We start from the raw sequence: 110669 nt of genomic DNA, 5'->3' as shown, positions 1-110669 counted from the left end.
GGCTTCCCCCCGCCCGACTCCCCTTTTTCCCTCACTTTGTTCCACAGCTTTACTGAGCTATAACTAAATCCAAACAACTATGTTCAAGGGTCACAAGTTTGAGCCCCTTATCTCAAAAAAAGAATAAAAGGAGGCACGCTTGCCAAATGACGTTATCGTTACGATCACGGTTTCCATGGGGGAGGCGACAGTTAAGGTGCACTCTCCGCTCAGCATGTGCACTAGACAGAAAAGCTGCAGTACTATCACTCCACTCCTTTATTTTTTATTTTCAAACAGTATCCTGCCGACTAAGTAGCCCAGACTGGCTTCACCATTGATCTCTTAACTTACCTTTCCAAGTGCAAGCACTGGGCCTTCACACTCAGCCAGACCAGTGTCTAACTCTCCCTCACTGTCCACCAGCGTCTAACACTCCCTCACCCCTACGACCCCAACTCTTCAGAAAGAAAATCCATTTTGGGACCTCTAATCCCTTCTTTGAGAGCTGGTATCAGGATGGAGAATACTGAGGTTTGGGAATTTTGGCCAGCTCTTTTGTGAGCTGGGTAACCTTGCTTGAATTACTAACCTCTCTGGTTCCACTCACTGGCCATTTTCCTTGATTGCATCCACCTAGTGGTTGATATTCAGAGACCCTGTGGCAGGTGTGACCTCTGCCAGGAGGTAAATATCCCAGGCCTTGTTCCCCTGAGGTCTAAAATCCAATCTTGTAATTCCAACCTACTTTACAACATTTTAGATCAATATATTCTTTAGTTTTTGTTTTTGGAGAGTTGGGGAGGTACTGGACCTGGGACTTAGACATGCTGAGCATGAATTATACCATCCTGGCCTGGTTTGCTTGATTTAGGATTTTTTTGTTGTTGTTTTGGTGTTCTGTTAGTTTTTGCGATGATAGCTTTCAGCTGCTTGCTGTGTAATACAGAACGACCTTGAACTGCTGATCCCCTTGCCTCTACCTCCAGAGTACCGAGATTATAAACAAATGTCACCCCTCCCAGAATGTGCGTGCGTGTGTGTGTGTGTGTGTGTGTGTGTGTGTGTGTGTGTGTTTAGAAATTTAAGAAGCATATTGGATCTCTGAATCTGAGGGCAGCCTGGTGTACAATGAAAGTTCTAGAGTAGCCAGGGCTACACAGTAAACCTTGTCTTGAATAAATAAATAAACAAACAAAAAAGAAGCATAGGGTCAATCAAAAGTTGGAATTGATGATGAACACCTTTAAACCCAGCACTTAGGAGGCTGAGGCAGACAGGTCTCTGTGAGTTCCAGGCCAGCCTGATCTGCATAGTGAGTTCCAAGTATTCAGGATAATACATGGTCCTAAGTGTTGGAGGAGGCTGCTCGTTTGTTCCCAGCTGCTTTGACCCGAAATAACCACACAGAAACTCTATTAACTAAATCACTGCTTGGCCCATTAGCTCTAGCTTCTTATTGGCTAACTCTTACATACTAATTTAACCCATTTCTATTAATCTGTGTATCGCCACGTGGCTGTGGCTTACTGGGTAATGTTCCCGTGTCTATCACTGGCAGGACTACATGGCTTCTCTCTAACTCCTCTTTCTTTCTCCCAGCATTCTGTTTAGTTTTCCCCACCTACCTCTATTCCCTGTACAGGCCCAAGACAGTTCCTTTATTAACCAATGGTATTCACAGCATACAGAGGGGACTCCCATATCACCTAAGTGCTTTCATTGGGTAAGAAAGAAAAAGTAAAGGAACCTAAGGGTTGGAGAAGTGACGCTGTGGTTGAAAGCACATACTGCTCTTCCAGGGGACCAGGGTTCTATTCCCAGCACCCTTGTCAGGAGGCTCACAAATACATATCTTCAGGGGATTCAACCTCTTCTCCAAAGGTATCACATGCACACACATGGCACACATGCATATACTCACACACACACGGTACACATGCACACACATGGTACACATACACACACTCAGACACACACACATACAAATAAAACTAAGTTTTTAAAAAGAGAAGAATCTACTACTCATCCTAAAATTAAAGCTACAAATTATTGACATTTGATTGAAGAGATAAATCCAAAGCGAGAACTTTAAAATGTCTACCTGGAAACATTAAAAGGTTGCAGCTGTGGCTCAGTAGAGACACAACATGTGCAAAGCCCTGGGTATCATCAAATATCATCAGAATACTTTGCTGGATTTGAGAAATACTATGCTCTAACCACTTTAGTCCAGAGCCAGACTTGGTTTAGTAGTAGAGAATCTGTCAACATAATTCATAATAGTAACAAAGTAAAATAAAAAATTATGTGATCATATCAACAGGTGCTGAAATGTATTTGATTACACTGCAACTGCCATTCCTTAAAAAATATTTTTTAATTAAAGCAATAATAGACTGGTAATGGAATGCCAATGAGTTGATTTTTTTTTTCCGAGACAGGGTTTCTCTGTGTAACAGTCCTAACTGTCCTGGAACTAGCTCTTATAGACCAGGCTGGCCTCGAACTCACAGGGATCTTCCTGTCTGCTCCCCGAGTGCTGGGATTAAAGACATGCAACACCACCGCCCAGCTGATTTTTTTTAATACTGAAAGTTGGGCTGAGGGCCTTGCATAGACTACACAAGCACTGTGCTACTGAGCTGTAGGACCAACAGACCAATAATAAACAGGTAAGCATTAGGACTATTTTCAGTTGGAATGAAAGCTATCTGGGACTGTCCATTAACTTTGGGTTTTTTTTTTGTTTTTTTTTTTTTTGTTTTTTTTTTTTTTTTTTTTCCGAGACAGGGTTTTTCTGTAGCTTTGGAGCCTGTCCTGGAACTAGTTCTTGTAGACCAGGCTGGTCTCAAACTCACAGAGATCCGCCTGCCTCTGCCTCCTGAGTGCTGGGATTAAAGGCGTGCGCTACAGCCGCCCGGCTAACTTTGGTTTTAATGCATTGGAGAAGACCAAAAAGAGGCCAGAGAGATGACACAGCCATTAAGATCCCTGGCTGTTCTTCCAAAGAACTGGGGTTCAATTCCTAGCACCACATGGAGGCTCATAACCATCTGTAATCCCAGTTACAGGCAATCCAATGCCTACTTCTGGCCACCTTGGGCTCCAGGCACAAATGTGGCTCACGAATGTACATACAGAACATTCATATGTATAAAATAAGAATAAATCTTAGAATGAGACTGAATTTGAGATTGATTCTCTCCCAAATAAAGAAAAACCCATATCTGTCATCCCAGTGCCTGGGAGGCTAATGCAGGAAGATGAAAGCAAGCTGGAGGCTAGCAAGCTGGAGGCTAGCCTGCACTACATGCATCCTTATTTCAAAGGGGAATGGGAAGCTTTTGCTTTTTTAGGGAGAGTCTACAGCCCAGGATGATTTCAAGTTCCCATTTAATGGAACGATGAGCTTGCCTCCACCTCTTTAAGTACTATCAGGTTTTTTGTTTAGTTTTCTGGTTTTGGTTTTGTTTTTTTCAAGACAGGGTTTCTCTGTGTAGCCTCTCTGTCCTGGAACTCACCCTGTGGACCAGGCTGGCCTGGAACTCAGACATCTGCCTGCTTCTGCCTCCTGAGGGCTGGGATTAAAGTTGTGCTCATGAGTGCCACTAGTTTAAATGGTGGAGATCATAGACCTCATGTATGCAAGACAAGCACTCTCCAAATGAGCTGCTTTCCAGGACTTCTGCTTTTGGGATCGGAGTGGCAGGCATTGCAGTTGAACTCCAGGACTTCACACATGCTAGGTATGTTCTCTACCATCGAGCTATACTTCCAACCAAAACTATCACAGATTTATAGGTAGGTTACATATCCAGGCATAGCCAATAGCACTTTAAAACAAAGAGTGAGCATTGAGCACATAGCTCTATAGCATAGCAAATTAGCATGTAAAAGGTCTTGGGTTTGCCAGGTGGTGGATGGTGGCACACACCTTAATCCCAGCACTTGGGAGGCAAAAGCACATGGATCTCTGTGAGTCCGATGCCAGCCTGGTTGACAGAGTGAGTTCCAGGACAGGCTCTAAAAGGCTACAGAGAAACCCTGGCTTCAAAACAAAACAAAATAAAACACAGAAAAGGCCAGGAGATAGGGAACTCTATTTACTCTTGTCAAGTATCAGAAAGCATACTCTAAAAATTAAAGTTAGGCCAGATCTGGAGAGAAGGCTCAGTGGTTAGGAGTGTATACTGGCTTTACAAAGGACCTGTTCTGGGGTACCCGCACCCATGTCAGATGGCTCACAACTACAAGGAATCCAAAGTCTCTGGCCTCCTCGGGTATTGCACCCATGTACACAGACCCACACTCAGACACACGTGCAAATACGTACTTTAAATTTTTTAAAATAAAAATCAGTGTTAGGAATTGGCACACACTTCCCAGAATTCAGGAAGTATGGCTGAGAGGATCGGGAGCTCGAGGCCAGCCTGTTTTGATATTAAATCAGGCTTAGTATTTGCCAAGAAAATAACTCGTGCGTTTGCCTGCACACCATGAATGCTAAAATCCAGGCCCTAAGAGAAAATTATTAGCTATCAATACATTCCCTCCCCATATAGCACAACAAATGTATATATCCACTCATCTCTTTTTGTTGTTGTTGTATGTTTCTGTATATTTTTACACAAAACTGGAATTCTAGTTCAACATGATAATCCATACCAGCACTTGGAAGGCTAACGCAGGAAAATTGCCCTAAGTTTCAAATATAAGAGACAAAAACTAGAATCCTACAGATCCTAGTTTCTGTCTCAGGTCATCTATGAATGTTCTTGTCTCCTAAACTGACGTCCCAGCTCAGGTGCTGTGTCCTCTAAGAGCCCCTGTGTCCTCGAGCCCCTGACAATGGACCGCCCTGAACTGACATCACATCTGTCTTGTATGACACTTTCTCGTGTGCTTCTCACGTGTCTACTAAACCAGGGCGGAGGGCTCTGCCCTACTCCTGAGTGTATACTCATATGCATGGTGTCTAAATCCACAGAGGTGCTTTATAAATCTCAACCCCGTGTTAACTTAACAACAGGGAAAGAAGGGAATTGACCTTGGCCTCTTTCAGAGGTCAAAATGGGAGTCCATGCTCTAGGCTTGGGTAGCCCCAGTAGCACCTAGATCCACCCTTCCCAGTCATTTCTCAGGATTGTTCCAAATCCACAGTAAAGGACAAGCACACGGGGCTCTGTGTAGGATATATATTTATATATATAATCACTCTCAGTTTATTGTACTTTATCCTTTTTACAGTAGGATCTGACACAGGCATTAAATAACTGCAGGGGGAGGGAGACCACTGGGAAGACGAAGGAGGGGGAAAGTCTGGGCTCTCAAGGGAAGATCAGATCCAGTGGGAGGAAGAAGGGAAGGATCCATCTGAGTGTGGGATGTGAGGGCCACAGTGTTAGCGAAGAAGTGGGGGGGGGGGTTTAGGACGGATAAGGACAAGCAGAGAAACCAGAGGAAATCGCCTCTCCTGAAGAAATCAGAGCAGGACTCTTATTTAACATTTTAGGGGCGGTATAGGGGTTGTTTGTTTGTTTGTTTTTTAAAGGCGAAAGAGTCTGAAAGAGACGGAGCCAAGAAATTCAGAGCTGAGCCGGAGGGGGCATTTGAAACCTTCAGGCTGGCATGCAGAAAGGGAAGAAGTTAGTGACCAGTTAGTAACTTGCAAGAAGAAGCCAGAGGGAGCATGGGGGTGGGCAGATTTGGGCTCAGGGAGTCCCCCCAGCTAGCTGACGTTTCCAAGGTGGCCACTGGGGATAAAGCCAAAATAGCGGCCCCTCCCCCAGAGCTCCCTGGGAAGTAGAACTTGAAAGATATTCTGGGAAGGCCGGTGGGGGAAGGGAGTCAACAGTTAAAAACAAAGTAGATATTCAGTGCAGGTCAATCCCTGCTGTGTAGAAGCTGTTTGGATGACAGGAGGGACCAGGAAGAAGTTAAAGTCTAGGCCTACTAGAGAATTTTCTATTAGAATTAAAGACTTCACTTCTAGTCCTCTTTTCCCAGAACGTGAACTTATAATTGGGGGAGAAGCAGGATACACCAGGAAGGAAGGAAAAGACCACAGAACCAACCTGTACTCAGTTACAAATGGCTGCTTTTCAGAGGGGCCGGGGATGGGAGAGGAGAGGGCAGACCTGCTGGAGAAGCCAGAAGTCAAAGCCACCAAGATACTGGCTCCAGTGACAGAAGTGTGAAGAGATAAGAGGACAGGAAGAGCAAAAGACCAAACACGGGGTGGGGCGAGAGTATAGGTGGATGGGTTCACGGCCATTTTCTACAGCTTTCCCGGTGAGAGTAGCGATTGAAGCAAGAGCGGTAAGGGCTTACTCCTGAACACTCAAACCAGAAAGACTCCAGCTGTGCCGAGGGCTTGGCATGCTAGGCATGTCCTCTATCACGGAGCAACAGCTCCGGCTCCCGACTAGGAAATTCCTGACTCCTCTGTGGCCATCTTGACAGCCCATCTATCTGTCTCTGGCTAAGCTAAGGTTGGAGGATGATGGAAATTGTGTGGCCTTCAGGCTAGGTGGAGAAGTTGAGGAAAGGGATGTGAGGTTCAGACAAGTCATAGCTCTGTTATAAAAAATACCTTTGGGGTAAGTGAGGGAGGGATCAGGCAGGGTCAAGGACATTCCAGAGCATCCACAGGGAAGAGTGGGGGGAGAGGGAGCCTCAGGTTTTGTTGATTCGAAGTTTGAAGGCCACGCGGCCAGCAAACTTGTCTCGCTCATCCTCTGTGGCGATATTGGCAGCGTTAATGCGGCATTCCACATTCACCTCCACGTTGGGGGTCACGTTCAGGAACTTCACCGCCACCAAGGGCTGTGTATAGTTCACCTAGGCCAGAAGAAGACAAAGACTTAAGTCTCTTTCCCAAGATCCCTATTTTGCCCTTCGGGAGGGGAGCCCCCGTCAAGGACCTTCCGTGGAACTTACGTGGAACTTTTTGCCATAGTACGGAAAGTACATTAGGTCAATGTTGCCATTGGCAGGGAACATGACAAAGTGGCCAAGATTCTCAGCATCTTCATCTCTCTGTGGGGGTGCAGGAAGGTTGAGCAGAGAGGATGTTAGAAACAGCAGCACCTGGAAGAGCTCACGAGACTTCCCTTGCATCTCCTTCACCCCAAATTATTCCTTCTCATTTGTTTTCCTTGAGCAGTGCATCTGCTCTGTGTGTGTGTGTGTTGTGTGTTCATGCACGCATGTTCTTATCTGCATGTCTACATAAAGGGGCGCCCTGTGTCCCATCAGACTAGATAACCTAAGGGTACTTGCTACAACACAGTGGGGGGCCTTTTACTCCACTATCAACCCCAAGTTCTTACCCCATTCTTGGGAATCGGTCTCTGGAGCAGAGCCAAGAAAGAACAGATAAACAGTAAAGACTCGGTAGGAAGAAGGATGAGGGTGAATGGGGGGGGGCAGCAAGTTTCTAGAAAGGACAGAGTTGGGTAGAGGTTCCAAGAACAACCTAGTTGTAGCAAAGGGTGCTAAGTGATCAGCAGCTACCAGACGTCTGAAGGGGACTGAGATGGAAGGGAGAGTGGAAGAAACCCAGACAACTGAGACAAAAGAGAAGGCAGATAAGGACGGAGCCAGAGGCCAAGGCTCTGGTGTAGGAGGGGGTGGGGCTGTCTTTAGGAAAGCAGGTTTCTGTATCCTAGAGAGAAGCAGCAAGGCTAAAAGCCCCTTAGAACTCCAGCTGCACAGGAGCCCACTCTTACCCCCTTGTCCCTATAGTGTTGGGGTCTCTGAAAGCAAAACAGACAGGGAGATATGGCTGAAGCCCTCAGAAACCATGAAGTACAAACAGGCAAGCAGGGAGCGAGGGAGGGCGCACATGCTCACCTTCCCGACACAGCTGACGTTCATACTCTGATTTGCCCCCGCATAAAAGTTGATGACCTGGAGAAGGAAAGAGGACGGAATTAGAAGGGGCCATATCTTGGTGTCCAGCCTTCCAGCTCCTGAACTTAGGTTTCACTGACCCCGCCTCTCACTCGGTACAAACAACGAAATATCTCTTTAATGCCCATTAACCCCAGTCAGTGAAAGGACACATTAGTTAACAGATGGTGGCCCCAGCTCCCTCCTCCATTCTCCCTAGGGACCAAGGTTGTGGGTACCCGGTTCATTTTGATGAAGACACAGGGCTGCCCAGTGCTGTAACCATAGTGGGTAGGGTCCCCGATGCCAGAACAATTGCCCAGCTGTGTCCGGTTGAATTGGCAGGCCCGTTTTGGATAGTTGAGAACCCCATTATCTGGTTGCTCATAATACCGACCAGGGCGGCAGACATCATTCTTTTGAGCTTGGATGGAGTCATTGTAAGCTAGGAGGTGGGAGGGAGAGAGAGAGTCAGAGGCTGGATGTTCCACTTTTAGGGTCCCCAATTCCTCCTCAAGGTCCTGGGCGAGCCCCACACTCACGCTCTAAGAACTTGTTGAGCTTCTGAACATGCTGATCCCAACTTTCAGTGTCACTGATGTTGACAATGACATCCAGGTTCTCGGTCTTGGGGCGAATCATCAAGCCTAGAGTCAACGTGAGGAAAGGTTGGGGGTCATAGGTGAGGAGAAACACATCAGATGTGAAGTACACCAGGATAAGAGATGGGGCAAAGATGTGAGGTTGCCTTCCCGGGAGGGCAATCTCCTGCGGCATTTGCCACGTCTCCAGATCATGTAACTCCCAGCAGCAGGACATGGGAAGGAAGGCCAAGTTCAAGAACTTCCCATCAAACTCCTGGAAAGAGCAAGCGCCTCATGAGGGCTTGAAGACACACCAGTTTAAGAGCTGCTGGTAAGGGAACCTCCACTCACCTGGTGTGGCCAGTCGATCCTGGTACTTGGGTGTGTGGTCAGAGACAGTCTGCAGCATGGCCCACATGGTAAGGGTGAACATGGCCGTGAGGAAGCCATAGAAGACGAGGTAGAAGAGGAGAATGAAGGCTAGGATGGAGGAACTAGAGTCAGCAGGTTCCACACCTCCTCTACAACCTCACCTAGCCCACCACCACACTCATGCTTCTTCCCTTTCAAGCTGTGTCCTGGGAGCGACAGGATATCTTAGGGCCTTCCCCTGGGAGCCAAAGGAAACAAGCTGGAACCAGGCAGAGCCTAGCTCCAGCCCTGACTCCCAGCCTCCTCCTGGGGCACAGTGAAGTCCGACCGTTTGCAGGCCATAAGAGACGTAAGCTGTAGTTGTTGTGACAATTCCAAGAATAGGTCACTGTCGCTCTGCCTCTAATTACATTCCCAATTTCTCAACCTGTGTATGGTCCTGAAAAGACATGATGCTTCCGCTGCATGGGAATTCAAGCTTAGAGCTGTGCTGCTAGCACGAGGAATGGAAGCTGGTGAGGCCACTACTCTGGGCCAACTTCCTATGACCTCAGAGTCTAGGCTTCTAGGACTCAAAGAGCAAGATCTCTCTCCTCTCTCCTCTCTCTAGTCTGTCTCTTTGTCTGTCTCTCTGTCTCTCTGTCTCTCTCTCTCTCTCACACACACACACACACACCACACACCCTGTGAAAGCCAAACTTTGGAAGCAGCTCCTGAAAGGAGGGAGCTAACACGGGCCCAGCTACAGACTCTAAGTCATAGTCATAGCCAGGACATCGGCAGTCACACAGGAGCCTGGCTGGAGTCAAGGAGATGACAGACATCCCTAGAAGCCTTCCCTGGACATCTTATCTGGTGACTCCTCTCCTAGGCCTCGCCTGAAGAAGACGTGCTGTTCCAACCACCCTGAGCTATCTATCAGTCTTTCCACCCAAGAAGACACAGTGTCTTGGTGGCCCCAAGCGTTCATTCATTGATCCCTCATATCCCAGAGGGTCTCCGGTTCCTTGAGGACATGGGCTGCACTGATCTCCTTTCAAGGTTCCCTAAGTCCTAGGTGGGTGGTCTGATGAAATTGTGTCCAATCAATGTGGCTATATTGTGAATTATGTCACACAGAATCCCTTGTGCATTAACTCTGCTTGGCCCTCCCCTCACCTGTTCCCATCAGCAGACCCTGGCTACATAAGTCCTTGCACACCCTTAAGGTAAGGATAGACAGTTCCCCCCCAGGCATCATCCCGTGGAAACACCCAGTCTGAGGCTGTATCCATCTCACACAGTGACCATTTTTCTCTCGCCTCTGACATCTGAAAACATCTAGCCTGAAAAAGTGTCATCCCTCCTGGCAGCCCCCTACCCACAAAGCAGCCACAGAAAGCTCCAAACGCCAATGGTGGAACACAGACAAACAACTTCCGCTGTTAAGAACGCCCCCCCCAGATCCCCCTACCAGATCCGCCCCCTCATGAATGTTCCCAGGGTCCAAGGGGGTGGGTGAGTGCTAAAAATAGACGAGGTTGGCTAGCTCGTGAAAGCCAGAGGGAGAGTTAGGGCACTCTTCGGGGAGGGGGGTGAAGACCGTGTGCAGCCGGCAGGGCCTGAACCGGAGCGGGAGCGCCGCAGCACGGACACGCGCGCAGAACCCGCGACCCCCCGCCCGAGGGGGCTCCGCGGGGGGCGGGCAGGCGGCAGTGACCTACTTTCTCCGCCTCCGCAGCGGCCAGCCAGAGAGATTAGACCGCTGATTCGGGCCCCTCCCGGTCCAAAGCCCAGCAGTGGGGGTTGGACGCCAGGGACCCGGCAGGGGAGCTGGGGTGACGCCCGCGGGACCCTGTACCCCAAAGGCGTCGCCGGGCAGTCAGCCACCACCTTTCCCGCGCCAGCCCCGCGTACCCCAGCTGGTCCCGGTGCGCCCCATAAACTGGTGCGTCCGCGGGTTCCACACGAACTCCTTCCACTCCTCAACCACCTGCCCGCAGCTCTTCTTCTCTTTCTGGATGACCATCTTGGCAGCACGGGGCGAGTCCCGGTGTGCTGCGGGGGGCTGCGGAGAAGCGGGGGCGTCGCGCGCTGAAGCCCTCCACGCACCCAAATGCGCGGGGAGAGAGGCGAGGGAGACTCCACTCAGATATGCAGCTGCTGCAAATTCCGGGGTGCACAGCCACTCGCTGTGGTCTGCTGGCAGCGTAGCTGAGGTGCGCCAAGGCTAGGCCCCCCCCTACTGCGATAGAAAGGGGGGCTGTCAAAACAGGGAAAGAACCAGGGGAAGGAATGCCAAGGTAGCTTCACCCCACACACCGCCTAGAAGCAAAGCAAAAAGGGGTGCAAAACACAGACGGCTACAAAAACCTGGCGAAACGCAGAAAAAGCGGGGTGCAGAGAAGCAGGGAAAGATGGGGGAGGGAGCCGCCCCGAAATCCGAGATGCAAAGAGGCTGTGGAACGCGGCAGGTGGCCGATTAAAGCTCCTCCGACAAACGGCGAGAGCCACACCACTGTTGGCCCAGCCAGTGGGAGCTGGGGCGGGGACGGGCAGTTGAGGGGGGGGGAACAGGCAAAAACAGGGGAGCCCCGAGGCGCAAGCTCCGCTCCTCAGCAGTGCGGGGAGCGCGGGCCCGGCGCACGGTCTTTATATTCTGTGACTCTGAGGGTGTCCGCCCCCTTCCCACCCACTCCCCAGGAACCCCGCCTCTTCGATGCTCGCCCTGGAGACCTCATACATATGTAAATTTAGAGGATTGGACCCGCCCCCTGCAGCGTTCTTTAGTCCTAAAGGGTTCTTCCTTAACCAAGACCCCCAGGTACTGTACTGAAACAAGGTGGGACAAGAGGACAGAGGGTGCGTGTGGATGGAATGGACGAAAAAATTACCCCCAGAGAGGCTCAAACCGAAAGACAAGCTGATGCGTACTCAAAAGTGGGGGCACGGGGCAGGGAATTTGAAAGGAGACTAAGATAGAGTTACTTCGAAAACCTCCGGAACAGAGGACAGAATGTGAGAGGAATAAAGAAAAGCGCCAGACACCAAGAAAGAGCCAAGAAACTAGAACACACAGGGAGGGATAGAAGCCACCACAGGATGCCCTTCTTCTCAGGTCCACCCTACGGGTACCCTGCTCCTTAGCTCTACAGCTAAGTTGGTCCTCTCAGCACCTGCTATTCAGGCAAATCATTACAGAGCCCCTACTATCCGAGGAAGCCAAACAAGCCACTGAAGTTGGAGCTCCTACTTAAAGTCATTATCTCCACTTCTTTCGGTGGCAGGAACACGGCCCACAAGTGGGGGTCAGAGAATAACTTGCAGGAGGTGGTTCTCGACTCCAGGCTCGCCTTAAAGAGATCCTCCGCCTCCCAAATTCTGGATTTATAAAAATACTCTACACCGGTGTTGGCAGAATGCCTTTAATCCCAGCATGAGTGGAGGCCAGCCTGGTCTACAAAATGAGATCCAGGACTACAGGACTACACAGAGAAACTCTGTCTCGAAAAACCAACCAAACAAACAAACAAAAAAGGAAAAGAAAAAAAAAAAGTCTCTATGATCTGTTATTGCCACTGGTGGTGGTAGTACTGGTTTTTGTTTTGTTTTCCCAGGTCAGTCTGGAATACTGGTCTGGAGAAGGCAAGATGAATTTGAACTCCTTGATCCTCCTGCTTCGACCCCTGATACTGGGTTTGCAGGTGGAGCACCATCATCTCCAGCCCCAGGCTGAACTTAGGACCCTCCTTCCTCTGCCTTCTGAGTGCTGGAACGGCAGGCATGACTGGCGGACTGTAATTTGAAGTGTAGTACAAGTGTCATGGAAGTAGTAACGCTAGCGTTCTAAACTGTAGAATGACATGGTCCATTCAACAAACCAGGCATGGTGACAATATCTGGGAAACTGGAGTAGGATGAAGGCCAGCGGTTCAAGGTCAGTCAGGACAACACAACCAGACCCTAACTCAGGAAAAGGGGTGGGGGCAACTCTGGTAATCCATCTTGGTAATCCAAACCAAAGGCAGGAAGATAATGTTTGAGGCCAACCTGGGCTACACAGAGAAACCTTGTCTCAAAAAGAAAGCCATTGCGTATGTGGGGGGGGGGTCATCCTGGGGGAGCTAGAAGAGAAAGGTGTGAGTAGATATTATCAAAATACATTGTATATATGTAAAAGTATATATATAAAAGTTTCTCAAAGAATAAATTATATATATATATATATATATATATATATATCCCTCACATCCACATAAGTGTGCGTGTCTGTGTGTGTGTCTGTGTGTGTGTGTGCGTGTGTGTGTGTGTGTATTAAGGCCATGAGAAGCAAGGCCGACCCTAGCTTCACAGCATGTGAGTTTGAACAGGACATCAAGGCGGAAGACGGAAACGAGATACTGAGAAGAGAATAGAATGAGCGTAAGGAAGAGTAAGCGACGGGACAAGGCAAAGAGAGGAATCCAGGCTGGCACTTGAATTTTTCTACCCAGAAAATGGATTATGAACTTACTTGTGTGCTTTGTCTATGCAACTATGTCGTAAACTTCCTCTTCCCCACCCCAGTGCTGAGGATTGAAACCTGGGGCTCTAAACAGAATAGGCAAATACTCTTATCACTGAGCCAACTACCTCCCCAACCCTAGACTCTACCCTTTTTGACAGTAGGCCTTTGTCTTAGCAAGATGATGCTGGTTGCTGAATTCAGCTTAAATATGGAATGGATTTTCTGCAAGAAATCCCAGAGAGCAGCTTGTTCTCTCCACTAAGAGAAGAGCACTAAATGAATGGACGGAGAGACAGACGGACAGACACGTGCGCGCGCGCGCGCGCGCACACACACACACACACACACACACACACACAGGCAAATACAGCCTCTGGTGGCCTCCAGCTTCTTGGCTGAGTCTCTACCCTGGGCACCAGGCTCATTTTCTTAGAAAAGAGAGGGTGAAAACCTCCTGGGAACTAGAGATAGGCCACTGAGTGAGATGCCTGTCACTCCCTCTCTTAGCCTTCTGTAGGTAAGGAGTGGTAGATGGGAGGGAGGAGGGAGCTTCCATACTCAAAGGGAGACAAGCTGAGAAAGGGGAGATCCAGAAAAGCCTGGGGTTGACCTAGATGGGTGGGGGGCACGGGGTGAGGGGGACGGACAAAGAACCACTAGCAACCTCCAACCTGAAGCCTGGGGCCCTAGCTCAGTGGTACCGTGCTTGCCTCTGTGTACAGAGCCTTGGGTTCAATCCCAAGCAAACAAGGAGCAGGAGGAGGGAAAGCCCTTCTGGAACCTGCCTCCATCCAGGATCTCCAGAAAGGAAGAAGGGGTTAGGTGGCTGCTCCTCCTCACTGTCCCGGAGGCAGAGACAAAGGTCCTTGCTGCCTCACACACACACATAATTCTAGGATCTAACCTTTTTCCCATTATTTACTTATGATGTGTGTGCATAGAAGTTATAACAACTTGTGGGAGTCAGTTCTCTCCACCTTTTTTTTTTTCCCTCCTGAGACAGGGTTTCTCTGTGTAACAACTCTGGCTGTTCTGGAACTTGATTTGTAGACCAGACTGGCCACGAACTCATGGAGATCTGCCTGCCTCTGCCTCCCAAGTGCTAGAATTGAAGCTTGTGCCACCACCACCCAGCCTCTCCACCCATTTTTTTATGCACACTCTAGGAATGAAACTCAGGTCATCATGGTTGGTAGCAGCCTGGTACCTGCTGAGCCATACAGCCCTAATTCCAGGTTTTAGATGAATGAGTTAAATGAGGTGGCTCTCAGCAGAGGCAAAGTTCAGTTTTTGCAAGCTGAAAGCAATCTCCTGGTTCAGCTCAGTGGTAGAGCTCTTACCTTGCACATGTGAGGTACCAAGATCTATTGTTAGCACTGGGGGAAAAAAATCTGTGGATAGATAGTGGTGATGTTTCTATGACTTGTAAATGTCCTTTATGCTACTGAGATGAACACTTGACAATGGTTAGGGTGGTAATTTTTATGTTGCTTGTATTTTATCACAATTAAAACAAAACAAAACAGCAAGATAAAACACAAATGTTCCTGCACTGACCAGATGGAGCCCAGACTCTCAGCAGGACACACCAGGCCTTTCATCACATGAGCCAAGGAGCCTCCCAAACCTACCTTCTTTCCCCTTCTTTCCGTCTGAGGCTGCCCAAGGCTCAACCACATGACATACCCTTCCCTGTTCTCTAGATTAGCAGCCTCAGATTTACTCATCAAAAGACTAAATGTGACGTTAATAAAAACAGCAACATAACCCACATTTTAAGTACTTTTCATATATGCCAAGCTCTGTAGCAGATATTTTTACCTACATGATTTTATCAAATCTTTAAAGCACCCCTAGGGATAGAGTAAAGCCGACTTCTGCGAGTTTGAGACCAGCCTGGTCTGCCTAGTGAGTTCTAGGCTAGCCAGAGCTGCAGAGTGAAACCCTGTTTTACAGTAATGGTGGGAACTGAGAGTGAAAGTCGTTTGTTCAGTGTCGAACATCAATAGCTCATCCCTTGATATTGCTTGATGAAATTAATATCTAAGTTTTCTGGTAGCTCATAAAGATCACTGGTTTGTGGGCTTTTGTTTCTTTTCCTTTTAGTATTATTATTGTTGTTGCTGTTATTATTATTGTTGTTGTTGTTATTATTATTATTTACTTTGGTTTTTCCAGGCAGGGTTTCTCTGTGTAGTCCTGGCAGTCCTCAAGCTCGATTTGTAACCCAGGCTGGCCTTGAATTTAGAGATCAGCCTGCCTCTGCCTCCCGAGTGCTGGGATTAAGGGTGTGCGACACCTTACCTGGTGCTTGTTTTTTGTTTTTTGGGTCCCCCCCTTTAAATATCCCTACTAGGAACTGGGAATGTAGCTTAATGTTATAGTATTCTCTCAGTATTGCATGGTCCTAGATAAAAGTGGGGTATGATGGTCTACATAGTGAGCCCAGGCCAGTTAGAACTATATAGTGAAAACTACCTTGAAGAAAAAAAGGTAGAAACATAAATAAAGCAGATTACAGCCTAGAGGATTTGCCAAAGATGTCCAGAGCCCCAGCACTGTATAAACCTGGCATGGTGGTGCACATCTATAATCCCAGGACTCAAGAGGTGAAGGCAGGAGATTTGTAGATCATCTTCAGCTACACAGAGTTTGAAGCCAGCTTGGGCAACATGAAATACTGTCTCAAAAAATAGATGTGGTTTTGATAACATTTTACATATGTATCTCTCAACACCCCGGGACTCTGGGGACATCAAGCCTTCTTCATCCTTAGAATCTCTGTCCGTGACCTAACACAGTGCCTGGCATCCTGTCAGCACCCAATAAATGTTAGTTGAAAGAAAGAGAGAGAGGACAGAGGGCAGATGAGGGGGTGGAGGGAGGGAGAGAGAGGCAGTGGATAGGCTGGATGGAGTGAGTGGAGGAGGCCAGGCCTTGAGGCTTCAGAGTGTGCTGCCAAATCTGGAAAGTTTTTTTTTTTCTTTTTGGAGGGGATGGGTGTCAGAGAAGGCCAGGGATGGTGAGCAGGCACAGTAGATGCCCTTGGTGGGGGCTTGGCAAAGTCTGTGTTGAAGCAAAGTCAGTCTTAATGAGAGAGTGTAGACAACTTTGGACTGCGATCAGGAATCCTGGAATCTAGGGCAGGCTGGAGAAGAAAGGTTGGGGGCATAGTGTCCTAGAGAGGGCATGGTGAAGGCAGAGGAGAAAAACTAGCCCCTGAGACATTCTGAGCACATAAAGTCAGGAAGTTACCACCCAGAACACAGTCCTCTTTGATGGATGCCCATATGTACACAGGTTCTTCAATCGACTCCCCGCTGGCTCACACCTGAAGCCTCCACAGGACAACTCCTCATTGTTCAGGTCTCTACTCCAGTGACATTACCCCAGAAGACCTCCTGACCATCTGATGATCCACCCCACAATGCCCTTTCTTTCTCCCTCTACTCTAGTCTTGGCTTTTACTCCTTTTATATTTATAGCTACTATTGAAATGATGCGGCTGGGCGGTGGTGGCGCACGCCTTTGATCCCAGCACTCGGGAGGCAGAGACAGGCAAATCTCTGAGTTTGAGCCCAGCCTGGTCTACAGAGCTAGTTCCAGGACAGGCTCCAAAGCTACAGAGAAACCCTGTGTTGAAAAAACAAACAAAAAGAAGAAGAAAAGGGCTGGAGAGATGGCTCAGAGGTTAAGAGCACTGCCTGCTCTTCCAGAGGTCCTGAGTTCAATTCCCAGCAACCACATGGTGGCTCACAACCATCTATAATGAGATCTGGTGCCCTCTTCTGGTCTGGTGGCATACATGCAAACAGAACACTGTATGCATAATAAATAAATAAATCTAAAAAAAAAAAAAAAAGAAGAAAAGAAGAAGGAAGAAGGAAATGATGTTTTTTAGGAGAGTTGTTTTATTAGTTTTTGTTTTGTTTTGTATAGTAGGAGACTGCTCGTTTGTTTTCCAGCCCCAAAATAAACACACAGAAATTGTATTAATTACAACACTGTTTTGCCAATGGCTTACACACATTTCTAGCTAACTCTTTTTTTTTTAGCTTTGGAGCCTGTCCTGGAATTCGCTCTTATAGACCAGGCTGGCCTCGAACTCACAGAGATCCGCCTGCCTCTGCCTCCCGAGTGCTGGGATTAAAGGTGTGTGCTACCACTGCCCAGCTTCTAGCTAACTCTTACATCTTGAATTAACCCATTTCTATTAATCTGTGTGTCACCACAAAGCTGTGGCCTACCAGGTAAGGTTCTGGCATTCCGGCATCTGTCTCCTTTGTCAGCTACATGGCGTCTCTTTGACTCTGCCTACTTTCTCTCTATATCTCTATTCCTGTTTCTTGCTTGGCTTTATTCTGCCCTGCCATAGGCCCAAAGCAGCTTCTTTATTAACCAATGGTAATAAAACATATTCACAACATGCAGAGGGGAATCCCACATCAGTTTTGAGACAGGGTCTCATTATGTAGCCCAGGCTAGCTTGAAACTCACTATGTACCCCAGGTTGTCCTTGAACACACAGAGATTCTCTTGTCTCTGCCTCCTGAGTGTTGGATTAAAGGAGAGCACCACACACAGGGTTTGATTTTTTTTAAATTTACATACTGGTGTTTTGCCTGTACATTGTCTATGCTCCAAGTATGTGCAGTGCCCAAATAGGCCAGAGAGGGTGTTGGGTTCTTTGGAACTGGAATTACAGACAATTGTGAGCTATCATGTTGGTGCTGAGAAATAAATCCCAATCTTCTGGAAGAGAGCAGCAAATGCTCTTAACTTCTGAGTAATCTCTCCAGCCCCCTTGCTTGACTTTTGAAATAGGGTCTCATATAATCTAGGTTAGCCTTCAATCTATATAACTAAGGATGACCCTTGAAGTCCTTGCTCCTTCTGCCCCCATCCCCCTCCCAAGTACTGAGCTTCCAGGCATGAGCCACCTACTATTGCCTAGCACTATTTGTCCCCTCCAACCATACTGTGACATCCACAACAGCAGGGATTGGTGTGTCCTTTTCACCAGTGTTGCCTCAGTGTCCAGGACAGTGGTAGATACACAGTATATAATAGTTGAATGAATTATTATGCCCACATGACCAGAGTTGACCCTGAACATAAACCAGAGCTCAGAAGTGAATTGGACTCCCTAGTGTGCTGAAGATGCTTCTGGAAACACTGCTGGCTGGGCAGAAGAGAGAGGGAGGTATCCAAGTGCCTTTCACTGAGACATCAAGGAGGTCCTGGCTGATCCCTGCAGAAGGGGACAGTAGGTCCAGGGTGTGAGAGCCTAGGGCTTGAGTTACTAGGGAGCTGGGGCTGAGGACGTAACCTTGGTAATTGGTCGAGTCCTTGCCTACTATGCATGAAACCCTTCATTCCTCTCCAGCACCCCATAAACTAGCATAGCAGCCCACATATTTTAATTACAACTCTCAAGAGTTGGAGGCAGGAGTAGCAGAGGTTCAAGGTCTTCCTTGACTACATCTCAAGTTTGAAGCCAGCCTGGAATACTCGAGATCCTTTCTAGAAGGAAAGACAGACAGAGAGAGAGAGAGAGAGAGAGAGAGAGAGAGAGAGAGAGAGAGAGAAGAGAAACAGGGTCTAGAGAGATGGCTTAGAGGGTAAGAGCATTTGCTACCCTTGTGGAGCACCCAGGTTTGGTTTGCAGCACCCATATGATATGGCTGGCTCACAATTGCCTCTAACTGTAGCTGTAGAGCATATGCCACCCCCTCTCCTGGACTCCTGAGGCGCCAGTGTACATGTGGTGTACATAAACACACAAGTATACACACATAAACATAAAAATTTTTAAATATTTTTTTAAAAAAATATTTGCTTGTTTTTGAGACAAGATTGCTCTATATAGCCCTAGCTGTCCTGGAACTGGCTCTGTAGCCCAGGCTAGCCTCAAGCTCACAGAGATTCCCCTGCCTCTGCCTCCCAAGTGCTGGGAGTAAAGACATGGACCACCGCATCTGCTCTTAAAATATATTTTTAAGGGAAAAAAAGAGGCTTTTTAAAAAAATATTTATTTATTACTTATTATGTATACAATATTCTGTCTGTGTGTATGCCTGCAGGCCAGAAGAGGGCACCAGACCCCATTACAGATGGTTGTGAGCCACCATGTGGTTGCTGGGAATTGAACTCAGGACCTTTAGAAGAACAGGTGATGCTCTTAACCTCTGAGCCATCTCTCCAGCCCAAAAAGAGGCTTTTGAGTATCAGTCCTACCCCAGCTCCAACCCACTCCTACTCATAGGAGCCTTTCTCTTTTTTTCTTTCTCTTTTTTATTCATTTTACATACTGACCACAGTTCACCCTCTTACACCTCCTCCTGTTCCTCTCCCAACTCCAGTCTTCTTTCAATAAAATTCTTTAATCCCTTAAAGGACTGTCCCTAAACTAGACATATGGTACATGATATTAATCCCAGCACTTGGGAAGCAGAGGCAGAGAGGCAGAGGGATCTCTGTGAATTTAAGGCCAACTCACTCTATGTAGCAAATTCCAGACCATTCACAGATACCTACAAAAATAAATAAATAAAATGAAACAAACTGTTTCTTTACGCCTCACTGAGACAGAGAGAGAGAGAGAGAGAGAGAGAGAGAGAGAGAGAGAGAGAGAGAGAGAGAGAGAGAGAGAGAGAGAGAGAACCTTGGAGTTCTCACTAGGGATGTTTTAAAAGTTCTTGAGTGGGCTGGAGAGATGGCTCAGAGGTTAAGAACACTGGCTGTTTTTCCAGAGGTCTGAAGTTCAATTGGAGTTCAATTCCCAGCAACCATGTGGTGGCTCAAAACCATCTATAGTGGGATCTGATTCCCTCTTACCCTCTTCTGGCATATAGTTGCATATTCAGACTTTTTCTTTTTTTTCTCTCTGTGTAGCTCCGGCTGTCCTGGAACTTGCTCTATAGACCAGGCTAGCCTCGAACTCACAGAGATCTGCCCGTCTCTGCCTTCCAAGTGCTGGGATTAAAGGCTTGAGCCACCACTGCCCAATAATAAATAAATAAATCTTTTTAAAAAGTTATTTTTTCTTTTAATTTTCGAGACAGGGTTTCTCTGTCGTTTTTGGAGCCTGTCCTGGAACTAGCTCTTGTAGACCAGGCTCGCCTCAAACTCACAGAGATCCACCTGCCTCTGCCTCCTGAGTCCTGGGATTAAAGTCCTGCCTGGCTAAAAAAAAAAAAAAGTTCTTGAGTAAGCAGGGCACAGTGGTACGTACACACACTGGAGTGGTCGAGTTGGGAGAACATGAGTTTGAGTAAGGTCACCTTGGTCTACATAGCAAGTTCCAGTCTAGCCAGGGCTGCATAGGGAGACTGAGAGGCAAAACTGAGGGCTGGAGTCTCCAGAGGACTCACTCCTAGGCAGCTAGGATATAAGGATTCTGAAAAGAGCTGAAACACGGAGCTGGTGGCTTGGGCATGAAGTTGCCATGGATAGTGAGGGTCACCAGAGGCTTGATATCCTGTCCTGTTTTTGTTTTTAGACAGGGTCTCAGTCTGGAGATGTACTTTAGTGGCAGCGCGTTTGCCTAGCATGCACAGGCCTGGATCCCCTCACCAGCCGCACAAAGTCAGACAGGTCTTCTAGTCGAGGCTGACCTCCACCTCATCAAATGTAAAGGGTAACCGTGAACTCCTGGAAGTCCCACCCACCTACTGAGTGGTGGGTTGACAGGTGCCACCACTGGATACAATGTTGCACCTACCACCCTGGGCTTCCACGGTGGGAAACACCCACCCCTCTAAATTCTTTGATAGCAGAAATGTTCCTGAATCTGCCTCTTCTTTCCATTTGGAGCCTTGACAAACTAGTCTTTGTTTAATGAAATAAGCAGCAGAGACGAGGCTAGGAGAGCTGCCGCTTTGGCCCCTCTGGCCTCTTCTTTTTCTCTCCTTTTCGCAGTGTTGGGGACAGAACCTAGGGCCTCCCACCAGCAGGCAAAGCTTTTCTCTCTAAGCTCTTTTTGCTCCTTCCCTGACTTTCCCAGAACCTCTGCTCCAGCTCTCTGTGACACTCTTCCGCCCTCTGCTGTCCCAGACGACAAATTGCTATGCTGACATGAGCGTCTCAGAATGGATGTTGGGGAAGAGGGCAGGCTCTCAGCTTCCAGAAGGTGATGTGTGTGTGTCCATGGTTCCTGTTCCCGGGGCTGAGCCTAAGTCACCATATCATCGGGAAAGCTCTCTCCGCCTTCCAGACTACGTTATAGCCTCACAGTCCCTGCGCTGGCACAACTCTCCAAGTGCACTTTTGCAGCACATATAAATTCCAGTTGTCCTTCTATTTGCTGCCATTTGGAGCAAACCCACCTCTCCTATTGGTCCATGAGCATCAAAAGGAAGCACAGTTGTTTTTACTTTTCAGCACACCTCAGTGCTTACCACGCTGCCTAGCCCACTACCAGAGCACAGTAAATATTTGTTGAATAAATGGGTTGCCTTCACAGTTCCTTTTTATTTTTAACGACAGGGCTTCACATAACCCAGGCTGGCCTCAAACATGTTATGTAGCCAAGGATAACACTGAGGCCCTGGTTCTCCCAACTCCACCTGTCGTGGGTTTCCAGGCATGCACCACCACGCCTCCTTCTCAAAGGGGGTTGGCTTGGTGGGAAGCGTGAGTGATATTGTTTGGGCTCTGAGGGCAGCTGTGAGTCCAGATGTTCTGGCTTCTGTTCAGGGCCTGGTCTACATCCAGTCTCTGTCCTTGTACCCAAAGATCCCTCAGGCAAAAGGAAGCAGAAGAGTTGTCTCCTACAGAAAGGTGGCATAGAGGTGGCATCAAGCATCAGGGTAGCTCAGACCAAGAAGCTGCATATCTACAATCTGAAGTTCCACAATCACGTCCTCTCCCTTTTTTTTTTTTTTTTTTGCCTTTTTTGAGACAGGGTTTCTCTGTAGCTTTGGAGCCTGTCCTGGAACTAGCTCTTGTAGACTAGGCTGGCCTCGAACTCACAAAGATCCACCTGCCTCTGCCTCCCGAGTGCTGGGATTAAAGGTGTGCGCCACCACCGCCCGGCACGTCCTCTCCCCTTTAAAGATTCTTTTAGGACAGATTCTTGCTATGTAGCACAGGCTGGCCTTGAACATGCACTCATTTTGCCTGAGCCTCCCCAGTGTTGATTGTAAATAAATGTGTGTGTGTTGTGTGTTGTGTGTGATATGTGTGGTGTGTGTGTATGGTGTGTGATGTGTGTGTGGTGTGTGATGTGTGTATGATGTGTGTGGGGGGGGTGTGGTGTATGTGTGGTATGTGTGTGGTGTGTGGTGTGTGATGTGTGTGTGGTATGTGTGTGGTGTGTGTATGATGTGTGTGTGGGGGTGTGGTGTATGTGTGGTATGTGTGTGGTGTGTGTGTGGTGTGTATGTGTGATGTGTGTGGTGTGTATGTGTGTGTGGTGCTATGTGTGATGTGTATGTGGTGTGGGGGGGTGTGGTGTATGTGTGGTGTGTGTGTGTGTTTCCATGGCTAGCCCCCCTCTATTCCAGTTTCACTTTCTAATAAAAGAACCATGGGCCTCACGCATGCTAGGTTTGCACTCTATGCCTGAGCCCCACAAGTCATCCCTTTCTTCTCTCCCTGAGGCTCCCTTCCCCTCAGAATGTATCCACTATAACTACTTAAACAGAATTTTCTTACCTGGTAAAGCCCCAAGGGAGAGATGGTTCTGAGGGTGGGACCAGAGTCTCTGGAGGGAGGCAAGTCTCCAAAGGGACACAGCAAGGACCTCCGTCTTTGGTCCTTGGCGCAAGACCACTTTGAAGTTATCCAGCTTCAGCTGAAGAGGGAGTTCCAAGTCCAAGGGTAAAGCTAGTTTTGGTTCTACTCCAGAAGACAGCACCACCTTCTGCAGTGGGCGGGGCAGAGATGGCATTAAAAGAGGAAAGAACGAACCACATCTACACCTTGCTGCTCCTCTCGCTCCCTTAACTCAGCCACTGAGCTATACTTCCATGCAATGTCCTGGTTTGACCTTCTGTGAAACCTTCCCCAGCCCCAGATAAGCACGCAGTCTAGGTAAAAAGCTGTCTGCATTCTGTGATGTCTCTGGCTTTCCACCCTGATCTCAATGACCACTTAAGCCTTTCTACTACTAAACCACCCCCTTGCCTCACTTTTCCCAGAATCCGCTAAATACAGCCAGCATCCCACCCTCCTCCTTTACTTGATCTTGGAGGTGAAGGGTAAGCCAAGAAGAATTTCTTCCTATCCCAAGAGCAAGGAGGCATCCTGAGCCGTCCACCATCTTAAATCCCAGCTCCAGAGAAAAGCTCCAGGGGTCTGTGTGAGGCTGGGGAATGTCTGGGGGGGGGATTATACTCCTGAGGCTGTAAGATTTGGGTTTTATGTTAAAGAGAGACGGAGGGAGGCAGAACTGGACATGGAGGGGAAAGAGATTTTAAAAAGTCTACCTTGGAGACTGAATTCTGCATGGGTCCCTGGTGGGAAGAACAGTCCAGGCTGCAAGTCCACATCACAGTTTCCGAGGTTAGTAGTGGCAGAGGGTGAGAGCTGGGTCTCGTGGCCCAGCCAGATATCTCGACGTATACATCCGTCTAGTGCAGGAACCAGCTGAAGTGGGTTGGGAGTGGAGTGGTGGAAAACATTGGGATGGGGGGATCAGGGCATCTGAATCCTAACCCCTAGCATTTTTTCTTAGAAAGGCAAGTGTTTATTTTTCTCTCTGAAGCTCTTTTGTTTGTTTGTTTGTTTGTTTGTTTGTTTGTTTGTTTTGAGACAGGGTTTCTCTGTGTAGCAGTCCTAGCTGTCCTGGAACTAGCTCTTGTAGACCAGGCTGGCTTCGAACTCACAGAGATCTGCCTGCCTCTGCCTCCATCACCCAGATTTCCACGTAGCCACATAGCTCTTACTCCACCCCACTCTCCCTAAAACCTGAACTTAGGTTTCCATAGCTTGGCCCTAGGATGTAGTTACCGGGAACCGAAGACTGGAGGCAGGGAGGAGGAGTCCCCCAGCGCAATCCTCATGCTGGGCTGAGCACTGTCAGCCAAAGATCCAGAGACTTGTCTCAGGCACAGCACCTCCTCCCCGTCCACCCACAGCAGCAGGGAATCCCCATTCATCTTCAGCTCCACCTACAGGAGGGGACCAGAAGCAGAAAGAAGCAGGAACAAAGGGTCCTGAGTCTGTCACCTCCACTTTCCTCAGAGGCAGCCTAGCGCAGTTGAAAGAGGATGCACTTGAAGACACATCCTTGGTCCCTCAGACTGTGTCACTACATACTGACCCCACCTGGGAATTCCCGTCTGATGAAACAGGGATAAGAACAACTACTTCAACTGTGCATCACTAACAAGAGAGGACCATGGTGAAGGGATGCTCCTGCTCTCCTTCCTCATCAAATAAAGGTGAGCTCCCTCAGCAGAGTTCTCTTACCTGGTGCCATCTCCCATCATTGAGCCGAGGACCAAAGCCTACTGTAAGCCGGGCCCACAGATTGTGCAGCTGGATTTCAGGCTGGCCGTCCCCAAGTCCCAGAAGGAACCAATCATCTTTGGTGTTAGTGTCCCCATAAAACATCACTCCCTCTGGATCCAAGGTTCGAAACTCAAAAGAGGAATAGGGTCTAGAAGGACACAGAAGGAGAGACTGTGTATGGGACATGTGGGGTTTCAGGGTTGAGGGGAGTGGAACTCTGGGAGATAACAGGTGGGAAAGGGAAAGCTAGAGGGCTGGGTCAAGAGGTCAAGCGACAGGGCTGGAGAGATGGCTCAGTGGTTAAAAACACCGGCTGCTCTTCCAGAGGTGCTGGGTTCAATTCCCAGCACCCATATGGCAGCTCACAACTGTCTGTAACTCCAGTTCCAGGGGATCCAGCACCCTCACACAGACATTCACGCAGACCAAACATTAGTGAACATAAAAATAAAAAGAAGTTTAAGACAAAAAGAGGCAGAGTAACTCCCGTACCTGCTGATTTTGGTGACATCAATGGTTATCACAGTGACAGGTCCTGGGCCATTGCTGAGGTACCTAGCCGGAGAGGCCTGAGCACTCTGTCAGAAAAAGAAAATGAGCTGAGTCAAGACGTTCCAGAGGCAGACAGGCACAGCTACTGGGTCAGAAGAGAAGAGGAAAGGAAAAGGCAGACAGGAGCTGAGAACACCATCCCGTTCTGCACCTGGTTAGGGACAGTGTGTCTCAGGGCCTGTCCCTGGTGGGTGTGAGGTGGTGGCAGCAGCAGAAGCAATAGCAGAAGCAGCTGTCGATGCAAGCAGGAGTCTCTGTTCTCCATTGATAGCCGCTGTCCACTCTGTGGCTCAGACAATCAGAGGAGAACAAGTGGGGTAGGTAGCCTTGCACGTGGGTGGAGGAGGGTTAAAGGTTGCTCCGGAGGAAGAAGGACGGGCAGAAGACAAGGACACTGGCTGTGAGGCCCCTCTGAAGGCAAATGAGGTGAGGGACAGAGTCCCTCCACTGCTATCCTTCCCCCGCCCACCGCAGCACTCTTCTCCTCCCCCATGGTCCAGTATGGCTCCTCCTCCCACAAGGGGAGGCTGCCTAGGCCAACTTGAGATCTGGAAACAGTTCTCCCTGCTTAACTGGCATCGTCTCCCAGGGATAAGGCTGAGGTGTGGAATCCAGATATCTTGCTGGCTGGCCTTGGGAGACACTCGTCACCTTTGTGCTCCCTGGCTTTGTCCAGGAGGAACATAAGCCTTCTGTGATGGAACTGCTGTATGGAGGGTGGCCAGGATCTGATAGGAATGCCTCCCTTAGCTTTCCCAGAGCTATGACTCCACTCTCACAGGAAAGCATTGTCTCTCTGTGTGCTTTAATGGATACTAAGAAGAAATCTGCCTCTAAACCAAGCACTGGGGAGATAGAAACAGTCGAATCATGACCTCAAAGCTAGTCTGGACTACGCAGAGAGACTACTCTAAAAAGTGGTAGGGGTATAGATGGCAGTGGGTGAGAGCTGCTGCCAAGCCTGCTGACTTGAGTCTATGCCACAGGATCCACAGACGGAAGAGAGAACTAACTCCTGAAAGCTGTCGCCTGGCCTCCACATACACACGTATGCACATGTTTGTACAGGCACATGAGTTTGAGGACGGCCTGGTCAACAAAGTAAGTTCTAGGACAACTAGAGCTACATAGTGAGACCTTGTCTCAGAAAACACACACACACACACACACACACACACACATGTTTAAAATAAGGTAGGAGGAAAATAATAAAAAAAAAAAGCAGTAAGTACTTCTAGGGGCATAGTTAGACATCTGCTTAAACTCATCTCTTGGAAGGCAGAGGCAGGTGGATCTCTGTGAGTCTGAAGTCAGCCTGGTCTACATTGCAAATTCTAGGCCAATCAAGGCTACATAGCCCTGTCTCATAAAAGAAAAAGAAAAGACAAAACAAAACAAAAAGTTGGGGGGCATGTAGGCAGCATTAGAGAGATGGCTCAGTGGTTAAGAGCATTAGTTGCTCTTCCAGAGGACCTGGCTTCTATTCCCATCACGCTCACAACCAACTAGAACTCTAGGTCCAAGGGATCCAACGCACTCTTTTGGTCTCTGTAGGTACCAGGCACGTAAGTGATTTACAGATACACAAGCAAGCAAATACCCATGCACATAAAATAAAGCTTAAGAATTAACAATTATATTTAAAAAGAAAGCTATGCCGGGTTTAGTGGCACATGCCTACCTTTAATCCCAGCACTTGGGAGGCAGATGCAGGCTGATCTCTGTGAGTCTGAGACCAGCCTGGTCTATAAGGTAAGTTCTAGAACAACCAGAACGACATAGTGAGACCTTGTCAAAGAAAGAAAGAAAGAAAGTTATTAAAGAACCCACCAGGGCTGGAGAGATGGCTCAGCGGTTAAGAAACTCTTCCAAAGGTCCTGAGTTCAATTCCCAGCAACCACATGGTGGCTCACAACCATCTGTAATGAGGTCTGGTGCCCTCTTCTGGCTTGCAGGCATACACACAGACAAATTAGCATATACATAATAAATAATTTTTTTTTAGTAAAAAGAACCCACCATCCATCTCAGGTCCTCTGGAAGAGCAGTAATTGCTCTCTTAACTGCTAAGCCACTTCTCCAGTCCAGGAAAAAAATAAAAATGGACATGGGGCTAGAAAGATGGTTCAGTGGGTAAGAGCACTGGCTGTTCTTCCAGAGGACCCACACTGACTCCTCAGCACCCTATGGTAGCTTATAACTGTCTGTAACTCCACTTCCAAGGATCCAACACCTCACACAGACATACATGCAAGAAAAACACCATTACATAAAATATGAAATAAATAAATAAAATAAAAATTTAAAGGCAGTTTGAGAGATGACTCAGCAATTAAGAGCATGGGCTGCTCTTGCAGAGGACTCAGGCTTGATTCCCAGCACCCACATGGCAGTTCATAGCCATCTATAACTGCAATTCTCTAACTTCTGAGGGCACCAGAAACAGACATGGTGTACATATATAGATACAGGCAAAACACTCAATACCTACACACATGAACACAACAGAATAACAGATGCAGTGAGAGAAAAAAATGTCGACTCCGGCTGAGATTCGGAGTTTAACACTGGGCTGAGGAAATGATTCAAGCGGTGAAATGCACCAGGAGGTGGTGGCGCACGCCTTTAATCCCAGCACACGGGAGGCAGAGGCAGGCGGATCTCTGTGAGTTCGAGACCAGCCTGGTCTACGGAGTGAGATCCGGGACAAATTCCAAAGCTACACAGGGAAACCCTGTCTCGAAAACCAACCAAACAAACAAACAAAATGGAGGTGAAGTTCTTGCTGATCAGCCATGAAGACATGAGTTTGGATTGCCCACCACTAACATAATACCTGGACAAGGAGGTACACACCTGGGACCCCAGTGCTGGGGGAGATGGGGTGGGTTGCAAAGAGGTGGACCCCTGGAGCTCACTGGCCTGTCAGTCTAGCAGATTAGGTGAGCTCCAGACTCACTGAAGAAGAAAAAACACTGGCTTCTGCTGTGCACACTCACACGCTCCTGTGCCTGCACGAGTGCACGTGTAGCACACTCACCAAGTCAAAAGGAAAGAGTTTTGGAGCTGGAGAGATGGCTCAGTTGAAAAAAGCACTGACTGTCTTTCCAGAGGCCAGAGGTTCAATTCCCAGCACCCACATGGAACTGTCTGCAACTCCAGTTCCAGGGTACATAAATTAATTTTGTATAATTAAAAAAGGGGCTCTTGAATTTAAAAAAAAAGAAAAAGAAAAATCTCACGGTTAAGCTAGATGTGGTGACTCACACCTAGAATGCAGACACTTGGGAGGTCGAGGCAAGAGTTTGAGGTAAGCCTGAACTACATAAGTCCCAGGCCAGTCTGAGCGTAAGAGTGGTGCTCTGTCTCAAAATAAAACAAAAAAGGTGGATGTCGTGGCACAAGATTGTAGTTCCAGTTGCTACTGGAGAACAAGGGATGTGGAGCCCAAAGCATCAAGGGTTTGAGGCTAAATCAGGCATAAGTAACATATGTAACGCCATAACAGGGGAAGTAGAGGCAGGAAAATCGGGAGTTCTAGGTAATTCTTGGCTGTACAGTGAATGTGAGGCCAGCCTGGGCTACATACACAGAAAAAACTCCAACTCCCTGAAGACCTTATCAGAAACAAAGGAGAAGAAAGGTTAAGGGAACTGCTATTACTCTTATTTTATTTTGGTTATTCGAGACAGGGTTTCTCTGTATAAACAGCTCTGGCTGTCCTGGAACCTGCTCTGTAGACCAGGCTGGCCTCCATCTCACAGAGATCCCCCTGCTGGGATTAAAGGCATGCCCCCCCCACCCGATTCTACTACTACTCTTAATTACAGGACCTAATGTGGAAAACTTAAAAACGCTATGAGCCTCAGCATGTCCAGAGGTACTGGGTTTAATGTCCAGAACCAAAGAAGGAGAGAGGGAGGGAGGGAGGAACGGAGGGAGAGCCTTAAGAGGCAGAGTACAGGGGCTGGAGAGATGGCGCAGAGGTTAAGAGCACTGCCTGCCCTTCCCAAGGTCCTGAGTTCCTCTCCCAGCTACCACATGGTGGCTCACAACCATCTGTAATGAGATCTGGTGCCCTCTTCTGGCCTGCAGGCATACATGCAGACAGAATACTGAGAATACTGTATACATAATAAATAAATAGATTTTTAAAACTCGGGGGAGCGCAGAGTACAAAGCTTGGACGATAAAAAAAACCAACTGATACAGAAAAGAGCTGAGGGTCTTGCCCTCACACAGGGTCTGGGATACCCAAGTGGCTAGACGACTAACAGTAAAAACTGAAGCAGCTAATTGGCGCATGCTTTAATTAAAGCAGCCCAGAAGAGGGCTTTTAAGTCTGGGGTATATGTGATGCGTGCTGAAACAACAAGCTTTAACCCTTGCCCCTAGCCCTGTCACAGAAAGGCGAGGCGGGGCCGGGATGGGGTGGGGGTGGAGAAATGTTCTTAAGCAGAAGCTGATTGGTTGGAGGGCGGGAGGCAGACGAGACCTCCAAGCTGACCGAAAGCTACTGGCTGAGACCAGCTGGCTGCCTTCTGAACGCTGCCTGAGAGCTCCTAGCATTTCTTCTGCCCCTCACTCCCAGATTTTTGAGACCTGAGCTGCAGGCCCTTATTGTGATCCTGCAGAACGGAATTGGATTTTGTCTTTGCTCTTTGATTTTTGACAGAGAGGATCTGGATGGCTTCCGCGCGGATCCGAGAGGCCAGGGAGACAGATTGTGGAGACATTCTGAGGATGATACGGGTGAAGACTGCGGGCTAGAAAACGGAGTGCCCTGGGGCTGGGAGCAGCGTGGTCGGAGGGGGAGAGTTAGAAACGGGACCTGTACCTTTGGACGCTGCTCTCAGAGTGGCAGGGCCTCCTTCCTACCCTAATGTTGTCTTGGCTCTCCGGTTGTAGGAACTGGCCGAGTATGAGAAACTTTCCCATCAGGTGAAGATCACTGAAGAAGGTGGGGTTTGCAGCTGGGTCCTGAGGCTGGGGTGGAAGCAAAGGATGAACTTTCGGGTGGTAACTTCAGGACTGGGCATTGATTCCCGCCCTCCTTTCTGCCCCTTTGTCACACCCCCAACCTCTACAGCTCTGAGAGCAGATGGCTTTGGAGAGAACCCTTTCTTTCACTGTTTGGTGGCAGAGATTGTTTCAACACCTGGGGAGCTCCAAGGTAAGGGACCCTCCAGGCATCCTCAGAGTTTTCCCTCGCAGAGGTCTTACCCTTCTCTCTCCTTTTCAGGGCCCAGTGTGGTGGGCTTCGGGCTATACTACTTCATCTACAGCACATGGACTGGAAGAAACGTTTATCTGGAAGACATCTATGTGATGCCACAATATCGAGGTACTACTAGCAGAGGCTAAGGGTGGACACAAAGTACCCATAGACCCACTGAGCAGTCCTCAAGCCCATCCCCTTCCCTGTCCCCTGTATCAGCCTGTGGTTTCCTTTGATACTCCTTCAACTCAAATAATAGTCCTCCACGCCCCCCACCCCTTTTTCCACTACAGGTCAAGGGATTGGTACCAAAATAATCAAAAAGGTGGCTGAGGTAAGCAAAGGGGTGGGGGTTACAGACTAGTCCCCCCCCAAAAAATAACCAATTGGTCAAACAAACCAATCCTCCAAGAATGTATAGGGGCCGAGGTTGAATGAGGAGATAAGAAAGGTTCTTCTCTTTTGGTATTTCAAGATGGGGTTCTCTGTGTAGTTCTGGCTGTCTGGAACTTGCTCTATACACCAAGCTGACTTCAAACTCAGAGATCCTCTTGCTTCTGCCTCCCAAGTGCTGTGATTAAAAGTGTGTGCCACCATCGCCACCACCCAGTAATTCTTTTGTGAACACGGGGCAGTAAGTAGTGTCTTCTCCTACAGGATGCCCTACACAAGGGGTGCTCCCAGTTCCGCCTGGCAGTTCTGGACTGGAACAAGAAGGCCGTTGACTTGTACAAGTCTCTGGGTGCTCAAGATCTGACTGAAGCAGAAGGCTGGCGTTTCTTCCGATTTGAACAAGAGGCAATGAAGGTGTTGGCAGGATGATGACGTCGTCCCCTTGGGAGTTCAATTTATTGCTACTTATCTGGGAATGTCCTATCTAGTTTTCTTAAGGCTATGTTCACAGACACTGACCTAGACTGCTCTGAGGTGCAGAAAGAGTGGGAACAAGGGAGGATTCTTGTTAAGAATAAAGAATAAAACACTTCGTTTGCCCTGGTGTGGTGCTGGGTAGAAGGATAGATGAAAGGATGTGGTGCGGCCACTTTGAAACTCTTCTTCTGTTTTCAGGCTGGGTAGGATTCCTTTGATGGGGGCTGGGACAGCCAAGGAGCCCGGAGTACTGGATGCCCCAAGTCTTAGCTCTAGCCTGTGATTCTAAAAAGAGAACAAGGAACTGGAGAGATGTCTCAGTGATTAAAAGCCCTGGCTGGTCTTCACAGGTCCCAGGTTCAATTCCCAGCACCCACATGGCAACTCACAACTGTCTGTAAGTCCAGTTCCATGGGATGTGGCATCCTCACACAGTCAAACATGTAGGTTAAACACCAGTGCCCATAAAATAAAAGTAAAATTTAAAAGAACAAGATTCTATAGGAGCCGGGCGGCGGTGGCGCACGCCTTTAATCCCAGCACTCGGGAGGCAGAGGCAGGCGGATCTCTATGAGTTCGAGACCAGCCTGGTCTACAAGAGCTAGCTCCAGGACAGGCTCTAAAGCTGCAGAGAAACCCTGTCTCGAAAAACCAACCCCCCCCCAAAAAAAAGAGTCTATAGGAATGGCATATCAATCTTGTCAATCATTTTTGGAACCCAAAGGTCTAGTAGGGTCTGCGGAAATGCTGAAGGAAGATCTCAGACTCAAATAGTATGTAACAACAAAGATCATTTATTATACAGCATGCATGTGGGGTTTTCACCTGTACAAAATGGTGGCACCCCTGATAGAAGTGTGCAGGCTCCTTTTGATCGTAGTTAGGAATGTTTCAGGGACAGTTAAGTCATCTCAAACATGACAAACAGTTATACCTACTTTTAATTGGCTGAGGTTTTTTTTAATCTGTAGACATATTTGGGTAAGTGTCAAGGGGGTTGCAGAAACTGTACTTGAGACCTTGTGGGGAGGACTCGGGCCTTTGATATTTTTTTTTCCTTTGCCCCTGAATGCAAGGGTATAGTGGATAATTGGCTCTTTGTTGGGAAAGACTCTGTCTTTCCCAGAGAACTGAAATGTTAATTCGTTTGTGAGAATGGGAGAGTTTAACCCATCAGTCAGTCTTTTGGGACTGATGTGCCACTGACTAAGACTGCCTGTTGCTGTCAGCAATTCAAGGGACACTGGGAAGACACAATTGCTTCCCCTTAACTAATCAGCTTCAGCTAAGTAAGCATGACGGCGTGGTACTGGGGAGGCTGAAATAGGAAAATCCCTTGATCACAGAGTTCAGGACCCACCTGGAAAAGTGAGACCTGTCTCATATTGGAAAAAAATTTTTCATTATCAATTTGACATTGCCTATACTAAAGTAAAATTAAATAAAACTAAAGGAAATGTTTAAATCTCTGGGAACAATAAAAAAAAGCAGGCTATTTTTCTCTCCTTCTTTCATGTTCTTTGTTTTTGTTTCTTCCAGACAGGGTTTCTCTATGCAGTCCTAGCTGTCCTGGAACTCACTCTGTAGACCAGGCTGGCTTCAAACTCACAGAGATCCACCTGCCTCTGCTGGGATTAAAGATGTGCACTACCACTGCCTGGCAACCTTTGTTCTTTTTAGATGGGGTCTACACTATGTAGCTCTGGCTGGCCTAGAACTCACTGTGCAGACCATCAGATTGGCCTAGAACTCATAGAGATTCACTGCCTCTGCAGTGAAATGGCTGAAAGACACTTAAAGAAATGTTCAACATCCTTAGGCATTAGATAAATGCAAATCAAAACAACTCTGAGAGTCCATCTTACATCTGTAAGAATGGCCAAGATCAAAAACACTGATGACAACTTATGCTGGAGAGGTTGTAGGGAAAAGGGAACACTTCTGGATTGCTGGTGGGAATGCAAGCTGGTACAACCCCTTTGGATGTCAGTGTGGCAATTTCTCAGGAAATTAGGAAACAACCTTCCTCAAGACCCAGCAATACTACTTTTGGGCATATATCCAAAGGATGCTCAATTGTGCCACAAGGACATGTGCTCAACTATGTTCATAGCAGCTTTGTTTGTCATAGGCAGATCCTGGAAACAACCTAAATGCCCCTCCATCGAAGAATGGATAAGAAAAATGTGGTACATTTACACAATGGAGTACTACACAGCAGAAAAAAGTAATGACATCTTGACTTTTGTAAGAAAATGGATGAGGGGGCTGGAGAGATGGCTCAGAGGTTAAGAGCATTGCCTGCTCTTCCAAAGGTCCTGAGTTCAAATCCCAGCAACCACATGGTGGCTCACAACCATCTGTAATGGGGTCTGGTGCCCTCTTCTGGCATGCAGGCATACACACAGACAGAATAGTGTATACATAATAAATAAATAAATATTTAAAAAAAAGAAAGAAAATGGATGAAACTAGAAAACATTATTTTGAGTGAGGTAACCCAGACCCAGAAAGACAATTATCACATGTACTCACTCATAGGTGGTTTTTAAACATAAAGCAAAGAAAATCAGCCTACAAACCACAATCCCAGAGAATTTAGACAACAATGAGGACACTAAGAGAGACTTACATAGATCTAATCTACATGGGAAGTAGAAAAAGACAAGATCTCCTGAGAAAATTGGGAGCATGGGGACTTTGGGGGAGGATTAAAGGGGAGGGGAAAGGTAGGGAAGGGAGCAGAGAAAAATGTAGAGCTCAATAAAAATCAATTAAAAAAATTTGGGAAGAGTCTGTCTCAAAAAGATTTTAAGATTACCCTGTTCCAGAAAGAAAGAAAAAAAAAAAAAGAAGATATGGGAAGAATCTGAGGCACTAGAGATTTGCCAGCTAGACTTGGGGCAGCGGGGGGGGGGGGGGGGGGGCGGTGGCTGTCAGACGTATAGTACTGAGAAGAGATAAAGTGTTGTTGGTTTTTGTTTTGTACTCTTTTGGCTCTTTTGGGGGCCCACCACCCAGCTCCCAAATAAATCACAGAGAGGCTCATTCTTACTTTTAAATGCCCGGCCTTAGCTTGGCTTGTTTCTTTTATTTATTTATTTATTTATTTGTTTGTTTGTTTGTTTTGTGTGCAATATTCTGTCTGTGTCTGTGCCTGCAGACCAGCAGAGGGCACCAGACCCCATTACAGATGGTTGTGAGCCACCATGTGGTTGCTGGGAATTGAACTCAGGACCTTTGGAAGAGCAGGCAGTGCTCTTAACCTCTGAGCCATCTCTCCAGCCCTTGGCTTGTTTCTTTTTTAAAAAATATTTATTTATTTATTTAATTTACTTATTTATTTATTATGTATATAACATTCTGTCTGTGTGTATGTCTGCAGGCCAGAAGAGGGCACCAGACCTCATTACAGATGGTTGTTAGCCACCATATGGTTGCTGAGAATTGAACTCAGGACCTTTGGAAGAGCAGGCAGTGCTCTTAACCACTGAGCCATATCTCGAGCCCCGTTGGCTTGTTTCTTAACAGCTTTTTTTAAATTATTCTGTCTACCTCTGGGTTTTATCTTTATCATATATACCTTTCTTTACTTCTTATTCTGGGGCTTGGTGTGTAACTGGGTGGCTGGCCCCTGGAGTCCCCCTCCTACTCTTACTCCTAGATCTTGCTTTCCCCAGATTTCTCCTCCTATTTATCCTCTCTGCCTGCCAGCCCCACCTGTTCTTTCTTTGGGCCTTGCTATTGGCCATTAAGCTCTTTATTAGATCAACCAGATATTTTAGACAGGCAAGGTAACACAACTTCACAGAATTAAATGCAACACATCTTTGCATCATTAAATGTAATAAATACATAAACAAATGTAAAACATCTTAATTTAATATTCCACAACAGTAAAGAGCCACATGGCAGAAGGTAGACTAATATAAATGAGTTAATTTAAATATCAAGAGCTAGTTGGGAATAAGCTAAGGCCACGCTTCCGAATTTGTAATTCTCCATGTCATTATTTGGGAGCTGGCAGTCCAAAGAAAATCCGACTATAGATTCCCTGAATTGGAGGCCAGCCTGCTCTTCAGAGCAAGTTCCAGGCTTCACATGAGAAACCCTGTGTCAAAAAACCAAAAACAACAAAAACAAGCTTTTCAAACGGGCTGTAGCTGCAGCTCAGGGCTGGAGTACTTGCTTAAAATGTGTAAAGCCCTGGGTTTCAAAAAAAAAAAAAAAACTAGCTGGGGCTAGGTAGAGCCTGGCTTTTGGGAAGACGTAGGCTTGATTTCCAGTCCCCAAATAACACAAGAATGGAAATAGCAACAGAAAGCAATCTAAAGGGACTAGAAAATGGCTCAGCAGTTAAAAGCAGTTTATGCACTTCTGAAGGATCAGGTTTTGGCCCTCAGGAACCACATGGTGGTTTACAACCATATATAGTCCCAGTTCCTGGGGATCCAACATTTATTTCTCATCTACCTGGGCACCAGGGATGCATATGGTGCACAGATATATGTTCAGGCAAAATACACGTAAAGTTAAATGTATAAGTTAAAATTAATTTAAACAACAGAAATTGTCAGGGACCAACCTCAACAAAAATACCTCTTGCCATCGTAGAGGCATGGGGATTTAGAAAATATTATTAAAAAAATATGAAGACACTATAGAAAATAAAATGGAGAAACATATAGGATAGTATTAGGAGGGAATTCCAGTGAGTACTGAAAATTCACCCATGTTTAATTTCCAACTGCTTTAGATACCCCTGGCCCCCAAAAGTAGGAGTAAGACAAAAGACTGCATTAACATGATACAAGGACCAATTGAAGGTCACAGCTACAGTTGTAGTTAAACATTCTGTTGCTAGAACAAAACAAGTCACACTTATACCCTTGACCAAAACATTCTGTAGGCAAACCACTCCCTGGGTGGAATCCAGCGTTATCTCCTTAAGGGAACTGGAACTTAGCTGGACTTTTGTTTGAGGTAGGAAAGATCTATTAGCCACACCTGTTGAGAGAGCAGAACTCTGTTCTAAAGGTGGAACCTTTGTTTGGAGTAGAAAGGAAGACTTTGAAGGAACTAGAGGTGAGCTCCAACTCTCTGACCTTTGCTCAACATGGAAATAGGCCCACATTTCGGGCCTCCACAAGAATTCTTACTACCAACCTCAAGCCAGACCTAGCGGCTCACATTTGTAATCCCAGAACTGAGGAAGATGAGGCAGGTGCGTTGCCATGAGTTGGAGGCCAGCTTGGCTTCCACAGCAAGTTCTAGGTGAGCCTGAGCTACGTGTGCAACTCTGTCTTAATAAACAAAAAAACAAGGGACTAGAGAGAGGGTCAGCAGTTAACAGTGCTTGTTGCTCTTGCAGAAGACCAAGATTGGGTTTTCAGCATCTAAATGATGGGTCACAAGCAGCTATAACTCCTGTTCCAAGTGACCCAACACCCTCTCCTGACCTCGGAAGGGCACCAGGCATGCACATAATGCACACAGATATGCAGGCAAAACCTTCATATACATAAAATAAACAATCTAAGACAAAACAAACCCTCTAAATCGAAATCTAGGCGGACCTGGTGGCACACCTGTGACCACAGTACTGGGGAGCTGAAAGCAAGAATCTCAGGAGTTCAAGGCCAGCCTTGACATTTTAGTGTTGGGCTGCACATCCCTGTTTCTAAACAAACAAACAAACAAACAAACAAGCATTAAAATACCTATCTGTAGTCCTAGGACCTGAGGCAAGAGACTCCAAGTTTCAAGCCAGCCAGATTCTGTAACGTCCAGGCCAGATGATGATGGTACATGCCTTTAATCCCAGGAGGTAGAGACACATGGATCTCTGTGAGTGTGGCCAACCTTGTCTACAGAGCGAGTTCCAGGACAGGTTCCAAAGCTACAGAGAAACCCTGTCTCGAAAAACCAAAATAAAAGAAAAATAAAAATAAAACAAGTGGAAATTGATTGGGGAACACTTTTAGCATTGACTCTGGGCCCCATACCTACTTCATACTGAAAGTACATGAATACTCAAACATACATCTGCGTGCATACACAAAAGTACGGCTAACTCTAATGGGGAGTCCTTTATTTTTTTAAAATTTTTTTAATGATTTATTTAACTTTACTTCTCTTCTTCTTCCTCTTTTCCTGCCCCCTCTCCTGTCCCTTCACCCCACTGTGGAACACCCCCTTCCCTAATAAACAACCCTTCCACGCACGCACGTGGTCGAGTCTTGGGTTCCTCCCTCCGACTCCGCGGTAAACACAAGCCGCAGAAAGAAACACAACAAGCCCTCTTTTGTTTTCAGATCCTGTACATGTAAATATGCTGTTGAATTTAGATTCTGTGAGAAAAAAATGTAATATCTCTTCATGCATTACCTCCTTCCTCCTCCCATTAGAATCCATGCTTCTCCTTTCACTATGTTTATAAATATATATTTAAATGTAGATTTTATTGGCATAGGAACAGACAGGAGGACCAATGGAACCGAATAGAAGACCCAGATATCAATCCATACATCTTCGAACTCCTGATCTTTGATAAAGAAGCAAAAAATATCAAATGGAAAAAAGAAAGCATATTTAAGTGGTGCTGGCATAACTGGATATCAACATGTAGGAGAATGAAAATAGATCCATATCTATCTCCATGCACAAAACTCAACTCCAAATAGATCAAAGACCTCCACATAAAGCCAGCCACACTGAACCTCATAGAAGAGAAAGTGAGAAGTACATTTGAACACATTGGCACAGGGAACCACTTTCTAAATATAACCCCAATAGCACAGACACTGAGAGAAACAATAAATGGGACCTCCTGAAACTGAGAAGCTTCTGTAAAGCAAAGGACATGGTCAACAAGACAAAACAACAGCCTACAGAACGGGAAAAGATCTTCACTAACCCCACATCAGACAGAGGTCTGATCACCAAAATATACAAAGAACTCAGGAAATTGGACACCAAAAGATCACATAATCCAATAAAAAATGGAGTACAGACCTAAACAGAGAACTCTCAACAGAGGAAGCTAAAATGGCTGAAAGGCACTTAAGGAAATGTTCAACATCCTTAGTCATCAGAGAAATACAAATCAAAATAACTCTGAGATTCCATCTTACACCTGTAAGAATGGCCAAGATCAAAAACACTGATGACAATTTATGCTGGAGAGGCTGTGGGGAAATGGGAACACTCCTGCATTGCTGATGGGAATGCAAGCTGGTACAACCCGTTGGGATGTCAGTGTGGCAATTTCTCAGGAAATTAGGAAACAACCTTCCTGAAGACCCAACAATACCACTTTTGAGTATATATCCAAAAGATGCTTAACCGTGCCACAAGGACATGTGCTCAACTATGTTCATAGCAGCTTTGTTTGTCATAGGCAGATCCTGGAAACAACCTAAATGCCCCTCCATCGAAGAATGGATAAGAAAAATATGGTACATTTACACAATGGAGTACTACACAGCAGAAAAAAAAACAATAGCTTGAATTTTGCAGGAAAATGGATGGAGCTAGAAAACCTTATTTTGAGTGAGGTAACCCAGACACAGAAAGACAATTACCACATGTTCTCACTCATAGGTGGTTTTTAAACATAAAGCAAAGAAAGCCAGCCTACAAACCACAATCCCAGAGAACTTAGACAACAATGTGGACACTAAGAGAGAATTATACAGATCTAATCTAAATGGGAAGTAGAAAGTATAAAAAGACAAGATCTCCTGAGTAAATTGGGAGCATGGGAGAGGGTTGAAGGGGAGGGGAAAGGAAGGGAAGGGAGCAGAGAAAAATGTAGAGCTCAATAAATATCAATAAAAAAATATAGATTTTTGTATGTGAGAGAAAATATGTAATATTTGTCTTTCTTCAATACTAGGGATTGAATCTAGTGTCTTACATCTGCCAAGGCAAGTGTGCTACTATTGAACTAAATACATAGACCTCTTTTAAAGTGGCAATGTTTGTGCATGCCCTTAATCCCAGCACTCAGGAGGCAGAGGGAGGCGGATCTCTGTGAGTTTGAGGCCAGTCTGGTCTACAAAGGCTAGTTTTCAGGACAGGCTCCAAAGCTACAGAGAAACCCTGTCTCAAAAAACAAAACAAAAACAAAAACATCTCAGCACTCAGGAGCCAGAGCCAAGCAGAGCTCTGTGAGTTCAAGGTCAGCCTGGTCTACAGAGCACAGAGCGAGTTCCAGAACTGGCTCCCATAGCTACTGGGAAACCCTGTCTTGAAAAACCAAAACAAACAAAATACATAGACTTCTTTGAGTTTTGAGTTTGGGTCTCATTAAGTTGCCCAGTCTGGCCTCGATTTTACTCTATCACTCAGACTCCCACACACGAATGTCATGTACACACATACACAACAACAGTAATGATACATACATGAAATATAGATGATCTGTCTTCGGATAGGGCTATTGTTATTATCTATTCTAATAGTTTATAATTGTGGTGTGCATTAGGCTGGCTTGGAATTTACAAAACTTCTTTCTCTGCTTCACAAATTTTAGAATTACAGAAAAGATTTACCATGCTTAATAGGACATTTTTATTTTTTGGTTTTGCGAAATAGGGTTTCTCTACATAGTTCTGGCTGTCCTGGATTTTTCTCCATAGATCATGCTAGTCTCAAATTCACAGAGATCTGCCTGTCTCTGTCTCTAGAATGCAGGGATTATAAAGGCAAGTGTCATCACAACCGCCTTAGTTCTAAGTCTTAATAGTTCATTTTTTATTTAAAAACTTTCTTGGGGGGCTGGAGAGATGGCTCAGAGGTTAAGAGCATTGCCTGCTCTTCCAAAGGTCCTGAGTTCAATTCCCAGCAACCACATGGTGGCTCACAACCATCTGTAATGGGGTCTGGTGCCCTCTTCTGGTGTGCAGGCACACACACAGACAGAATATTGTATACATAATAAATAAATAAATATTTAAAAAAAAACTTTCTTGGTTTCCAAGGCAGCCAGGACTGTGTAGAGGGACCCTGTCTTAGAAAACCAAAATAAAATGAAACTTTTCTGGACTGAGAACATAGCATAGTTTGTAGAGGGCTTTCCTAGTATGCACAAAACCCTCCTCTTCTTTCCTAACATCACATAAAATAGGTGTGTTTGTACAAGCCCATATTTGGAGTTGGAGTCAGAAAGATTAAAAGCTTAAGTTTGGCTACATAGAAAATTCAGAGCCATCTCTCATGTTATTCTGTCCCCCAAAACCAAAAACATAAAAACATTTAAAAACATTTAGGGTCATTCTTGGCTACATAGCAATTTAAGGCCAGCCTGAGAGCTCTCTCTCTCTCTCTCTTTCTCTCTCTCTCTCTCTCTCTCTCTCTCTCTCTCTCTCTCTCTCTGTCTCTCTCTCTGTCTCACACACACACTTTGTTATATCTTTTCTTTACTATATTTTTCTTTGTTATATCTTTTATTTATTATTTATTTAAAATTTATTTTTAAGTTTTATTTTGTGTATATTTGGTGTTTTGCCTGCATGTATGTCTATGTGAGTTGTCAGAACCCCTGGAACTGGAATTATGGACAGTTGTGAGCTGCCATATAGGTCTTGACCGGTCCAGACCGGTTTAGACTGGTCTCAACCGGTTAAGACTGGACCAGACTGGCTTAGACTGGACCAGACCAGTTCAGACCGGACCAGACCCCAGACTGGTCTCAATGGGTTCAGACCAGGCCAGACGGGTTTAGACCAGTTTAGACTGGTCTCGACTGGTTCAGACAAGACCAGACCCGGAACAGACAGGACCAGACGGTTCAGACCGCTCACATTTGTCGTGCATTTGGCATGTCATATTTGTCACGCATGTCATATTTGCCATGTGTGTCATGTTTCCCATGTGATGCGCCTGTTATATGCGCCGTGATTATGCAATTGTCACGCGTGCCACACTTGTCATGTGTGTCACACCTGTCATGCGGGGGGCCGCCTCTGCCACACGTGTCATTTCTGTCATGTGTGTCATGTTTGTCACCACGTATGTCGCTTTTTGTCCAGCGTGTCATTTTCTGTCGTGTGTGTCATGTCTGTCGTGTTTGTCTTGCATGTCACATTTGTCCTGTAGTTGCCATGTGTGCTGCACTTATCGGCGCATCATATTTGTCACGCGTGCCATATTTGTCACATGTGACCTATTTGTTGTGTGTTTGGTGTGTCGTGTTTGCCATGCGTGTCATATTTGTTATGCGATTGTCATAAGATTTTCCAGCACGCCCCATTTCATCATTTTTTCTTTTTTCCATGCTGAAATCAAGCCCGAGGCGCATACATACTAGACAAGAATGCTACCACTAACCACTAATTTACATCCCCAGTCCTCTATCACCAATTCTTTTCTTTCTTTTTTGATTCAGGATCTTCACTGTGTTGCCTTGTTTGGCTTGGAGCTTTCTATGTAGACCAAGCTAGCCTTGAGTTTAGAAATCTACCTACCTCAAGCCGGGTGGTGGTGGTGCACGCCTTTAATCCCAGCACTTGGGAGGCAGAGGCAGGTGGATCTCTGTGAGTTCGAGGCCAGCCTGGTCTACAAGAGCTAGTTCCAGGACAGGATCCAAAGCCTCAGAGAAATCCTGTCTCAAAAAACAAACAAACAAACAAAACAAAACAAAACAAAAAAGAAATCTACCTGCCTCTGCCTCCTAACTACCAGAATTAAAGACACATCCAATTCTCACCACACCCAACATTTTAAGGAATATTTTTAGGTCACATGTGGTGGTACCATGGTGCATGCCTTTAATCCCAGCATTTAGGAGGTAAAGACAGACAGACCTCTCTGAGTTCAAAGCCAGACCAATCTACACAGCAAATATCAGACTATAGTAAGGCTCTGTCTCAAAACACAGCAGCAATGAATTTTGTTATCATTGTGAGTCTGTGTACCTAAATACATTTAATGTCTCACTTTATTGCCATCATCATAATTATGATACTCAAGTTGCTCCCATCTCTGGCCAACAGGGTCTCCTCAGATTACGTTTTCAATCTTTTTGTCATATCTTGGTCATATTTTATTTTCCCTTTCCTTGTTTTCTTTTATGACTAAACATTCCAAACTTACTTTGTACATTTTCTTCCCTCAGATGTGAATTCAGGCTCTTCTCTAGGAGCCCTGGTTTCACCAGTGGGAACCCCAAGTTTATAGCTGCCAGGGGTGTGCATGGCTCTGGGTATACCCATTATTTTAGGACTTTTCAGTGGACAGAGCTGAAACTTTATTTTTGATGACAAGATATTTATTGTCAATTCATATGAAAAAATTACAGTTCAATTTCAGTACTACAAAGTATTAACCTCATCTATCTTGAATAGACATCTGTTTCTCCTGCACCAAATGGTTAACTAGAAATACTCATTTGCTTTATCTCACAGCTTCAAAATGATACTGGCACCACTGATTACTCAAAGTGGGTCATGATTTCTTTTTTTTTTTTTTTTTTTTTTGGTTTTTCAAGACAGGGTTTCTCTGCAGCTTTAGAGCCTGTCCTGGAGCTAGCTCTTATAGACCAGGCTGGTCTCGAACTCACAGAGATCCGCCTGCCTCTGCCTCCCGAGTGCTGGGATTAAAGGCGTGCGCCACCACCGCCCGGCTGGGTCATGATTTCTTTTGCCTTCCTTCATTTGTGCTTTTCTTTGTCTTCTTTTTGTTTCCTTCCTTTTTTCAGTTAGTTTGTTTCTCACCATTAGGATATATTCTACTAAGACCATAACGCATGTTTCTAGGCTAATGTCACTTGAAACAAAGAACAATGGTAACTGCTTATAACAGTTCAACAGTTTGATGTCACTAAGAGGAGAGACACAGAGGCCGGGTGTGCTGCCTGCAATGCCAGCACATGGGTGACTGAGGCAAGAGGTCATGGATTTGAGGCAAGAGGATCATGAATTCAAGACAAGGCTGGACCACAAAGGAGAAACGGTCTCAAAAAAGATTCAAACAAAGAAAAGGAATTCATTTGGAGCTGGCGAGATGGCTCAGGAGACAAAGGTACTTGCCAACTAATAGGTTTTCTGTACCCCAAGATAGCTTTCTCCACCCATGTAGTAAGCCAGATCAAGCCAAATTTAAGTAGATAACAGTTTTATTTGAACAATGCAACTCCCAAGTGTGTTCTTCAGTCCCAGAGATGGAGGCTGGAGAAGCCACCCATCTGAACAAAAGCAGGGAGATGATTATATAGGCTGTAAGTGAGAAGAGATGATGTGTCTGCCACAAACTGGATTTGTGCCAAGTATGGCCAAAGGCTGAATGCTTTGGGTAGGGACTTGGGTGGCTGGCAACTTCAGGGGAGGAAACTGCCTTAGCCACCAAGAATGTGAAACTGGGCTTTTTGGTGCCTCCCCTTTATTTGGAGATTCTCTGAGTGATTCAGGTTTGGAGAGAAAGGAATGGGGTTTCTCAGACATGAAAGAGTGAGCTGAAGGCTCCAACTGAACATCACCAAGTCTGAGTTAGATCCCTGGGCCTCACACATTGAAAGGAGAGAACTGAGTTTTCCAAGCTGTTCTCTGACTTCCACATGTGTGCATCCGTCCGCTCCTGTACCCACAAAGGTATGGGTATACAATAAATAATGGGATTTTTAGTTTGTTTGAGACAGGGTCTTACTATAGCCTTGACTGTCCTGGAATCTACTTTGTATACCAGGCCGGTATCGAACTCATAAAGATCTATGTGTCTCTGCCTCCCAAGTGCTAAGATTAAAGGCATGTGCTACTATACTTGTCACAATAAATAATAAATTATAAAATAAATGTATGTGTCTGTGCCCATGAGTACAAGTGCCTGCAGAGGCCAGAGGTTTCACATCCCCTGCCCTTAGGCCTGGAAGCAGTGGAGACCAAGTCCCTTACCATGAATGTGTGTGGTTTGCGCTGCTGCCAACAATAGAGATGGGCAGAGCTTTGCAGTGCAGGGAAAGTCTGAGAAAGGAACGTGTTCAAGGAAGAGCAGAGACAAGAAAATGACCGCGTCTAGTCCTTCTGCCTGGCACAAAGACACACAAGTGAGGAGGCCAGGTGTTACCCTTTCTGTTCTGCTATGTAGCCTTGGCTGGCTTAAGAATATGAAGGCAAAAAAAAAAAAATTTAAAAAAAGAATATAAAGACCAGGCTGACCTCAAAATCATAGAGCTCTTTCCTTTGCTTTCCAAGCACCTGATTAAAAGCATTGGCAGACACACACAGTCAAAGTTTAGTCGTGGGTGTCATTCCTCAGGAGCTACCCACCTTGGCTTTTGTTGTTGTTTGTTTGTTTTGTTTTTCTTTTCTTTCTTTTTTTTTGAGACAGGGTCTCTCATGGGACCTGGGGATGGCCCATTAGGCTAGGTAGCTTGCCAGTCAGTCATAGGGATTGACTTATCTCCACTTTCCCAGAGTTGGGATTACAAGTGTATACTGCCACACCCAACCTTTTACAGAGATGCTGGGGATGGAACTCAGGTCCCCAGGTTTTCATGGTAAGCACTTAAAATGAGCTGTCTCTCCAGCAGTAGATTCTAAAAGAATGTATATCTGTGTGAGAATGTCAGATCCCCTGGAACTGGAGTTATGGACAGTTGTGAGCTGCCATGTGGGTGCTGGGAATTGAACCTGGGCCCTCTGGAAGAGCAGTCAATGCTCTTAACCGCTGAGCTATCTCTCCAGCCCTCTTTGTTATATCTTACTAAAGTCTACAGGATTTCTTTATTTTCAGTATAACATTCCATTTTACTGCATTTATTGATTTAATTTTGATTTATTTACTTACTGTGCTATGGATCAAACCCTAAGGCCTTATATAAACATGTACAAGTCTCAGTTCCTTTTTTATTTAGTCTTTTTATTTACTTATTTATTTTTGAGATAGGGTTTCTCTACATAGCCTTGGCTATCCTTGAACACATAGAGATCTGCCTGCCTCTGTCTCCCGAGTGAGTGCTGGGATTAAAGACTTGTGCCACCAATGCTCGGCTGATACTTTTTATTTTTACTTAAATAATTTATTGTGTTATATGTGTGGGTGAAGAGGAGTGATATCATATGTGTGGTGGTCAGAAGACAACTTGTGGGAAGTGGGTATCTCCTTGTATCTTGTTTTATGGGTTTAGGAACTGAACCCCAGTCATTAGGCTTTGTAAATTGTGTAAATTGAGACATTGTCCAGACTAGGAATTTTTTTTAACTCCATGACTTTTTCCTGTTTTGAATTTCCTCAGCATTTATGTATCAGATCATAATGCATTTTCTTTCTTTATTTTGTTTATTTATTTATTTATTGAGATAGGGTTTCTCTGTGTAGCCCTGACTGTCCTGGAACTAGCTCTTGTAGACCAGGCTGGCCTTGAACTCACAGAGATCTGCCCGCCTCTGCCTCCCAAGTGCTGGAATTAAAGGCGTGGGCCACCACCGCCTGGCTTGCATTTTCTTTTCGACATGGCCTTGAATTTATTACAATATTAGAAACAACTTAGGGCAAGCATGGCAATGACATGCACACATGCATGTCTGTAATTTTTGTACTTGGGAGGTATCAGGAATTCAAGGTCATTCCTCAACTATTTAGGGAGTTCGTAGTCAACCTAGGATATAAGAGATCCTGTCTCCAAAACTTAAAAAAAATCTACTCAAGCCAAGAACCGTGACTCTAATCTCCTATAGATGCAGAGCGTCAACACATGCGCACCGACACCAAAGCCCAGCGCGTGCGCACGGGGCACTTTTTGCCTTTCGGTTCTCTCCCCAGCCCTCAACAACCCCCCCCGCCCCCCCCCACCCCCCCGCCCCTCACTTTGGAGTGTGCGCACCAAGAAAGACAAAGGTGGTGAAAGTGACCAAGCAGTCATTCCAGCGCATGCCCATCCCTAAACTGCCCTGGCTGTGCGGGGCTCACTTTGTGGAGGCGGAAGTCCAATCCGCTGGAGCGAGCGCGGCCCCTCCCTTCCCTTGATTGGTTTGCTTCTAGTGTTGTGGGGCGGGGAAAGGAAGGGGTGGTGAGGACCAAGCGTTCGTCTCCTTCCGCGCAGGCGCAGAGGGGCGACCAGGAGGGGGCGTGAGAGAGGGGAAGAGAATGTGGAAGCCCTGACGCGCTGGCGAGCCCGAGCTAGGTCGCTAGCCTGGACGCCTGCGCCGTGGCCCTCCGGCTCCGCGCGCGGCGGGCGGGTGCCCTGTGCGCCTGCGCAGTAGGCGGCGGCGGCAGGGGGAGGTGGAGGCCGTGGAGCGGCAGCGGCAGCAGCGGGTCCCGGGACTGAGGCAGCAGCGGGGGCGCCGGCGGGCGGAAGCTGAGGTGACGAAGGCGGCGGCGGCGGCGGCCGTTTCTCTCACGGTGGCGGAGACCAAGGCGGCGGCGGACGGGGAGCGGCCCGGCCCCGGCCCCCTGCTCGTCGGCTGTAGCAGGGCCGCCGTGGGGCCGGCCCGGCTCCCGCCCCCCGCGGCTCCCCCTCCGGCTCCTCCTCCTGGGAGACGCCGGGGGCCCGGCCCGGCCCGCACTCAGAGCTCCGCTTCAGCCGCTGCCGGGGCAGTCGGAGGTGGCGGCGGCGCCATGGGCGGCCTGGCCTCTGGCGGGGATGTGGAGCCGGGACTGCCCGTCGAGGTGCGGGGCTCCAACGGGGCCTTCTACAAGGTGAGACGGCGCGTCGACCCGGGACACCCTCCCAAGCCCCCTCCCCCGGCCGAGGCCGGCACGAGTGGAGCGGGATCGAGTTTCTGGAGCTCGGTCCTGACCCTTAGAACCTTCGACTCACGCTCCCACTCGAAAGCCTTCCGGGGAGACCGTGGGAGTTAACCCTCGTGCTCTTCTCTTCGAGCCCGCGGGTACACCTGCTTTTATCCTCAGCTGGAAGCGTGACCATCAGGTCATTACTGCGCGTGGCTGGGCGCTCCCGCTCCCTCCGGAGAAACCCCTTTACCCAGCTTCTAATTGACTTTTCTTGTTTCCTAGTGGAGGAGATACTTCAGCTCCTAATCGCATCCTCTGCGGCCCAAGCACATGGGAGAGTCTCTTTCTTTTCCTGCGTGACCCCCTTGGGAAGGGCCACTGTCCCATATTCGATCTTCCGTCTTCAGGGAGGCTCTGCCTGCTGGCTCCAGACCATTTACTCAACTTTCATCTTGCATTCTTGTCCCCAGGCTAAGAAGAAATGGTGAAAACGCATTTGTGTGATTTAGCATCTTTGGCCCCCGGTTTTATCAGCCACGAAAGTGGGTTTGTTGGGCAAGTCTGTCACCCCACCACACCTTTGTCCCTAAAGCAGCCTACCTAGGTTTGGATTTGTACTTACCTCTTTGACTCCAGATACAGTTAGGCCATTCCTTTATCTTCTAAAGTTTAAGCTTCATTAAAAGGTATCTCATCAAGCTTCTGTTCTTACTCTGACAGATTTCTACTTGTTGACAGTCTTTCTGGAAAGAGAAGGTACCTTCCAGAGTGGCTCATTTCAGCTTTTCTTTGCCCAAGATTTGATTTCTTTGACCTGTTTTGGGGGTGGGGTTGGAAGAGGACCTTGATGTAGAGCTCACACTATTTAGCCCAGGCTAAAGTGACCTCTTCTGTACTCCTACCTCAGCCTTCCAAGTTCTGGGACTACAGACGTGCGCCGCCATCCCAGACCTTTTGTTTTTCTATCCACACATCCATCCCACATTCTGTATCTGTTCTGTCTGTTCTGGATTCCCCCTTCCCCCAATTTAGATTAAAGACTGACTCTTCTTGATCCCCCTAAGTATTTTTCTTCATCTGATATTCTGAACTTATTTTGACCCGCCCCCCCCCCCCCACAAGACGTGTATGCTCTGTAGACCAGGCTGGCCTCTATCTACCTCCACCTCCACCTGGCCTTCTTTTGACTTTTTTTTGGGTGGAATTGTCCCAGAAACTTTTGATTCCTCCCTTACTCTTTTTACTCTGGAGAGAAAGGAATTTTCATAGCATCGGATAAGTTGGAGCCGCCTTTACTTCATGTCTCCTCAGGTCCTACTTCAGGAGACTTTTCCGCTTTCTCATGCCCTTGGAAATCTCTCTGACTGCCATGAAACTGTATCTTTTTGTAGCTGAAAAGGCCTTGTGCTCGCCCTTGTAAATGGTTTCTGCCCCACTTCAGCTGATAAGTTTGATTTTACTCTGTGAATGCCATACCATTTCTGCCTGCCTTTATCCAGTGCCTATAAGTGTAAATATCTGTTAGTCTTAGCTTATCCTCTCAACTAAGTCTTGGACTTCTTGCCTTGCTGTTTCTGTGTTTCTGTGCCATCCTCGCTCATGCTCACCTATTCTGTGTATAGCGGAAGAAGCCTCCTAGCTGATCTGACCCTGTCACTTTTCTCACTTGGTACTTTTCTCTCTGACTGGAACAGTATCTTTGTAACATTTCTGTTTTCTGTGGCAAAAGTCTCTTAGTTCCTTTCAGGGGTTCTCATTGGACACATGTGTTTGTGTGTTGTAGTGGATTTTGTTTTGTTTTGTTTTTGAGACAGGGTTTCTCTGTGTAGCTCTGGCTGTCCTGGAACTCTCAGTAGACTAGGCTGACCTCAAACTCAGAGAGATCCACCTGCCTCTGCTTCCCTAGTGCTGGCATTAAAGGTGTGTGCCACCACTACCTGGCTACACAATGTTTTTTAATATCCTTTTTCTCAGACTTTTATTAGATTTATTAAAAGTCTTCCTTAGGCTGGGTATGGTGGTACATGCCTCTAATCCTAGTACTTAGAAGGCTGAAGTATGATGGTCCAAGTTTAAAATGAGTTTGGGGAATGAAATCAGGTCTCAAAACAACAACAAAAATACCCTTCTTCATAAGCTGTTCTTTTTTTCCTGGAGACATCTTAGCCTTCATATATATCCTCACCTCCAAAATTTTTACTTTCAAGAAAAGTGATTTTTTTTTCTCCTTGTTTGTTTTTTGGGGATAGGATCTCTCTATGCAGCCCTGGTTGTCCTGGAACTCCTGTATAGACCAGGCTGGCCTTGAACGCACTCAGATGGGTCTGGGATTAAAGGAGTCCACAACCACACCCATTTAGTAAGTGATTAAAGATAAGATACTTTTGTTCTAGGAGTTTGGGAGCCAGGCACAGCTTGGAAAGAAGAGTGCTCAGTTCAGATTAACTGAAGTGGTTGGGAAGGGATAGATTTTCTGTTATGTGAGAGTATCCAACAGAAAGTCCTTTTTACCTATGGACCGTACATAGCAGTGATAAATTTGAGTGAAGCAGGGTCAGAATTAGCAGTTGAATAAAATCCTGTATTCTAGCCATTTCAGCACCTTCTGCTCCATGACTGACCATTGGACTCACCTTTCTTAAATTCAGTGTGATGTAGCTGCTTATCTGTTCCAACCTTGCTGATTAATATTCATGACTCAGCAGACTTCTGTGTGAGTGAAGGAGTTCTGTATTGTCTTAGATCTCTAAATTTAGGAAGACCCCCTTCTCTCAAAACTTTTATTTTGATTTATCCAGGGCAGATACCAGATGTCAGATCCAAATCATTTTATATCTATCCTATCAAGCTTTCCTTTTTTGTTTTAAGGTGAGGTTCAAGTGACTCAGCCTGGCTTTTAACTGAGGATAACCTTGAATTCCTGGTCTTACTGCCTCCACTTCCCAAGTGCTAGGATTGAGACACACCACTAACCCCAGCTTCATAATATTTTGTTTTGTTTTTGCTGTTGTTTTGGTTCTGTTTTTCAAGATGGGGTTTCTCTGTATAGCTCTGGCTGTCGTGTCCTGGAACTCGCTCTGTAGACCAGGCTGGCCTCGAACTCAGAGACCCACCTGTCTGTCTCTCCAGTGCTGGCTTTAAAGACGTGCCACCACCAACCGGCCAGCATTCTTTTCTAATGGGACATTATCAACTTCAAAACATGTTTTTTGCCTTGACTCTTTTTCTCCTAGAATTCCTTTTCTTTCTTCTGCGGGGTAAAGATGGAGACTAATTTCATACCTTATTTAAGGAAACTGAAGTATCTAGGAACTTAAGAGCTTTCTTCATTCACTTGACAGTTCTAAGCCCAGAAAGCTAATCCAGGAAATGCTACAGTCCTTGACTCAGATCATCTGGATCTAGAAGGTTTACAACAGAATTTATGTGCTCTCTTATTTCCCCAGTGGCATAGACCAAACAGAACTTTGAAGTTCTTTTTCCATCACAGTTGTTCTCCAAAGAAAACCTTGTACCTGCAGTAAATGGGTAGAATCAAGAGGCAGAGGTAGAACTGGAGTGTGATGTTGGGAAGAGAGTTGAAAGGTTGATGGAAAGTAGTTGAAGGGGAAAAAATGGTGGTGTATGGTAAGTGGTATTGGGTTATACTGCAAAAGAAGGGTGATTCTAGTCTGAACTTAGCATTTCTGCCTTGGAAGTCACTATTTCTTGAAAAAAAGATAATATTGCTTTATGGGCTAATTCAACATAGAAAATTAAAGCTTTAGACATAGCCTTTGTGAAGGAGTATATCTAGGAGTGAGAACCTTTTTTTTCAGAGGCAGTCAAGTGATTATGACTTTTCTCCTTAAAATGTTTTTGATAAATGATAAGTATCTTGATAATCTACTAAGACTTTGAGCCTCTTCCATTCTCAGGAGTTCTCTCTCTGTCTCTGTCTCTTTCTCTCTGTCTATCTATCTATCTATGGTAAGAGACTATATAACCGTGGTTGGCAGTTGGCCTGGAACTCAGATCTGCCTGCCTCTGCCTCCTTAGTGCTGGGATTAGAAGTGTATGCCACCAAGCCTGGCTTCTCTGTCTCACTTTTCCTTAATAAATCTACATTCACCCTAGGGGGAAAAATTCTTGGAGATGGACATTTGAATAAAGAGTTTGATAAAATGTTAGGCTTGTTGATCTATCCCTGTAATCCTACTACTTGGGAGGTAGAGACTGGAGGTCAGGAATTGATGGTCATCCTCATCTACATAGTAAATTCTGCATGAGATTCTGTCTCAGACAAGCTAAAGAATCCAAAAGGAAGCAGGATGCAGGCGAGTCCTGACAAGTGGAAGCAGTTTGGCAGTTACTTTGTAGAGACTAGCAGGAATAGGCCTTGGTTCTGAATGAAAAGAAGAGAAACATCTCTGAAGACTTGTATTTAAAGTGTGCTAAGGAATAGTATGCTGAGGACAGACTGTCCACACTTGGGCAGTAGTAAGGCTCTAAGGAAGACTGTCTCAAAAATCAAAAGGGAAAATAAGATGAAAAGTAGCATGGGGCTAGAGAGATGGCTTATGGGTTTATAGCACTTGCTAGGTTTCAGAGGACTAGGGTACAATTCCAAGCACCCATAGTGTTGATAATTCTAGTTCCAGGGCATCTGACACCCTCTTCTGCTCTCTCATGGAACCAGGTACACATTTGGTGCACATATATGCCTTCAAGCCTAACACTCACACATAAGTAAATCTTACTTTGTTTTGTTTTTTGAGAAGGGTTTTTCTGTGTGGCCTTGGCTGTCCCAGAATTTGTTTCTGTAGACCCGGGTGGCTTAGAACTCAGAGATCATCTTGCCTCTGCTTCCTGAGGGATGAAATTGAAGGCTTGTGCCACTACTGCCTGTCATGAATCAGTAAATCTTTAAAGAAAAAAAAAAGTAGTAGGGTTGGGAAGATGGCTCAGTGTTTGCTCAGAACCTGAGCTTGGATCCCAGGAACCAACATACGTAGCTTTTTTTTTTTTTTTTTTTTTTTTTTTTTTTTTGGTTTTTCGAGACAGGGTTTCCCTGTAGTTTCTAGAGCCTGTCCTGGAACTAGCTCTTGTAGACCAGGCTGGCCTCGAACTCAGAGATCCGCCTGCCTCTGCCTCCTGAGTGCTGGGATTAAAGGCGTGCGCCACCGCTGCCCGGCCATACGTAGCTTTTTATAGCAACAAAACTCTGTGATCTTAGCACTAACAGACAGGAGGAGCCCAGGGGGCTTGTTGGTCAGTCCAAGTTCAGTGATGGATTCTATCTCAAAAATTGCGGTACAGGGACATAGAGTTGTTTTCAGCTTTCACATACATACACACCACACAAACCTGGACATGTTAGTACATGCCTATAATCCCAGCACGTGAGAGATAGAGGCAGGTAGATTTATCTGAGTTCAAGGCCACTTAACAGCCAGGTATGTGGTAGGTACCAGTTTATCTAGGGCTGGATAGTGAGACTTCCCACAGAACAGCCAAAGTAGGTTGTATCTGGTGGAAAATCCAAGTTTAGATTTTTTTTCCATTATAAAGAAAGAACAATACATAAGTAGTGGTTGATTGGTTCTGTGTGGAGGGAGCTGTATATTCTCTAGAGCATTATTGGTATATTTTCTCCTAAGCTCTGCCACTATCCTAGTTACTATCTAAGAGTTGGTCCTTGAATATTGTTAGCCTTTTGAAGCACCTGCTTTTCTTACTGATTCTGATGTTGACGATTGAATTCAGGCACTTGTATATGCTAAGCACATACCATTGCTAAACTATGCGCTCCAGCCAAAGCTCCCTAATTATATTATTTCATTATTTTGTTTAGCTATAGGTGGCTGCGCTTTTTTTTTTTTTTTTTTTTTTTTTTTTTTTTTTTTAATAATACAAGGTTTCTGTGTGTAGCCCTGGCTGTCCTGGAACTCACTCTGTAGACCAGGTTGGCCTGGAACTCCAAGATCCTCCTGCCTCTGCCTCTTGAGGGCTGGGATTAAATGTATGTGCCACCACTCAGTAGCAACTAATTTTTTTAAAAATTTTTTTTCTATCATTTGTTTAAGACAGCTTTTTATTATGTATCTTTTGGTGGTCTGGAACTTTTTATGTAGACCAGACTAACCTGGAACTTTAAAAGATCCACCTGCTTCTACTTTTCAAATCCCAGAACTAAAAAATCTGGGTACCACTGCGCTCAGCCTGTGTATGGGTACTTTATCAGCTTATATGTACTACTTGTATGCCTGGTGCCCTCAGGTGCCTCTGCCAAGGAAGGCCCTAAAATCTGTTTCTGCCTTCACTTGAGTGCTGGATTATATGTGTACTCCTCCATGCCTGCCTTATGATACTTTAAATTTATTTTTTCTTTTTTAGGACTAGAGAGACAGCTCAACAGTTAAAAGCACTTGCCTCTTCCAGAGGACCAGAGTTCAGTTCCAGCACCTACCTCAGGGATATCACAGCTATATAACTGGCAGCTCCAGAGTACCCAACACTTCTGACCTACTTGAGCGCCTGCACTCAGTATTGACATACCCACAAGCAGACCCACACACCTACATACATAATGAGAAATAATAAAAGATAAATACTTTAAAGATTATCTTTTAAACAATCGATGTATATGAATGTCTGTGTGTGTACCATCATGTGTACCTGCTGCCTGCACAGACCAGAACAAGGTCAGGTCCTCTGGGATTGGGTGTCAGAGGTGGCTGTGAGCCAGTCACCCATGCTGGTGCTAGGATGTGAGCTGGGTCTTCTGCAAGAGTAACAAGTGGTCTTAACTGCTGAGCCAGTTCTCCAGCCTCCATTTAAAATTTTTGAGGTAAATTGTTTGTATGATAATGAGGTTATCAAAGTCCATCTTTTGTCTGTGGCTATTCAGTTTTTCCAGCACCATTTTTTTGAAAAGCACTCCACTTTCTCCGAACTCTTTTTTTCACTTTTATCAAAAATCAGGAAGTAGGGCTGGAGAGATGGCTCAGAGGTTAAGAGCACTGCCTGCTCTTCCAGAGGTCCTGAGTTCAATTCCCAGCAACCACATGGTGGCTCACAACCATCTGTAATGGGGTCTGGTGCCCTCTTCTGGCCTGAAGGCATACACACAGACAGAATATTGTATACATAATAAATAAATAAATAAAATAAATAAATATTAAAAAAAATCAGGAAGTAGAAAGTAATAATCTAACTGAAAGCACTTTGGGGCTGGGGTGCAGTGCAGCTGATAGTGGACTCACAGAGGACTTCCAGCACCAAATAGTGTGTGGTGGTGCACAGCTGCAATCATAGCACTTGGGAGGTAGAGACAGGAAGATCAAAAGTTAAAGGCTCTGCTACATATGAGTTTGAGGCCAGCCTGGGCTGCTGACCTAAAATAAAATCTGTTACATACCAAAATACAAAATAAAAAGTGTGGGCCTGGGAGATGGTTCAATGGGCAATCCCCGAGTTTGATCGTAGGACCCACATGGTAGAAGAGAACAAACTTCAATAGTTTGTCCTTTGACCTCCCCACAGATGTTGTAGCAAAAGCATGCATATGTTCACTTACACACATATACAATGTAATTTAAAACACAAAATTCCTAGAATACATAAAACGTTAGTGAATTTAGATTCCAGAAGTTTCTTAGATGTGAAATTAGAAGCACAATTCATAAATAATGAATTGCACTTTGTTAAAACTAGAAATCTTTGTGTAAAAAATAGAGAAGACAAGAACTGAGACTGTAGATTGAAGAAGCCCCTATTTCATGACTCCTTTGGCCATGATCTCAAGGTTGGAGTCTTGTACATACTTTATTTTTAGGTTCAGTAGTTATTTTTGCCTTCAGAACCATGACATCTTTTAAACTCTTAGTTTTTTCTTCTGTAAACTGCTTATTATTTTGAACTTCTCCAGTGTTTCAGTTATTCTCCAAGGACTTGGGCATCTGGGTACTAAATTCACCAGCCCTGGTGTCCTCTAGGTGTTCTAGTCTAGCTGTACACTGTCTTGTGGGATATTTATAGCTTTGCTGAAAGTTGATGGTATTTTAATTGAACTCTAGCAGGCTGCTTAGCACACCAAAAGGCAGATCGAGGTAACTGGTATCCTGAGTAGGCCACCTGTTGGGCTGCTCTGGTGCAGGTTCTACTTTGTTCTTATCCCATGTTATTTCTAGATTTTGTCAGTATGGTTTTCTTTCTCACTGTTCATATTTTCTGACACATCTTTCTGGTTGTGTTTAGATTGTTCACACCCCCTGCTAAACCTCTTAATTTTAAAGGCTTCTGATTTCTCTTCCTGATGGCTAAGATGATCGTTAAATGTATCTTCTTTCTTTTTATTTATATATTTTTAATTGATATTTATTGAGCTCTACATTTTTCTCTGTTCCCCTCCCTGCCTATCCCCTCCCCCCTTTATTCCTCCCCCAAGGTCCCCATGCTCCCAATTTACTCAGGAGATCTTGTCTTTTTATACTTTCTACTTCCCATGTAGATTATATGGATGTAAGTCTCTCTTAGCGTCCGTATTATTATCTAAGTTCTCTGGGATTGTGGTTTGAAGGCTATCTTTCTTTGCTTTATGTTTAAAAACCACCTATGAGTAAGTACCTGTGATAATTATCTTTCTGTGTCTGGGTCACCTCACTCAAAATAATGTTTTCTAGTTCCATCCATTTTCCTGGAAAATTAAAACTATTGTTATTTTTTCTGCTGTGTAATACTCCAATGTGTAAATGTACCACATTTTTCTTATCCATTCTTCAATGAGGGGCATTTAGGTTGTTTCCAGGTTCTGGCTATGACAAACAAAGCTGCTATGAACATGGTTGAGCACATGTCCTTGTGGCACGATTGAGCATCCTTTGGATATATACCCAAAAGTGGTATTATTGGTTATTAAATGTCCTTTCATTTATGTTTTTTACATTTTTTTTCCCTAGGGCTTTGTGAAGGATGTCCATGAAGACTCTGTCACCATCTTCTTTGAAAACAAGTAAGACCTTAGGAATAGACAAGCATAGTAGGTCCTGAAAGGACAGCAGAAAAGTGGGGCCTGCTGAGGCCTGCAGTAGGTGGCGGGGAACTGAGAGTTTGGATGAGAATTCCAGGAAAGGAAAGGGCAGATAGCTAGGTGCAAGTTGTAGGCATTTGACAGTTGTAAAGAATAAAAGATCACTGTAGAACAGAGCCTGTTTTTTTTTTTTTTTTTTTTTTTTTTTGACTCTATCTACCAGAAAGGATAATGTGGGTCTTGACCAGGGAGGAACTTCCTTGTGAAGAAGTGGACAATTACATCAATCTGAATAGCTTTCCTGTCACTGTCTTGTAGCTGGCAAAGTGAGAGACAGATTCCTTTTGGAGATGTCCGACTACCACCTCCAGCTGATTATAATAAGGAGATCACAGAAGGAGATGAAGTCGAGGTAAGGCCTGTGAAGTCCACCATCTCAGTTTGCTCTTTTTCCCCCTAGGGTTCTGTTGTTTTGTGTTTTCAAGACAGGGCTTCTCTGGTTGTCCTGGAACTTGTTTTGTAGATCAGGTAGTCTCAAACTCACAGATAGACCTGCTTCTGCCTCCTGAGTGCTGGGATCAAAGGGGTGCATCACCGTAGCCCAGCTGGATTCTGGGTTTTTGACTTATTTTGTTCCTTCCTCATCTGAACCACCATGTCTAGCCATGTAGCTGGTGAAGGAAATGAATTGGTGCCTTTCTGTCATGGGTGTGATCTGAGGGTGCACCTGATTAAAGGGGCCACTCTTTTATGTGTAAGAGAGAGTGAGTGAGACTTGGGACTTAACCTAGGACCTTGGGCATATTTTGTGGGAGGTATGTGTATGTGCATGCGTTCTGTGTGCATACATGATTGTAGGCATGAGTGTGTCATGTGTCATGGCTCACAAGTGGTGGTCGGGACAGCCATGAGCTCTGGGACTTGAACTCTGGTTATCAGGCTTGGAGAACGCTTGTCCACTGTGCGAGTTCAGCTTTCTCCAATTCTTTGGAGAGAGGGAGGGAGGAAGGGAAGGAGGGAGGGAGGGAGGGAGGGAAGAGAGAGGATTCTCTCTATAATAGCCTTGGGTGTCTTGGAACTGACCCTGCAGACCAGGCTGGGCCTCAAACTCTCAGCTCTGCCTGCCCCTGCCTCCCAAGCACTGGGATAAAGGTGTACACACCATACCCAGCTGGCTTTCTCTAATTTGATGTTTTTGAATAGTCTTCAATGCTGTGTCTCTCTATTTCTAACTTTCCAGGTTTATTCGAGAGCCAATGAACAGGAACCTTGTGGTTGGTGGCTGGCCCGGGTTCGGATGATGAAGGGAGATGTGAGTGACTAAAGCCCTTTGGGGAACTCCTGAAGCTGTTCTGTGGAAAGGTAGCAAATGGATTACACTTGCTTCTTCCTTTCTGCCAGTTCTATGTCATTGAGTATGCTGCCTGCGATGCTACCTACAATGAGATTGTCACCCTGGAACGACTTCGACCTGTTAATCCCAATCCCCTTGCAACCAAAGGCAGCTTCTTCAAGGTTACCATGGCTGTGCCTGAGGATCTCAGAGAGGCGTGAGTATTGGAGAGGTTGGGAATTGAGGACTCTCTATAGTGCCAGTCTCTGTCCTTATTTTTCCCAGGTCTCCCACTCTTCAGTCTGTTCTGTTTATCCTTTGGCCTATGAGGATCTTTTTGCATGATATACCTACAGCCTTTCCATTTTTCATCTTTATCCCTCTTTCTGTCTGTCTGTATTTGGAGACAGGGCCTCACTATACAAGCTCTGGCTGTCCTGAAACTCTATGTAAACCAATCTGGTCTTGAAGTCACATAGATCCACCTGCCTCTGCCTCCCTGAGTCCTGGGATTAAAGATGTGCACCAGTATACTCTGCTCTGATTATTTTTAAAAATAGTTTTCTTAATCCTTATTATTAAACATTGGTACTATCCTAACCTGGTCTACAAAGCAAGTTACAGGATAGCCAGAGCTGTTACACAGAGAGATCCGGTCTCAAAAAAACAAAAACAAAAAATAACAACGACAAAAGTGGTTCTATCTTTCTTATTTTCTCCTCCCTACTTTTTGTCCCCAAACCTCTTACTGCTCCATCCTGAGCACTTTACTGTTCTCTGCAGCTGCTCCAATGAAAATGTCCATAAAGAGTTCAAGAAAGCACTGGGAGCCAATTGCATCTTTCTCAACATTGCAAACAGTGAGCTCTTTATTCTGGTGAGTTTTCATGTTAAATTAACATAGGTCTTTTCAACAGTTTTTCCTTTTTCCTCTTTAAGCTTTTGCAGAAATGGGTGTGCTAGACTGTGCTCATACTTGTGACTTTGTTACTTCTGGCCCTCTGAACCAGGTCACCTGCTTTCCTTACTTTTCCTCATGTATGGCCTTAATTTCCTCCTTTTTTTTTCAATGTGAGATATAAAATCATGTTCTTCACACACCTATCTGTTTTAGACAAGTACCCTGGCTCTTGGATATATTAGGATCTGTGTGTGTGTGTGTGTGTGTGTGTGTGTGTGCATATTTGCGTGTATATAAGTGCACACTTTGGGGGTGGTTGAGAAAGCCTGAAGTGTTGGTATCAGGCATCTTTCTCAGTCAACCTACACTTTACAAGGCAGTCTTTGAACCCAAAGCCAGCCAGTCAGTCAGCCAATCCTCCTGGGAATTCCTGTTTCTGCCTTTTCTACGTCAGGACCCCTGACACCCTCTCTGGTCTTTGCATCTATGTGCACATAACATATTCACACAGCGAGAGACACATATAAATCTTTTATCTTTTGTTGTTTTTTGAGATGATCTCATTTTGACTGCCCTGGAATTCTCTATGTAAACCTCAAATTGACAGAGAACTACCTGCTGCATCCACCACTATCTCCAGCTATAAATCTTTATAAAGAATAAAACAAAACCACCGTACAGCTCTCACCTTGTACTTGCTTCTTGTCAGATGAGCTCTGTTAGTGTTTAGCTGTCCAGCCCTGTGTGAGTGACAGTGCTGTTCCTGTATCCTCCCTCATTTCCTTTTCTTCCTTTGAGACAAGGTCTTGCTGTGTCCCCTGGATGACCTGGTACTGTGTTGCTGCAGCTGCACTTGGGTTTGTGACAGCTTTCCGGCTTTACTGTCCCTACGTTTGAGGGGATAGGCTGTGCTACCACTCTTATTTTAAACTTTATTTCTCTCTTTCTCCCATTCTCTTTTTGCCCCCTGGTTTTTTGAGCCAGGCTTTCTCTGTGTAGCCTTGGCTGTCCTGGAACTCAACTCTGTAGACCAGGTTGGCCTTGAATTCACAGAGATCTCCCTTCTCCCGAGGGCTGAGATTAAAGGCATGTGCCATCACCGCCCAGCCTTTTTCCACCTTTCAAGACAGAGTTTCTCTTTGTGTAGCCCTGACTGTCCTGGAACTCACTCTGTAGACCAGGCTGGCCTTAAACTCACAGAGATCCACTTGTCTCTGCCTCTTGGCCACCACCATGGCCGGCTGAACTCCATTCTTGACACCTGCCTTCTTTACAGGATACTGGCATTCTGGTGCCCAGTCTTTGATGTTCCCTGGAGTGTATTTTGTTTGTAAAACTTTTTATTCATTTCTTTCCAGTCAACCACAGAAGCCCCTGTGAAGAGGGCGTCTTTGCTGGGTGATATGCATTTTCGAAGCCTTCGCACCAAATTGCTGCTTATGTCCCGCAACGAAGAAGCTACCAAGCACCTAGAGGCAAGTTTTGGCTGCTTTTTCTCATGCTGAATAATGTTGTACTTTGCTTTCTCATCTTGTGTTTCTGAAACATAGACAAAGGCTACTGGGTCATTAGTCCTGGATTGGCAGTTTTATCTCATACTCTCCAGAGGACAGTGTTCTATTCTGTTTTTTGTTTGTTTGTTTATTTGTTTGTTTTGAGACAGGGTTTCTGTGTACCTCTGGCTGTCCTGCAGCTCACTGTATGGACCAGCCCGGCCTTGAACTCACAGAGATCTGCCTGCCTCCTGCTGGGATTAAAGGCACTGCCTGGCTTTTTTTCTGCTTTTCAAGACAGGGTTTCTCTTTGTGTAGCTCTGGTTGTCTTGGAACCTACTCTGTAGACAAGACTGGCCACAAACTCACAGAGATCCATCTGCCTCTATCTCCCAAGTTTTGGATTAAAAAAATGGCCACCATATCTGGCCAAAAGTACACATTGTCTGTTTGTCTCTCTGCCTATCATCTATCTGTTTATTTTTGAGGCAGGGTTTCTCTGTTATAGCTTTGGATGTCCTGAAACTTGATATTTTAAGTAAGATGGCCAAACTCAGAGATCCACCTGCCTCTGTCTCCCAAGTGTTGTCATGCACCACCATTGCCTGCAATATTGCTTTGGAACAGAATCTCCACTGGTCTCCTTAGCTTGCCTGAAACTGCAGGCCAGGCTTGCATCAACCTCAAATACCTCTGCTTCTAAAATGCTGGAATCTAAGGTGTGTACCACCATGCCCAGCTTGGTTTTGTTTGTTTGTTTGTTTGTTTGTTTGTTTGTTTGTTTCGCTCGCTCTCTTTCAGCAGTGTCTCTCTGAGCTCTGGCTGTCCTGGAACTAGCTCTGTAAGCCAGTCTGGCTTTGAACTCAGAAGTCCACCTGCCTTTGTACCACCACTGCCCAGCTGTTTTTTGTTTAATGTAGGGTCTTTTGTATTCTAGACTGGTCTCAAATTTGTTATGTAGCCAAGATGACCTTAAAATTTTTTTTGATCATTTTTCTCTATCCTCCTGGTGCTCAGATTATAGGTGTGACCAATACCCCTGTTTGTCATAGTGCTGGGATCTGGCTCTAATCCAGAGCTCCATGTATGCTAAGCAAACACTCTACCAGCTGAACCCACAACCCACAATTTTTTTCTCCTGGCCTGAGGCTAGAACACAGGGTCTGTTACTTGCTAAGCAGGTCTCCTAATGAGCCACACCCTCAACTCCTCTTCAAGTTTTTGCTACAAGGTTTTGAGTTCTGACATCCTATAATTACAAGTTTCCTTTTCAGAATAATTAAATCATTCTTGTTGTTTGTTTTGTTTTTGAAACAGGGTTTCTCTGTGTAACGGCCCTGGCTGTCCTGGAATTTTCTCTGTAGACCAGGCTGGCCTGGAGCTCACAGAGACCCATCTGCCTCTGCCTCCTGAGTGCTGGGATTTAAAGGTGTGCACCACCAATGCCTGGCTGTTAAACCATTCTAAATGAGTATAGGGTGTGGGTATGTTTTGATTGAATTGGATCTTTAATTCCATTTATCAAGTGAACTGACCCTTTTGGGAGGCTTTTCTTTGAGACAGCACAAATTGCGCATTATTCCAGTCTTCTCCAGGGCTGTTACTGAAGGAACTGGTTGATGAAAAGTCACCTTTCCTTCCGCTTGATCCACATGTTTTTGCCACCCAAATGAGTAGATTTTTTTTCCTTTTTTTTTTTTTTAAGATTTATTTTGCCAGGGCTGGAGAGATGGTTCAGCAATTAAGAGCACTGACTGTTCTTTCAGAGGTTCCAAGTTCAAATCCCAGCACCCACATGGTAGCTGTATAACTAATTTAATGGGAACAGATGCCCTCTTCTGTTAGACAAATGCAGACATAAAGTGAATAAATGATTAAGCCATATATATATATATATATATATATATATATATATTTATTTATTATTTTTTGCTTGGTGAGGTGGCACATGCCTTTTGGAAGGCAGAGGGAGGCAGATCTCTATAAAGTTTGAGGCCAGCCTGGCTATAAAGCAAGTTCCATGACACAGAAACCTTGTCACAAAAAAAAAAAAAAAAAAAAAAAAAAAAAAGATTATTTTATTTTATGTGTATGGATGTTTTGCCTGTATGCATGCACGGTGTCTATAGTCTGCAGAGGTCAGAAAGAGAGCATTAGATCTTCTGGGACTAAAGTTAAAGGTGGTTGTGAGTTGCCTAATGGATGCTGGGAATAAAACCTGAGTCCTCTGCAAGACTTAACCTAACTTGGAGTCAACTCTCCAGGCTCATAAGCAGATTTTAACAAAGGGTAGAATATTCTTTTCTCCTAGACCTTGGCTTTCACTTTCTATGGTAACATTCTTCTAGTAATCAAAGTGCTTGCTCAGCACTGTGTAAATTTGACATTGTAATCCCAGCATTTGGGAGGTGGAGGCAGGAGGATATGTGCACTCGTTTTCATACCTTTAATCCCAGCAGTTGGAGGAAGAGGTAGGTGAATCTCTACATAGAGAGTTCCAGAACAGGTTATCAGGGCTATGTAGAGAGACCCTGTCTTTAGAAAAAGAAAGGACAAAAAGAAAGCTTGCCTTTGTTTATTGATGCTTGTGACTCCTTACATTCTTGTACTTTTTTTGTTTTGGTTTTGTTTTGTTTTTGAGACACAGTCTCACTATGTAACTATGTAACCTTGGCTTGCCTGGAACTTGCTATGTAGACCAGATTTGTCTTAAATTGAAAGATCCACCTGTCTCTGCCTTCCCAGGGCAGGGATTAAAGCTGTGCCACTGTACCTAGCTAATACCTCTTTCTTATTCACTACCACCCCCCCCCCCCTTTTTTTTTTATTTTTCTTTTCTGGGGACTAAATCTAAAGCCTTCTGCAGTTTAGGCAAGTTCTCAGCCACTGACAATAACTGTTAGGGCTATATCTGAGTGGTACAGCATTTGCCTAGAGTATGAGAAGCCATGGGTGAAACAGTAGACTCTACCCAGATACTCAGGAGAGGCAGAATACTGCTTGAATGCCTTAGTCCAAGGCCAGCATAGTGAGACCCCATCTCTAAAGAAGAACTGGACAGCCGGGCGGTGGTGGCGCACGCCTTTAATCCCAGCACTCGGGAGGCAGAGGCAGGCGGATCTCTGTGAGTTCGAGACCAGCCTGGTCTACAAGAGCTAGCTCCAGGACAGGCTCTAGAAACTACAGGGAAACCCTGTCTCGAAAAACCAAAAAAAAAAAAAAAAAAAAAAAAAAAAGAAGAAGAAGAAGAACTGGACAGCTGCACATAGTGACATGTGCCTATAATTGGTGCTAGAGAGTTAAGAGCACCAGTTGCTCTTGCAGAGGCCCTGAGTTTGTACATGGCAGCTCATAACCATCTTTAACTCCAATTCCAGGGAGCTGATGCCTCTTCTGGCCTTGTGGAGCAACAAGCATGTACATGGTACACAGACATACAAACAGAACACTTATATACATAAAATAAATTTAGCTGGGTAGTGGCGGCGCACACCTTTACCTTTAATCCCAGCTTTTGGGAGGCAGAGGCAGGCGGATTTTGTGATTTCGATGTGCCTGGTCTACAAGAGCTAGTTCCAGGACAGGCACCAAAGCTACACAGAGAAACCCTACCTTGAAAAAACCAATAGATAGATAAATTTTAAATCAAAACAGCAAGAATTTGATCATGTGGATGGTAAAAGATATGTGTAGCAAGCACTCAAAGGCAACTTATTTTGGTGTTTGAGACAGGGTCTGTGTAGCTCTGGCTGGCCTGGAACTTGCTGTGTAGAACAGGCTGGCCTTGAACTCATAGATCTGCCTACCTCTGCCTCTGGATGACCAGCAATTTATTCATTTAATTATTTCCTACAGTGTTTTAATTATATTTACTCTTGCCCAGGAGTTTTTGATTCCAGGGATTGAACGTGGGCCTGGAGCTTGCAGGCAAACACTCATGCCCATAAGAATTTTTTCTTTTTAATTTATGTGCACATGTTACAGACAGTTAGTTGTAAGCTGCCATGTGAGTGCTGTGAATTGAACCCAGGTCCTCTGGAAGAGCAGCCAGTGCTCTTAATCCTATCTTTCCACTCCAGCCCCTCACATAAGAATTTTAAGAAACTGCACACACCTTTAATCCCAGCACTCGGGAGGCAGAGGCAGGCGGATCTCTATGAGTTCGAGGCCAGCCTGGTCTACAAGAGTTGAGTTCCAGGCAGGCACCAAAGCACAGAGAAGCCGTGAAAGAAAGAGAAAGAAAGAGAGAGAGGGAGAGAGGAGAGAGAAATCCCCCCCCAAAAAAAAAGCAGTACAGAGGATTAGCCACCTGGGACGCATATTCTGAGATTCCACCACCTTGATCTCACAGTGCCTTTTCCTCTTAGACAAGTAAGCAGTTGGCAGCAGCGTTCCAAGAGGAGTTTACAGTGAGAGAGGACCTGATGGGTCTGGCAATTGGGACACATGGTGCCAACATCCAGCAGGCCCGAAAAGTGCCAGGAGTGACTGCCATTGAGTTGGGTGAAGAGACCTGCACTTTCCGCATCTATGGGGAGGTCAGCCAAAGATTGCTTTTTTGGGTCCTTTGGGGAACTGAAGGGATAGAGATAAGGTGGAAAGCAAATCTGTGGTAACCTCCCTGCCTGACTTTGGTAGTAGCTTATATCTCCAGAGTCAGAAAATGGCAGAGATCCAGGTTCTATTTTAGTTTACCTTTTCTATAGACACCTGAGGCATGCCGACAAGCTCGAAGCTACCTGGAATTTTCTGAGGACTCTGTACAAGTGCCCAGGAACCTGGTTGGTAAGTTTGGGTGTGCATATAAAAAGGAATAGGTAGGGCCCAGGTGGCAAGGTCTTGAAGACTATTTTGGGTATATAATTAGGATTGGTTCTACTCTGTGGACTTCTGGTTTCATAAGGATGGGATAAAGAGTCTGACATAAGAATGAGAAAAGGCAATGATATATTTTTAGGGATTGTAGCATTTTTTAATTCCTAGAAGGGTTATAAGATTCCTAGAAGCAGGAAGATGAATTACATGCAATATATATATAATGAGAAGGAACTATTGAAGAAGAAGACTTGTATTTCCTTAACAATAACAACAAAAAATAAAAGCCTAATTCCTCCTTTATCCATTTAGGCAAAGTGATTGGAAAGAATGGGAAAGTGATCCAGGAGATCGTGGACAAGTCTGGTGTGGTGAGGGTGCGTGTGGAAGGCGACAACGACAAGAAGAACCCCAGGGAGGAGGTATGGGGTCTGGGGACTTCTAGACGGGAACACAGAACCATTTGTTTGCCCTAATAGACTGTGGTCCTGTTGTCTATTTGAGGGGTGGGCTTAACATTTTAATCTTTTCCTTTCTGATTTTCTTTTTTCTTTTTTGTTTTATTTAGCCCTAGCTGGCCTGGAACTTAACTTTGTGAACCAGATGGCCTTAAACTCAGTTCACAGAGATCTGCCTGCCTCTGCTTCCCTAGTGTTGGGACTAAAGACCTGTGCCACCATGCCTGGCACCTTTGGGGGTGGGGGTTGTTGAAACAGAGCCTCATGGAGTTTAGATTGTGTTTGAACTTAATTACTATACTGTGTAACTGAGGATGACTTTGAATTCCTGCTGCCCCTATCTCCTGAGTGCTAAGGATTATGTGTGCCATCACACCTAACTGACTTCTAATCTTTGTTCTGGTCTGTTCTCTAGGGAATGGTTCCCTTCATATTTGTTGGCACCCGAGAGAATATCAGCAATGCCCAGGCACTGCTAGAATACCACCTCTCCTACCTGCAGGTACCCATGTCAGAAGCCAAGTCAGACAAACTGGGGTGAAGAGGGGGCAAGGACTGCTAGTATATAATCTTTGGAGCTGTCCTTCATGCTTTGTCTTTTTGCAGAACAGAACCGTTAGTTCATATTTCAGCTCTGGGGCTGTATCCTATTCTCTTTAATGTTTTGTCTTCCTTCTTGTAGTCCCAAAAGCTTAGTTACACAGGGACCATATGGAGAGAAAAGCATGAAGGAAGTGGACTGTCCACTCATTTTAATTCTCCTGTGTTGTCTGTCTTCTTTCCAACCAGGAGGTTGAACAGCTTCGCTTAGAGAGACTGCAGATTGATGAACAGCTTCGGCAGATTGGGCTGGGCTTTCGCCCTCCTGGGAGTGGACGGGGTGGCGGTGGTGGCAGTGACAAGGCTGGCTATACCACAGATGAGAGCTCCTCCTCTTCCCTGCACACGACCCGAACATATGGGGGAAGCTATGGGGGCCGGGGCCGGGGCCGGAGGACTGGTGGTCCTGCCTATGGTGAGACAGCTGTGGGGACAGTGGAGGAGGTGGATGTTTGGGTGGAGACTCAGGGAAAGCAGTGACTTGAGTACTTACGAGTGTAGGAAGAATTCTAGTTTGGAAGAGGTAGTCAAACTCCCAGGGCAAGACCAGTGGATCTGATTAAAGCTGTCTGTGACCTTCAGGCCCCAGCTCAGACCCATCCACAGCTTCTGAGACAGAGTCAGAAAAGAGAGAGGAACCTAATCGAGCAGGACCCGGTGACCGAGAGCCCCCAAGCCGTGGAGAAGAAAGCCGGAGGAGGCCAGTTGGGGGCCGGGGAAGGGGACCCCCACCTGTTCCCCGGCCTACCTCAAGATACAACTCGTCATCTATTAGCTCAGGTATCAGAGAGCTGGGAGGGGGGTCATGTTTGTGGGCCCAAAGGAGAAAATAGTGGTCACCTGACTCCCAGTCCCTTTCTGTCCTGTCATCATCAGTGCTAAAGGATCCAGACAGTAATCCTTACAGCCTATTGGACACATCTGAACCAGAGCCCCCAGTTGATTCAGAGCCTGGTGAACCCCCTCCAGCAAGTGCCCGTCGTCGCCGTTCCCGCCGCCGTCGTACTGATGAAGACAGGACTGTCATGGATGGAGGCCTGGAGTCTGATGGTCCTAACATGACAGAGAATGGCCTGGGTGAGGGGCGAGCCTGAGTTCTTATAGGTGGTGTGAGAAAGAATGAAGAGGATGGGTGCATGACTTTTCTTTACCCCACAGAAGATGAATCAAGACCCCAGCGACGTAATCGGAGCCGCCGCCGCCGCAATCGTGGTAATCGAACTGATGGGTCCATCAGCGGAGACCGCCAACCAGGTCAGCTGACACTGTGGGATTGGAGCCTTTCAGGAGCTAAGAATGGGATGCCTCCTGCTCTAGAAAAACCAGGGTTGGGTTCAGTGAGAACCATGGAGATGGATACCTGTGTTCCTGAAAGTCTCGATCCTCTCTGCCTTCCCTAGTGACTGTGGCAGACTATATTTCACGGGCAGAGTCTCAGAGCCGCCAGCGGCCACCTCTGGAACGTACGAAACCCTCAGAGGAATCTCTTTCAGGACAGAAGGTAGGCAGTCATGATACAGCTTACCCTATTAATTTTTTTTTAAAGATTTATTTATTTATTATGTATACAACATTCTGTCTTGATGTATGCCCGCACACCAGAGGAGGGCGTCAGATCTCAGTACAGATGGTTGTGAGCCACCATGTGGTTGCTGGGAATTGAACTCAGGACCTCTGGAAGAGCAGCCAGTGCTCTTAACCTCTGAGCCATCTCTCCAGTCCCCCCCTATTATTTTTTTGATTCGGGGCAGGGACACAGAAAACTTTCTTAGGAAATATCTGAGATGTTGAATTAGCTGTATCTGGTAGAGTTCAGGTTAAGCTGAGGATAGAGCAGAGCTGGCACAAACAGAAGACAAGGCTCGCAGTGACTAGAGTACTGCTGTAGCAGTAGTGAGTAGGAGTGCCACACCTGGTGGTGTACTGATGAACTGCTTTCTTTTCCTTCTCCTGCTTCCTCCTCAGGGTGACTCTGTCAGCAAGCTTCCCAAGGGCCCCTCGGAGAATGGGGAGCTCTCTGCCCCCTTGGAGTTGGGTAGTTTGGTGAATGGGGTTTCATAAAACCTCCAGTCCACATCCCTCCTTTCTCCATCTCGCTTGCTACCCACCACCATGGCCCTCATGGGTCCAACTGACCTGCGCTGGAGCTGCTCTTATCTACGGGGGTGGGGGGGTGGCACAGCAGCTTGGGTCCCCCCCAACCTCCAGGAGCTAGTGGAGGGGTGTGTAACAGGGTCATACCCCCTCCCTCTTGTCCAACCTCCCCCAGGGTGAGGGGGCCTCCCCTTCCCTATCAGACTGGATGTGCCTTTATCCTCTAATGCCCCGACCTCTGGACACCCCCATTCTCCGCCTGTTGGTGGGGGTGCTCCACGACCCACCCAGATTTGACAGTTCAGGGGGGCTTCCCTGCTATCCCTCCTCCCATCCTGTACCCCCCATTTCTGGGGCCTCATCACTGTGGAAGACGGGGATAGTGAGGGTATTTGTGGGTGGGAGGCATGGGGAAGGTTTTGGAGTAGAACCAGGGGTGTGTATGAAGGGGGGTGACAAGGTCCCCTAGGGAGTTGGGGGGAATAACCTTGTCTGGTGGATGAGAAGGCGTATTTATTTTTCACTGTACAGTATTTAAAAAGAGAATAAAAAAATCCAATGGCCTTGTGGTTCCCATGCCTTCTTTGTACCCAGTCTGGTCTGTTTGGATCTCTAGGACTGACCTGCACTGGTCTCTGGCTTGCTCTTGTTCTCTATTCTTTATTCTTAGCTTTTCACCTATGTCAGAAAGATGATATTCTGGAAATTGCTGCATACTTAATTCTCCATACCCAGTTATTATTCTGGTCCAGAGGTTTGTGCTTCAGGCCTTGCTGTTTCTTTCCTCCCTTTGGTTGCTTGATAGAGTTGGGCCACTCCTAAGCCCTGAGTCACAGGAGGCTAGGCTAGGCTGCTTGAAGCTGGTACTGTTCCTGCTAGGAGCTGAGAGTCTGGGCAGGCTATTTAATCGGATTATCTGGGGCCCGGGGCACAGGCTGGGCCTTCATCAGAGGTGAAAATAGGGTTCTTTCAGCATGGCCTCTGGAACCCAGGAGGGGTCAGCATGTATTTCTGGCCTGGTGTTGCTCTGACTCCAGAATCCACATCCTTGAGCTTAGCTTTTTGGGGGTCTCAAGGGTGAAGAGGTATGATTATAGAGTTGGGAGACTCCAGACCTATGTTGGACAGTACGCTGAGGGTTGAACGTGATCCTAAAGAGGGTGTCCCTGAATGCCTTGACAGAGAAGCCATGACCTTAAAATGTAGTGAACTTAAATCCTTAAATATTAGGGGTTGGAGAGATGGCTCAGAGGTTAAGAGCTCTGGATGCTCTTCCAGAGGACCTGAGTTCAATTCCCAGCAACCATATGGTGGCTCACAATTTTCCATAATGAGATCTTGTGCCACCTTCTGGCCTGAAGGGATACACGCAGGCAGAACACTATACATAATATGTCCAGGTGATGGTGTTGCACACCTTTACTCTCAGTACTTGGGAGGCAGAGATCCATCTGCCTCTGCCTCCTGAGTACCTGGTACACTCTGTTTTTCAGGACAGAGTTTCTCTGTGTAGCCCTGGTTGTCCTGGAACTTGCTTCATGGATTGGGCCTGTCTCTGCCTCCTAAGTACTGAGAGTAAAGGCATGCAACACCAGAGCTATATGGTGCAGTCCCTGTCTCAAATAATGACTTAAAAAAAAAAAGTATATATCGGGGCAGTAAAGATAGCTCAGAGGACCCGGGAGTGATGGTACAAACCTTTAATCTTAGCACTCAGGAGGCAAAGACAGACGAATCTCTGAGTTTGAGGTCAGCCTGGTCTACAAAGGAAGTTCCAGGACACAGAACAGTTACACAGAGAAACCCTGTCTTAAAAACAAAACAAAAACAAAACCACCAAAAAGGGGGGAGTATCTCTGGTCCCAAGTCCTTTGGCTCCTCCTGGTTTGGATTTAAAGATGAAACTTGCGTGATTGTGTGGCGGTGGGGAAGTCTCAGGACTGGAAGTGGCTCCATCTGCCCAGGCACCTGCTGGGATGACTCAGAAAACAAAAATGGCCTTGGCCTATCTTCTTTGAGTTTCTTACCCCTGGGGCAGTTCAGGATTTGAGGAGCAACAGGCACCGGAAAAGGTTTTGAGTAGGGAGTGGCCCTGGGGGCATTTGATGCTCAAGCTTGATCCCACAAAGGAAAGGAATTTGCTTTAAATTGCTGGTAAAAAGTTGACAGTTTAGCCGTTTTGGGGCCATTAGGCATGAAGTCCAGACCTTGGGTGGAGAGGGGGCGTGGTGCCCCAAGGGAGGTGTCTGGGCTGCTAAGAGAACAGGACACCTGAGTTTGTGTGTGTCAGGACGGCACAGCCTCTGGGAGGGATTGGGGGAGGAGTCGGGCTTTAAGAGCCTTCCACAGAGGCTGAACACAGGTGGGGAAGTTCTGTGGCACCTGGGTTCGCTCGGCAGTTGTGGGAGCTTTGGAAACCAAGAACCTCACCGAGTTGCAGCCTCCACGGAAGACTCCGTCCCGCCCCAGCAGAGGGTAGGGAGAGGGTCTGGCAGTAGCTAGACTTGAGAGAACACAACCTCTTCAGGACAGTGGTGACAGACAAGGATTCGGCATTCCGCTTTCCAGAGGTGACGAATCCACTCCTGGGAGCAAAGGTTCGAGTCAAGGACTCTGGAAGATACTTAAGTACCCAGACTTTCAGGGTCCAGTCTTCACTCTGGGAGGAGGGCAGTCAAGACGCCCTCTCAAAGACGCTTTACTTTCAACCCATGGCGCTACCCGGCTCCTCACAAGCCCAGACTTGGAGCTTGGAGCCTCCGGTTCCCACAGCCTCTTTGTCCTTGCGACCTCAGGAGCAGGAGGGTGCCGGGAGCCCTGGAGCGACTGGAGGGCTTCCGCTGGAGAAGGTGAAGCGGCCCATGAACGCCTTCATGGTGTGGAGCTCTGTACAGCGCCGCCAGATGGCGCAGCAGAACCCCAAGATGCACAACTCTGAGATCTCGAAGCGCCTGGGCGCGCAGTGGAAGCTGCTGGACGACGAAGAGAAGCGTCCCTTCGTGGAGGAAGCCAAGCGGCTACGAGCCCGTCACCTACGCGACTACCCCGACTACAAGTACCGGCCTCGGCGCAAGAGCAAGAACTCGGGCACCGGGTCTGTCCACTTCAGCCAGGGAGGAGGCGGCCTGGCCTGTGGTGGCCCGCACTGGGGGCCCGGGTACACAACTACCCAAGGGAGCAGAGGCTTTGGGTACCAGCCTCCCAACTATTCGTCAGCCTACCTGCCTGGCAGTTACACGTGAGTGCCTGATTGTCTCCTACAACCACTCTGTACTTCCCCTTCCTAAAAGCTGGGTGGGGGATGAAAGCCAGAGGGCTAAGTTGGGAGAACGCCAGTCCATCCAAGCGGAAGCCACACCAGGCAGTTGGGTGGGAGAGCTCAGAATTCAGGACAAAGGCTTGTCCATCTCAGGATAATGTATTCTACTTTCTGAACGTCCGTTTCTCCACTGTTGATGGCCCTTGTGTGACCTGGCTTCTCCCAGCCCCCGGGGCAAGGAGAGGCCAAGCCCATCCTGTTGCTCCTTCCTGGCCTGCTGCCCCAAGAGGCAAACAGCGTGCAGCACGCAAGACAGCTCCTGAGCGTGCCCCAACAGAGCTAGCTACCTTGCTCTTTAAGCCATCCTAGGGTCTTGTTCCATGCCTGCTGTACCCAACATGGCTGGCTGAAAATTCTAACCCTGTCTACTGCAAACTGGTCAGACCAGTCTCCTACTGAGTTGGGGACACTGCCCAGTCTCTCCAACCCACAAGTGTAACCTCCAAACCCTGTGTTTCTCTCTACAGCTCTTCCCATTGTAGACCGGAGGCCCCCTCATCGTGCTCCCTTCCTCAGAGTGATCCTAGGCTCCAGGGGGAGCTAATGCCCTCTTTTCCCACCTACTTATCCCCAGGCTCTGCCCCTCCATGCAATACTTCCCTTGCTGGTGCCCCATGTCTGTAACCCACCTTTAACTGGCAGAGACATCCAGGGCCAACCCCGTAGACCCATCCCTTTCCAGTTCAGAGTCCTACAAGTCTTCCAAGGAAGCAGAATGCACAAACCTACACTAAACACGATTTTGTACAATGAAAGCCCATCTTTGAGTCTTTATTGTCCCACCTATTGTATTCTCATTACAGCAGCAGCCCATGTCTTCTCCACACCCTTCCCTTCCGTCTAGACCTGCCACAGCAGGAGCCTCCCCACCCCACCCTGAGGCCCTTATCTGAGTCATTCTCCCCTCCCCCACCTCCAGAACTGGGGTCATATAGATTATCCCAGCCAGGTGGCGAGGGAAGCAGCCACAAGCTCCCAACCACGTTTGTCCAGGCTCTGTCCTCCGCCTAGAAGGAAGGTAAGTAGACAAGGCACGACATTGCTCCAGTAAGACAGCTGCTTATAAAGTCAGCCTCAGCCCCTGCTGAAACAAGTGCGTGCTGTTAATGCGAACCCTGGCTCAGGAGGCTGCAGTTACAGTGGAATGAGGATGATTAAGTTGTACCAGCAGACCAGGTCATGTGGGGGGACCTGAAGGTAGTGGCCAAATGGAATGGAATGGAATGTTCTAGAAGCTGCCCCAGCACTACTGCTTCTTTTTCTGTTTGTGGGGAGGCTTTGCATTCCAGTAGAAGAGGACCTGAGCAGCAATGAGGCCATTGCAGAAGGAAGAGACCACAAAGACTCCAGCCATGAGGGGGTCTCCAGTTTCCTGTTTAGGAGAGACAACACAGATCTAGAAAGATTCCAGAGGGAGCAGCTTACTACTCAGCTGGGCATATGTTTTAGTGCCCTCTAGAGGACAGAAAGTGCACTCACCTGAACGGAAGTGAAGATTCGGGCCAAAGAGCCCCCAAACAGCATAAACACTGTGATAGCGGAAAGCTGGCCCGTGTGCCCATTATGGTAGTTGGCGGCTGCCTGGAGCAACTAGAGAAATTCATACTTTTGGTTCTGTCACCTGAACTCCTGTGTTCCCATCACTAATGCCTTCATTACCCCCAGACTAACAGTCCACACTCTGAGGTTCCATTCTGCCTCTACCACACAGCACACACATCCTTTCACTCGGAGTACCCACCTTCCCCACCACCACAGCAGGCACATTGGAGGCTTGGAGCAGGGTCACTACAGCCAGAGGTGTGAGTGGGGAGAGCAGCGCCAGCAGGAGCATCGCATAGCAGGCAAGGAAAGCAACGCCTAAGGTCAGGGAGACAAGGAGCCCTCTTGAACCTCCTGAGTCCCCAACAAGATTCCCAAGATCCACGCCTGCTCTCCAGCAATTCCCCAGCACCTTTGACGGTCTCTCCTCTGTAGTGCATGACCAGGAAGCAGATGGCAATTGTCTGGAGTGTCAGGAACAGTGCTTCACCCCAAGAGCTGCAGAGTCAAGAGTTGGGAGGGAAAAGGCAGGCCTGGAAAGAGGCGGGGAAAGCCTCCATAGCCATCCACCAGGCCTGTGCTCCCCCGCCTTCCCCATACCTGGCTCACTGACTACACTTCTGTGAGGGCTATAGCCCTTGCTAGAGCTGTGGGCGCTAGGGCTGGAGAAGAGCTCAGCAGGCAAAGGTACTTGCCTGAGTTCCAGCCCCGGGATCCACACTGGAAGAAGAGAACCAGCTCCTACAAGTTATCCTTTGAGCACTCCCCGCTCCCCAGTAAATAAATAACAACTAGGCCTTGGGGGTGAGGAGTGGGACCCTCACCTGAAGGGGAAGTTGTTGGTGATGCTGTAGACCACAGTTCCAGTCAACGCGGTGAGCTCCAGCATCACTGACTGGAGACTTAGTCCTTCGGCACTCTTGGCTCCCAAGATTTTAAAGATCTGGGGCAGCTTTACTGGGGGAGAGAAGGGCATGTCTGGGGAAGAAGCATACTATCCCGAGCCCTTGGCATTAGCCTCTCCATACCCCACCTTTACTCGAGCAGAAGGAAGGAACTATGTATACATACCCAGGAGTGACCCAGCCACAATGCCCAGCCCAAGGCCTTTGCTGAGGAGAATCTTGAGGCAGGGAACTGAGAAGAGAGAAGAAAGTAAGCAAACAGGTCTCTGGAACCCAGGTGAGAGTTTCAAGTGCTCTCGTAAGCTGTTCCCTCTCCCCTCACCCTTGGCATGGCCACCACACCAGTAAGTCTCCGTTTGGAGGATGATGGAAATGATGGGGCAGGGAGCCTTCCTGCTACAGACATCTTACATCCAGACTAGGTATGCTGCCAAAGCAGCTTCTACCTGAACGCCTTTCCTCCTGCCCAACCTCCTATTTCCTACAAACACTCATCAAGATAATTAATGACCTGAGTTCAATCCAGGATCCACATGACTGCTTACAACTACAATGAGATCTGGTGCCTTCTCCTGGCCTGCAGGCACACATGCAGGCAGAACACTATACATAATAAATAAAAAATCATTAGGACAGTGTGTTGTGGTGCATGCCTGTAATCTCATTTAATCTCTGTGAATTTAAGGCCAGTCAGGGTTACATCGTGAGACTCTTGTCTTTAAAAACCATTGCCAGGTGTGGTGGCATATGCCTTTAATCCCAGAGAGATCTCTATGAGTTCAAAGCTACAACATACATAGTGAGTAGGACAGTCAAGGCGCTGTAGGAACCATCTCAAAAAAATAAGGGCTAGAGAGATGGTTCAGTTGTTAAAAGCACTGGCTGCTCTTCCAGAAGACCCAGGTTCAATTCCCAGTACCCACACGGAGTTCACAACTGCCAAACTCCAATTCCAGAAGATCCGGCACCCTCACACACATACACACAGGCAAAACACCAATGCACATAGAACAAAAATAAAAAATACTGTGCCAGCAAGATGGCTCTGCTGCTAAGTCTGATGACCTGGGTGTGCATAAGTAGATGCACACAACAAAGGTGGATTTTAAATATGGACTGAAGGGATGGCTTAGTAGTTGAGAGCACCTACTACTCTTTCAGGGGTCAGAGTCCCTGCTCCCATGCTGGGTGGCTTACAACTGTAACTCCAGTTCCAGTGATCTCTTGTGTCTCCGGCATCTTCAGGCCCCTACATTCACAGGTCTGTATCTATAGACACTGTGTGTGGAAACAAAAGGTGTGTGTGTCGCTCAGGTGACAACTCTGGAGCCAGTTCTCCTGTTCTGCCTTTCTGCAGGTTCCAGGAATTGAACTCAGGTCACCAGCTCCACACAGACACGTAGCCGCCCAGGCATGACCGCCACTGCTTTTCAGTTGCACAGGTATTACTCGAGTTCCCTTTCCTTTCTCTTCAGATGGTCTCCTTCCAAAGGCAAATCTTTACAGCATACATTCCAGAATCTTCTGGTTGTTCCTTATTCAGTGGCCAAGCCTGCTCCTCCAGGGCTTGCTTTTATCATCTAGTATCTATCAATTATTTTGGTTTCTCAAGACGAGGTTTCTCTGTGTAGGCGCTACAGTCTTGGAGCTCACCTAGTAGACCAGGCTGTCCTTGAACTCAGAGACCCTCCAGCCACTGCTGAGATTAAAAGTATGGGAGGGCCACTGCTCCTGGCAGTTTCCCTAGCATTGAATCCCTGACCAGGAGGGAATTTGGCCCAGCAGTAGTCTGACTATTGCAAGCCAAACCGCGCTAGAACAGTGTCCTCTGAATCTGTGACCCGAGCAGAGCGGAAAGATGGAGGGCCTTACCAAAGGCTCCCACAGCTGGTGGAACCCCCGGCCATGGCCTTGCCTTGTTAAGAAAGGGAAAGGAAGGTAACGGGATGAGGTAGCTCATCCCTGTATTCCCAGCACTCTGGTGGCCGAGGAAGGGCAGCCTGTGCTACACAGTAAGTTCAGTCAGCGCCGGGCGAAAACGCATCTCAAAAAGAGAGAGGTGGGGAGGGGTGTCTGTCTATCTGTCTACGTTCAGTGTTGGGATAAAAGGAGTAGGTCTATACGCCCGGCTGGGATTTTAATTTTATTTTATAAAATATGAGTTCTCCAGGCTGGGGGTAGAGCTCGGTGGGCAGAGTGGTTGCCTCGCACTGAATTCGATCCCCAGCCCAGAAAGGGAGGTGGGGGTTACGTACTTTCCAGACGGTGAAACACAAATTTTAACTATTTTTGCGGGCGACTCCCCCTCATGCCCAAATATGGCACCTTCCCTAGGCAGGGTCCAGAACACTTCCGCCCTCTTCAGAAGCGCCTTCCGGCGCAGCTTCGCGTGACCGACTCCGGTATTGCTCACACCAACTCACGGGCCAGGGTTTGCTCGAACTAGACTTTAAAGGCTGAATAAAACTCACCATGAAGCAAGTCCCATTGGACGAAAAGTTGATCATAGCATTTCTCAGGTAAAAGAACCGGCACCAGCACCCGTTTGAACAGTCCTTCTGCCTCGCCCGCCATGTTGGAACGCTAGCTTCCGCCAGGCTGGGTCGCCCCGCCATTACCCATGCCGCGCATGCGCGCTCGCCCGCCGCCTCTCTCCCCAGGGACGGTGCAGCACCGCCCCTTCCACCGCCATCCCTGCCTCGGTAACCCGAGATTGCTCTCCTCCACGGACGGCGTCCTGTGCGCGCCTTGACGTTCGAATTTTAAAGCGTGTCTGAGTTGTACGCCTGCGCAGTTAGGACTTCTGCGCTTTTGTTTAGGCTATCAGTTCTGAAAGAAAGATTTATCCCTCCGCCTTTCTCCGTCCCTCCTGCGACTGCGCCATCTTGTCTTCTCTCGGCTAACTTTATATTTGAAGTTGGAAAGGAAAAGAATACGAGTCTTCAAAATGGCGCTGCAGCTCTATTATTTTTCCCGCTTGATTTCTCCGGAAAGAATGGCTTCGGGGAGAGGCCATTCTGAGCCGGGCATCCCTCCTAGTCCCCTGCTTCTTCCTCTAGTTTGTCCAGGTCTTGGAAAATGACCGTGAAGTAGAAGAGGAGCAGACAGCTACAGGAGAGCAGCCCCTGACACAACACGCAGCCTCTGCAGTGTGTAGGCTGGAACCCTGGGGATGATGGTCCAGAGGGCGCAGGCAAAAGGTCCCCAATATCCCTTGTTTGGGAAAAGGCACCTAGGGTCACCCCATACTGCATTCCACCACCCAGTGCCCGGACACCAGCTCCGTGCCCTCTCCTGATGGATGTGCCTGGCTCTCAGGCTGCAGGGCGCTCGTAAATAGTTTCCCTGCTCCTTGTCATTGGAGGGTGGTGCATGGGCATTCTGCCACATGCGCCTCTCAGCAGTGAGGGGCACCAGCCCACCAAGAATTTGGTCTACAGAGTCTCAGGACTGCCGAGGCTACACAGAAAAAGCCTGTCTTAAAAAACAAAACAGGAAAGCTTCTTCTTGATTTTGGTGCAGTGGGTGGTCACCTGGAAGTCCATTTTTAGGATCTGGTCGTGGGCTCCCCTGCAAGTGGCATCACCCCCCTGCACTCTGGTACCCAGGCATTAAGAGTTTGTTTGCGGGGCCTGAAGTTGTTCTACCCACTGCTTCCGGGGGCCGCGCAGTTCTTGGCAGTGGGCTCTTCCGGTGAATCTTGCCCTCACCACAACGGACAGTAGGACTCTCATTGCTCAGTAACCACTGGCTTCACCCTTTTGAAATGAAATTACACGGCTGCCTACTCCTATTTTGGCTGTGCTGTACCTGTAGCTTGTGAGGAACAGGATGCCAGGATAGTCTGATCCGTTATGCTAAGGGAACGGGGAGCCATTGGCCCCAGAAGGGAGAACCCATGAAGGCATTTGGTCACTCTGGTATTTTCATCCCTTCTTGCCAGCTGTCTCCTGGTGAGTCAACCATGGGAAGGCACAAGAAGGCACATGACAAGAAACTCGTGGCTTTTAATACTGACAGGGCATGCGAAGCCAAGGACAGATTTCATTCAGTTTTTGTACTCTTTGTGTGAACAGGAGTAGGATACCATTTATGTTTATTAATTACCCCCATTACAAAATCTTCTATTTTGTTCTTAAAGATAGGGAAGGAAAATAACTTGGCAGAGTCAGTGGCACACTGAAGAGATGAAGGTAGCTCCTTGGTGGGAGCCAATGCTCACAGGGGCTGGTAGGTGGACTGTCGTCTCCGGGTAATGCAGAAGGCAATGAGCACGAAGGCAAGGAGGCCAAGGAGGACCAGGCCAATGATGAGAGGCAGCCAGAGGGATTGGTCATTGGTGCAGGAGACGCCTGGGAGAAAAGGGAATGATTAGGGATTGCTGCAGTGGTGTCTCCATGACTTAGTGCAGTAAGCAAGAGGGCATAGGTAGTCTTGTAGAGACGACTAGGGTGTAGAAAGAGCGCTGGGAGATTCCCGGGAAGGAAGAGAGGTAGAAGGTCTTACATGGCCCCAAGTGTCCTGTGTTGGGCAGCTGAGCAGCCTGTAGCCTCAGGGAGAGCAGGTCGAGATGAACAGTTGGAGAAAGAACTATGCTTGTATTTCGGCAACAGAAGCTTCGGCCCAGGGGAGCTTGGAGCTCTTGAAGAGATGAGTTCTGGGCTGAGAATGTCCACTCTGAAGAAGTCAGTGATGAAAAGTCAAATCCAGTCCATTCCCAACTCCCGAGTCCTCTGTTCCCTCCACACTGGCTAGTGTTGTGTGGAGAAAGGAAGGTTACTCACGTGTTGCGTGTGGGAAGGACACGTTGTATTCCACTGCCATATAGTTGAGGTAGACCATATTCTGACTGTGCTCCAGGTCCTTGAGGTGAACACAGAGGATCAGAGCAGCAGGGATGGTTGCATCATGTCCATAGAGCAAGAAGGTAGGCGTAGGGGCTTGGGTATGGGAAGCTGTCTAACCTTTTTGAATCCCAAGGTGAGCTGTCCATCAGGAAAGAGGAGAAGCAGGTGGGGAGAGGCACCGACACAGCCACCCTGGACCTTGGTTTTGTTGGGATTCAATGTAGAGATGCCCCAGGCCTACAGAAGTGAAAGAACAGTGAGTCTGAAATTACATGGCTGGGCCATGCAATGTTTTTTATCCCCACCTCTGTTCTCCTTCTGGACAACAGGAGTTGCCTCTTTTGCCCCCTTTAAGCCCCTTAGCTTTACCTTTCCTCCACTCTGGGTTGGGTACAGGATTCGAATCTGAATTTGTGCTTGGAGCTGAGCACAGGGCTGGGAGCCATTGGTCCATGTGTAGTTTCCGAGAGTCCCCGTGGTGCCTGGACTAGGACTCGGAGAGGGTGGATATGGTCCAGGGTGAGGGCTGGTGGTGGTGGTGGTGAATCCTGGACTAGTAGCAGTGCCGTTGTTTGTGGTGGGAGAAACAGTGACGTTCCCATGACTGGTGGTCGTGGCAGGGCTGTGAGTGGAAGTTGAGGGTCTGGAACTGGTAGTATTACTTGTTGGATGAACTGTAATGTTCCCGTGGCTGGTCGTATGGCTTGCTGTGCTTTCTGTAGTTGTAGGCGTCACCGTGAAGGATGGCAGGAGAGTAGCAGCTTTTTTGTGAGGACAGTCTTTCCCTGTTCCTTGGGCTTTCATCGAGATTGGTTAGCCATCTAGGTAGAGGTTCCTGCCCAGGAGCTCCCTCCCACCCACCTCTCAATTCTCCTTACCTACAAGCAGTCCCAGTGAGACCAAGCAAAGCACTTCGAGCCTCATGGTAGAACAGTTCAGAGTCCAGCTGGGCTGTGCTAGCTTCTTCCTCAATCCTCTTGGAAGAGGAAATGAAAGTTGTACTTCCCTTAACTAAGATAATCCCACCCCAAACTGACTCAGACACCTCCGCTCCCATGTTAGTCACTGGCTTTCACAACTAAGCCATGATTGGCAGTGGCCTTATGAGTGGGAGGTACAGTCTTGGTTACCACGTGAAAAATGAGGCAGTTGACTCAAGAGGATCTTACCTAAGCAAAACTTGCTCTACTTGGTTATTTACAAGGCAAGATATGCATTTTCCTCATTGGTCAGAAATCTAACCACACCTGTGTGCACCACCTTCAAAACCAGCACTAGAGGCAGGCAGGTCTAAGAGGCCAACCTGGTCCATACTTTCAGGACAGGAGCCCCCTTCCACCAACCCAAAGGAGGCAATCAGCATCCATATCTGGGTTGGGCCTCAGCTATGACTATGCAGAACTCAGTTTCACTTACTCCTTGACCCCATTGTTAGTTCCTCAAGGCTGGAATCACATGACACTTGTGACTAACCTGTTCAGGGCATTATACTGTCAGTACTTTATACAGTGGGTCATGGCTTTGAGACAGGGTTTCTCTGTAGCTTTTGGAGCCTAGAACTAGCTCTTGCAGACCAGGCTGGCCTTGAACTCAGAAATCCACATGCCTCTGCTAGGATTTAAGGCGTGCCTCATTTGTTATTTGTAAGCACACACAGCAAGGAGGCAACACAGCAAATACAGTAAGGAACTAGCACAGCTGATCCACACAAGCAGCAGGTGGCAGAGGAACAAACAAGAAGCCCAAACAGGCAGTTTCCAAGTAATTTTATTCAGAATTCTTGTGTTTGTTTCCTGAATCAATAAATACTATACAAAACAATGTAAAAATGGCTACCATATTCTCTCCCCTGCTCCCCTCACCTGGGGAACAATTCCCCGGACAACTTCACACAGGGATTCTCCCTGTAGATTTGGTCCAGCAAATGAGGCCAGACATCTTTTAGACCCTTGACTCACTATGAGACTTGGCCGGGGTAAGAAAGCCTTTTAGAATCAGGTGACTAGGACTAGGTTAGGGAAATGATTAGTGTTTTGGAGGGAGGAGACGGCGCCTGGGGCAGAGCCTACCCCAAAGAAAAGGGTGTCTAAAATGTTCACGGTTCCTTCTTTTTTGCCTCAAAAAGTGACATTTATTCAAAGAGAGAGAGAAAAAAAAAACAAAAAGCAAAAAAACCAAAAACAAGATGTCCATCCCTTGGCTCCCTTCCCTCCCCCCTCCAGCTGTTCCTCAGCCCCCCAGGACTGAACCCTGGCTATGGCCAGGTAGCAGGACAGCCCCTCAAATGAGGTCAGCAACATTGAGGGGCATCTCTTCAATGGAAGTGTTGTAGAATGTCTCAATGTCTCGAAGAGTCCTCTTGTCTTCTTCCGTCACCATGTTAATGGCCACACCTTTACGGCCAAAACGACCACCACGGCCAATTCTAAAGAGAAAATATGCAAGTGAGAAAGGGGTGCCCGCAAGTTTGAGCAAATGAGTTTTGGTACCTCAGATCTTCATTTACCTGTGGATGTAGTTTTCCCTGTTTGTGGGAAGGTCGTAATTAATGACTAGGGAGACCTGCTGCACATCAATGCCTCTGGCCTAGGTCAAGAAAGATGATAGAGCTGTCAGAAGATAATCTACCCAGACTGACTAGGTGTACATGTAGGCTACCAAAGGCAGGAAAAGGCAACAAGCAACCCTTGTTCCCCAGACCTCAGGCATGCCAGATTTTCTTCCAAGTTGCTACGTTCCTGAAAGGGGCACTAGTCAGCCCCTTGGAGAGGGAATCACCTTGGACTGGCTCCCCCCGCCTTCCCTAAACTGGCCTCTACTCACCAACAGGTCAGTGGTAATTAATACTCTGCTAGAACCAGACCGGAACTCCCTCATGATCACATCTCGTTCCTTTTGGTCCATGTCGCCATGCTAGAAAATAAGGATGTAACAAATAGCTCAACCTACTCTTAACACACATACACATAGCTATTTAACAAGTTTTGAGAAAACTTACCATGGCAGAAACAGTGAAATCCCGGGCATGCATCTTCTCAGTGAGCCAATCCACCTTCCTTCTGGTATTGATAAAGATTACTGCCTGGGTGATAGTCAGGGTTTCATACAAGTCACACAATGTGTCAAGCTTCCACTCCTGGAGATCCGGAAACATCAGTCAGGGGCTATACCCAACAACTTACTACCAGGTCCGCCTCCTGCACCGGGCCCCACCTCTCGTTCCACATTGATGTAGAACTGGCGGATACCCTCCAGGGTCAACTCTTCCTTCTTGACAAGAATCCGAATGGGGTCTCTCATGAACTTCTTGGTCACCTCAAGGACATCAGAGGGCATTGTAGCAGACAACAAAACTACCTAGTTAGTGGGGGTGAAAATAGATCAGCCACAAAGATGTTTTGTGCTCCTCACATCACAACCAAGCCACGTTTACCCCACGAAGACTGCCACCTTCCTTACCTGTGTGTTACTGTTGAGCTTCTGGAATATATCATAGATCTGGTCTTTGAACCCACGGCTTAACATTTCATCTGCTTCATCCAGTACAAACATCTTGATATATTTTGGCGCTAGAAGGCAGAAAAGATACCAAACACGGTAAGAAATGTGAAATATATTTAAGTTTCTTGGTAAGAGGGCAGCCAGTCCGCTCTCAGAATACAAGGACTGATCCTTTGCCCAAGACCTCCCTGCTAAGTGAGACAACAGCCCCGGGAAGTAGAACACTACCTGGGCTAAGGCAACAGGGAAGCTGGGCTCAGATGACACGCATGGGGTTCATCACAGAGCAACTCAATTCTAAGTAAGGAAAACTAACATCCTAAGAAATGAAACTTGGGAAAGCCATCCAGTAACTAACTGTAAAATAGTACTTACACAAGTATCTCCGGTTAAGCATATCAAACACCCGGCCAGGAGTGCCTACGATGATATGGGGGGCTTCCATCTGCAGCTTCTGCACCTCAGCACGCACATTGGTACCCCCAATACAGGCATGACAAGAGGCACCCATGTAGTCTCCTAATGCCATGACCACTTTTTGTATCTGAACACAAAAGAGACATCTACATTAGCTTGGGCTATGACAGGCCGTTTACTGAATTATCCTGCCCGTTCCCTGCTGAAAAGCAGCTGTCAATTTAATCTTTACCCCCCCACCCTCCCACTGCCATTACAAATGGCAGGCCTTATTTCTAAACACAGGCTCACAGTAAGTTTTCTACTCTACATGTAACCCTCTAAAAAAACCCAGGCCAGCCCTATGGCGTGGAACTCACAGCCTCCACCCTACCATCACACCCCAGAGACTGGATTCTGAATGCAACGACATACCAATATGTTTATTACATCCCTGCCACAAAACAAGACTTCACTCTACCAGGCACATGTTCCACTACTAAGTTATACCCCAGTCCGTATTCAAACAAAGCACACAAACAATGATCTGGATATACAGGGCCCTCACTGTTAATTCTATTTTCTTGCTTCTATCAACACCCAGATGCTCCAAAATAATCACCGGGTTTAAATAGTTAATAGTAGCATCAGGATTTTGTGCCCCAGGCATGAAACAGCTTTGGCCACCAAGCCAGGCATCAAGCTAGGATGAACAAAGGACTGCCATCTGCTCTGCCCCTGGCTGATATAAGAGCAACACCACCACCAAGGTGTCTCTTTGCCCATTGCCAGGGGTTCTTTCATAGAACAGCTGACCCTGCCCAGACAGCTTGATTACACAGAACTGGGTAAAGAAGTTTCAGGAGCAAAAAAACTGTTGATAATCAACAGCTCTAGAAGATACCAGTGACAGAAAATGCACCCGCCCTTTTGGTTGCTGCTGTTCTTACACCAGCCATTTAAAAAGGAAGAAACCACTCTTACCTGCTGAGCCAACTCACGAGTGGGTGCCAGAACCAAAGCCTGAGTGGCCTTTAGATCTAATTCAATCTGTTGCAAAATTGATATGGCAAATGTAGCTGTTTTCCCAGTCCCAGACTGGGCTTGAGCAATCACATCATAACCTACAATCAGATCAAGAATTACATTTGGTAAAGGAGCTTGGGTTCATAGGCACTCAGGACCCTAGTTCATGGTATCAGTAAGGAAACAAGGATGCAAAGTGTGGGGACCTCCAACTTCTTGTCATAACGCTATTGTGACAACAGACGCCAGGGCACCAAAAACATTATCAAGTATACCTACCTAGGCTAGACACTGACCATTAAAATCTACCCAGGGACAATCCAAATCTATCCTGACAATGATTCTTACCCTTGATACAAGGAAGAATGGCTCGCTGCTGGATGGCAGAGGGCTTCTCAAAACCATAGGCATAAATACCACGGAGGAGGGATTCTGAGAGATTCATGTCATCAAAACTATCCACAATCTCATTCCAGTTACTCTGCAGAATGAAAAAAAAAGAAAACTTAGTAAGACAGTAACATGTTTTACACAAAAGCTGCACAACCACTCCACCCAAGCCGGCAACTCATTCTAGGTGTCTGAGGTCACTGTCACTATAAGGAGGTGCTACCTGCTTGCTTCAGATGTGTACATCAAGCATTTGATTAGGAGAGAAAATTCATGACAGGGTAGAGGAGTCTCACCTCGATGACGCCTTCGGGCTCCATCCCGTCAGGGCCATTGTCTCTGGATCTGTTGATTCAAAGCATTAGTGTTGTTTTCCTGCTGGAGTAGAGTACGGAAGCAAGCAGCCCATTCCCGATCCAACTCCCATTTGTTCCCAAACGACAGTCAAGAGGCACTTTAGAGTGAACCTCCTGTGAAGATCAACGGGCTGTGCCTTCACACACAAGACGCCGAGATGCTGCCAGACCCACATGTTCTGAGCCCGGCGGAGCAAAGCGTGTGCGCCTCCTCCCGGGCATCAAGGCCACAGGAAGTCCCGCCCTTCACCTCGGAGTTCCGAGGGTGGGCCGTCCCCTTCCCCCCACGTCATGCCGCCCGCGCCCTCCCCCACTCCCTCCGGCCTGCCCCCCCTTCCCAGTACCCGGATGTGGGAGGCCGCGGGCGGTGGCGGCCTCGCGCACAATGAGCCCCGGCCGAGTTAGCTAAAGGGGAGATTGCACAACACAGACAAGCGAAGCAGACTGGGGGAGGGGAAACCTCTCAAGCGGCCATGTGCTCATTCGCTCCGCCACTCGGCGGCGTCTCCCCCGCCATGAAACAATCCGCAACCCGCCCGCCCCCGTAGAGAAATGGCGTCGCCCTCCCATACCTCAGGCCGCTCACCCCCGAAGGAAAGTGGACCTGCCCATCCGCAGTTTGCCAATTGCCCGGCTTGTGCGGCAAAATGGACCCGCCCGCCCGGCGCCGGGTGGGCTCCTGGTGCCTCACGCGGTCGCTCCTCGGGGTTAAGCTCAGTCCTGGCCGTCAAGAAAACCAGCACCCTGAACGGCCGGTTTCTTCTTCCCCGACCCACATTCCAAGAGCGACGTGAAGACCCAGGCACCCCTGCCTGTCCCGAGTGGTACCGCCAGAATCCTCCGGAACCCTCGCGCGCGCCCTGCCCGACACAGGGAGGCAACCAGACCAGCCGGCTCCGGGCCGCGCAGCCACCTCTCCTCTTTCCCACGCTAGGTCGCGACCTCGTCTCGCCTTTCAGTACCCGGGCTCCGCGCACCGCACCCCCCCCTTCGGGCAGAGGCCTCGCGACGAACCTCGCGCCCTCCGCCCTTTCCCGTCTCCGCGCTGGTGGCAGCGTCGGCCGTGGATGGCTTCCCCCTTGCTCCCCCTCCGGACAGTTCCTCCCGGCTCAGTTCCCCCGCAACCTGGTAGGTTTGGGGCGATGGGCCTCTCAACTCCACCCGCCCCCCCGCGGGACCTTCGAAGGGAGCGGCGGGGTAAGTAGCCACCACCTCTTGCAAATGCCTTTCTTACCGAGAATCCTGACTCGCAGACATGATCCTTAGAATCTAGGGCGGAGTGCCCGCCTATCGACAACTTATAGAGCACCCGACCCCGCCCCAGCCATCGCATTGGCTTGGCCGCCTCTGCCCCGCCTGCCGGCGCTCTGCAACTCGACGTGACGTTAGTTTGTAGGCGCTTTACCTCGGACGCCCTATTGGGTAATTTGCATGTCTATCAAGGTCGAGGCCCGCCCTACAACCTCATTGGCTGAAAGGCCCGCCTTTCTCGCTGGTACGGAAGTGACATATAGAAGTCGGGCCTCGCGGCAGGGCAGCCATCTTGGAGCCCAGCACCTTTACACGTGCGGAGGCGATCGTGCCTTAGTCACGTGTTTCAGCGGGTCCTATCAAGCGACGGGGGTGAGGCTTTAGCCTTCGGGGACTTCCGGGCACTCGGGACTACCACTTCCCTTTACATCTCTGCTACAAGTTCCTACCGAAGTTTTGTTCTTCTGACCACTAAAGGTTGGTGTGTTCACAGTGCACAAGAATGCCGGAACCAGTACCGATCTCTCGGGATAGGAAGTTTTCCTAGCTGGAGAGAAAAGGATGAAACCCATTTCTTGTCTAACAGGCATAGGGAGGTGTGCTGTCAGGGTACTTGTCTGTACCCAACTTCTCTCTCAGGCTCCCTTATTTTTGAGGCTAATTCCTCGTCTTCCTGCCCTCTACTATGTTGCCCTGGAGGATTTGTTGGGACGATGAAGTGTTGGGCACATATAGAAAGCTGGCTTTTGAGATCTTAAGACCTGAAAAGGGGGCAGCTAACAGCACTAGCTGGAAGGCCTGAGACAGAGCACATCCACTAATTTAAGGCCCCTCAAGTAAGACCACCACTTAAGTATCTTCAAAGGATCCTTTATTGACCAGAGCAGGACCGTGGCATTTTTATATATATATATTTATATATATAAAAAAAAGTCTTGAAGATCTGGCAGGCTGCAGTCCCTTTGCCTGCCCACCACCCCCACAGTTTTCCTGCCCCCGAACACGGAAGGAGGAATGATGCTCCCCTAGGCCAAAGGGCAACACTCCCCTAGAGAGGGAGGAAAGGCTCTTGTGTGGCCACCCCCTTCCCGTCAGAAATCAACATTCTCGCAAAGAAAACAAAATACAGAAATCAAAACATTTAAATATGAAAATCCAAGGGGAAATGGGTGGGGAGACATAAGGAACGAGTTTCTTGGGAAGGCTCTCCCTTGTCCCCTGCCCATTAATGGGCTAAGGGTCTGGGGTACGAGGCTCACACAGTGAGTTTGCAGTGACACAGTTCCTTGTAGATCTGCCGTCGAAGTTTGGGCATGTCCTGCTGGGTGAAGCTGAATGGCTGGGACAGGGCCAGGTGCTTGCAGTACTGGGTGTTAACAAAGCAGGCCATGAGAACGTTTACTGAGCATCCCTCCCGTCAGGACCCGCACTACACAGTTCACACAAACCGTATCTTAATTTTTCAGAGAGAATCTCCATTTTTCATACAGACTGGCATTAGCATCTAATAGCCTGGGATTTAAAACACTACATACAAGTGGGAAAAACACTCAAGTGGGGAAAAAAGAGATTGAATTGGGGGAGGCTGTCAGGAAGCCTCTAAACTGGGACCAAAGGCAGAGAACCAGTCCCAACTCTGGATGGAGAAGGACTGGAGAGGAAACCAGGGTTTCTGTGCTCTCACATAAAGGTACTCCCTGCTCTACAACTGGCTGAGCCAACTGAGGCAAGAACCCATCAACAGCCCTAAGCACTGACTGGTGCGAAGGGAGCCTCGGCTTACCTGCAACACAAAGGCACCGCAGTCGCTGTCATTGTTCTGCCTGGCCACGTTCTAAGGAGGAGAAAGCAAGAGAACCCCAGAGGTCACGGGCTCAGTCCCCACTCCTACCCACTACCCACTACCTCACTGCTCTACTTCCCTCTGGAAACTCACCATTTTGAAGTAACCTTTCCAGCCCTGGTGGAAATCCAGCCGGTCTTTTTTTACCGCTTCTGCCTGCAGATACTTGGCAATATGCTATGTGGGAAAGAAAAAAGAAAGTGACACCGTCATTTACCAACCGAATACAGAGTCTGACAGTCACTCCTCAGGCTTGCTGCCCAATGGCCCCACATCTTTACTACTTGTTTTCCCACAGCCTCCTCAAACCTTAGGGCAGCGGCGGTTTAGAGTGCGCTGGGAGTCAAAATAGGTGATGGTGCGCTGCCTGACATCGACGGATATAAGGGACCAGTGCACCTCCAGATGGATGGGGATCAGCAGCAGTTCCTTATTGAAGATGTCCACCTGAAGAGAGAGTGCTGGAGGTCAGAAACAACAGAGAACCCTGCTGAAGGCCAGAGGAGGTTTCTAAAGAGAAAATATGCAACAGGCAAAGGAGTCATAAAATATAGATCCTAGATTGTGAGGGAAGGTTCAGCTTCGATGTTATTATTTATGAGAGGTTATTGGGGGGACTAGGGGGTGACACAGGAGCAGTGCTTGGTATACAACTCATGATCTGCTGCATGCTAAACAAGTCCTTTACTACTGAATTATATCCCTACACTGTTGTTTAGATTCCCTATGTGTGTGCCATGCACACAGAGGCCAGAGGACAAATGAGTGTCCTTCCTCAGACAATGTCAACCTTTTCTTAAGACCTCACTGACCTAGGACTCAACAAGTAAGCATGGCAGGCTGGCCAGCAAGTTCCAGAAATCCACTTATCTCCACTTCCACAGCACTGATATTACTACTACCCCTGGCCCGACTTTTTTAGGTGGGGATCAAACTCAGGTCTGCATAATCACTCTATAGGCTGAGCTATTTCTCTAGCCCAGATGTTGCTTTGTTTGTGTTTTTGGTCTTTTGAGACAGGGTCTCTCTAAACAGCCCTGGCTGTCCTGGAACTCACTATGTAGACTAGGCTGGCCTCAAAATCAGAGCGCTCCTCCTGCTTCTCCCTCCTTAGTCCTTGGATTAAAAACGTGCACCATCACATCTGGCTGATGTTGAGATATTTGATGGTGAAGAAATTTGGAAATAAGAAAAATATCAGAAAAAAAAAAGTATCAGAGGGGCTGGAGAGATGGCTCAGTGGTTAAGAGCACTGGCTGCTCTTCCAGAGGACCCAGGTTCAATTCCCAGCACCCACATGGCAGCTAACAACTGTCTGTAACTCCAGTTCCAGGGCACCTGACACCTTCACACTAATACATATAAAATGAATTTAAATGAACTACTAAAAAAGAAAAAAAAGTATCAGAACATACATGTGTATTGTAATTCCAGCAGCTAGGAAGTAGAATTAGGAGTTCAGGGCCAGTCTCTGCTATGAGATCCTGTCTGGTACCAGGTACTCATACATTAAAGGAAAAAGTTTATATAAAAACTAAGAGCACTGGCTGCTCTTCCTGAGGACTTGAGTTCAATCCCCAGCACCCACATAATGGCTCACAACCATCTGTAACTTAAGTTCCAGGGATTCAATGGCCTCTTCTTGTTTCTATGGCACTGCATGTATGTGGTGCGGACATTCACGTGGGCAGAACACCCGACATACCTTATAATAATTAAAGCAAAAACAAAATAGACTCAGGATTTTGGTGCCACACCTAGGGTTGAAGTGCAGCTTCTACACTTACTGGTCTAACCTTGCCCTATCTCAAGAGAGCAAAAGGACCTGTCCTCATTCATTACAGGGAGTAAACTAGTCACTATCCACATGAAATGCATGGCTCAGTTAATGTGTATATTCATCCTACCACAAGTTCTTGTATCACTCAAGACACGAAACTGCCAATTGGGCAAGTAACTGCTGAAGATCACAGAAGCAAGCAACAGCAAAGACTTTATTATATGGGAAAGGGGAACATGTGCCATGGTACACGTGCAGAGGTCAGAGAACAAGTTGATTCTTTCCTTCCACCATGTGAGTCCCAGGGATCAAACTCAAGTCTTCAGGTTTGGCAGCAAGTACCTTTACCCACTGGGCATCTTGCTGAACCCCAGGAAGGATAAATTTATAAAGGCTAAGGGTGTGTCGCTGTGTTGTCGTTCTTGCCGCGACTGGACGAAGTAAGTCTCACCAGGCCCCTGCGTAAACCTGAGCACAGATATGAAGCCCTGAGCCGAGCCAGGCCAGGCCAGGCGTCTAGTGGTGAACAGTGCACAGCTATAGTTCTAGCTACAGTTTTGGGGGAAGGGAGGATAGAGGGCAGGAAGATAAGGTAGTGTTAGGTCACAGGAGGAAGGAAGGCAAGTGGGTGTTAGGACCAATGTTCCTTCGTTGTAAAAATTTCTTGGCCTTTCAATTACAGGGCAAAGAATCGTACAGAAATTCTTGAATCCACCCTAAACTGCTCCTGCCCCAATTTTTCCCATTACGTAAGTCCCAAGCCCGGGTATCTTCTCCACTGCTGTCTTCATCTCCTACTTGCACTCCAGTCCAGCTACTTCACCTGAGCTACTCTCCCCTTTCATCCCATCACGGAATGAGCACCAAATATGCAGCATCTCTAGTCTGGTATGGGTGGGAAGATGGCTTGACAGGTACAGTGCTTCCACAAAGCCTGACCTCCTGAGTCTGAGCTCTGGAACTGATCCTTGCACGTTGTCTTCTGACCCCCACATGCATACCATAGCACACATACCCACACGGTAGAAACGTAATTAGTTTTTCAATGGCTTCTCAAAGACATCCATCTTTGTCAGTTTGCGTCATATAACTCACATGATCTTCTCTGCCCAATTTTCTATCATTCTATCCTTACTCACTGTGTTCAAAGCATATTCTTTTTCTATCTGGGTCTCAAATACTTGCTGTTCCTTTTGCTTAGAGCACTGTTTCCCAGACTGCACATGGCGACTCCAATCATTCAGATGTGGAAGGCTTTAACCTAAGTCTGGTAAGACCTGTACCCACCTCTCATGCTGTCATTACTGTTTTAGTATGTTCACAACACTTTACGACTAGCTGAAATTTAACTTACCCTAATCTCATCAAGGCAAAATTATTTCCTTAATATTGTATCCTTGCTTCCTACAGTAGTACCTGGTACACAAGACATTTAATATTTAGCAGAATGGTGACTAGGGTTGGGGAAAGGGCTCATATAAAGCAAAACTTTAAAATATAAAAGACAAGGTGCTGCACAAGTAGTTGAGAACTCGTAACTCACATTTTTGGTCCACCTTTTCACCCCATCATAACCCTTGGTACGGAGTTTATCATAGAAGAAACTGTTGAAGAAATGCACCTGTGCCAAAGACACAAAAGAGCTGGATAGAACTAAAAGACTTCAGAGTTGCCCAGAATTCCCTTCCCCTTCCCAATACTCCATTGCATACAGCCTAAATGGAATGGCTTCAACAGCTGGTGTTCTAATTCACTCAACAATACAGTGGAACTGTGGTTTTGCTGTTTTAGACAGGGTGTCTCTGTGTAACACTCTGGCTGTCCTGGAACTCAGAGATCCCCATCCCCTGCCTCTGCCTAAGTGCTAAGATTAAAGGTGTGTGCTACCACTTCTCGGCACATAACTGTTTTTAACCTTCTCTTACAGATAATTTCCTATCAATTAATTACTGGGGTTAAAACACTAGAGATTGGTCCTTTCCTTTCTGCTGGGAACCGGAGGCTCGCTGTCGAAATGGGCAAGTTCATGAAACCCGGGAAAGTGGTGCTCGTCCTGGCTGGACGCTACTCCGGATGCAAAGCCGTCATCGTGAAGAATGATGATGGCACCTTAGACCACCCTTACAGCCATGCCCTGGTGGCTGGAATTGACCGCTATCCCCAAAAAGTGACGGCTGCCATGGGCAAGAAGAAAGTTGCCAAGAGATCCAAGATCAAGTCCTTTGTGAAGGTTTATAACTACAACCACCTGATACCCACAAGGTACTCTGTGGACATCCCCCTGGACAAAACTGTTGTCAACAAGGATGTCTTTAAGGACCCAGCCCTGAAACCAAGGCAAGGTGGGAAGCCAAGGTCAAATTTGAGGAACGATACAAGACAGGGAAGAACAAATGGTTTTTCCAGAAGCTTCGCTTTTAGATATATTTTTGTTTACATCATTAAAAGTTTAAAAAACAAAAAACTAGAGATTGGCTTGCAGATTTAAAATAGCTTACCACTTAACACCTCTTCTCCCAAACACAGACCCTAGTTATAGAAGATGGGAAAGATGAAAAAGTGAATTAAAAAACTGCTAAGTCACCCTACATTGCAAAGTTCTGGGCATTAAAGAATCTGGTTGGTGTCAAGTGGTGCCATGGACAGATGCCTTTAATCCTAGCGCTGGGAAAGCAGAGGCAAGTGGATCTGAATTCAAGGCCAGCGTGGTCTGCATTTCAAGTTCCAGGAAATCCAGGGATACACAAAGAAACCCTGGATCAAAAAAAGAAAAAGTCTGGTTGGACCTACCTTTTCAGGGACTGTGTCCATGACCAGGTCTCCATACATGTTCATCACCTGGGGAAAAGAGAAAAGTAACTTGCCCTAGAGGGTGTGGCATGGGTACAGGGTTCGTTCCCCTATGCAAAAGGCTCCACTCTCCAAAGGCTTTTTCAAGTCCCTTTATCTTCCTCCTCTTACCTGGTCATTGAGCCAGTTCTGTCCATATAAGGTCCCCAAGTCATCCATGGTGAGCACGTGTCGTTTATAGGATACCCGGAAGCCCCTTACCATGGCATTGCCTGGCATGCGCTGGTAGGACTGGATCAGCTGCAGTACCAGACTCTTCCTGAATAGGCCAAAGGTTTGCAATCACATAAGAGCTAATGGGCTGGGGCAGACAATTTATCCACTATTATCCAGAATAAAATTCTAAAATGACCTTTTTCACCAGTCTTTTTGAGGGTTTCCCACGCCCCAGAAAGAACACAGGGAAGATCAGGCATAAACTTCTCAGTGTCTCACAGTATCCCAAATAAAGATCTTCCCAATTGCTTTCTAGAGCTTGGTACTTTGTCTGCAGCCTCCTCTCCTGCAGCTATAGCTTTCACATTCTACATCCATCCCTAAAGCATTCTCTCCCCGGCCTCAAGGTCTCAGCCCTCCTTCAAAGCTCACCTGGAGGGAGTAGAGAACTCCTGCTGGAAAATGTCCTCTAGCTTCTCGACAACTTCATCAGTGCTGAGGGGGATGAGGCTACCGTAAGTTTGAAGGAATTCATCTAAAATGCCTAAACCGAGGTAGAAGAATAAGGTGAGACCTTTAGACTCTGACCTAGGAGGTGGCCAAAAGGAGACTTAAGTCCTCTAAAGGAGGCTTACTCTGCACGCAGGTCACATGTTCCTCCCGTAGAGGACTATGCTGGCCAGCTTTCTCCTCAGGCCGCTCTGCCTCTTCCGCAGTGCCCAAGTCAGAGCCCTGAAAAAGTTCCTGAGCCACATGGTCCCCAATGCTGCACACATTGCTGATGAGTATGCTGGCATCAGGAGGTGCCAGGCTGCGCTCCCCTTCAGGACCAGATAGTCCCCCAAAACCATTAGGCAGAGTACATGAGAGGAGGCCTGTAAGGCATGGAAAACGCAAAGGGATGAGAAATTGGCCCCAGTAAAAGCAATGATCCATACAAATAAGATCACAGAGCATGGACGAAGCAGAATCTAGCGACATAAGCCTTATGGGATGCAGGACACCACGTGCGCCCCCCTCACGCCTAATGTAAGGCCGTCCAAAGGTTTAGAAAAGACTTCCTGATCACCAGCAGGAGGAAAGCAGAGCAGGATTCAGAGACTTCAGAAATACCCACTACCAACATATGCTAACACCTAGCCTCGCACACGGTGCATACGGAAGGATGATAAATCATTAGGCTGGAGTTAGAAGATATTCTAAATAAAAACGTTAGTCTACAGATGATACAACCCTGACTTTCCTAAACCAGAGCGCCCTTTGTCATCTGTGCTGAAGACCAAGGCTGCTCCGTGTGTTCCAAGCATCATCACTGCTCAAAATGAGAGTCTCCCACTGCCACACGATAGGAGCTTTCTTTGCAGCCTAGGCTGTTCTCCTGTCTTAGCCTCCCAAGTGATAGATTACAGGTGTGTGCCGGAACGGGTCTTTCTCATTAAGGCTCAACGAGATCATGCCGCGGCTCTCTTGGACACCTAGCTTTGCTTCCCTTAGGCCCCCTTCTCACCACAGCAACAACATCCTGGGGCTCCAGCTCTTCGCCCTTCCCACTCCATCTCCCACCTTACCGGAGTCGGGGTCCAGAGGAGACTTTGGGGTCCACCTTAGTCCATCTTCCTCCATGGGGGGCCCAGAGGGCACTGGTGAAGACCCTCTCATCCCGTCCTCAGCCATGAGAGCACCTAGCAGACCCAGTCGGGGTGGGGGTGGCCCCCGGGGGGAATCCAAACGACAGCAGGGTGACGGCACCTGTGGCGTTGCACATCCTTCCTGGGCTGAGAGATGGTTCTTGGTGTGTGCCAGGTTCCGCCGCCGGCCTCGGTGGCGCCCCCAAAGCTTCCAGTGGAATGTCAACGAGGTGCTTTTGGAGTAGAGCAGCATCTGGAAGGCTCTCATGGCTCGGCGCCGGCGCTGTGAGCAGGCTTTTCTATGAGAGGGCCGCAGAGGGCGAGGACGCTGGGAGGCCCCCAGGTGGCCCCATCTAGGGGGCAGCCTCCAAGCTGCTACTTCCTCCTCCTCATCTTCTTCCTCCTCCTCTTCCTCTTCTTCACTAGCTGAGGCATCGAAAGAGGGCCGAGGTGCAGGGAGGCGTCTAGTTGGCACTGTGGTCCCTGACCCAGGATCTGGCCCAAACCCACCACCTGACTTGAGCCGGGGCTTAGGGGGCAGGGGCCAACGAAGACGTTCTCGTCTGGGGTTTGAGTAAGTGGTGCCGGGTCCCGGGGGCTCAGGCCCCCAAGACCCGGTCCCTTGTATAGTCTCTTTCATCTTCCAATACCCTGTAAAACAAAAACTTCAATATCAGAATCAACATCCTACTCCTTCCTCCAAGAACAGCATTTCCCCTCTGGTTTCAGATACAAATAAAAATCTAAAAGCCCCTACCTTCAGCTCTTCCCAGCTAACCTGGTCCACAAGGAACCCTTCAGAGTTTGCCGTCATTTCTTCCCTTGCCCAGGTAGAGAAGCAATGGAAAGTGACTAAGTGGCATGCCTTAGATTTCATTTCTAAGCTCCTTGCGTGAAGCCCAGTATTTCCAGGCTCCCCTTTAATGCCACTATGAGTGTTCTTAGGATAAGTCTTAGGATTACTTTGCTCAACACGGGAAGACAACTTCCACTAGGAAAACTTTGTTCCCGAGTGGGAAGTTCCCGTTCACCCTGGAATGATATGGAGGGGGGAGGGGACACATACGTCTCAGGTGTGGGGAAAGGTGCTGCCAGGGTTATGGCTCAGAAAATGGGGTGATAAGAAGGGAAGATTTTGAAGGAAACTGGAAGCAAACCGAGTCGGTGCTTAGCGACCGAATCAAGAGGATAGGAGAGAACCGCGGGGGAGCCAGGCAAACCAGCCCCTCTCCAGCCTTATCCCGGGGGACCTGAATGCTTCCCGACCCGGTATAGTTCTGAAACCTCGGCACACACAGATCTCAAGTCCCTTAAAGGGCCTCTTGGGCCCAGTTAGGTGCATGCGAGGACCAGGAATGGAAGAGGCCACAGAAGGGCGGGGGGAGGGGAAGGGGCGTCCTCACCCGGAGCGGGGAGCCGGCCACACGGGCCCCAAGGCGGGTGTCTCCGCCTCAGGCTTTCCGGCTCATCTTTCGGACGGCGGCGACCCCGCCACTCCTGCTGTCTTCAGATGGAGCCGTCTCAATTCACGATGCCAACGCTCCGGACCGCGCGCCGTGCCGTGCCGCCCCGCCGCGGCCGCCTCTAGCGCGGCTTTAGCCTCCACCTCCACCTCCACCTCCACCACCGCCACCACCCCTCCTCCTCCTCCTTCCCCTCCCGCGAGCCCCAGGCCCACCGCCGCTGGCGGCGCAGGGTTAGTACGTCACACCCGGCGAGCGGCGCCGGCGCGGCCCGCTCGTGCCCGGTCCCGCCTACCTGAAAGCGTGCAGGCCACCGGCTGGTCCCGCCCTCGAGCGCTACGCGGGGCCGAGCCTGCGCATAGGTGCCTGGCTCGCCGCGCGTGGCATCTCCGCCGCTCGCCCTTTTACGTTTGCGTGTCGCGTCCGGCCTCACGTTCTACGTCGGAGCCACACGATGCTCTCTATTCTTCGGTGGCCTGAGCCGGGGCTGATCCAGTGGGCTTCCCAGAGCATGGCCGGGATGTCGGGGTGCCTATGGGGACTGGCCAGAGGCTTGCCTCTCGGGGAAACGGAGGCGGCGTGGGGGCCGACACTCATTCCTTTTTTTTAACTTTACGCAGGGTTTGATTCAGGAGTGAGACACTGCCAGGGCGTCCAGTACATAGAAACTTCCCGGACACCATTCCAATCTTTGAGGGTCTTTTGTTATTTTGTTTGTTTGAGACGGGCACAACCATGTAACCCTGGATGTCCGGGAACTCGCTGCTTAGACCAAGCTGACCTCGAACTCACAGAGATCTGCCTCCCTAGTACCGGAATTAAAGGCGTGAAGCACAATCCCCAGCTTGCAAGTTTACCAGGGGGATGGGGAGCACGGAAGGCATGCAGATCGACGCACCATAAATACATTCTTCTAGATAATAACAAGAACTCGGACACAATAGAAACAGGGTGAAAACAGGGTTCTTGTAAATCGAAGCTGAGGGCACTTGAAGAGGCGTGGCCAAGAGACACGGGTTTTCCCTAGAGGAGGCCGTATTCTTTCCTCAAGCTGCCGCTAGATGGTGGTGCCGTTCTGGATGCATTCCAGTGGACTCCGTCGAGTGGACAAGGTTTGGCACAGTTCGCCGAAACCCCCCAACACACACAACAAAAGAATTTGGAGCTGGGTGGGAGATAAACGCAAAATCTTCTACCTTTTTAATATCCTTTAAGTCAAAGCCCAGGGAGTGGGGGCGGGAAAGGCAGGGGAGGACCGAGAGTCACGAATTCAAACCCCAAGCAGGGCCATTCTTGAACGTTTGCTTTCCTTTGTCTGGCCAGTTCTTGCAGTCTGCAGTACGGCCCGTACCGCTCTTCTCAGTTTAGAACCCCTTTTTATAGCACAATCATAGTTTCACAAACCCCAGAAAGGTTCCGTGCGGAGAAAGGCTAAGTTTTGCTTTTGCCCGTGGAATTTTGACAGTGAGAATATCCCCTTGATGTAGATGAAAGACACCTGAGGAAAAAAACGAGCGAGCAGACGCTCAGTGAAACACAGCCACACAAGTTCTCGGATGTCTCACTGCCCGCTCTAGTCCCTCCTCCATTTTGATTTTATGTTTTCATGGGGGTGGGGGGAGCATGCGCATGTGCGGAGGCTAGAGGACAGTTTAGGAGAGAGTCAGTTACTTCCTTCTCTGTGTGGGTTCTGAGGATCAAACTCAGGTGGTGAGCTGTGAGGGATGGAACAGGAACCTTTACTAATTGAACCATCATTGCTCCTTGTTTGGTTGGTTTTTCGAGACAGGGTTTCTCTGTGTAGCTTTGGAGCCTGAAACTCTGTAGATCAGACTGGCCTCGAACTCACAGAGATCCGCCTGCCTCTGCCTCACGAGGGCAGTGCTGAGATTAAAGGCCTGCGCCACCACGCGGCTCCTTACTGTGGGCTGGCCTTGAACTTCAGCTCAGCTTCTACCTCCCACCTCAGCTTCCTAAGGACCTTGTGGCTCATAGGCTTTTTCTCCCTATAACGACCTAGGGACCTAGGCATCTTGTTCTTTAGTCTTCCGATTTTCTTCTACACCAAGTTGCCAACTCTATTGTAACTCGGACCTGCTCTGTTCACATTAACCCTTTTCTGACCCTGTCCTCACCTGCACTGTAACAGCTATTGTAGGCACGGTCGGGATCCGAGGGCATACTTCGGATACATCGGAATAGAGTCTCCCGACTCCCTTTATTTTCCCGAGATACCACCTGACCCATGGTGAAAGTCACATCATGAAACAGGACCTGTGGGGGGGAGGGAGGAGATGCTGAAGAAAACCAGGAAGGCAAGGTTCAGTCCTGGGAGTCCTCAGGAGCCCTGCTATAGGAGCCAGGGAGTGAGGAGAGGTCTCCTAAGTTTGGTATGAGCAGAGGAATCAGGAAAACCCTCATTATGGGGTCCCTAAGAAAGAATGACAAGCTAGCCTACATGTCCACATGGTAGGCTCAGGGCTTGTCTGGGGTTACCTGGCTGTATAGCAGATAAATTCCAGTGTCCCAGACTCGGACAACGGATCCTTGGACCTCCAGGCCTCTCCCACGCCTAAGAGCTGATTGCCACATCACCTCCGTCTCATCGGAGTCCACTGGAGGTGAGGAGTGTGGCAGGTCAGCATTTCTTTACACTCACAGACACGAACGCTCTCTCTTTTCATTTCTAGGATTCTCTTGGCCCCAGCCCCACAGTTCCTGGTTGGTGCCCTTCCCACAATGCCATTATTGAAAATAGTGCTCACCCTTGGAGGTGATGTTAATGGGAACAAGATGCAGAACTGAGTACTTCTCTAAGGAGAGAAGGAGGGAATCACAGTGTTGGCCTCCCCTGGAGTCCACCCTCTGCCCTCACCTCAGCTCTGGCAGCCACCCCCCACCCCATCTTCTGGATCACCTCCCACCCCTGCTGAACCCCAGAGCTCACTCACTCTTGCGCCTCTGGGTAAGCACTGCTCTCCTTCTCCTGGGTTTCTCCCCATCCTGCCAGGCTTCCAGGACATCAGGACACTGCTCATGGAAGAGGGACGTTTGACTAAAGATGTCAGGGTCTCAGACAGCCTTCATTCGCGGCCCTCCACAACACCAGGAATAACCCAAATCTCTGCACCTGTCCTTGGCCCAGGTAGGGCACTGACTGCTTTCCAGGGCGTTCTTGGTACAAGAAACATTAATCTTTAACAGTTTATTTTCCTGGAATGGCTGTTCCCTTGACTTCCAAATCTAGGGCCACCTCTTGCACTACTTGAAATTTTGCAGATTGAGAGGCCCTGAGCCCCCACTGCCATTCTGCCTTCACCCTGAGACTCCCATCTCCCCTTACCCACCTGTTTCCAGAGGCTCTGCCACGGACACTCTCCGCGCTTCTGGGAAGGCCCTCCACTCCGCTGCAGCCGGCTCACCTCCCTCCTTAGGTTCTGCAGCTCTGTTTGTTGGATCAGTAGCGCCACGGCACAAGTCACAGCCCCCAGAACCGCCCCCCAACTCAACCAAAGAGCAACGGAGAGGGCCGGCTCTCGGACTGAGCCCCCCATGTTGCCTGGGGATGAGGCTGGCATGAGCTGGGGACACTGCCAACAGCTGTGGTCTCAGAAATGAGGTGGCCAGGAGGTAGCAGGGAGGGTGGGAATATAGGCAAAGGAAGGGAAGGAAAGAGCGCAGTTACGCAAGGGAGAAATAAAAAGAAACTTGAGAATAAAAAAGAGAAAGGAAGAAAGCAAACTAGGGGCACTGTTAGTACCCCTAACCCCCACTGTGGAACTAGTGTCACGCCGTCACCGCCCCCTCCCCTCCCCCCAGCCTCAGGAGAATTTGGTGCCAATTATCTAGGAAGGCCAGAGCGGCCTGTGACACCCAGAAGGAGCGGCCAGCATTCAGGATCCCAGGGGCGGCCCCTGAGTTGGAGGAGGGAAGGTCGGTTGGTTATGGGGCACCGTGCCAGGAGCAGGGAAGGGGTATAAGCTGGGCGGCATTGAGGTTTAGAAGGTGAATGTGGCAGATTCTCTGACTCAGGCATGGATGAGATCTCTGAAGAGGCTTATTAGGGGTGACTAAAGATGAAAAGAGGGGTTTAGGGGCCAGCAGGGAAGAGAACCAGGGACGAGAAACTGGCAGGGTGCTGGGGTGAAGGCTGGGCCGGGTGTGTTGGAACCAGGCCTGCACTACTCCCTGTGCTGAACTTGGCAAGCTGGACTTCCTGTTTCCCGAGAAGAGTTCTTACATAAGGCTTTCTGGACAAAGAGACAAAAGAAAAAGCACCAAGCCCCCCTGCCAATGGAGCTCTCCTCCCCAGACCCAGGGGCCCAGGCCTGGTACTTGGCCCTGCGGTCCTTCCTATGGCTTTGAGCTCCTTTCCAGGCTGGCTCCCACCCCGTCTCCTGGCTAGGGCCTGTGCCAGCACCTGCTGAACTGCTGAATGTTCTAAGGCCGCCAAGAGGAAGGGCCCTGCTCCTCCCAGCCAGGGATTCCCCCTGCAGGAGGAAGTCCGCCTGTTAGGGAAATGAGTCTGAGGCTGCTCTACCTTCAGCCGAGGACCAGGTGGTTTTTTTTTTTTTTTTTTTTTTTTTTTTTTTTTTTGATACCTGGGTGATTTCTGCTCAGAACTGCAGCTCGGAGGCATGCAGACTCTTGCCCCCCAATGCCTAAACTTTCTTCCCATGACTTTCATTGATTCTGATCCCCAAAGAAGAGAGAAATCATGATTTATTCGTTTTAATATCCATTTAACATTTTGTCACAATAATAATAAAAATAGTATCTTTTCAAAATCCACAGGGATCCAGGGAGGAGCATGTTGAAGGCTCTTACCCCTCCATTTGGGAACTTCTGGCCTAGTCCCAGGCTCCTTGGCTTCCTGCCACCAGGTCCAGCCCATCTCAGTGCCCAATGCACACAGTCAGTAAATACAGTGTCCTGGGGGCTGGGGCCGGGGGAATCAGGGAAAGGTGGGGCTTTGTGAGGTGGGCAGTTGGGGTGGGATGAGGTGGTAAAGAGGAACAGGAATGCTTCTGTGGGGTGGAAAACACGTGAACAAACCCCACTGCCTTTAGAGGAGAGGACTTGACTGGAGCAGCTCAGAGTTAGGGGTCAGGGTGCTCTGGGAGCTGTCTAGGTAAAGTTTAGGGATTCTGGGAGAGCAGGACCCCCTCAGTGAACTTGAAAGAGTCCAAAGTAGGTAAGGAAGGGGGCAGCCTTAAGATGAGCCCAGGGGAGAGTGCGGATCCGCAGGGAAGACCCTAGCCGCAGGGGCAGCAGCCCGGAGACCTGGCACAGACGAAGCTGGGGCCCAGGAGAGCTGGCTGCTGTGGCCGAGAACTCCTCCAGGCAGCGCAAGGCCAGCACGTCATTCACCATTAAGTCCAGCTTCAGATAGACAGCCTTCCCCTCATCAAAGTGCACCTGGGCAGAAAGAGGACGCGCACGGTCCAGGCCTCCACCTGCCTCATCCTAACTTCCGGTTTCCTGAGAAATCCAGGCACCTCTTCCCTCACCAGACCCAGAGTCTCCCTCTCCCACCTACACTTTGCCCTCCTTCCTACCTCCCAAGCCAAACCCTTCTCCCCTTGGCCACTGCTCTGCCCACGGAGCCAGGCAGAGCTTACCTGACAGTATAGGTAGTACAGCCCCGCCCTGATGACTGTAAATTCCCCAATCTGGCGGTCGTAGCGCAGAGGGCTGGAGCTGTTGATTTTGGCCTCTTCCCAGCCACTCACTGTCCCATCCATACCTGAATGTGAATGTTTAGGGATAAGTACAAGTCTCTTTACAAGCCTCCACACACCTCCCAAGAATCCACTGAGTTTATATTTATGTGAGGTCCACCTTACCCAGAGAGGTATGGCCCAGAGTATGGAAGGAGCCATGGCCCTATGATGTCCTCACTGATAATAAGGAACTGTATGATGAGATCTAACATATGTGCCCAGAGAGTTTCAGGGCAAACTGTCACTGGTGATTGTTTCTGGGGAGAGTAAAGAATAGTTCTGAAGCAGAAGAGTTGGGATTTTCATTTTACTCTTTCTGTCATTGTGTCCTGACTATATAGTGTAGTATATATTCATAGGCATGCATTATTTAAGTCAATAAAGCGAAATGAGTGACAGGACACAGACTCATGGGTTATGGATTTAAAATTTCTTATGTAAACAAGAAAAGAATATGCCAGGCAGTGGTGGCACAGGCCTTTAATCCCAGCACTCAAGAGGCAGAGGCAGGTGGATCTCTGTGAGCTCAAGGCCAGCCTGGTCTACAGAGCAAGTTCCAGGACAACCAGGGCTACTCACAGAAACTCTGTCTCAAAAAGCCAAAAACGAACAAACAAGAAAGGAATAAAGTGACATTTAGTGCCCATCAGCTGCGGGACGGATGAACAAATGTGTTCTTATACGGTGAGCATCACTCTGCTATTGGAAGGAATAAAGAAGAGTTGCTTGCTATCATGCAGACAATAATAGGTCAGGTGAAAGAAGCACACACTGCATGCTCCCGTGCATAGGAAATGCCTGCAATTGGTTATAACAGACAGCAAGTGGTTATTGATTGCTTGAGGCGAGGCATGATGGGAACATGAGTGATAGCTAAAGGACACGTGACTTTTTCTTGCTCTTTATTACTGCTTTTTGTTGTTGTTGTTTATTTTTGTTTTGTTTTTCGAGACAGGGTTTCTCTGTGTAACAGCCCTAGCTGTCCTAGAACTAGCCCGACTACTACTATTTTTTGAGAGAGAACCTCATGTAGTTCAGGCTGGCCCCAAACTTGTTATGCAATAGAGGATGATCTCGGATCCCTCATACTCTTTCTCCTACCTTCCAAGTGCAGGATTATGGGTATGTGCCACTTTGCCTATTTGGGCCTGTGGGGTTTTGTTGTTTTTGTTTTGTGACAGTCCTGGCCATACTGGTTGCCCACAATATAGATCAGATAGGCCTTGAACTCACAGAGACCAGCCTGCCCCTGCCCCTGCCTCTGCCTCCTAAATGCTGGGATTAAAGGTGTGAGTAATGGCTTGTTGTGGTGACCAACGGTTTGCACCTTAGGTGGAACGTTAGTCACAGCCGACTAAAGATCACTGGATGTGCAGATGGACAGACTGCACAGAGTGGGAAATCCATCTCAACGAAGCTGTTTCCAGAAGCTAGACCATAGAATGGGCTAAGGATGCTGCTCATTGGTAACGCCCTTAGCTAGCATGCCTAGGGCTCTAAATTCTGTCACCACAAAATAAACAAAAAGAAATCCCCAGAGCTAGAGGAGCTGAAAACTGCAGAAGAAAGCCAGGCATGGTCATTTACAAGGTGAATCCCAGCACTCGGGAGGCAGAGGCAGGCAGATCTCTTGAGTTCAAGGCCAGCCTGGTCTACAGAGCGAGTTCCAGGACAGCCAGGGCTACACAGAGAAACCCTGTCTAGGAAACCACGAACAAAAAGAAAATTGGAACAGAAGTAGTGGGCCTAGAGCCCAGTGCCCATTCCATGGCTTCCCAGACCCCACCTCGCCAGTCTCACAACTGCCACCCACAACCATCGTGGCTTTCTTCAGTCTCTTGCTATTCACCAAGCTACTCTCCCTCTAGGGCTTTATAATGTTCTTCCTTTTTCCCAGGACTCCTTCCCGACAGCCACCTTGCAGCTTCTCCTGTTGTAGAGGAGGAACAGGTCTATAATCCAAGCATTTGGGAGATTGAAAAAGAAAGTTCCAGAGTTCAAAGCCAGCCTGGGCTACAAACTGAGGCCTTGTCTCAAAACAAAACAAAGCAATACAAGACAAGCAGATAAACCCATCTCTGTTGTCTCTCCTGCTTGTTCCCTAGCAGTCAGCAAAATATTCCTCTTTATTCCTCTTTAGGGTGTGACTCCCCGCCAAGGGCAAGGACAGTGCCTTGTTCACCTGTTTGCATTCCCAGCAAATTCCTAGGCCTGAGCCTCACTGGTGGGGAGCAGGAGCCAGGTAACAGGCTGCCAGTTCTCATCCTTTGGGTCCATAGGCTGCCTGGGTCTCGGGAGCCCTGACGCTCAGTCGGTGGCCTTTCCCAGTGTCCTCCTCTCATCTTGTCACTAGTTGTTTGCTTGAGAGAGGGTCTCACTCTGTAGCTCCGGCTGCCTGGTTACAATGTGCTATCTGAACTTGGGGTCTTTCTGCCTCGTCCTTCAAGGTTCTGGGATCACAGAATGTACCACCTTGCCTGGCTTTCTTGTTCCTTTTTCAAGTAAACTAACTTTCTGGGTTAGGGTGTAGGTCCATGGCTAGACAATAGCCTGTGTAGGTCCCTAGGTTTGCTCTCCCCTGCCCCTCCCCCCCACCACACTGGAAAAAAATGGGGTGGTAATTCTTTCTGGGCATTCTCACCTGAGTTAGCACAGTGTGTGCCCTTTAAGTCCAGCCCTGGCAGCTCCTTCACCCAAACTGAACTAACTTACTCTTCACCCAGAAGGGTGATTGAAGACTGGTCCCCTATCTGTATCCCACATGCGGCTCCTGGTCCCCCAGTCTCCCCTAGACCCAGTTTGCTCAGTGATCACAGTTTCCTCATCAGTCCTGCTCCTGAACAGCCCCGCCCACCTCCTTCTCTTCCCAGTCTGGTCTCCTTGGGACTCCACACTGGAGCCCATTTCCAGTCTTACCTCTTCCAGTTTATTTCCCAAGCAACACCTCAGAGTTGCTATTTCCAGACCACAGACCTGGGCCTGCTTCTCCCTGCATTTCCTTTGATCACTGAAGATCAAGCCCCGTCTACTCTTTGTGACTTCTGTCCTCTACAATCTTGTACCCTGCACTATCTCTCTTACAGACATGTCCAGCCTATGGCCTTCGGGGAGGGAGCATGCATCCCAGAGGAGCGCTGGATATGGTCCAATACATTTGTGAGGACATCATCGTGTGACAGGATTGATACCCCCACACTTAGACAGGACTTCTCACCTCAGCCCCACTGAAATTCTTACAACTTTCAGCCTCATTGGACTCTTGGAAAAGCCCAGCCTTGAATGGTTCCTGACCTTCTAAACACCACATGATTACGCTTCAAGGCCTTGTGAGGCCTCAGCTCTACTACAAGGGGAAAGGAGTCCCTGACTCCACCGTAAAATTGTCTTCCTGTGTAGTGCCGTGTATCCTGGGCAACTCTCTATATCATCCTTGTCGCCCAACACTGTAATTACACATTTATAGACTGTCTGCTATTCCTCTGCAGTGTAATTACACATTTATAGACCGTCTGCTACTCCTCGGCCGTGTATCTTTAAAGGTGTGTATGACTTGCTGTGCTCTGGTCCCTGGTCAATAGCAGGTTCCTGATACACGTATGTCAAACTGATGCCTGGAAAGGTGCCCAATGATCTCTACTAAATGATCTCAACTAAGGTGGAGAGAGCTGGCTTGGAATAGGGAGGAAAGAAAGAGAAGAAGGCATGGATGCAGACTGGCTTAGGGCAAGTCTGGTGGTGGCCAAAGGGCATCGTATACCTGGGAATGCGAACGGCTCACAGCCCTTCAAAGGGTGTCTAATGCTACTTGGCACCTCACCTGCCCCTACCAAGTGCTGGACTTTGTAGCCTCTCTCCTCAGACCTCCTGCTCCTATGTTCCTAGCTCTCCAGGGGACCTAGCCATCCTTACGCCAAGGCTCCCCAACTGCCCCTACAAAACCTACAAGCACCCCTTCTCATGTGTCCCTTAGGCACTTTTATGATGTGTGTCCTCTCTTCTAGAAACATCTCTTCCACCTTCTTGGGCTCTGGCCTCTGGGTAGCGTCATCTGTGCCCCAACAAGTGTGCTTCTCAGAAGCCTGTGTTCAGCACCTACGCATGTCCTAGCTGGCTTTGAATCCAGCCTCCACCACTTAGGTTTGTCCATCAGAATATCTTCCTGCTATGGCAGTTGGGACCTGATAGGTTTAAATGCCTAAGGGCCAGTCCCAGTGCCTACCCCAAAAGCACTAGGACGATGTCGTCTCATTGCAAGGACAGGTCTCCCTTGGCCCACAGCCCTCTTTACCTGCCAGCCATTCCTCTCTCGTCACAGCCTCGCAGTCCCTTTTGTTTCCGCCCTCGGTGCACACCACTATCCGAGTCACCCATTAAGGTCATCAGTTGATGCTACGTCACCAAAGCCAGCAGTCACATCTCTGTCCTCATCTCATGTGACCTCTCAGCTGCTTCTGCACAGCCACATCCTCCTGCCTCCCGTCCTCTGAGCTCTCAGGACCGCACCCTGCTTGAGGTTCTCCCTTTCCCATATCCTCAGCTGGCTTCCCCTTTGGCCCAGCCTTGTTCCTGGGGTATTTTTCCCTGCTGTGGCTCTCAGTAACAACCCCATGACCATTTCTCACCCGGCCCGGGCCAGTCTAGCCACCCACTGGAGAGATTTTCTTTACTAACCATTTTCTCCACTTGTCCACCATTAGACTTACAACCTACTTCCCTCCTGGCAGTCCAGTCTTAGGAAATGGTTCTCCCGTTCTCTGCGATATTCAAGCAGGTGTCAAGGCACAGGCCAGTAGCTCTGGCCACTGAGGAGGCTGAGGCAAGAGGATCACTTGAGTTTTAGGACAGCCTTGGAGGAGAAGTGAGACCCTATCTCAGAAGGGAACAGAGTATGTGCTATTTATTATTCCTCTATTTCTATCTAAGCCACAAGCAAGCTCTGAATGAGCAAGCTGCATGCTGCACCTCCGGGTCTCCCCTTCACTGCTTCTAACGCCCTAGTCTGAGCCACCCTTATGCCCTGTCTCCAGACCTGCACAGGGGAAGGATGTTCCAGGTGAGAAAACAGTGTGTTCAAAGTCCAGAAGAGGCATACTCGGGCCCAAGCAAGTGCCAGGAAGTGAGGTGGAGACCATAGCCTGGAGAGACGGGAAGCTAAGCAGAAAGGCAATGGGATGGTGAGCTGTACATTTCGGAGGGCTTAGCTTGGCAGCATAGTCTGAACAAAGCGGCGAGGCAAGGAGACCGAGGACAGGGAAGGGGAGAGCCGAGTTTGGCGTTCTAAGTGGGGAGAGAGATAAGCAGAGACTAGAAACATTTGGGGAAACAATGATCACTGAGCAGGAAAAAAAAAAAAAAAAAAAAAAAAAAAAAAAAAAAAAAAACAGAATACAGAGGAAAAAAAAGGATCATGGGGTTTCTTCGAAAAGCCTGAGGGGAGCCAGGCAGTGGTGGTGCACACTTTTAATCCCAGCACTCGGGAGGCAGAGGCAGGTGGATCTTTGTGAGTTCGAGGTCAGCCTGGTCTACAAGAGCAAGTTCCAGGACAGGCTCCAAAGCTACAGAGAAACCCTGTCTGGGGGGTGGGGGATGAAACGCCTAAGGGTGGGAGGAGAAAGCTGGAACCCTTGGTTTGGGAAGAGGCTGGACTGGGTTCTGGAAGGCGGCGGTGGGGGGGGGGGGTAATCTTCCTGGGACTCCATGCCAGGGTCATAGAAAGAACTTGGAGGACTTTCTGGGGGTTTCTGAACTGGGTTCTAGGGTTCCTGTGTCCTAGGCTGGACACCGGAAGAGGTTTGGGGGACCCTCTCGAGCTGGTGTGGGAGATGCTGCTCCATGGGTCAGGGGAAAGTTCAGAGGTGGAGATGGGGTCTCACCTGCCTGCGCTCCATCCTGTCCTGGCCGTGGATGAACTGTAAGACACAGAAAGGTTGGGAAACCTGTCCTGCCCCTCTGACACCATTCCTCCCTTCCCAAAGGGCTACCAACCTTCATAATGGGCAGCGATAGCTCTGCGAGCCCGTACTTTCCGGCTTTTAGGAGCTAAGAATAAAACAAAGACAGATTAGCAGTGAGACCCACCCCTCTGGAGACCCAGGGGCCAGCCCCTCCCTGCTCCGGACTCTGGCAGCCTTAGTGTGTGTGTGTGTGACACTCCCAGATTCCCAGCCATCACACTTCCAGTCTCATCTTCCTTCATAAACAATGACAACATAATTTATCATCCAAATTGGGATATTTGTGAGAGCAAAAGGTGGCTATTAATTAAAATCCACACTGGGGTAAGGGAGCAGCTTAGTGGCAGGGTGCTTGCCCAGCATGCACCAGGCTCTGGGTTCTATCTCCACCACCACACAGACACAAACACACACGGACACCAGAGAGACACACACGCATAGACACACACAGACACACAGGCGTACACACACAGCAGCACAGGCACAGACACAGAGACACACACCCGATACAGAGATACCAGGTACAGGCCAGGACGGTTTCATCCTTCCAAACTTGGATATATAGTAATGTACCATTGACTCATAGAAACCTTTGCTCATGGATGCCCAGGCCTCAGACTCCTCTACCTTGTCCCTAGGAGGGCTCTAGGAGTCTTTCAAACTCCTGGCCATTTGTGGAAGGGTCCATAGGGGTAAACAGCTTCGCAAGGGAGAGCTAGAAATTTCTAGATCCCTGTCTCTACTATTTAGCTGTTTGACTCTGTCTACGTCAAGCTCCCTGCCTCAGTTTCTCTACTCTGCTCATTTCATAGACCGTTGTGAAGAACAAAGCGGCACGTGAACCAACGACTAGTCAAGTTTGTCGTCCCTGAGATGGGGACAGAGGGATGGATGCTCACCACTTCTTCGAGGCCGGACTAGTCGGTCCAGGAAAGGTACCACTGCATCCCGGCTTCCCTCTGTCTGGGGATTCAGGTCCTAGGAAGTAAGGGCAGGGCTCAAACAGGACCTCCCAGAGACAAAAGCCATAGGGCCTGTCAGAAGAACCATTAGCCAGCAACAGATACAAACCCTAGGGGCTGGCTAACCTGGGGAGTGAGGCTGGGTCCTCATCCCTGTAGGGAGACCAGACAGACTTTAATGCCTTCAGCCCCAATCAACAGACAGCCTGCACCCTACTGACGTATTACACACACACACACATACACACACACACACATGCACGCACGCACACACGGAGGTGGGGCAGACAGACAGCGTGTATACATAGGTGATACATCTCTTTCATACTGCCTTTGCTCATGTCAGGCTCAGTTTTCTGTCTCACCTCCCTCACAGCCAATCAGCACTTCCCATTCAGGTAACACAACTCTTACTTTGTGGTAAGAGTTACCTCCTTACACCCAGATCACCCTCTCACATGCGCGGACATACCCACGTGGGCTGTTTTACTCCCCACACTCAGTTGTAAACTAGTGCATGCGAGAGCCTTCATGCACACGCCGCACACACACAGCTGCCACAGCCAGCCAAAGCGTCAACGTATTTTCCCTTGCTGGCAGCCAGCACGCAGCATCCACACCTACTCACAGGGGGCTCCTGGTGGTCCTCTGCTGTCAGCTCCTCCTGAGAAGGCTCCTGCTGGGAAGGAGGCAGCGTCACCCTGTCCTCTTGACAGCTTATCCTCCACCCCTTTCTCCGGTCCCCTGGCTCTCTGCCCTCCCGGCCCCCATCTGCTTCTCTGCACTTTTTGCTCCTAATATGCCCCGAGAGGGGTATGCTGAGGGCCTCACCTGGGCAGACAGCGTTGCCCAGCTCCCCAGGCTGACCACGACCAGCAGGAGGCCAAGGCAGGCCAGCGCCAGGCCCAGGCTCAGCACCAGCGGGGCCAGCAGGGCGGTGCCCGGCTCCCCCCGGCGCCCCCTCCGCCTCTGGCTCCGACGGGCGGCCATGGGGGCGGGGGGCTGTGCCTGCCTCACCGCCCCCCCATCCCGGGACCCAAGGGATGGGGAGGGGGAGCTGGTGGGCGGATCGGTCCAGGGGAGAAGGAGGGGCCAGGGAAGCGGGCCGGAGGGGGGCGGACGAGGACAGGAAGCCGGACACTGTTTGTGTGATTAAAATCCAGCCTCCCCGGAGTGCAGTGCAAGAAGCGAGAGGCGGCTAGCTCCCGGGCGTGCGCAAGCAGGCGACCGCAGTGGCACCCCAGGCCTAGGCCTTTGAGAGCCGGTGAAAGCAGAAGTGGCCGGGCATCTACCCAGGCCTGTGTGCCAGGGATTGGGATGTGGCACCCAGCACCCACCCGTGTTTTGGGCCCTCCCATAGCAATCGTTAATCAAGAAGATATTCCCAACTGCCTACAGGCCAATCTGATGGAGGCATTTTCTCAGTTGAAATCCCCCCTTCCAGATGACTCTAACGTCTAAGTTACCAGCTCTAGCCGGCATGCCATCTCTTTCCCAGCACAGGCCACTAAAGAGGAAAAATTTCAGTCATCTTTTGAAATGAGAAACGCCCACCTCTCTCTGTGTCTAATGTTATTCCCAAATCCGCGAAGTCCTCTCAAGGCAAACAAGGAACTCGAGTCCCATTATGTAAAAGCAAAGAGCCTTTACTTTAATCAAGTTTGCAACTGCGTAGCCAACGTATTGGAATAAATAACTGGGGAGCCTCAGGCTCAATTAGAATTGGATTTTTATAGTAGTAAAGGTAGGGGTGAGGGGTCTCTGAGGTTCAGGACCCCTGACTGGCTGATATTTGTCTAGGGGTATATCCTGGTGAGTGTGTGCTGGCAGGTGATCCTATCGACACCGGTTGGAATGCTAGGCATTTCTTTTGAATGGTCTGTTCTTGGGTGGGGGTCGGGTAATCTCAGCCTGTGGTTCCTCCTGCCGCCAGGCGTAGTCTCAGGGTCAATTACTGAGACTCCGGCCTCTTATTAAATTTATCTATGGCCGAGTTCTACTCTGGCAAAGAACTTCGTTTGGGTGACCTGTCCATAGTTAGCTTATTATGGCTGGCCCCCACATCTAATGCCTGTTATTTCTTCCTTGGTTTTGTTTGTTTTTTCTGGAACACTCCATCGGGTAATTGCGCCATTGTGTCACCAGGGGTTGCATCCCTGCACCAGCCTGGTCTTCCCATGTGCTCTGGCAGAGCGAGCCACCGTAGCTGTGAGAGAAAGGGCTGTGCTGGAGGGGCAGCAAGGGCTTTAGCTTTTTAAAAAGACTTAAACATTTTATTTTACGTGTATTAATGTTGCCTGCAGGTATATGTGTGCCCAGGGTGCATGCCTGGTGTCCACGGAGGTCAGAAGAGGGAATTAGATTCCCTGGAGCTAGAGTCACAGGTGCTGAGCGTCAAACCTGTTTTGTTTTTGTTTGTGTTTTTGTGCAATGCTCTTAACCACTGAGTAGTCTCTCCAGCCCCATAAAATGCTAATCACAGCGGAACCATCTCTTTAGCCCTCAGCCCTGCTTTTTTGTTCCTTTGCTCAGCTGGTCTCACTGTGTAGCCCTGGCTACCTGGAACTTGCTATGTGCACCAGACCTCAAACACACAGAGACCCGCCTGCTTCTGCCTTCCAAGTGCTGGGATTACAGGCGTGTGCCACCAACACCAGCCTTTTTATTTATTTATTTATTTTAAATCTCTGCTGGGATTAAATTTTGTGCATGCTAGGTGCTCAGCAAGCAAAAGCTCTACCTCTGAACTGTACCCCAAGCCTCTAAAGGCTTCCAACAAGAGCCATGCCCATCCAGCACCCAAAAAACTCCCCAGGACTCCACGTGGTGGGGCCAGGAGCCGAGTCCTAGGCTCTGGAGTCTGTGCAATCAATAAGAGGCTGTCTAGGAGCCAGGTGACATGTGACAGCGCTTGCCGCACAAGCCTGGTGACCTGAGTTAGGTCCCTAGAACCTTCCTAAAAAGCAAAATGTCAGGGGCTGGACAGG

The 110669-nt window shown here is 48.0% G+C and overlaps 11 protein-coding genes, 3 non-coding genes and 1 pseudogene across 19 annotated transcripts; 4 read left to right on the top strand and 11 right to left on the bottom strand.

The window, feature by feature from the left end:
* Nucleotides 1-5225: 5225 nt before the first annotated feature.
* Atp1b2 (ATPase Na+/K+ transporting subunit beta 2) lies at nt 5226-11365 on the bottom strand. The gene is made up of 7 exons (XM_038327489.1): nt 10728-11365; nt 8811-8939; nt 8418-8522; nt 8115-8320; nt 7837-7893; nt 6922-7020; nt 5226-6822 (listed from the first exon to the last, which is right to left on the bottom strand). Exons 1-7 carry the CDS (start codon nt 10837-10839, stop codon nt 6658-6660), a joined length of 873 nt encoding a protein of 290 aa, XP_038183417.1. The 5' UTR covers nt 10840-11365; the 3' UTR covers nt 5226-6657.
* Nucleotides 11366-21924: 10559 nt separating this feature from the next.
* On the bottom strand, nt 21925-25591 carry Shbg (sex hormone binding globulin). The gene is given in 9 exon segments (XM_038325395.1): nt 21925-22088; nt 22975-23182; nt 23501-23637; nt 23748-23907; nt 24271-24311; nt 24314-24431; nt 24733-24922; nt 25267-25352; nt 25478-25591. Coding segments are annotated over 9 exon segments (1218 nt in total).
* Nucleotides 25592-29820: 4229 nt separating this feature from the next.
* Sat2 (spermidine/spermine N1-acetyltransferase family member 2) lies at nt 29821-31529 on the top strand. Its single transcript, XM_038327898.2, has 6 exons — nt 29821-30078; nt 30235-30286; nt 30416-30499; nt 30569-30670; nt 30838-30878; nt 31202-31529. Exons 1-6 carry the CDS (start codon nt 30013-30015, stop codon nt 31364-31366), a joined length of 510 nt encoding a protein of 169 aa, XP_038183826.1. The 5' UTR covers nt 29821-30012; the 3' UTR covers nt 31367-31529.
* A 15139-nt stretch (nt 31530-46668) lies between these two features.
* Nucleotides 46669-68353, top strand: Fxr2 (FMR1 autosomal homolog 2). Its single transcript, XM_038327318.1, has 17 exons — nt 46669-47050; nt 56026-56078; nt 56415-56508; nt 57337-57408; nt 57498-57646; nt 58213-58306; nt 59689-59805; nt 64191-64361; nt 64530-64608; nt 64951-65060; nt 65512-65598; nt 65886-66111; nt 66279-66476; nt 66573-66773; nt 66855-66950; nt 67097-67197; nt 67662-68353. Exons 1-17 carry the CDS (start codon nt 46970-46972, stop codon nt 67755-67757), a joined length of 2025 nt encoding a protein of 674 aa, XP_038183246.1. The 5' UTR covers nt 46669-46969; the 3' UTR covers nt 67758-68353.
* A 1164-nt stretch (nt 68354-69517) lies between these two features.
* Mpdu1 (mannose-P-dolichol utilization defect 1) lies at nt 69518-76389 on the bottom strand. 4 transcript variants are annotated; one of them, XM_038328020.1, is made up of 7 exons: nt 76028-76242; nt 73723-73788; nt 73476-73608; nt 73064-73149; nt 72851-72969; nt 72589-72699; nt 69547-72481 (listed from the first exon to the last, which is right to left on the bottom strand). In XM_038328020.1, the coding sequence occupies exons 1-7, from the start codon at nt 76128-76130 to the stop codon at nt 72356-72358; spliced, it is 744 nt and encodes a 247-aa protein (XP_038183948.1). In that variant the 5' UTR covers nt 76131-76242; the 3' UTR covers nt 69547-72355. The 4 variants fall into 4 exon arrangements, with proteins under 4 accessions (XP_038183951.1, XP_038183950.1, XP_038183949.1 ...); XM_038328023.1 differs by lacking the exons at nt 72851-72969; nt 73064-73149 and having other exon boundaries at nt 69518-72481; nt 76028-76389; XM_038328022.1 differs by lacking the exons at nt 73476-73608; nt 73723-73788; nt 76028-76242 and adding an exon at nt 73252-73342 and having other exon boundaries at nt 69535-72481.
* Nucleotides 70296-71790, top strand: Sox15 (SRY-box transcription factor 15). The gene is made up of 2 exons (XM_038328024.1): nt 70296-71028; nt 71577-71790. The coding sequence occupies exons 1-2, from the start codon at nt 70502-70504 to the stop codon at nt 71731-71733; spliced, it is 684 nt and encodes a 227-aa protein (XP_038183952.1). The 5' UTR covers nt 70296-70501; the 3' UTR covers nt 71734-71790.
* Nucleotides 76390-77543: 1154 nt separating the features above from the next.
* Nucleotides 77544-80077, bottom strand: Cd68 (CD68 molecule). The gene is made up of 6 exons (XM_038328079.1): nt 79282-80077; nt 78773-79200; nt 78521-78640; nt 78341-78419; nt 78063-78233; nt 77544-77908 (listed from the first exon to the last, which is right to left on the bottom strand). Exons 1-6 carry the CDS (start codon nt 79325-79327, stop codon nt 77775-77777), a joined length of 978 nt encoding a protein of 325 aa, XP_038184007.1. The 5' UTR covers nt 79328-80077; the 3' UTR covers nt 77544-77774.
* Nucleotides 80078-80152: 75 nt separating this feature from the next.
* Nucleotides 80153-85409, bottom strand: Eif4a1 (eukaryotic translation initiation factor 4A1). The gene is made up of 11 exons (XM_038328078.1): nt 85307-85409; nt 84013-84061; nt 83675-83807; nt 83285-83424; nt 82280-82448; nt 81863-81972; nt 81617-81760; nt 81402-81539; nt 81227-81316; nt 80910-80989; nt 80153-80828 (listed from the first exon to the last, which is right to left on the bottom strand). The coding sequence occupies exons 1-11, from the start codon at nt 85327-85329 to the stop codon at nt 80684-80686; spliced, it is 1221 nt and encodes a 406-aa protein (XP_038184006.1). The 5' UTR covers nt 85330-85409; the 3' UTR covers nt 80153-80683.
* Nucleotides 81049-81188, bottom strand: LOC119813832. The gene has a single exon (XR_005285278.1). It is a non-coding gene; the product is annotated as a small nucleolar RNA SNORA67 (small nucleolar RNA).
* On the bottom strand, nt 82052-82192 carry LOC119813876. The gene has a single exon (XR_005285319.1). It is a non-coding gene; the product is annotated as a small nucleolar RNA SNORD10 (small nucleolar RNA).
* LOC119813850 lies at nt 82954-83097 on the bottom strand. The gene has a single exon (XR_005285295.1). It is a non-coding gene; the product is annotated as a small nucleolar RNA SNORA48 (small nucleolar RNA).
* Nucleotides 85410-85722: 313 nt separating the features above from the next.
* Nucleotides 85723-92220, top strand: LOC119811346 (annotated as a pseudogene).
* Nucleotides 86448-95214, bottom strand: Senp3 (SUMO specific peptidase 3). The gene is made up of 11 exons (XM_038325244.1): nt 94984-95214; nt 93521-94231; nt 92588-92827; nt 92385-92496; nt 91908-92055; nt 91737-91784; nt 90490-90567; nt 87476-87613; nt 87260-87343; nt 87107-87157; nt 86448-86689 (listed from the first exon to the last, which is right to left on the bottom strand). Exons 2-11 carry the CDS (start codon nt 94218-94220, stop codon nt 86579-86581), a joined length of 1710 nt encoding a protein of 569 aa, XP_038181172.1. The 5' UTR covers nt 94221-94231; nt 94984-95214; the 3' UTR covers nt 86448-86578.
* A 999-nt stretch (nt 95215-96213) lies between these two features.
* Nucleotides 96214-98821, bottom strand: Tnfsf13 (TNF superfamily member 13). Of its 2 annotated transcripts, XM_038325248.1 has the most exons (6): nt 98391-98814; nt 97995-98073; nt 97809-97856; nt 97540-97658; nt 97179-97317; nt 96214-96541 (listed from the first exon to the last, which is right to left on the bottom strand). In XM_038325248.1, exons 1-6 carry the CDS (start codon nt 98619-98621, stop codon nt 96432-96434), a joined length of 726 nt encoding a protein of 241 aa, XP_038181176.1. In that variant the 5' UTR covers nt 98622-98814; the 3' UTR covers nt 96214-96431. The 2 variants fall into 2 exon arrangements, with proteins under 2 accessions (XP_038181176.1, XP_038181177.1); XM_038325249.1 differs by lacking the exon at nt 97809-97856 and having other exon boundaries at nt 98391-98821.
* Nucleotides 98822-99747: 926 nt separating this feature from the next.
* Nucleotides 99748-108782, bottom strand: LOC119811344 (tumor necrosis factor ligand superfamily member 12). Of its 2 annotated transcripts, none has more exons than XM_038325245.1 (7): nt 108514-108782; nt 108311-108361; nt 107620-107698; nt 106752-106805; nt 106640-106675; nt 100665-100789; nt 99748-100461 (listed from the first exon to the last, which is right to left on the bottom strand). In XM_038325245.1, exons 1-7 carry the CDS (start codon nt 108670-108672, stop codon nt 100210-100212), a joined length of 756 nt encoding a protein of 251 aa, XP_038181173.1. In that variant the 5' UTR covers nt 108673-108782; the 3' UTR covers nt 99748-100209. The 2 variants fall into 2 exon arrangements, with proteins under 2 accessions (XP_038181173.1, XP_038181175.1); XM_038325247.1 differs by having other exon boundaries at nt 108311-108358; nt 108514-108780.
* Nucleotides 108783-110669: the final 1887 nt, after the last annotated feature.

This window comes from Arvicola amphibius, chromosome 4, assembly GCF_903992535.2.
Source record: "Arvicola amphibius chromosome 4, mArvAmp1.2, whole genome shotgun sequence".
Classification (NCBI taxonomy): domain Eukaryota; kingdom Metazoa; phylum Chordata; class Mammalia; order Rodentia; family Cricetidae; genus Arvicola; species Arvicola amphibius.
The sequence above is the reverse complement of the archived record's forward strand: the minus strand, read 5'-3'. Positions and strand labels throughout refer to the sequence as shown.

Coding starts and splice junctions, on each gene's coding strand:
- Sat2 (XM_038327898.2), top strand. CDS start 30,013: ATGGCTTCCGCGCGGATCCGAGAGGCCAGGGAGACAGATTGTGGAGAC. Junction 30,079..30,234: donor ACATTCTGAGGATGATACGG/GTGAAGACTGCG, acceptor CTCCGGTTGTAG/GAACTGGCCGAGTATGAGAA. Junction 30,879..31,201: donor TAATCAAAAAGGTGGCTGAG/GTAAGCAAAGGG, acceptor CTTCTCCTACAG/GATGCCCTACACAAGGGGTG.
- LOC119811344 (XM_038325245.1), bottom strand. CDS start 108,672: ATGGCCGCCCGTCGGAGCCAGAGGCGGAGGGGGCGCCGGGGGGAGCCG. Junction 107,699..108,310: donor AGGACCACCAGGAGCCCCCT/GTGAGTAGGTGT, acceptor CTTACTTCCTAG/GACCTGAATCCCCAGACAGA. Junction 100,790..106,639: donor ACAGGATGGAGCGCAGGCAG/GTGAGACCCCAT, acceptor ATTCACATTCAG/GTATGGATGGGACAGTGAGT.
- Fxr2 (XM_038327318.1), top strand. CDS start 46,970: ATGGGCGGCCTGGCCTCTGGCGGGGATGTGGAGCCGGGACTGCCCGTC. Junction 66,112..66,278: donor GACTGGTGGTCCTGCCTATG/GTGAGACAGCTG, acceptor TGTGACCTTCAG/GCCCCAGCTCAGACCCATCC. Junction 66,774..66,854: donor CATGACAGAGAATGGCCTGG/GTGAGGGGCGAG, acceptor TTTACCCCACAG/AAGATGAATCAAGACCCCAG.
- Tnfsf13 (XM_038325248.1), bottom strand. CDS start 98,621: ATGCCAGCCTCATCCCCAGGCAACATGGGGGGCTCAGTCCGAGAGCCG. Junction 98,074..98,390: donor GGCAGAGCCTCTGGAAACAG/GTGGGTAAGGGG, acceptor TTCCATGAGCAG/TGTCCTGATGTCCTGGAAGC. Junction 96,542..97,178: donor CAATAGCTGTTACAGTGCAG/GTGAGGACAGGG, acceptor TTTTTTCCTCAG/GTGTCTTTCATCTACATCAA.
- Sox15 (XM_038328024.1), top strand. CDS start 70,502: ATGGCGCTACCCGGCTCCTCACAAGCCCAGACTTGGAGCTTGGAGCCT. Junction 71,029..71,576: donor TACCTGCCTGGCAGTTACAC/GTGAGTGCCTGA, acceptor TTCTCTCTACAG/CTCTTCCCATTGTAGACCGG.
- Eif4a1 (XM_038328078.1), bottom strand. CDS start 85,329: ATGTCTGCGAGTCAGGATTCTCG. Junction 81,761..81,862: donor AGCTCAACAGTAACACACAG/GTAAGGAAGGTG, acceptor CCCACTAACTAG/GTAGTTTTGTTGTCTGCTAC. Junction 80,990..81,226: donor TAATTACCACTGACCTGTTG/GTGAGTAGAGGC, acceptor TTCTTGACCTAG/GCCAGAGGCATTGATGTGCA.
- Mpdu1 (XM_038328020.1), bottom strand. CDS start 76,130: ATGGCGGGCGAGGCAGAAGGACTGTTCAAACGGGTGCTGGTGCCGGTT. Junction 73,789..76,027: donor CCAATGGGACTTGCTTCATG/GTGAGTTTTATT, acceptor CTCTCTTCTCAG/TTCCCTGCCTCAAGATTCTC. Junction 72,700..72,850: donor CTGCTGTGGTGGTGGGGAAG/GTGGGTACTCCG, acceptor GAATTTCTCTAG/TTGCTCCAGGCAGCCGCCAA.
- Senp3 (XM_038325244.1), bottom strand. CDS start 94,220: ATGAAAGAGACTATACAAGGGACCGGGTCTTGGGGGCCTGAGCCCCCG. Junction 92,497..92,587: donor ACATGTGACCTGCGTGCAGA/GTAAGCCTCCTT, acceptor ACCTCGGTTTAG/GCATTTTAGATGAATTCCTT. Junction 87,158..87,259: donor GGAAAGGTTACTTCAAAATG/GTGAGTTTCCAG, acceptor TCTCCTCCTTAG/AACGTGGCCAGGCAGAACAA.
- Cd68 (XM_038328079.1), bottom strand. CDS start 79,327: ATGAGGCTCGAAGTGCTTTGCTTGGTCTCACTGGGACTGCTTGTAG. Junction 79,201..79,281: donor CTCACTGGGACTGCTTGTAG/GTAAGGAGAATT, acceptor TCTCGATGAAAG/CCCAAGGAACAGGGAAAGAC. Junction 77,909..78,062: donor CACAGGACACTTGGGGCCAT/GTAAGACCTTCT, acceptor CTTTTCTCCCAG/GCGTCTCCTGCACCAATGAC.
- Atp1b2 (XM_038327489.1), bottom strand. CDS start 10,839: ATGGTCATCCAGAAAGAGAAGAAGAGCTGCGGGCAGGTGGTTGAGGAG. Junction 8,321..8,417: donor GCTCAACAAGTTCTTAGAGC/GTGAGTGTGGGG, acceptor CCCACCTCCTAG/CTTACAATGACTCCATCCAA. Junction 7,021..7,836: donor ACGTCAGCTGTGTCGGGAAG/GTGAGCATGTGC, acceptor GCACCCCCACAG/AGAGATGAAGATGCTGAGAA.